This window comes from Neolamprologus brichardi, chromosome 16 (genome assembly GCF_056152115.1).
Source record: "Neolamprologus brichardi isolate AB-2024 chromosome 16, ASM5615211v1, whole genome shotgun sequence".
Lineage (NCBI taxonomy): Eukaryota > Metazoa > Chordata > Actinopteri > Cichliformes > Cichlidae > Neolamprologus > Neolamprologus brichardi.
The window spans coordinates 29245467-29389645 of record NC_142119.1 but is presented as its reverse complement, the minus strand read 5'-3'; the positions used below and the strand labels follow the sequence as shown (position 1 = coordinate 29389645).

Below are 144179 nucleotides of genomic sequence, written 5' to 3'. Positions count from 1 at the left end.
TGTTGTAATTTTTGGGGTAATTAGTTGGCCTGTCAGTTTTATGGCTGTACCTTGCTAGCTCCAAGATTAGGCCTCTGAGACCTCCTGCTCTGCTGCACACACGGCTTTGTACCAGTGTGTGTGTGTGTGTGTGTGTGTGTGTTTCTGAGAAAGCGAGAGAGATGGGTGGCGACAGAAAAGCAGAGAGAATACCACAGAGAAGGAATATAATGCGGCTATTTAATTAGCAAAGCCTCATTCAAGTTCATCTCTTCCATCAGTGATTCTGACTCCTATCACCATTAACAAGATAGAGATTTCTGTTGTATTTTCTAATGTGTCTTTGCACATGCAGCGATTTTAAATTCATAGCTGTCATTTGCATTCAAATACCCTTTGGAATTACTGTAATCATAACTCTACCAAGCAATTATTTCAGGCTGAATGAGAAATGCTCATAATAACTTTGAAATTGTGATAATGGGATCATCCGAAAGATTAAAGAAGAGAAGAATATGGCCGGGCCTGTGGTGACAGCAGACTATATTTACTTTACATAAAACTCCCCTTAGTACTAAGAGTGTTCTGAAGTGAAATATTTAAATAAAGGAAGGAAAAAAAGTAAAGCAGTAAATATGACGTAGATAAATTATGATCATACAGTAAGCAAGTACAATTTTAAGATAATTCATCCTCTTGAAATAGTAAAATATAACATCACAAACACATGTGAAACCATGTTCACAAACTGGATTTGAATTTTGAAATAAATAATAATCAAACAAATAAATGTTTAAGGAAATTAGTAATAAGTAAAAGAGGCAAGCCAAAGCTCAAGAGACAATGTCATCATTTTATTTAGTAGCTTGCAGCTTGTGGACATATTTAACACTGTGTTTACTGGCCGCGCTCCATTAACTCATACATTCTGTTAGTAATTCATGTCCGTAGACATACACAGACAAAGACAGACTCACTTACATGTTCAGTGCAATTACTCAAGACTTGAAAGAGGAGAGGACAAGTAATTGAATTATGTTCCATATAAACAAACTTGGGAGAAAAAAGCCTGCTGCTTCTATACTCCCTGCCTTACACTCACCCTCTTGGCAAGTAGGATAAGTTTGATGAAAATAACCCTACTTGTGCTATACTCTAAATACATGTGTAAACCTTTGTATATGCTGTGTGGCTCTTTTCAAGCCTATATAGAGTTTGGATGATAAGTTACATTATCATCCATCTCCTGAGGAAAGTGCTGACCCTGGATATGGGCGCCTCTCTAAAGGTCCTTTCTTCCTTGTCATAATCAAAGACTTGGTTGGAGAGAGGTTTTGAAAGGAAAGAGCCTATTTCCTCATTTTTTTTACTTAGTGTGAAGGTAGAAACTGTAAAAACATCAGACAGAGCGTGCTAGGGAGAAACACGAGCCACTAACGATGTCTTAGTTAGGTCCATTCATTTTTGGTTTAGTCCAGCTGACAAGAAAACTATTATTAAAAATAGATTTGAAGCAGTCCCGGTCTGTAAAGCACTTAAAGGACAGAAGATAAAAGTATAGAACAGTAAAATAGGCAATGCTTGAATTCATGGTTTATGATTTAAATGCAAAATCTACTTAAAAATGTGGCAATTACAAATCCCTGAATTTATACCTACATTAGAACTACATTAAATGTTTTGCTGTATGACCCGATGACCCCTCCAAAGCACATGGCACCTACCAGAAATAATGCTATACAGTGAGAACTGCCCAAGGTATTACTCAGTTTACTGCTACTACATGTACACACACAGACACACACTCATTTATACACACAATTTCCCCTGGCCCTGTCCCGGGCAGCATATGGCAGACCTTGAAGTTCAAGGACACCAGTGTTTCTCAGATTTAAGAAATCCATCACTGACAAACACATTCATCTCAGCCTCACCCTGTGGAAAACACACACATGCAGCCTTGCATGTTCACAATCATATGGTCACTACACGGCAGAAAGGTCAGACAAAGACAGAGGTAGCGACCAACACTGCACAGATTAGCTCCTATCTGACGACTGGAGGTCCATGATAGGAGTTTAAGGGATGGCTAAACACACACACATGCACATGTAAACACACAACATGTCTTTTGTTGCATATCCACAAAAACATTTCTTTCATGAGGCTATAACCCTCATAACTCTTTAACAGTTTATACATTAAAAGCTGTGTATATCCCCATGCTTACCATTTCCTTCACCAAAGTGAAATCTAGAAATGTGCTTGTTTTGTGCTGTTGATGTGGATGGGATTAAATTTAGGCCAGCCACACAAATGCTGACATATGCGCTGACATACAATCAACAACAAACACACATTGACCAGCTTCTCTTATTTTTCAGCAGCCCAGCCTTGGTGTCTCACCCTGACATGTTTGAATAATTCAGGTTGTGCTTGAATAAGCATAGCGCCTATGAGCCTCCCATATATCCGATGGATCATAGCTGTTGGCCCAAGCATTTGTCACAACAAAAGGAGAGAACAGACACTATGACTACGGTATCTTACATTATGTCTAATGCCTCACCGATCATTGTTATTTATAGCAAATGTATTGTGGTTACACAAATGTGCTGCATGTGTGTGTTTGCACTTTATTGCTATTCTATCTTTATTTTTTCATTTGTTTATAAAGCTATACTGAAATCTCTTCTATTGCTCTAATTATCTAAGATGTTTGTGTTTGTTGTAATTTGATTAACTGGACAGTTTTGTTTTGTTTTAATTACAACCCCAGTCACATTTTTGCAAAAATACATCTAGGGTATGCATAAACAAAAATAATAAACTACCTTTTTGAAATAATAGGTCACATCATTTCTTTAATGCTAAGTGACACTGCTTGCCTTACATTAAAGCTACACTTTTGTAATCTCAAAAGGAATATGTGTGTTGGTTGAAAAAAAAAAAAAGTTCAAACCAAACATCAGAATTGGGAAGAAATGTGATTTGTGGCTGTGAACATGTCATGGTTGTTGGTGCCAGACAGGCTGGTCTGAGTATTTCAGAAACTGCTGATCTACTGGGATTTCCCCACACAGCCATCTCTTGGGCTTAGACAGAATGGTCTGAAGAGGAGAAAGTATTCAGTGAGCAGCAGTTCTCTGGTTGAAAATGCTTTGCTGATGTCAGAGGTCAAAGGAAAATGACAAGACTCCTTTGAGCCGATAGAAAGGCACCAGTAACTCAAATAACCACTCATTACAAACAAGGTTTGTGACTCCTGTCAGCTCAGAAGAGGAAACTGAGGCTTCTGTTCACACAGCCTCACCAAAGTGGACATACTAAGATTGGAAAACTATTGCCTGCTCTGATTTCAGCAGTGAAGTTCTGATTGTAGGGTCAGAATATGGTGTAAACAACATGAAAGACAGTAGAGCCAATAGAGCACTTTTGGGATGTGGTGGAACAGGAGCATTACATCATGGCTGTGCAAAAAGTGCAGCATCTCTGTGATGGTGTCATGTCAATATGGCTTAAAATCTCTTGCTGTATCTAAAACATGAAGACTTCAGCAATTCTGAAGGCAAAATGTGTCCAACTCGGTACTGACAAGGCTTAACTAATGAAATGGTCAGTGAGCGTATATAGCTTTTACATATTATAACCTGTTACAGTAATTACTATGAATGTAGTGCATCAATGAGCATGACTGTTTGTGTGCGTGCGTGTGTGTGCACGTGTGTGTGTGTGTGTGTGTGTGTGTGTGTGTGTGTGCGTGTGTGTGTGTGTGTTTCTGTGTGCGTGTGTAGAGGACTAATGAGCTTGTTTGTTCTACATGCTTTATAGGTCCTGGGGGGATGACAGGAGATGGGCACATACACACCTTGCTCCCCACAGAGGCCATCTGTTGTGCAGACACTCAGAGATACACACATTCATCCACACACTGCCAAGGAAAGCCACTATAAAACTGCTGATGAGGGAACACAGATATTGATGGGATCACTCATTTGAGCTGTCTGTTTGGAGATATTGCTCTACTGACTGTAGAGCTGATACAATGATGAAGAAGAAATGGAACAAAGGCTCAGGACAAAAGGCGTCTCAGAAACATGCTATATTACAGTTTTTTCTGAATGCTTAAACCCTAACTGTGATTCTTATAGCACAATTTCTAAAACTATTAATACTTATAGCAAAACCACTCACTGAGTTTGCAAAACTAAAAGCACAAACACTGCTTTGCACTCAGTTTGCCATTTTGTAACACACACATTGCAAAACTGTAGCTACAATCCACTGCACAGCACTCTTTTTGCGGAACCGTAAACACAACTCACTGCTTTACACTCAATTCCCAAATGATCAACGCACTCCTAGCAAAACTGTACACATTTATGGCCATTATTTACACTATTTTGCCAACTGTCTGGCACACTATCACATGTGAAAACTTTTTTAGATAATTAGTTCACTTTGCAATCAGCCTAACCACTATAATACAGGTAAGCTCTGTGTGTGGAGTACAATGGAGGGAGCAGAAAGAGTGAGAAGTAGAGGAGGCCAAGGAAGAGGACGTGGAGGTGAAGAAGTAGGATGAAGAGGACGACAAGGACAAGGAGGAGCAAGAGGAGGACGAGGAGGAGGGAGAGGAGGACAACGAGGGGGGAGAGGAAGGGTAAGAAGAGTAAGAAATAGAATTGCTGATGACATCAGAGCTACAATAGTGGACCATGTAATCAACCATGGAATGACCCTGAGGGAAGCTGGCCAACGGGTTCAGCCTAACTCAAGCCGCTACACTGTAGCAAGCATCATAAGGGCATTTTGAAATGAGAATCGGTTAGTACAGTCACTTTGCACTAAGATTTGTAGCACTGCCGTATGCCAATGAGAAACACAACAATACCATAGATGTAAAAATACTGAAATTGTTACTTTACAGAATTGCTAGATGACCAGATGCTGGGGGCAGAGGAAGCATGTTCACTGCAGACCAAGAAACCCATATAATAATAATAATAATAATAATAATAATAATAATAATAATAATAATAATAATAATACATTTTATTTGAAAGCGCCTGTCAAAACACTCAAGGTCGCTGTACATAGTAGAAATGTGGACTGAAGCTGACTTTACTCCTACACAGCACCCATGCTATCTTTCATAGATAGAGCGCTTTAGGTTGAAGTTGTAAAATGTTGCTTTTGTTGTTTCTTTCTTTGGCTTTTTTCTGACAAACGCAAATAATCGTCAACATCGCCATGTTGACGATTATTTGCAATCGTCAACATGGCGATTACAAATAATCCTATACTTGGAAATAAACACTTGTGTTTGTTTTGATGTGTGTGAATAAACACCAGTACTTGAAGTTTGGATCCCTCTATGCTTACGGATCTATGACAAAAGTATGAGCTCAAACTGACATAGCCTACCTTGTGCACAGAGAAAGCAAAAGCCAGATGTGTTTTTTATTCATACCATCAGTGTGTAGTTGGTGCATTGAGTGCTTATTAATATGATGGCCTGTGTTAATTGTTGGATACGAAAATACCATTTTTACAAAGGTGTGGAGAGTTAAGCAAGGGTTATTCGCTTTTACAAGAAAACTACAATGTTTTCCTGATTGGGTGAAGAGTTTTCTTATTTGTGTGTAGAGTTTTGCAAAAATAGCCAATAGTTACAAAAAATGTGCTTAAGCCATCAAAAAAAACTGTAAAAGAAATGCTTACTGAAGAATCTAATTTGCTCTACTTCGTTGTGCACTAAAGTTATCTTTTCAGGTATAGTACATTCCACATTGGTCATAGGCCACCAGTTTTCCCAGATTCAAACTAAGAATCTTGTTACTCTTGTTCTTTTGTATCTTTCAGTTAATCATAAGTGGTCATAGTTTGTTCAACTTCTTTTACAACTGATCTGCTCAGTATTTATCGTTTTAAATAGCTTTTGTAGGACAATTAAAATAATACAGCCACATTATTTGTGTGCTATTATTAATTATTAACTACTTCCTTTACTGAAATCTATATTGGATTTAACATTTCTGCTGAACAGTATGAATTTTCAGAATGTATAGTTGTGAAAAAATACAAACAAAGCGATCTACCATTCTCTTTTCAGAAGCTGCCAGCCTCGAGGCAATGTACAACTCTGTGAAATATATTTAATTACCGCACTACACTAACGCTGCTCACACAAGCTGAATAAACAGTAGTTCAAACAACAAGGATCTCCCACTGCACGCCATCAAAAACTCCCCAGTAAAACGAAGAGGTAGAGGAGTCAATATTCAACCTTTCTGAGAGACACATAGCTATGAGACTGAGCTATGATGGAAGCTCTTTCTCACTTGGCTAACCTTCAATGAAGCCTCAGATGAGAAGAAAATACTATTTTCACCTCACTTCTGGGCCAGAAGAGGCTCGCTATGGGCTGTGTGTTGTGTTGTCTTGTGTGTGTGTGTGTGTGCATGTCTTTCCATGTCTCTGTTCTATTTTCAGTCTATTTTCAGTCCAAGATTGCTTTCATACAACCAAGGCTATCTAATTACTAAGTTACTAGTTTATCATCTACACCTGTACCATCAAATTTTTTTTTTAATGTACTGCAGTGCAATCCTTTTTTGCTATTTCTAGTCCTATGATCACAGAAATGTGCATAGATGAATGGAACAGAGCATAAGAACTGACTCTGTATCTGCAATGCAACCCAAAATTTCACAGATTCCCATTGCCATTGCAAAATAGCACAGTTGTAGAGCTACTGGAGTGCTGTAGGTTGTGTAATATTGCATGTATAAGCTGATTAAAATGTTTACTACTACTGAGTAGTAAACCTGAAGCAATACTATTGTCCTTTTTTGTAACAGCAGCTCTGTGAGTCTGTTCCTTGCGTGGTGAGTCTTAATGCAGAAGGTTATGGTAAAAAATGTTAATAGCAAATATTGTAATGATTGATCAGAAACTCTTTATTTATTCATTGATTTGTCATTTTAGGTCACTTGAATGGGAATGCTGATATTGTAAAACTGTGACTATTCAAAAAAGCCAGATTAGGAGCAGATATGTAAATGTTTTGGCAATCCCTGTAAATGTGCTTCTATATGCTTACTAAAAATATCACCCAGAGCTGCACTACTGATATCAGCCTTAAAACAACTCTTCTTTGTATTAAGGGCTGTATTAAAAGTGCCTGAAACCCAGATAAGACTTAAGTTAACTCAAGGCTTATTCCAAATCTCACAGAATGACTGAATAAAGCAGAACTCCTTTACTATCTTTACATTAAAAATATTGGGTGGTTTACTGGGTGGACTTTTTTTCTTTTGCATTAGCATAAATGACTGTGCATGTTAAAGACCCATTTGATTCCTTTCAATGATTCTTGAGCTGTTGGTAAGCTATTCAATCTGTGAGGGCAGTATCTTAGGTCAGTAGGAATTTTCCAATAATAGTCCATTCATGCAAGCCGGGAGATTCGATCACAGGGTATTAAAGTTTTAGTTGAACAGCTCAGCTTGAATAACACCAGGTGTGTGTAAAATTAATAGATCCTGAACAAGTAAAAAAGTTTCCTGTAGTCAGCTTTTTATTAAAGTTTGGATGTCTCCAGATATCTATAATCCACATATGTTAGAGGGATTTGAAATGGACTGGTTTCAGACAAGTTGCAAGTATTTTTTTAAATTATTATCATCATCATTATTATTATTTTCTGAGCACCAAAATGTAAATAAATCATAACAAATATTATGACATTGCTTTTCGGCTTTAAAGTTGGGGTGGAAAAGGTCTTTGAACCTTACTTTTAACCCAGTATATGACCCCGCATCTCCTTTTCATACCAAAAAACAACAATGAGATGAGTGTTGAATAGAAGAATGAACTTGCAAAAACAACATCTCCTGGCTGTACATTTTTTTTCTATTAGACCTCCATCATTCATTTTCCCTGCTGGCTCTTGGTCGCTCTCTCTCAGTGGGATCCAGGTCCCTAAACTAGATTTCCTAAGACCTATGACTCCTCAGGTCACATCCTCCTTGTCCCTGACCTTCAGAGTCAGAGCAGCCTTGGGAAAGCATCAGTAGACTGATTTACCGATACACAGGACGGTGGAGCATTGAAAGGTCAGCAGGGCCACGCATTGCTTCACAATCCCATGAACCAGGCCTGTACCCTAGGTTAATGGTGATTTAGTGAAGGAGTGTTCTGGAGCTGAAGAGTGATGTCAAAGGGCATGTGGGAAACATGTAGAAATCCTAGAAGTGTTTTGCAAGAGAGTTATGTCTATGTTTGCAGCTTTATCATCATAGACATGCAGGGGATGGGAGGAAGGAGGTATTTGGTGCAGTTAGTGAAAACTTTCTGTGCACCAAGAAACCAATTTACAAGCTGAGGGTATTAAAATTTTATGTATATCTCCCTCTCCATCTCATACTGGCATATTTTGGATACTCAGTGTGGTGTTCTGAGAGGGTTTCGTCTTACCTGGCAGATACAAAACAAACACAGCGGCTGTTGATCTTTGGGAATTGTTGCCAACCAGCCATCCATCCATCTTTTTCCACTTGTCCAGTTCAGGTTCATGGTGGGTCAGGAGCCCATCCTAACTATATACAGTCAATATCCATCCATTTATTTTTCTTACAAAATATTATGACATTGTTGAGCCGAATAAAATTGTACGGTTACTCTAAAGTCAGAAATAATGAATGAATGAGTATTGTGTTGGACATACTGTCAAATGACTGGCACCTTCAAAGTATATCAACATAAAATGTATAATTATATTATATGTTTGTTTTTTTTTAATTAAAAAAGGAAAATGCTGAACCTTGCAATTTATTTAAAGGCATCTGGGGTACAGATATTAAAAGCACACACACAAAAATGTCAGAGAAGTATCTCCAACACAGATTTTGTGTTGTAGATACTTTGTGTGCGTGTTTTTGTCAGGCTGAACTTTTACACAGAGAGAACCTGTAGACATTAATACTCCAGAGAACAGATAGGGGAAGTTGTGGATTTAGATAAAAGCCAATCTTCATGGATTAGCTTGACGTCCATTCCTCCTGTACATTATCAGAGTGCAGTTTTAATCTTGTGTGCGTGTTTGTTTATCTGGCAGAGAGGATTAAACACATTGTGTGCTGACAGGACCATGTGTCCTTTCCATCATTTCATTCCTCTTAGATTTTAAGGAGCCAATTAGCTTCATCCATCTGCCATTATATTTTTAGATGCAAAGCCCAGTACCTTATGAACACTCACTCAGTTACTCATTCTCTTTGCCTATCTTTATCTTCCCCATGAGCATGGAAACAGCCAACTTTACATATGGGGGATGTTTAAAATGTTTTCAATATTGATTTTAATAATCATGGGTGAAGGTTTTGGGTGTCTCACCCTCAACTTCATTTCTTATCAATGCTTCATTTCATATTAATACGTCTAAATGGTACTGTTCACCAAGCTAGGGGAAAAACAAAACAAAGACCCACTCATGAAGCTATTCCCAGAGGTGCACTTAAAACAAAGACTGATGGATGCGTTGACTTACCTCCAACTTTGATTCAACCTCTCTGTCATGGTTCTAAAATTATGTTTAGCTCGGTGTTTTATTTGTGCTGTTTGTATTATTTTTTACATCTGGACTTGGTTTTGTGTTCCACCTGTGTCTAATCAACAAATTGTTCACCTGTGTTTCTGCTCCCCTGGTTCATTTTGTTCCCTGCCACAGTGTCTTTGAACTTTCATAAGTCAAACAAGCCAGTTACTTCACTTGAGTTTTTGCCTTGAAAGAACACATACATGTGTGTCTATGTGTGTGTGTGTGTGTGTGTGTGTGTGTGTGTGTGTAAACTTTGGATACATTCAGTATATTTTCATTTGATTCCATATATTCAAGTTCCATTCTATATATTCAGACTTTAATTGTAATACACACACACACACACACACACACACACACACACACACACACACACACACACATATATATATATATATATATATATATATATATATATATATAGATATAGATATAGATAGATATAGATAGATAGATGGAAAGAGAGAGAAAGATTCCTAAACAACATTCCATAATATATGAAGATACTGATTCATGTAAAAATGAATTTGTGTACATCTGGCAACATACAATATATATATATATATATATATATATATATATATATATATATATATCCTCTTTGAAAACCTAAAACTATATAGTATAATAAAATTCACACTAATGAATGTTTATGGTCATGATATATTCAAAAAACGTGGTCAGTTGATAATTTTTGTACGTTAACATACTATACAGCCAGTATAGTTTTCCAAAAAGCCACAGTTTATATTATTTAACAAAAAGGAAAAGTAAAGAAAAGATATGGGTCTTTCTTCTTACTTACTTCTGGTAAAATACAGAACTCCACTGTCATTGTTACTTGTTAACAAAAATAATCCAAAAAATCTGGATAAAACTTTTTAATATAACTTCTATCCAGTTTCAGCCTCTCAGTCATGGTGGTCCATCATTTATTGCCTCTATTAATCATATGGCAGTCATTAATATGGTCAGGGTAAGAATTGGTTGGATTTACTCTATAACAAACAAGAGCCAAGCCTGGCATATTTAGAAACAATGTCAAATCACCTAATGACAGCTCATACTAAACAGGCAGCTGAGTGCATGACATGTTTTCAGTTTTGTTTATGTTTAGAATTTTATTCAAACAAACATCATCAATATTGTTCCACTCAAGCTTTGCTTTTCCATATGAGGGGAATACCTAACACACCACATAATTCTCTACTATGAGGTTTCTTAAAAATTGAATATTCACGAATGTTAACAAATGAAACGAAGCCCAATTTGGGACAAAATTAAAACTAGTTATACACTGCATGCACCGGCATATATGCATGTAGTAAGCCCTTTTACTGTTTTAAAGTACTGTCTTATTTTGTACTAGATAATCTTTGCATTTCAACAAAATCAGGATCAACGGTCACGTTACTTTCCTGGGGACAAATGGTAGCTGACCTTAACGATCTTCTGAATATTTACTATTTACGATGGTGAGGATAATAACGGGTGGAAGCATTTTTAGGACCATTTATTTAGCAGTATTACCAATAAAACTCACAAAACATAAGCTGTATTACTAACAAACTGTGCTCCAAGTATCCAGAGTAAAATTACTCATTCAGCAAAAAGATGTCCCCTGCTTGTCTTTCTGTAAAAGTCTTCAAATGCCTGTATATCACAGTGATAAACATCATATGATGGTAAGTGCAGATGGTAAGAACTGATGATTGATGATGATGTGATTTAGATTTTTTTGATTTTGAAAGATGTAAAAATATGACCGTCTGTCTGCCAGTCAAAGTGTTGGAAGCCTAAAGCAGATGCTAAATGCTGTTTTCACTACACTTTGTTTGCAACAAAGTTGATATTTGTTTCTGTCAAAATCAGTGCTTTAATTACATTTTATATTTATCTTTTCTCCATACAAACCTTTGCTGGATTAATTAATTAACACTGTTTTTATGTTTTAATAATGTCATTTTGTTTGGTGTAATAAATATTTTTAAATATCTCTAATATCTTTTTGTACAACAAGTGTAAATGATTGCAAACTCAGTTCACTGTTCCCTTTCTCAATGACTTCATGAATTTGCCACCAAGTTCTTCATATGCACAACAACTGCAACTTTATATGTGCAACCGGCAGCCTTAAAACATCAATAATGAATCAGAAAATACCCGAAGAAAATCCAGCAAGCCAACTCTTCACACATTAAAGAAGCAGACATCATGCCAGTTGCATCAGCCACAAACGTTCTGTAATGGCTATACAGTTTAGATTTTGCAGTACAGTATAAACAGCTCTATCCACACACCAGTCCTTTTGAAATGCAGCAGTTGCTTTGACCATTCTGTAATAAGCATACTGAGCCCCGAGGCACACATTAAACATTAACACCGGGCCTGTACACTCCTGTAATCCAGCACTATATTCCTTCAGAGAGCCAGTGGGACAATTCATCCTGTCGGAACAGAAAGTTCAGCAACATATGTCTTGCTTTCCTATAGAGCTTCTTGGAAATGTTAACACCAAACAATTTTGTGGAGTGCTTCAGTTACATGGTTACTGACAAATTCCATGTTTTTTTAAAAGTGTATATTACAGGTCATGTGTAATTTTGTGACTATGTCATATCCACATGACAAGAGGCAGGGTGCACCCTGAATAGGCCATCAGTTGATCGCAAGGCTGACACTCCTAAATTCACAAGTGTAGAATCAACAGTTAACCTAACCCACTGTCACGGCCCTGGGTCTGTGACCCAGTGTTTTGTTTCTGTATTACTATTGAACTTTAATTTTGTCATTGTTTGTCTTTTCTAGTCTTTTCGTTTCTGTGTTCCATGGTTGCTGTCTCACCTAGTCAAGTCCGCGTCTGTTATGTTTCCTGTTTTACTTTGAAAGTCTGTGTCCTATGTCAGTGTATTGAGTTTTGCTTCCCCTTGGTCTTGTCATGTCTGATTACTCCCAGCTGTGTTCTCCTTCTGTGTCTCGTTCCCCCATTATCCCTCTGTGTATTTAAACCTTGTGTTTCCCTCTGTTAGTTGCTGGTTCGTCTTTCCCTGTATTTCTGCTGTGTTTTTCTCCGTGTTCCAGGTTCCACGTTGCAGGTTTTTGTTCCTTTCGTTATTATTTTGCAGCTGTTCCCAGTTTAGGTTTTTGTTAGCGTAGTTCCCAGCGATGCTCTGCTTTGGTTTGTATTTTGCTTTTTATTAAAAAACTTTCTCACAGCTACGCTACCATCCGTGCTTGCGTTTGGGTCCAAGTCCTTCTTCTCCTGACGATCTGGCTCCCAGATCGTGACACCCATGCAGGTTTTTAGATTTTGGAAAAAAGCCAGAGTACCTGAAGAGAACCCATACAAACAAGGAGAGAACATGCAGAATGGTCCAAGACTAGATTTGCATCCATCACCATATTTCTGTGACGGAACAATGTTAGCCACTGCACCACAGTGGACCCCAGTGCAAAAACACCTCATACCAACTATCTAGCATAGTTCTGTAGTTTGGTTTGATTTGCAGCCAAAAGGACCAGGGCATCATGCAGTCAACTATGAACTCCTCTGTCCACCTAATATTCTAGAGTCAAATGTAAGGGCCAATAGAGAATAAGCTTAAATTTGGGTGAAACTGGGTAAAGAAGCAGGACAATAATTTCAAAGCACAAGAGCAAATCTATAACAGTACAGCTGAAAAACAAAAGAATCAAGCTGTTGCAATGGCCCTGAAATGCTGAAATACTGTGACAGGTCCTTAAACAAGCTCTGTACAAATGAATGCCCACAAACCTCAATGAACTGAAGCAACATTGTAAATAAGAGTGGGCCAAAAGTGGTCTACAAGCTAGCAAATGATGAAGTATCCTTATTTTTTGAGGTGAGTGCATACAGTCTATGAAAACCTTTAAAAAAAAAAAAAAAATAGTGTCATTTCAGCTACAAATGTAGCAGCAGTATGACTTTTTTTCAGTTTGATGTAGCATCACTAATAGTCTTCATATCATATGCTACATTTTCCCCTAATGGATTTGGGATTGCAGAACTTTTATTATAAATTTTCCAGTCAGTGTTTTGTTAGGATTAGTTAAAGGAACGTTTTGTTGTATGGGAATGCAGTATTTAGAAAACAGAGCTATTCATGCAGCCTCATTTCCAGTCATCTGGTTAGACTTTGTCTGTCAGCGCTGTGTAACGTTTGTGGAAGCTTCCTGGAGCCTCTTGATGACCAGCCTATTATTTAAAAGTATGAGTATGTTTGTGGGTCTTTGTGTATCCTGTTGAGCGTACTAACCTCGGCAGACTAGCTTTAAGATATTATGACTTTCATACAACCCCACCCTGGTGACAGAATCTAAATATGTCAAAAAAAGAGACTTTCAGTGAGCCCTCACCAAAACTTAGATACACACACACACACACACACACACACACACAGACAAGTATATACATCAAGTCCTCATCTTTTTAAAAGTAAAGAATTAGACTGCACTGCTCAATAGTTTGTAGCTTAACTCTGGTATTAATTGAGAGCTGGCTAATTTGAATTATCAGAAGCAGATTGCAAAGTTCATGTGTGTAGATTTTCTTTTATAGGGTTCCAAATTGACCTTTGCATGACAAAGTAAAAAAAGAGGTACCCAACATTGTTTTGATTTTTGTGACTGCCCCTTGTTTTTCAGGGTTTTGTGTGTGTGTGTGTGCGTGTGTGTGTGTATGTGTCCATGCACTGGGGACTTAAATAGAAGTTTAAATTGAAGTTCCTTTGGAGTTCTTTGAGTGACTTACTGCACATTGAAAAGCTTACAGTTGTTTGAGTTTTTAACTGTCAAATAATGTCTCAGGCTGCCTAAATAAATGCATGCAGTGCATCTAATCATAATGGACTCATATAGCAGACATTAACCATATGTAACCAATCTGAAAATATTCATACCATGTATTTTGTTTTGGTTTATTTTCTCTTTCTTGCCCATAAGTTGGGGGGATTTTTGTGCGTGTGTAGGAAGACATAAACTCTAAAGCCTTCTGATTATTAATACTGAGGCATCTATATTGAAATTTAACTTCACCCTATATTATTTTTATGCTTTATTACACCACCCCTCCACTAGGTCAAAGAGGGAACCAACTCAGAAGGGAACAAACCTTATCGGGTGGTTGGCATTTCTTTGGCTTTAAATATAAACACAAATACTTCATTATAAAATTATATATATATATATAATTCCAAGTTCCAGTTTGAGTTTTATTTGACAGTTGGTGTAATTTCATGGGTTAAACCGGTAAAACAGTTTACAATACCATTTTGCTACATATACAGCACAGGGAAGTTTATGCCATTGTTGTAAATCACTTGATTGCTGCATCTGCAACAGTTCACAGAACTGTCACTCATACATGCACATAAACATACACCTAAACAGACACACACACGCGCGCGCACACACACACACACACACACACACACACACAGTTGTATTTTATTCTTGTCTTTTATTTGTGTAAGATATGATATGTAAATAGATGTTAAAATCTTAAAAAATAAACTTAGCACAAAAAGTAACTAAATTAATATTTCGTACATTATTCCTTTGCAGTAACTTCTTGGCAAAAAACATTTGGAAAGCCTGTTTATTTCCTATTTGTGGATTGCACTCATGAAGAACTGGCCAGATCTTCTCAGCCAATGCCAAGTAGCTTATTTTGCTATTGACTCTTGTTTGGTGTTCTTTATTGGATTCGATAATTGAAATCTGAGGAAATAAGACATATTGGTCATTTAAAAATGTATTTATTTAGCAAAAGTAGGTCCCAGCATGTAGAAGAACCACACATAGCTACAAAAGCATAGTGCCACCTCCTCAAGCTGGTCATCAGCTTGGTTACACACTGCTGTGGCATCCCATTCTTCAGCCATTGGGCTTGTGTTGGTCACTTTGGCATAAACAGTTCTGCAGGAACTACAGGTAGGCCATTCCATCCTTTCCACTCCCAAATTCTGGAGGTAGTGTCTGAAAAATCCTGCTTTATGGGAATGAGCATCATCTTTGAGATATTCCGCTGATTCCAAAATCTCTTCTCTGCATTAAGATTGTCTCCAATGCCAAGCCTTGTTTTTCCAGTGAGGGAGATGCCACTCCACACCGTCATACTCCTGCCAAAAGTTGTTACCCTATGGGTGCAGCATTTTCCATGATTTCTCCACAATTTAACCCTATGAACGAAGTACCATAGGCAGAATCAGGACTCATTGTTCAACATAACATTTCTCTACATTCAGTTTTGTTTGCGCTGACACCAGCGCAAACAAAACTGATTGCTAAGGGCAGTCATTTCAGGATTCCTGGCAGCCCCAAGAGACCAGAGATGAACTGCGTACAGTCTCTGCTAGCAGGGTGAAGAAATAGTTTTCTTGTGGTGTCATCTTGTCTTATTGTAGGGTCTTTATCTTACAATATAAAGTGCCTTGAGGCAACTGTTGTTGTGATTTGGTGCTATATAAATAAAATTTAATTTAAGTTGAATCTTCATGGGATCCCCACTTTGTCTCTGACAATGAACTTGGCATTGAATTTGAGCTAGGGCTCACTCCAAATAATGCTGCAGTTTGGTTTTATGGACCACCAGCTCGAAATTCCCTTTATGCACGGCCTCTATCCAGATCAATCAAACGTGGCATGCTTAGAGTAGTGCTGCTAATCAGGCACCTGACTGTCAGCACCAAGAAACTCAAAACATGACTAAAAAGCAGAATGAACTGTTTGGTATTGACAGACAAGATCTGGCAAGTTTTTCTAGGTGCAACCCATATACTCAACTCTGCTGGTCAATCCACAAATGCATTTTTCTACAAACATGGCACCATTTAAGTGGAAATACACAGGGCTTCCAGGAGTAAAAGATTTATTGCCAAGAAGCATAAAAATAATCAACCAAACATAAATTTCCTTACTTTTTGTGCTAAGTTTACTTTATGTTTCAGTCTTGATTAATCGCCCAATTACTACTTGACCATATATGTATGTAGATAATGACTGTGAGCCTGTGTGGAAGGTTAGTCACTAGATACATACATTAAAGCAAACATTTAGAAAGAGTTAGTATACCTATAAATCATTAAACAATATCACCCTCTGTCGCTGTGAATATAGTGCTGACATATATCAATAAATCTCAGAATATCCAATGATTTTTTTCCTCTTAAATGTCTGGTTTAAATATTTTTTCTGGGATCAGCAGAGAAAGTGACAAAGCACAAACCTGCCTCTGATTGTGATTCAAGCCCATATTATGTATGAAAAATTGAGAGACCAAATATGCTTGATGGCATAGTAATTAGGAGCCATATATTTTCCCAAGCTATGCGATGCCAGCATCATTACCGCCTTTCCCTGTGATGAATGTTTCATGAGACTTGGTGGTTATGAATATATTTGTTCACATTTTGTATGTACATATTAAAATTATTGAAAGTTCTACAGGGATTCTTTGTGACCATTTACATTTCAGTTGCTGTCCAGCCAGTGGTAACACCTGTATTCTTATGTTAACCAAAACAAAAAAAAGTAATATAAAACATTTTTTTTTTGTTTTTTTTAACAATGTTTTCATTTACATTCACTTATGTGCATTTTATGATTAATGTTGCTGCTGCTTTTGTAACCCTACCAAAAATGATGTTGAGAACAAAACATTGAGTTCCTGGTTAACATTTAAGTCCAAAGAATATTTGAACAAATGTCAGGAAATGGCATTATCAGTCAAACATTTCATTGTTTGTATGGGCCTTTACTATATCAGCCTATAACGTGATCAGTAAAAGCATTCTGGAAACAGCCAGTTGAGGCTGAGTGAAAGGAAATCTAAAGTATACAATAGTACTCGTGCAACAGATGTAAACTGTGCATGCAGAAATGTAAATACAGATTAGTCAATGTTTCCAAAAATGTAATTTCTCCTACGTACAAATTTGGCTCCACACACTTTAACAGTGACACATGTGCATGAGTACATCTCTCTCACACAGTCAAAGACAAGCATAGCTGCAGGTGCAGCTCTTTTAACTGATGAGCCTGTAAGTGTTTCCAAAGAGTGAGTTGCTCCGAGACAGCTGTCTCCATACACAGCGTTAACTTGAAACTCTCCATCTCGCTCTCCACTCCCTTTGTTCTCTCTCCCTTCATTCTCCTCTTGCTGGCCTTTCTTTCTTTCGTTCTCTTTCCACCGCAGCTGAGACATGATGGAGTCAATCTTTCATCCCAAGGAATGAGGTGCCAACTCTCAAGGTACAGTAACAAGAATAAAACGCCAAATGATCTGAAGAACCTAACTCTACTCCATTGTCTGCTGTAGGGCAGAATGAAAGGCAATCTGTAGTGGTTTAGGGGTTCAGACCAGAAAAGGGAAGCAGCTGCAACTATGCCAGTGCCAGGATTGCATTTCTATCTCCACACATTGACAGAAAGTTCAACAATTACCCCAGAGCCCAGCCTCAAAATATGATTAGCATGGACCCAGATGATAATGGCTTTTACATGCAATTACACCAAAGGGGGATTTACCCAGTATATGGGAATAATGTAGCTAGAGAATGAGACAATAGCTTGCTAATGTCTGTTTTTGTTGGCTGACCCAGTGGAAATTAGTTTATTATAAGGTTTTATATTCAGGCAAGCTATGTCTGCAGTAAGTCATGTGATGATCAATCATGAAATATGTTATTTCCTTTCATTCATTTAAAGACAGATTTTAAGTGTTTTTAGTAGAGACAATGCAGTTGAGAGTTGATACAAACATTTTTCATTGAGCCAACAAACACTCACAGATTCAACCAGTTGTAGGAAGGCATACAGCAGCTATATTAAAATGAATAAATGTGTTGGAAAATTAAGAAATAAATGTAATAAACAAGAAAAATCCCAACTAATGTAAGACTTTTTTTCAAAGTAAAACATTTCCTGGAAATTACCATAAACTGTACATGGACAATGTGCCGGTACAGATTGAAAGCATGCTGTTGATTTGAGCAAGAAAATGAGAACATGACCTCACCATTCGGATAATATGGAGGAGTGTGTCTGGAAGAGAGATGTGCTGGAAAAAAAAGGGGGAAACACACAAACCGCTACAAAAAAACCAAACAAAAACAATAAATCCCTCGCTGTAGTAATATTGTTCTTGGAAAATCCTGTCCAGGAACATACATCTTTGTTGAAAGTGACATTCTCACGACTTAACTTGATTTCCTGGGTTTCCTTAAGCACCATTGGGTGAGACTCTACAATAAAAAGAGCAATGAGTCTTTCTACCAGAGATAAAAGTCTCACTCAGCTGGCCAATATTTCCAGCTGAATGGAACACAGTTAACGACATCATAGTTGTCCTTGTGGGTGTTCTACGCACCCTTTTACAGCAATACCTACAATATAATACAAAACTGGGTACTCCCTGAGCAATATCTCGCAAGCAGATGCTCGCAAGCACAGAGCAGGAATAACTGAGACTGAAAATAAAAATAAACAAAAACAAACAAAAACAAAACTCCCAATACTCTTATAGTCCCAATACTCTTATAGTCACTGTTCCATAGTAAAGGTGGTTAAAAATATTAAGCAGTCTCCAAAAAACAAAACATTCTAGAAAGGAAACAGAACGAACTCACCTATTATAAAGATCCAAAAGAAAATAGAGGCCTCTAACCTATCTCCCTAACCTAAACAACCCCTACAGCTACCAGATCAATCAACAAAGAGACTTTACAACATTTACAATATATACTCAATAAGCTCTTATACTTCATCACACACAGTTCACAACTGAACACACAAGCTGGATGTAGGCGGGGCAAGCCGGTCTTGACGGGTCTCATTTAGTCTTCAACCAATGGTTGGCCTCCACCTGGAACTCACATATACAACATGAATAATGTACGATGCCACCCCCAGGTGTGGAGGAGTGAAAACAACACACAAAATTCTGACCTGTGTTGTAACTAACAACAATAATAATAATAATAATAATAATAATAATGCAAACAAGAAGAGGAACAATCCACTTCATCCATTTTCTGCTGCACATCTGGGTTAGGGGTCTAAGTCAGAGCAGATATGCCCAGACCTCCCTCTCCCCAGCTACCTTCTGTAGCTCATCCACGGTGAAACCGAGGCTCAAGAGATCAAATTTCCCCAGCGTGTCCTGGGTCTGCTCCAGGGCCTTCTCCTGATAGGACATGCTTGAAACCTAGGAGGTCCACAGGCATGCTCCTGGTATCTGATCCACTAAACACCGGACCCCTTTGGCCCCTCCAGACAGTGTATGTATTGCTTTCGGGTTGTGCCCAGCCAGGCTTCATAGGCTTAGGCCCAACCATTCAGGCACCAGGCACTCTCCCACAAACACTTCCCCCCTGGACCTGGCTCTAGGGTGGGGCCCCAGTAACTCTATTCCATACAGGGCAGCTATGTCCCTTGATTTCTTCTTCATCATGGGAGTTTTTTTTTCTGAATGGCTCTTAGTCTGGCCCTTCACAGAGGCACTAAGGACCAATTTGCCTAAAGAGACGCTAACTAGGGGCTAATTGCACCATAGCTCCTGCAGCCATGCAGAAACATATACCTCTCCACCATGATAAGGTGGTGATAATAACAATAATAATAATAATAATAATAATAATAATAATAATAAAACTGTATTACATACTCTTTAAAAAAGGAAAACGCTGTCTCAATAAGGCAACATTGTAACAGCTTATCCATAACTATTCCCTCCACAGCACCCCTCTCCATTTGTATTGTTTAGACTATGTGCAATCAGAATTCTAAAAAGCTGTGGCAGCCACCCCACAATGTCTGCTATTTTCACTGGGACTCAGCCGCATTGTCTGGCGGTGTTAGGTATCCCCGAGTCAGAGCTCTGCGGCTTGTCTTGGTGTAAACAGATGGTCTGGGATGTGATGACTACTTTCTGATCTCACCCAGATAGGGATTGAGGCTGTCAGATGACATTCCCAACTTCTGCAGAGGTGAGATGACTAAAACAGTTTGAAATTGTTGGCGTTAAATAAAAGCCCAGGTCCGATTTCCTGAGAGAAGCTTTATTTAGATAATCACAATTGTACTGTGAAGAGTGACAAGCTGTAATGTAGACTTCATGGGTTTTTACAGCAAATTGTTTTTCCTACAGCAATCCCATGCTGCATGAAACCTAACTTCTTGACTGGTTGAAACATTGTGGGAATCTCCTAAAGCAGAATGTTAAAAATACAAGGAATGTACACTATGAATACATTTTGATACAATTTAATATGTATTTTTTTAGTGTAGAAGAAACCTGTTGAGCACTTTTTTTCTTTCAATACCTTAAAATTAAAATTCAACCCTTCTACAGACAGAGCTTTAAGTCTATAATTGTGTAAAAGTATGACTAGTTTCAAAGATTCCTTCCAAATTTTGTTACTTTAAATAATTAAATCTCATAGGAATAAATTTATCAAATATTTTTTCCTGTTCCATTTAGAGTGTTGGAGCACCTCACATTTACATAGTGACCTATAGCACGGATCTAAGCATCCATCGTACTTACACTATATACTGCATCTTCTCTGCAACAAAAGCTTATTATGTTGTCATGGAGAGCTGGGTGCAGCCTTAATGACAACCAAATGTTGATGACCTTTGCTCATACTGTCCACCTTGATTCACATTCCTCACCACTGACAGTATTCTTCCATCTTATGAGGAAGGAGGAAGGGCTTTCCAGTGGGATGAAGTGATCATCCCTTTAGATATTTTGTTCCTAGAGCTTACAGGCTTGATGAGGACCAGGGTATGTAAATGAATCCTCTTAATACAATGAAAATATTCCTCCTGGTGTTGCCACCTTTCATTTTGGAAAGAAGGCAGAGAGAGACTAGGAGGTAGAGTTTATGCGTGCGTTTGATCAAGCTGGACCTTTTGGAGGATCGCTTCATATTTTCCATCTAAAGTGGCTGGGGTGCTAGCAGACCATCACATCATTACAAGAGCCTTGATAACCATAGCGCTGGTATAGGGGAAAGTAGGCAAAGTGCCCCGAGTGTGTATGCATCTCTGTTTTGTCTGTGACTCATCTGCCAGTTTGGCCCCTTTCAGTATTTAATTTTTACAGTTTTATCTGACATTTGTGCTTCTTAACACTTCTGTTTCACTTTCCAAATGATGGTTTTTCTCCTTATTACTTATTAATACCTTTAAATGAAGCAGAACATGCATTCTATTCCATGCATTCATTTTGTCATTTTGTGCCACTGATGGGAGGACTAGGTCAAAGCAAATTTGTCCAGAACTTCTTCTCCCTAGCCACTGTCTCCAGGTCGTCTGTGGGAACCCCAAGGCAATCCCAAGTCAGCCATCTTTTGGGAATTTGAAATAGAAATCAAAAATAAAATGAGTCAGTGCTATATGACCTATAAACATCTATATGTACACACACACACAGAGAAAGAGAGATAGGGGATCACTAAAGCAAAAAGAGTCTTTCTTTACCCCTAAATGTTAGGTTTGCTCTTCCAGTGGCCTGCAATAATACCATAATAACATTATAATGCCTCCATTAGGAAAAAGTTTCATATTACCAAATCAATACAGACATTTCTGACAGTCCCCAAGAGTCTGTCTGTCTGTCTATCTGTCCTTCAGCTAACTGTTCATGTCATTAGTGGATTATGGCAGCCACTTCCCTGAACTGCACGAATGGCTGTAACTGGAGAGGAAGTCTGAATCAGAGAGCATGACAAGCCAGCTGATACTGCCTAGCTTGTTAATGTCTTTTTCCTTTTATGACAATCATCGGAAGAGGGAAGGTTTTATCATTTCTCATTGAAGCCATGAGAAGCATCCAGTCTCTTGCAGGTCCTCACTGGGACTACAAACATGCAGGTGCATATGTTGACATGACTGACAAAAGGTCCACTGAAAAATGTCCCACTAAACATAAAATGCCTCTGGTTAAAAATGTTTTGCAGCTCTTGTTGTTATAGTATAAAAATGTGCTTTATTACAACATTTGTCCATTTATACTGATAGATCATGGCAGGTAAAATTAACCTCTTTTATTTGGGTTTATCTGTCCATAATAGATCCATCTCGCAAGTTATAGTCGAACTTGATTCTGACCTACAAGAAGAAGGTACATTTAAGCTTTTATTTCTTACCTCAATATTTTTTTTTTTTTATTATATTCCATGTTGTTTTTCTACTTTTCTTTCATTTTTACTTCTTTTAGCATGAAGCACCTTGAAATCTTGGGAACAGTGACTAAATTTTGCCCACTGGTAGATTTAGGTATACAATGACCCCTATAGTTGTACTGACAAGCACATCTAGCTTGGCCAGACTTGCCCCTACACATTCGTTTAGAACTAAAATAGAATAGAATAAAGAGCACACTTAGGAGCAAGGATTTCCGCACACGTACTTCCCTCCTCCGCACACAAAAACAATAAGGTCCCCATGAAAGAAGGGCTGAGATCTAAGGAGATCTAACCAAGTTTGACAGTCAACAGCCCTATTCAAGCAGGCCTGGCTGCAACCAAACACAGTGGTAATTGTAAATGTCAGGCAGAATTAACACAAAAATAAATAGCTTAACCTCCCTTACATGTATATGTGAGCAGGGACAAGGGAAAAACATGATAGCAGAGCCAGAAGACACAGCTTTCTGCAAGTCAGTCATCAGCTAGTTTCATAACATCAAGTCTGTATAATTCAGATTGTAAATGAAATATGATCCATACTCACAAACATTACACATAAATTACTCACAATTACACTTTTTGACTATATAAACAGATTACGCACATGTGAACCGTGTAACATTTATGGCTTTTCAACAAAATACATTCAGCATGCCATTACACTTATATCTAAGTTTCCACAATTTCTTTTTCACTGTGATCACACTGTGAATGATATGGCTGATGTTTAAAGGACTAACTGAGGGTTGACGGATGGAGTGTGTTAAACTGACTTACTTTGAGGAAAGACAGGGGAGAACTTCATATGGTTTTACCAAACATGGAAACATGTTAGAGGAAAAAATGAATGAAGGAAAGAAAGAATAAAAAAGACAATAAATCACAGGGATAGAAAGCTCTTTATGCACTGCTTCTATCATGTGTGCAAGCACAGATCTAATGTTCACTGGTTAGATCGTGATTCAGGGATTAGTCCTTCTAGGGTAGTCATGGTTAGCCTGTAACTGTTTGTGCTTAGGGAATTTTTAAATTTGGGGTCATTATTAACTTTAAAAAAAATAATAATAATAATGATGACAACAAATAATTAATTTAGATGGGAAAACTTCAGTTAGAAATGGCTGTAATAAGTTTTAGCTTGTTACAGCTATCTTTTCCCATAAAGTTTATTATAAATGTCAACACTTTTCTAATTACATTTTACAAAAACCCCCCCACAAAGACCAAAAAAGAAAAAAAGAATAAATAAATATTCAAAAAAGAAAAAAACATAAACGGTGATAATCACATAGTTCCATTGTGCATTTGATTACCACCTGATTTTTAAGCAGCTTTCTAAATGTACATTGTGAGTATTAATTCCCCATCACAGTTACTCTAAGTTTGACCCTTTTACAGATACACATCTTTTTTATATTTTAAATTTCTTATATTTCTTTTGAATGCTTTTTTGAACATGCGTTTTCCTGTGGAAGGTTATGCTCAAACTTTATCGTTCTAATTTCAAAAAAACCTCTCAATACAATTTGGAAGGCAATTATTTTGTGCTTTACATTATTGGTGCAGTAAAATCAAGTAAATCATTACATTTTAAGATCTGTAGTTTAATGACTCATATGTGGATTGGCTTGTTATTAATCTGATCCATATAGAATATGCGTAGCTTTCTTCTGTAGCATATAAACTGGATTACTGCTTACTTTGTATGTTTCCCCATACATATATGGAGCTGTTAGGGAACAATAGAGTATGGATAATATTTTTAGATTCAATATCTTTTCTATGGGCATTTTTGTTTTTACATGGTTTATATGAGCCTTCCAAGATAAGCTCTGGTTAAAAGAAAAACAGTTGGCAGTTGGTGTATGTCAAACACTTTTATTAAAACTTTAATTCAATTTCCACTGCATTCAGAATGTTTTCCAAATTTTTCAGAGAGCTAAAATAAATCAGTGTCATCAACATATAAAGTGTTTTTAAACAAGTTAGAAGACTGAATTGTTATCATCAAGTTCATTATTTATTACTTAACCACGAGTGTGCTATCCCTCTTATACTGCATGTATTATATGTGTACTGTATATTTACTGTGTTTCTCCAGCTTTTTCACAAATCATTTCCAGATTTTGTATATGAATGAAAACACACCCTTTGATCTTTGTGCAGTAGAAAAAGAATAATTAGATAATATAAGAAATGGTGAAACTAAAAATAACATAATATTGCAGAAACAATTTAGTGTAAATTTAGTACTGTAAAAATAAAAATTTGATCGATCTTGAAATTGTCATGATGTTGACCCATACTCTTTGGTACATTACATGTTTTCTCTCAAGTACATTTAGAAATAATGTTGCAACATTATGGCAACCCACTAAAGAATAAATATGGCCATCTCTTTACCACAGTAGCAGCTGGTGATCCTTGGATCCAATATCTTCTGAAACTCAGCTGTTTAAGTCAATAGTAGCATTAACATGTGGCCTTGCAATTCACTGAGGTCAAACAGAGTGAAAAGGCATGAAAAGTGGCGAGAATACCAGTAGTCATAGAGAGACCTTGTCAGAAATGTATCCCTGTGTCCATGGCCCTCGACCCCAGTCATAAAACTAGCAGACACAGAGGAAACCGAGCAGTAAATCAACCCTTTGCTGCCTCTCACACACTGATTTTGATCCTGGTGATATATGCCTTTAATATGTTTATGGAAGCATGAAGAGAATGCAATGAAGAGAATAAAAGTAGACAAGAAGAGAGAGACAGAGGGCACACTGATTGTTTTATTTGTTTTGGGTTTTTTTTTCAAAAGTGCTCGTACATCAGAGGAAATCTTAATAGCATTTAAAAAAATGTGCTCCTCCTTTTTAGTTTGATTATTAAAGAACCAATTTATTAAGCTACTTATAGCAAACACAAGTATAATCATTATAGCCACATTTCAGCCATTATTGACATAACAGATACTTTCATTTTAGTCCAACAAAATGCAAACTACTTACTGTCAAATCAACAAATGTTTTTTTTAATTAGGACAATAAAGGAGAAGGTCGAAGGAGAATATGAACTAGATAAAATCCATGTTGTTCCAAACTGACTACCATACTCAACTGTGTGAAATTAAGCGAATGATGCAAAAATACGACAACAGTGGAAATATGACTCTTTTTTAGGATAATGATCTTGTCATGTAATCACCCTTCCTGTTGCTATAGAAAGAAAAAGAGATGAGGCCAGCATGGTATGATGAAATTGTGTGTTTTTGTCTTTTACTTGCCAGTTTGCACAGTGTAGGGTCAACTAAGGGCAACTCAGACTCGACCCTTAGCCCAGCCTTAAAGATTTGGCGTGCCATTTAACACCACATCATGGCATTCAAAAAACAGCTCTGTAATATCACACAGCAAAGGAAAAGGCATGAAAGGCATTACTTTAGCTGATTCCTTTATAATTAAATTATTACTAATGAGCTGTTCATATATAAATTGACTATGGAACTTACTACGTGATGGGAGAGAAGCAAGAAGCTGAGGAAAGGCAAGAGAGCAGGAAAGAGAAAAGCCGAGGAAAAACATGAGGAAAACTGGCAGGGAGGGGAAGAGTGAGGAAAAGAGAGGGAGGGTAAAAAGATGGGGGAGAAGAAAAACTGAAAGGAGAATGGTGAATGACAAAGAAAATGCAGAGTGAGAGAGAGATGACAGAGTGCTGACATCAGAGGGCCAGCACTCCCTTCACATCATTCAGCATTCATGGAAAATCAATTCTCCCTGGTATGGACAATGGTGTCAGCAGGCGGCAAGACCAGCCACTCTGTGGCCTTCGTTCTGCCATTAACACTTAAAGACAGAGTGGTAATAACACCTTCTCTAGAGGTTAACCCCATACTGATTTGTTAAATATCCCAAATAAGTAATCAAAATTATATAGTGTGATTATTTCATAATAGACTGTGAATATGAATATAAATATGGCAGGGTTCTAGCGACAATTGAGGTCCTGTAAGCAAAAGTGATACAACTGTGTAGTCTAGCATATCCTATTATTTAGCAGGCATGGAACACCTCATTCTAAATAATCTCTATAAGCAACAACCAATGGTACTGCAAAAAAACAAGTTCATCACTCTATACGACAGAGGCTAAGGGTGACAGGCTGGGATAAATAAATTAAACACAAAAATTTGCATAGGCATTAAGTACGCCTTGCTAGTACAGTTCCTTCAGAACTGCATTAATTAACAAGGTGCTGGAAAGAAATGCTGTCCCATACTGACATGATAGCATCACACAGTTGCTGCAGGTTTTTGTTTTTCTTCATGTGCATATCTCCCACTCCATCATATAACAAAGGTGCGCTGTTGGAGATTGGATGACTGTGGTGGCCATTTATGTGCAGTGAACTAATTCTTATGTTCAAATAACCATTTTGAGCATTTTTTTTGTGAGCCTTCCTGCTCTTAGCTGACAAGACTGGCACAAGGCGTGGTCTTCTCTGTAGCTCATCTTCTTCAAGGTTTGACTAGTTGCCAGGTGTTCTGCTGAATACCTTTATTGTAATGAGTCATTTGAGATATTCTTGCCTTCCTAAGTGTTCAAAGCAGGCAGGACATTCTCCTCTACTCACTACAAATGTTGTCTTTCTCAGACTGTTCTCTCTAAACCATAGAGATGGTAGGGTGAGAAAATCCCAGCGGATCAGTAGTTTCTGAAATACCAGCTTGCCCTGCACCAACAACCATGTCCAATTCAAAGTCACTTACTTCCCCATTCTGATGCGTAATATAAACTTCAGGAGGTTGTTTTGAACATTAATTGAGCTGCTGCCATGTGACTGGCTAATCAAATACCTGTGTTAACTGCCACCTGAACAGCCATACCTAACAAAGTAACTGGTAACCGTATTCATGCAGTTATTCACAAAAACACTATTTTAATGTAGTTCTAATGTAGGTATAAATTCAGGTCTATAAAGAACACACTTTTAAATTGGCTTTCACCCGCATACATAATCCTTTTGGAGAACTATTCTTACATTTGAAATCAAAAAATCAAACCATATACAAACACTAAAATGTTAACGTTAATCCAAAAAGAAATCATAAGACAGGGTTTGCGCTGAGAATGCACTCAACCAAACAACACAACAAAAAGTTTTTCGAGGTCATTTCATTTGAGACGACTCAGTGACAGTGATTCCACCTGGGGCCCAAGTTGATCAAAAAGCACACCTACTTGTAGTTTTCACTTGAAAAGACAAATATCCAGTAGTGGTGTAGAGGCTGTGATGATAGCTTCACTTCCCTTTGTGATGGTGCCATTTGTTAAAATGACAGAAGCAGTCTGAGCACTGTAGTCCTGGGACCTGTGTGTTAGTGTGTGCTGTGATGATAGCGCAGAATGTGGTAATAAAATGATTGAAGAGTTAGGATGTGTTTAGGTTCCATAGAGAACACAGACATTACAAAGCCACCAACAAACATCCATCTACAGTATCTTTGAATGTGTGCACCGGTACGTGTGTGACAGCTTAGTGGTCCCTGCAGTGTATATGTTTTCATATAAGATTTCCGTTGTGTCAGCACTGCCCCGCTCTACGCGTGCTCTTGCACATTTTGAAGAACACTGGAGGTACACAGCTTGTATTTATTCATAATATGCTACTGCAGACAGATAAACCTGGTGCGAAACAAAGATAATTAACACATGACACCCTGGTTCCTTTTCAGTGAAGTTTAAATCCGGGAAGTAAAGTTACAAGGATGTCATCCTCACAGCAGAACTGGCTCACCAGAGCAACAGAAGTTTGCAACATGTCGTCAGGCCCTGTAAAGCAGCTGCACACAGCTGGAGACCTGTTTTTACCAAAGACCAAAAGGGAAGATAGGGGAGACAGAGCGATGAGGGTAGGCCATAGAACAGGGTTCAAAGGAAGGAGATATCTCTACATGGGGAGGATAGGACTCTTTCTCCATAAGAATCAGGTTAATTTCCATCAGCTGTATTTATGTGGCTACAAAAGCTCCACAGGATGTGTACACCAACAAGTTTCAAGAATTAACCACAACTTCAGCAGAAAATGTAAACAGAAACTACGGACCCATGAAGATGATGTAAAAATGACTGACACCACATTAAAAACACTGGCCTCAAGTCAACATAAAACTTTTTTTTATTGTTCTTCATTGTCCTGGTGTCTAACACACAGGGTTGGGGAGATGATTTGAAAACCACAGCAATAACAGTTTCATTGACTGTTCTGAAATGTCTGAGGCCAAACGGAAACAGTGGTGTTTGGCAGATCCTAGAAAGAGGACCAGTATGTTACTGCAAAGCTGTATTTTTCACGATTGCATGTTACCCCTGCTCAAAGTGAGAAATTAATTTTACACATCATGACTCTGTTTTCTCATTATCATTACTCTCCAACTGGAACCGTGCTTTCTGTATCTGCCAAGCAGGGTGATGAATACTGTTGGCTAATCTTCTCTTGCATTATTCCGTGATAGTATGCCGTTGTTTGAAAAGTTCTTATCTGCTTAGGCAGAACTCCCACCGGCATCATGTGTTTAGCACACCTGCCTTCTATCCTCTGGTCTGTGGCTTCATAATCTGTTAACATTCACTCTCTGTACCTCCCCCACTTTCATTCTCCCTCTGTTTTTTCTCATCACCCTTGCGATTTCAGTGCCACAACGGTCTTCCAGATAAAAAACAAGAGAAAAATTGGTGGCGTTGTCAAGCATACTGTGTTCATTGTTTGAGGAGGGCAATGTCCTCTTATTTCACTGTGCACATCTGCCTGGGACCATCTGGATAATGTCAGCATTCAACACTGAGCAGAGCAACCATCACTCTTTCCCCTCTCTGACACATCTCATCTCCTCCCAGTGAGGAAAAAAATAGAGAGAAAACACAGATCTTCCGCATTAAAGTCATGAAACAAATCAACTTTAACCATGGATGATCGGAAGCAAAATGCTTTATTAGATGTGGCTGTGGACACAAGGAGGAGAGTGGAAGAGATTAAAAACAGAGGCAGAGGTGGGAAGCTGGTTAACAGATGTGGAGGATGTGGACGAGCTGGGTCCAGCATGGATGAGTAGAGTAATAAGTGGTTTGGAATGTGTCTTGTGACAAACCTATAACAGACAGGATGTTAGTAAAAGACAGATTACTACAAATTAATGACAAAATGTTTCAATGTTAAATGTAAGCTTTTTAAAAGTTGTTTATTTAAAAAGTTGGTGCGCATTGATACAATGGGAAAAAATTGGTTTGGTTTGGGAAATTTTGTTTAATATACACACACGGAATTATTCTTTTATCCTGGTAAGTGTTTATAGGTAGACATCAAAATCAAAGACAGAATATGAATAATTACAAAATTGCTGGCTTGTTTTATCAATCTGAGATTCCTATTTAAGTGGCAGAGACATGTTTGCATATATCTGTGGGTCTTTTTTTTTAAATCAATTGCAATCAATCAATCATAGTTTTGAAACTGATTTCTTCGTTAACCATTCCAATAAAGGTATGATTCATCCTGATACCCCACCTTCTGGTAAAATATGTTCTTATAACATCATGTTGAACTCATTCCAGCAGTTAAAGAAAGATTCTTGAAAATTAATGTGACACACGTGTACTCTCTTTAATTCTGTTTTATTTATGTTGCACCAAATCACAACAATAGTTGTCTCAAGGCGTTTTATGTTGTAAGGTAAAGATCTTACAATAATACAAAGAACAAAGGACAGAAAAAACCCAAACAATCATGACCACCTTTCAGAAAGTGCTTTGACGACAGTGGGAGGGAAAAACTCCCTTTAACAGGAAGAAACCTCCAGCACAACCAGGATCAGGGACAGGCAGCTATGGGCCATGACCAGTTGGGGTGAGGGGAGGTAGATAGGACATCATGGTTATAAGAACTAAATTGAAATGGTTATTTAACTAACAAGCTAAACCAAGTTAAATATAATAACATTAAACTCTAAGATCTAATCATTGCTTTTACTTGGAATTTTGATTCTGTGTATTTTAATTACATTCTAAATTACCTGATTTTTATTTATATTTCACAAACCTACTGAGTTTAAAATGAAGGTTCAGTTATTTTCTTATTGTGAAGTACCCTACATTGTTATTACCAGTTCCATGAGTGCGGTTTTTGATGGTGCCTATCAGTGATCATTTGGACTGTATACTTCAAATGTTAATTTTTGGATTGCTTGAATTCTGATTAAAAAAATTCTTGGGTGTAAAGTTATAAAAAACAAAGACATTTGACATAATGTTTTAGATTAAAAAAAAACAACAACTTCCACTTGTGATCTATTTAACATGTGAATCATGCGCTCGTAATAAAAAATTGTCGGCCTGCATGACTACGACATGATCAAATAAAAAAACACAGGAGCAGGTCTGTCATCATCCGTTTTTTGGAAAATATTTTGAGAATATTTATTATAAAAATATAAATGTTTCCACTACAAATCATTTTACATTAGTAGACAAGGCGATCTACATTTCCACACATAAACTCTCACACAGACACTCGAATCAGACTTGAAACATAAATTTAGGAATCTGGATATAGGGCTCATAACAGTATTGCTCTCTCAGCTGTGTCATTTTTATAAAGTAAGTCTAGAACCAAAACACAGACAGCATTGACACAGTATTTACTCTACGCCCCCCCCACCCTCCCAAAAAATGAACAATGCACTGTATAATGTTAACAAATAAATAACGTAATCATAATTGCCTTTTTATTGTAGAAAAAAAAACAAAGCTGACAAATATAATTCAAAACAAGATAAAATAAAATACAAATGCTTTTTCTCTTTTTTTTAATTAAAAATGTTGCACAATTTTTATTCAGGCTTTTATACATACAAACATTTGTACAAAAAATGGATGGACATGTACATATAGTGGGATCTGTAGTGCTAGTTGCCATAATAACAATGGTTTACATTATGTACATGCTAATTAAAACACATAGCAGCAACAGTAGCATCCACAGGTAGACCAAAGAAAAGAAGACAGGACTGACAGACTGACCAAGGCTGGGTTTCCCAAAAGCACCAAAATCACCCCGTCTGTTAGACAAGTTTAATCTAGCGCCAAGGCAATAACATTTAATTTCAAAGTGCTGCAATACTGCGTACTAAGTGCTTGAAGAAACTTAAATATTGCATCCTTCTTGTTACATATTACCCAACCAAAAGCACAAAGTACCAAAGTGCCAGTTCAAAAAATCTGGGTACATGTTGCACTGAGGGATTGACTGGGTGACATCAAAGCAGGAGACTAGCATCGTAAAGTACTTCACTGTACAAAGGTCTTCTAAGGTGCTTTTAGGAAAGCCCATACTGGAGATATGACACACTTGGATACTATCTCAGAAAGCAATCATCTATTAGATATGCTGCATCTCTTCCAGGGCAAAATCTAGTTAGTTTAGGTAATAACCAACTCTATATCCCAAAGAGAACAGAGAAAGAAGGCCAAGACTTTCTTGACGTCAAACCAAAACCAAGTCCAACTACAGGAGGCACTCAACTTTTTTTTTGCATTAAACACACCAAAAATAATCGGTTAAAGTTAATTTTACAATATAACAAACTATTTTTTACACAAATTTTTCCAATCAAACAAAATGACAACTCCTAAATGGCTTTTATTAATAAATTATGAATTCAAACCTAAGTTACTGGACTATAACCTCAGATAGGCAGTGTTAATCTCAACCTACTAAACTGATCTTACACAGGCAAAAATTACACTCTTTAGAAAGAAAATGAGAGTTGTGAGAGTTTGATGATGCTAACTTGCCTTCCCTAAAGAAGAAACATGAGCTCTGAGTATATTACACTTCTGCAATACATCAACAGCAGAAGCAGAGGGCTGACATTGATTTTACTTGTTGTCTCTCATCATCATCCCTCTGTTTTCCCTTTTCTTGCACATGTTTCTTAACCTGAATTCTCAGTTCTAGTTTGCTCCATTTTCCCCATCAGTTTGTCCTTGCTTGAGAAAACATAAGGAAGTATACATCCTGAGATTTCACACAAAGGGGTTACAGAGAGAACTGCACTAAAACTGTACAATATCTGTTCATAAGCACAAAGAACACAGATGTCACCATAAAGAAAAATCTGTGGGTGAAGTGATTTATGGCCCCTGTTATTTTTAAAGCACAGCATTCAATACATTTTACATGTGATAGACTCATGGCTTCCATACAATGAAATTATTCCACTGATTATATCATTATTGCTTTTAAGTGACATGTCTACTGAATGCAAATGCTATAGATCAGAGCTACGGAGTAAAATGGCTCGGTTAGCATCTCGGTGTGTCCATTCCAGCTGAGATCTCGCATGGATAGAGACGGTAAATGAAGGTAGTTGCAACAAAATCTCACACTTCAGACTTCCTCACTCCAGGAGGGCTCTACAAGTGGGGCAGCTGCTGCTGTCCGCCGTACCCTTCTTTGCAAGGTGTTTCAGTTGTTTCACTGCCTTGGACTACAGGCTGATTCTCGGGCGTGCTGTGGGTAAGCCATAATCATGGAGACGTCCGGCTATATGTTAATGCAGTCCTTGCCCTGCATCCCAGTACAGTTCTCCTTTGTCTTCCTGATCAGGTCTCTCTGACCTTCTTCTCTTTTCTCTGCTCTCTACCCCCCTCTTAGTCTGTAAGGCAACTCAACATGGGCACAGAGGGGCAGAGGGTTGAGTCAGCCAGTTACCTAGCAGGTAGAACTGAACTGAGCTCTTCTCCACTTCTCTGCCAGGACATCTTTCAAATGAAACAATGAAAGACATCATTTGAATCATGCCATATTTTTCCGCCATTTTCAGTCTGAATATGCAGCCACTGTGTTAGAGTGCAATTAGCAAACACAGTCTGTCAACACAGACCAACAGATAGGTCTCTGGTGGTTTTCATTTGTCGGGTCCATTTTTTTAAACGGGTACTGGGCCATTCTTGTTGTGAGAATCTAGGGCTTTCAAGCTGCTCACTATCTTCTTCTGCGGTCCTACAATAGTCACTCCAACCTTTTTTAGATCCCTGGTTTGCAAGAAAAGCGAGAAAGGGGGAGAGAGGGGCAGAGTGAGGTTGAAAAATAAATTGGACAAAATCAGACAGAGAGAAAGATGGGAAGGAAAAAAATGGAAACGTGTGCGTTAGTGATAGTAAATATGACATCCGTGTGACAATAGTGGCATGCTCCCAGTGTTGCTCCCTTCGCTTCCCTGTGCGCCTGTCATTTGCAAAGGACTGCATTTCCCAGAAGGCTTCACTGACAGCTGCCATTATGACCCTGTCAGGGTAGAAAACAATAAAATGCAAGGGCCACAGTGGCAGAACAGAACTACTCTTCTGCATTGCATTAAGCTGGATTTCTTTGACAGGTACACTTAATTTTGTGGAGAGGAGCAGCACAGGGACATGTGTTGAGCACGACACTGGTTCATACACTGCTTCTGTTAAAGCGTTAATACTCTTAAAAGCTCTTAGAAGGTTGGTTACTTGCATTCAAAGAAAAGACCACTTGAGTTAACTAGAATACAGTTGTTAAGAGTGTTATACAGTGTAAACCTGAAATAGACAAAGCAGTTAGTCAGCTTAATTTAAATATTGCACCATTTCTTCAATAATAAACATACACTACCAAAAACTTTAAAATACATACAAAGCAGTACACAGAGTATTGATTTTACAGCACACAGCAATCACAGCACATGTTAGGACTCCTTTCTCCTAAATAGTGTATTGTATTAGTAGAAGCAGTGGGATTATGGCATTACTGCAAGAAACTCTTTCAGCCATTTAGTGCTTTTTAAAAAATCAAAACAATGTTTTTATTTTCCATATGCAAGCAGAAAGTTTAGTTTGAAATAGAGTTAAAAAATATAGATACAATTTGAAAACCCAGAAACTGACAGTGATCCAAATTACAGACTCTGCCTTACTTTGTGTGACGATTTTAAGGGATAGTTGCTTCAGTGTTGATTATACAAATTATTCTGTTGTCAAGTTACTTGGGTTTACAACTATCTACCTTTGCAACAAAAAAGATAAATAATTAATCTGTAATTTATAAGCTTTTCATTTGGTCTGTTTTCTGGTCATTAGCATGCAAAAGAGGCTGAAACCAGCATCTACTGCAGATTATGTGTGCAATACTCATCAACATTTACACTGTATTAGTATTTTGAGCACCAAATCAGTAGCCCTGTTTTAGAACATGTGGCATTTTACTCTTTTTTATGATTACAGCCTAAAATGGGATGAAGTTACCACTCAATAAAAACTAACTATCCCTTCAAAGGTCAGACAAGTGAAAGCCCATCAGTGGTTCTGGAGGTTATTGATCTTAGACCTAGGCCTTGGTCCTCCACCCACCATCCAGAGCTTGAGTAGGGTGGAGAGGAGCTGGGTGTTAGAGAGTGGTGATCCCCATGGATGGCTCCCATTCTGGGCAAGTGGCTTGTGTGACGTGGACCTCCGTCAGAACCACTCTACTGAGAAACAGCCAGGTCCAGCAATGTTAACACATTAAACTAGATATTATTGTTATGGATTGTATTAGCACATTTTGTAAGAATAAACACAAACTGCTTATCTCCCCTCTGTGGCAGACAAGACATCAATGACGACTTATCTGCCACTGCAATGAGAATGTTTTCTTTAACGGGTAATACAAATAAAGTGTATAGATTGTGATTATATTGTATGCTGATTTATTTTTGTGTGTGTCTATCACATTGTAAAAGAAAATCTAAAAATTAAAAAAAAGATCCTAAAATGATTTGAAACCATTTTGACATCGACAGTGTACAGGTGAAAAAAATACTTCAAATGATGCAGTATTTATATGTCAGTCCATCTTCTCTTCTTGAAAAAGGATTAATCAATTACCCCAACAGATGACTCAGCACACTGCGGCCGAGTATGATAACTGTTCCTCTGAGGTCAGAGCATTGCCAGGCCTTGTGCTGAATATCAAGAACTAGATTAAGACTGTACAGATCAATACAGAAATCTATACAGTGCAATTCATAGTCTGAGCCAAGGCTTCTGCCTTGTAGCTGAGCTTAGGTGCCTTAGATGAAGCCTTCAGTGGATTAATACTGCGGTGATCCAATTTAGCATCTAGCCACTGAAAAGGCATTGTAGACCAATATATTATGTTTAATGCACGATTCCTTCAGTGCAATTTGTCTTTGATGTATTTTGTCAATACTGATTGTGGATTTCCACCTAGTCTGTGCACTAAATACAACATTTTAAGATAACCTTTTCATAGATTAAACACATTCATTTATCACATTGGATAGTGACTTATAAGAGAAGAGAAAAAAACATTTTGTGTAGTACTCCTACACAAGAAAAGAACCATAATAAAAATTACAGGAAGCTGAAAGTATACATTTCAGAATTAAGCACTCTGTGTGGAAAATAAACACACTTGAGCTTGTCTTAAGGTAGTACAGAGCATTGCGTATAATATTTCCAGGAAAAACTATTCTGTTCCAGTTACAAGTCAATGAAGTCTACAGTTGGCACTGTGAGGAGGTCTGCTAAACAACAGCTTTTTTAAATATCAGCTCTAACCAATTTAACATAGTTTAAACTCATGCACAACACACAATCCTTCTTTCCAGCATATTAAGCCCAACACAGTTAATGACTCCCTGCTTTGTACAGTTATTGGGTTACAACTGCTTGTAGTACTGACCACCAGTCCCCAACTGCCCCCACAACTGCTATCAACGCAGAGAATGGCTGCTTTGATCACAGTGATTAGAAATGTCCAATTATTTACTCTGTCACATTCCACATCAATTAAACTAGCAGCAGGCCAACAGAGCGAGGAAAAAGGAGGACGGGGAGAGGGAAAGAAAGGGACCGAACAACAATACACACTGTAGGACCTACTTTCTTACCAAGTGAACATACTGTAGGTCCTATATTACGTGCTCGCCAGTTGTGATTTCTCTGGATGTGGCTGCCAAATAATTTTCTAGCAATCTATCCTTGCTCTATTCTTTGCATTTTAATGCTTTACAGCACAGAGAATGCCATGTCTTTGCACACCTACTTGACAGCTATGCCTTCATTTTCTCTTTCAAAGGCCCCTCTCGCTACTCTTTTATCTTGTCAAATCTCCCCTTTCATTCTCTCTCTCAATAGCTTCTCTCTTATTCCCTTTCCCTCATGGAACTCACAACTCTTCTACCCTCTCTTTCTCTTTCTCTTTTTTTTTTGGTTTCTCTTTTTTTTCTCTTTCTTTCAATGCTCTCACCTTCCCCTCTGGTCATACTTGCAGCATTGAAAGCATAGCTAAAGACCTGTCTTTATGAGTTACCATGAGTCTCATCTGGACACCTTTAGTAATGGCTCTATAGCTTTCTTTACTTAGTGAGAACAAGAGAATGTGTGTGCTTGTTCTTCACCAAGAGTCTCTTCAAATTCCTGGGCCTTACCTCTGATACTTGGGCCCTGTAAACACTGCTGACATGAATAGGCAAAGAAGCCTAATGTGTGTGTCTGTGTGTGTTGTTGCCTTACTCTGTGGAGGTTTTGGCCAGTGTGTCACAGGAGCTGTAGCTGACCCCAGAGAAGGCCTCCTTGCAGGGCAAGGTCCTCATTCCATCCATCCAGTCGCCCATCATTCCCACTGAGGGAACCTCTGAACTGCTTCTGTCCAACAACAAGTTGGCTGGCCTGACAGAGAGGAGAAGAATAATCAAGGGAGAAGCAAACATATCAATAAGTGATGATGAACCACTTGTAAGATTTTCATGTTCTAGATGTCATTAGAGTTCACACCATACTGTAGTTTAAGGAAAACAGGAGAATAAATACCACCAGGTATCACAGTTTCTGTTTTATCTACAGCCAGCTGATGTCAGAGTGAACTAGTCCTACAACTATGTATATATAACATATATACATAGCGTATATAAAGTATATTTTTTTGGTGTGTATGCTCTTATATTGTCTTTTCAAGCATACACTATTGCACCATTTACAGAGTCTGAAGCATGTCAGACATGTCAGAGTGTGCGTGCAAAATGGTCTGCATGCTTTACAGTCTCAGAAACAGTTTGGCAACTGCATTTTCACAACAGACATCAGCCTTTGTTCATTGTTCATGCTATCATCAGCAGTCATTGCTTCACTGTCCTTTTTTATTATTTTGAGCTAGCAATGTTTCTGGCAAATTCCATCATTATTTCCTGTAGCAGATGTACCATGCAGCAGAACGTAGCATTAGATTTGATTAGACTTGATGGTTTCAATTGGATCAAATCATATTAAATGCTCTGCGTTGGGCTTTAAAATGCTCAGTCAACAGTAGAAGGTGTAGGGAAAAACTGCAGGCACTGTTGTGACTAGCTCTGATTGATGTTTGCCAAAGGGAGGGGGGGCCGAGGAACAATGACGGGTAAAAAGACTTACAGAGAGTAAAGGTACATTAGAGCTGGAGAGTGCAGAGGGCCCAAGGAAACAATGTGCTTTATTAATGTCGACTTTCAGATACCGCAACTCATGTTTATACAAATGTGATTCCCTCAGCTACTGTGAAACCTGAGCACATTAGTGCAGCGAACGGGAAACAAAGCCAAACCATATCAGGTCAAACTACAGCTCATAACACAATAATCAATCCAGTAGTAGCACACTGTGCGTTTTCATTTTGATTTTCTGAGTATCATCTAGAAACTGGGTTCCAAAAACTAAGGACACACTGCATTTATCACAAAGATCAGATAAATACACCTGTGCCAAGATATGTATGGTGCTCAAGGGAATACAGCAAAGCAGGTCAAAAAAAAAGAACAACAAAAAAACAGATAGCGCTCCCTTGGGGAAAACTATTTATAGCACTGTAAACAAACTCATTAGAATACCAGAAAGTCCACCTCTGCCTAATTGACTTGGAAATTGGCAAGGAAGTTTAAAGCCACTCTAAATGTGCCAGGGTTTGTGTACCTATAGAAAAAAAAGGTATAATTTCATAAGATATGTTATGTGCTTTCTTCACCTGGTCTAATTAAAATGTATTTTATTGATTTAATTTTCTTTAATTAAATCAATATAATATAATTAAACTATAATCAAAATGATGTCAGAACCAAAAATCATATAGCTCCCACTGAGCAATGGTGTCAGAAACAGCACACTAAGCCAACAAAATATTAGGCACATTGAGATTATTGAGATGGTATCCCAAGTGGTGACAGGAGAAAAGAAGAAAAAGAAGGAGAAAAAAAGATGCACTTGAGGTGGTGGAATGGGTGCTGTTACAGTGATTGAGTCTTTTCCTGCCAGATCAGAGGGTTGTCAAAATGCTGAGGGCCCCCAGGACCCCCTGGAAAGATGGTTTGTCTGCAAAGGAGGGAATTGAGGGCTAGATGGAGGGGGTGGTTTGAATGAGCACAAAAAGAAAGTAATATGTGAATCTTCTGACAGTAGAAACCCATTTAAAAAAATATTTTAAATATGTGTTGCTTCTTTTTGAAAAAAGAGGAAGAGGAATCAATAGAGATTTTTGCTGATATTTGCTGGAAAACAAATCAGGAAATATCAATTAAGATATAGAAAAGATTTACTATCTTCCATTTAAAGTTTTGGGCTATAAAAAAAATATCTTTTTTCAGGATTATTGATCTTCTTCCCTCCCCTCCTACACCCCTTTTTTCTTTCTATCTTTGATCCTTTTTCCTCTTTTTGTCTCGTTTTTTCCCTTCTGCTGTCTCCACTGAGAGGTAAACTGCAGATGACCTTGATTCGTCTCCCTTATCATTTTCAATGTTTCCTTTGTTGTTACATTTTCAGGAACATCTTGTTGCAGCTCAAGAGACGCAATGATTGGTGAGGAAACAGAGAGATGTGATGAATTGGAAAATCATAAAAAAAGCATCTGTCTGAGACTTGGGGTTTGGGGCGGGGGGTAATGTCTACTTAATACTATATAGCAAAGCAGAAAACACCCACTTGAAAGTATAGATGAAAATATGACTACATCAGAGAGAAAGGGAGTCGGGTTATATATTCCCTTTTTTCGCTGTCATTAAACTTCACTTTTTGTTCTGTAGTTCTCCTTGTTTCAATCTCCAAATAATCTTCTGATTTTTGAGCTCACAAAAAAGGGAATGAAATTACCTTTCACCGTGACAGCTCCAAGGCAATTCAAGGACAGTTTAGACTGATATTTAGGGGTAATATTAGCCCTTTCAATTGCAGAACCTTTGCTGCCACTGCCAAATTGGATGATATCATGTAGTTTTAACCAGTACTCTGGTGGGCTGAGGAAAGCTAAACTGGCATTTTGATTTGATTTCAGCAACAATACGTGACTGTGCTCCGAATTCTTTGTTCAATTTATTTTCACTGTGGAGTTTTGGTAGTGTCTGACCTAACAGTTTAAGAATTTTTGGTAACTGAATTGAGGTATTGCTCATCATCATCATAATGGCAACTATTCTATTTAATTTCTATACAGTTTTTCATACTTGTGACTTTTTAGATATTCTCATCAACATATACCTGTCTGTGATAAATGCCTGTGTTCTTTTCTACTATCAGGTGGTTTCCATTCACAGTTGAATGTTTGCCCATTTCAATTGCCAAGCATAGTCCAGGCACCAATCCTTGTTGCTTCCCAAGTCCTTTTATCCAACCTATGTTCCTGGCCTCTCTGGATAAAGGTTGATATTTGAGATATTCTCTATATAAATATTTTAGATTTGATAAAACTTTGAGCGATTGTAAGCAGCCATTGGCATGCTTTGTTGTGCAGAAAAAAAACTATCTTTGATTTAGAAAGTGCGATTGCAGCAATCTCGCGTAATTTAGACACCCTGAAAGTTAAGTCAGATACACAATGGCTGCTAACCTCTACTGGACACCAGTTGGCCCATAATTAGCCCCTGACAGTCAACCTTGGCCTTCTGACTCTCTCGTCATCCATATGCAGGAAGAGTAAACTGACCAGGTCCCACCCTCGAAGTTTCCAGATGCTCTACTTGGTTCACAGGCTTTGTTCTGGGCTTTGTGGAGGAGGGGGTATTGCATTAGCAAGCCAGGACAGCCCTGAGACAAACGAGGTGTGTGGAGCTGAGTGCAGCTGCTCCCGCTGTGCAACTGCCGCCGCCACCACACACATACACACATACGCACAGAGAGTTCTCATAAATCAACGCACCAGCCTCTGTCGGCCAGCCTGTGCTCACCCAGTGTTAAAAGCCAATCAGGAAAATTACATGCAAACTCCAAGGGACCTATTTTCACTTTCTTAAGAAATCATTAGTCAATGTTACTAGCTTTGACGTCTACATAATACCATGGCCGTCCGCTGCAGACCCAATGCTTGTATCCCTTCTTGCCCAGGACTGACAAGTGTATGTTGCCCTGCTTACCCACACACCCCTGGGAGAAAATGACTGATTCAATAAAGGCAAGGAACAAAGCATTAACAAGGGCAAAAAAGAAAGTAATGTGAGAAACAAATAAGATAACATTTTTGAAAATATCAGAAAAGAGATCTGATACATTTTCTAGTGGTGCTAATAAAGCAGAAGAAATAGGCGGTGTTTATATTGAGCTCCTTTGTGTACAGGTGGTAAAACGAGTGAAAGAAACTTCCCCATCCCAAATTTTCATGACATTGAAAATGTTAAATTATGTTATTGAGAAGTAGAACTTTCATAAATATGCTGATAATATGTCTAGTGATCACCAGCCAGAACTTTATATGACCTAAAATACAGTACTGGATTGTCTAGTACATGGCAATAAAATTAAAAGAAGAAGAGAAAAAAAGAACAACTTAGAAACCATTCAAGACTAAGAGCCTTGCATGGTTTTGACCACCAGTTCTGGGTTTTTCTTTTCGTATTTTCTTAAGTGTAAAGTTTTATATATGCAAGTGACAAGCACCTAAAAATAATAATGAAAACAAATACACGTAAGATGGCTTTGATACCTGGATGTGGTGTTCGCTGTGATTTTGAGGCTACTGGGGTTGCGGATGAGTTTATCCAGGATGCTAACTATCTGCTCAAACTTGGGCCGATTGTTCCTCTCTTTTTGCCAGCAGTCCAACATGAGCTGGTAGAGGGTGGCAGGGCAGTCCATGGGTGGGGGCAGTCGGTAACCTTCATCTACAGCCTTTATTACCTTTACGAGGAACAACACGGACAGCATTTGAAAAAAGGCAGATAATATTCAGAACAAAATACATTGTAATAGTAAGTGATTTTTTTCTCAGTTTTGTAAAAATACATTTGACAAATTTCTGTATCTCAGATGAGATACAGAAAGACGTACTCTAGTAAAGGTGGTAGCCCTGCAGATGTGGATGTGTACCTATTAAAGGAATGCAACTTTGCAAATAAATAGAACTTACATCCTGATTGGACATCTCCCAGTATGGCCGTTCCCCATATGACATCACCTCCCATAGCACAATGCCATAACTCCAAGCATCACTGGCAGATGTAAACTTCCTGTAGGCGATAGCCTCTGGAGCAGTCCACCGAATAGGGATTTTACCTCCCTGAAATACAGACAATGAGAGGTCATTCATTGAGCTCATTTTGTATTTCAGTCATTCAATCTGTCATTGAAAAACATCAATAATTCTTGAGCATAACTAAATTTCTACCTAAAATTATGTTGTTGTTTTTTTGATAAACCTTTTGATATTACATCTTTAAATCTTTAAAAACTTTTTAAAAATAGAATTTCAAAGTTTAGTACTGCTCATGGATATAAATATTTAAAACTGGATGTATTCTTGAGCAAAACTTCTGAAAACCAGGATTTGGATCTGAGGTGCAGGTTTGTGTCCAATGCAAGAATATTTCTTATGAATATTATTTAGGCTGTTCTGAAACCCCTAAATCCTGGTGGTCTTCGTGGTTTGGATTTAAGCGTGGCGATCACAGCTTCAGATTCAAAACTGTAACAATTGTAAAAATAATATTTTTTATTATTTTTCCAGTCTGGTCTGGAAGAGTCTAAAGTTCATGTTTCATCACAGAAAGGTGAACCACGCATAAGCTTTTTTTTTTTTACCTTTCACTTTCATTTCATTGTCTTTAATTAATTTGTTTTCCCAGACTGTCTAAGACTTCTAAAAAAGACTTTTTTTGACAAAGAAAATTGTCACATAAGGGGACATTGAACTTTATTGTAACAAAACACATTATATTAAGATTTCATCAAAATTATCATCAGTCTTAAAGAAAGTTAAAGCCAGAAAGAACAACCCATTCATCAAATTGTAATCCAAGGTGCCCTGGATAACCCCATACTACAGTGTGTAGCTGTATTTGTCATTTTAGCTAAAAATCAAGACAGATGAACAAAATGGATTATAGGGAGGAGGCTGATGGTAGCCAAAGTTAACAGAAACCTTGGCCCAATCAGTTGGGTTTTGCCTAATGCTGTGCAGTCACATATGCTGCACTCTAAACTTTACATTCTTCTATTACTATTTCCATACTGAAGTTATGGAAATAATGGGGAATGTATGTGAGAATGAAATGCAGACAGCCAACAAATGGCGGCACACATAAAGCAGTTTACAAAGAAACACTTTATAAATACAAACAAGAAAATACACTCTGTTCCTGCACTTATACTATACCCAGCTGCTGCACAAAGATATTAAAGTCTAAAATGTGCAGAAATGCCCTTAAACGTGGGACGCACATGCATGTAAACATGCACATATGACCACAAACTTTTGATTTTTTCCTAAAAAACAATGACTAAAGAAGTGGAGAGAAAAAAATCCACTGAAGCCCACATGTGCTAGCATTGTCAGTTACTTTAATGCGGCAGAGTTTATTATTCTGTCTCATTATTTCAGATTATGAATTTCTGGGAGAAAGGCAAACGACACACTGACTGTTTATTTGACAAGCCATTCTCAGCCAGAAAATTATACTTTGTCTAAAAGGCTGCACGCATGGTTAAGACCACAGATTCCTCAGTTGAGAATGGCCACACACGCACACACTTCCAACGGTTAAGATCAGTGTCTGGATCATAATTTGCCTACTGGGTGTGTTTCAATTTGAGCATCTAATGCTAAGGCAAATAAAAAATGCTTTTACGATATTTTTTGTTTTTTAAATTTAATGGAAATGGTGGAAATAAATCAATAAATCAATAAATGCCATAAAACATCCAGGTTCTGGTACTCAAGGTAGGTTTGAAAAAGCAATCAAAGGCCTTTATTTCACAGGGCTAATGACATTAAAAATACATGAATGCATACCAGGTTATGCTTCTTCAGGATGTAGAGATGCAAAGACACAAACAGAGCAATTAGAGCTTCTCTCACCACAGGTGTGCAAATCTAATTACATGCATACACTTCTTTCTGAAAAATTGAATTGCCCAAACTTACTGGGAGACCATCTGTAGGATTCCATTTTTATGATCTTTCTCATAATACTAATTTTCCATTGCCTATGTGCTATTATTACATTGTTATGGGAAGTATCCTAAGTGGATTTCCAAGGTAAGTTGAAACACAGATTTTCCATCATCGTAAGAAGCACTGTAAATGTCTGAAATTGTCTTCTTGGCACTTACCCTTTTAAATATGGCTCTAAAAGCAAGACATGATACTTTTTGAAAGTATCTGTGCTTTTCCTCCTAAAGGATGAACTTTATCAACTTCTGTGTATCACCAAAAAGCAACCAATTCCGAATTTGTTAGCCTATCAAACGGCTTTTATAAGTTGTAATCAGCCCAATGGATCTGGCCAGTAGATGCCTTCTCTACTAGCTAGCAGCCTCAAGAGGCAGTTCCTGCCATTGTTGTAAACAGGCAACAACAGATTATGCAGGATACCTGAAAGAGTTATCTGAAAAAAGTTCAATCTAAGAAGTAAAAACCTCTGTCATTTACATTATGAAAGCAAATGACAGTGGCAAAGCCCAGCAATATTCTTCTCAATGAGACGCATCGTCTTATGGCACATGGGGCTTTAATGGTCTTCCCTATGACCTTCCAGTTTAGGATATGTGGATTTATGTCTGCCCTTTAACAACTAGTTTTTTATGTGTTGTTCACCCTTGCCGTGATATGTGAGGGGAACAGGTGCACAGCATCTGTGTCTGTGTATGTGTGATGACAAAAACAAAGACAAAGACCGGAAGAGGATGGAGTGTGTTGTTTTTTGGAGCGGGGATTATTTTTGCTGGAGAGGATATATATAGAATTGATATAAAACAGTGTTGTCTTCAAATGTTTTATTTGTATTTGTATTCCAACTCACCCTAGTTGTGTAAGCAGCCTCCGGGTCATCCTCCAGCACCCGGGACAAGCCAAAGTCTGACACTTTACACACCAGATTGCTGTTGACCAAAATGTTTCGAGCGGCCAAGTCTCTATGAACGTAACCCATGTCTGACAGATACTTCATGCCTGAAGCAATACCGCGCAGCATGCCAACCAACTGGATTCCTGTGAACTGGGCATCATGTTTCTAAAAAGGGAGATAAAAGAAATAATTATAGAAAGAAAAAGCGTGCTTTTCCCTTTATGTTACACGTTAACATACATTATACAGTACACAAAGGGAATCTGACCTTTTGGGGTATTTGCATAAAATGAAACTTTTCTGCATTTTCATTTCATTTCATTTTCATTAACCTTTAAAAATCACCTTTGACATTATGTACCTCATCTTTTGTTTCAACTATGAAATCCCAGAGCCAAATACAGAGTAATGTATGGAAATAAGGATTAGACCATAACAATGAATTTCTTTTTTAAATAAATCACTGCTGTTATTGTGGAGCAGTTTTCATATGCTACATATGTGATGACACACATAGACAATATGAACACTGGCATCCACATATATATATTTGAATGCTGTATATTCATCAGAAAATCATATAATGTGGAAAAAAAGGGATATAATGCATTTCCATGGCACATTATCCAATGGATTTTTATAGCCAAATGTTTGCCAGGTGTTGAGTTGCAGCAGTCAAACATATAGTGAGTGAGATGTAAACACAAAGCACATTTTATTGTTTGCATTGGCAAGCAGCGGTGTTTACACTGATTCAAACTGGCAAGAGTTCATAACTAGGCATATATATTCTATGATCTGCTGCTACTATCTGAATATGAGATAAATATAAACTGAGGAAACATGAGGAGAGCCATATGATTTTCTTTTTTTCTTTTAGGGAGATCTCTCCTTTTGTGCTCATTGTCCATACCGCTTTCATTGCTGCCGTCTGTTCTTGCTGCTCTTTGTATCTTCTGTTGCCCTGCATTGTCAAATTCATTCCATTGAGAATTTGAGCATAAATACTCTTATCCTATGGTTTATGTGTCTGTGTTGTCTGTTTAAGGCAATCGTCCATTCTTCTCTATAAATTCAATTTAAATAATCATCTCTTCCAAGTAACTTTTACATTTTTCTTTCAAAACTATCTATCAATAGGCTTTCATTAGGCTCTTTGTAGCTAGTATGGCCTGTCTGTATACATTGATAAAGATTTATTTTCACATGAAATGGCTTATTCTGAGTGTATGATAAGTATGTTTTTCTCTAAGAACCAACCAGACCTTCTACTTCATTTTGAACCATTAGTGGCCAGGACACCTGGTTTAGTCACTTCAAACCTTTGTAGATTCATAACACAGACATAAGCTAAAGTGCAAAGCTATGAATTTCCGTATGCGTGCTTGTGTGTTTATGACACGTTTTCAATGATGAAGTGCAGGCCTCTGTCAAAACGTCGGCAGACAACAGCTACACGTCCTGGATTTGTCTACGTGTGTTGCAGACGCATGTGGAAAAAGACTAAAACAGGCATTAGTACACATGCTTTCATGCCAGTGTTGCGGCTTGGCTGCCGTGCTTTGGCTAATTTCAGTAAGGCAGGTCAATTTCTCTGTAAGAGACAGAGGCATGGCAAGAATCACATTCAGTCCTGGCTGAAAGAGCAGTTCAAAACATTTTGTTCGCTGACAAGGTGTAAGAAGAGTACAGCTGAAAGAAATCTGCTAAAACCAGCATATCTCGGGTACTTTATAGTGTATACAGTGCAATGTGTTATAGTGTAGTGTTAAAACTTACTATATTAGCTGACTGTGCTAATTCGTTTCATATATAAAATATAAATAATACTTACATAAATTATAAAATAGGAACCTATGACAAAGCTGACATTGAATGTTTCTTCATTTTCAGCTAGCCATTAATCGTTCATTGCAAAACTGGTTTGGGTTTGTACCTCTTCAGTGCATTAAAATTCCATAAGTGTGTTATTAATTATTACTCACTCTTAAGAAGCTGTCAAGAGATCCATTTTCCATGTACTCGGTGACGATCATGACAGGTTTACCTACAACAGGAAGATTTCAATAAATCCCCATATCATACCAGCAATAGGACTAAAAAAATTAGTGCAATAACATCCTGAATACTTTAAAAAAAAAACAACAACAACAAAAGAAAACCCTCTTTTGTGCCAGTATTGTATTGATTTTAGATTTATTCTCTGAAACAAGCAAAAATAATAATGAGTGGACATTAAGAGCTGTACCTCGACATTAAACAGACGTACACAGACCCTGAGAGTGACCAGGCTGAACAGTACGTTCAGCTCTTTTCTCTCAGCTACACTCACATGCACGCCTACATACACACACGCCCACACACACCAGAATGAAATGATCCTAGTCATAGTTTTAGGGTCCCAGCAGGTCACCTGTCAGAGTGTGACATCTTTATTTCTGTGGAAGATCTGGCTGTAAATCCATGCTGCCTGCTATCATCTGTACCTGATCAGACTGTGGCCAGCACACAGTTTATTACAGAGGGGGGAAAGGGGGGGAAACTCTTTAAGAAAGCTTTAAATCAGCCATGGTTAAATGAACAGCATCCGTGTCAGGACTTGTTTGTGCCCCAGATGGCTTTGTTCTCTCAGCTTCACTCTTGACTTACCACCAGCCATATTCTTCTTTTCCATTTTTTATTCTGATTAATGTGCCCTGCTCCCTCCTCTTTCATTCCTGACCTACCTTTTCTCTATCATACCTGCCTCTCTTTCCCCATCACCCCATCCCTCCCTCTCATCTCCATCCCTCTTGCATGTATTAATGTGAACCAACCCCACATCTGGAAAGAAAGGGACTTTTTTTTCAGGAATCGCGCAGGCTGAAGGGAGAGGGTGACGGAATTAGTTGTGAAAAGAAGCAAATCTATTAAACTCAATGGAAATTTTAAGAAAAGGGCCTTTTCATGAATCTGCATTGTACTGGTAATTCATTTTCTTTATCAGAGCACATTTAAGCAAAACAGATGTTGTCGATTTCAGCTTGAAATGACTCTGAAAGATTTTGAATCTATTTCAACTGATTCTGTTTATTTACATCTTACCAGAGTAAGCGTAGCTAAAAATGTGAAGTTGACAAAATAAAAATAAACTGACTCCCACTGTGTTATGAGGTATGCACACGATAATTTATGCCAGCAATTGTTTCTTCCAACTTTTTACCTGGTAAAAAAAAAGGAGTTTCTCAGTAAGACATAGCCTTTTTTTTAAAAAGGGAGATTAAACTCACAGAACAGCATGTGTCAGGAAAGTTGCACCAATTTCACTTACAATTAGAGCAAAAATCTCTCATCATTTAAACACCGTCACAGGACCAGTACAACACCCTCCACCCACACCCTGTCCCAAAAAGGCTGTGATGGATTGTTCAGTTTAACAGAGAACTGCTTTTATAGTTGCAGACGGGAATGCACGCACCTGGTCCTCCCTCCTGTCCTCCCTCCTGTCCTCCGCCCCTTCCTTTCCCCTCTTTCTCTCTACTTTCAACATTGGCAACAAAGATAAAGGGCCCCAAGCCCCTTTGTTCTGCGGACCCAAGTGTGAGTGTACTTGTATGTGTGCAAGTGTGGATGTATGAGCTTGAGCAAGAAGTGTGCATGTGTGCGCGTGTGTGTGCGTGTGCTCCTGCAAATATGCAGCCTGTGGATCAGCCAAAAGCAGCAGCAAGGTAAATGGGGTGTGAAAGTCTCAGGATTATTAAGAATTAACAGGAGCAGCTTAATAAATCACCCGACAGCAGCGCGCATTTGTGTGTGTGTTTGTGTGTGTGTAGGTGTGTGTCTGTGTGTGGGAGCATATCAAATGGACCTCCTAAAACTATGCCCTGCACTCATGCTGCTCCTACTTATGCACATGTGCTCAGGGCATCTCTCCAAATGTCATGTGCGAAGTAGTGAATTTGGGGCCTCCCCTATTAGTCTCAAACCAGCAAATGAAACCGCAGTCTTGTGTTATTGCAGCATTTCTCACAGGTCGGACATTAACAGGAAGAGTGGTTTAAGATGTATTAGGCAAACAATGTGTGATGAGGGATCACACACATGCACACACACACACACAGACTTTCACTTTCAGAGTGGACTGATTTCATTCATCAGTACAGTGCAGAACCATGCCGTATGTTCTAACTGAAAAATTATTCTAAAAGAGACCAAACTGGATGAAGGAGTATGATTAGCTTCTGTTGTTCTGGTTACTGTTTTCTATTATTTGACCTTATTTACTGACATTATTTTACAAATACATGCGTATTAGCATGTTTAACAAGTTTCTCCTACAAAAACTGCATAAGTGACAGTTTAGTAACATAATTTGTGCCACTGTTGACTCAAAATGATATGTTATAAGATATTAACTGGTGTTGTTCTGTCTTCCTTCTATTGTTTTGTCCTTCATCCCTCCGTCCTTCCTGCTTCCTTTGTGTTATTTCTTCGTGTTTTTCAATTTTCCATCCTTCCTCCCTTCCTTCCATCCTTTCTATTGTTTGTTTATTTATTTATTTCATTCTACTGTCATTACTTTCTTTCTCCCTTCCTTTGTTCCTTCTCTTGTTCCTTTCTTAACTTCTTTTTTGCTTCTTTCCTTCCCTCCTTCCCTCCTGTTTCCTGCCTTCTATCATTCTTTCCTTGCTTCCTTTGCTTCTTTTGGCATTCCATCCCTCCTTTCTTTTTTCTACTTTCCTTCCATCCTTCATCCCTTCTCTCCCTCCTTTCCTTCCCTCCTTTCTTTTTTCTTTTTTTCCTTCTTTCTTTGTAGAGATGAAGCATAATCAGAACAATATGGTTTACATGCCCAGTTCATTGCTGTTTGGAAATTACATTACATTGTAAGACTGGGCTGTTTTTGATTAAAAGTCACGGCAGTTGCTAAGAAGATAAGTTAGGGAAGCAGGTAAAACAAGTTGATGTAAGACAAGGTGGAGACGAGGAAGCAAAGAACAAATGAGACGGAACAGAAGAACCTAAAATCCAGAATAATAAAGAGAAGGCAAGTTCACTTGGTATTTTATTCTGCTCTTTAGAATAACAATACTGGCAGAACTACTTAACAAGCCAAGTGCCGCAGGGAAATATAGAGGCCAGGACTGTTTCTTTGCGACAAAGTTCAGACTCATTATTTCCCTTTTCTGCAGTCATTCCATTTTAAAGAGGCCTTCTGTGTGCTAATGATAGTCTTATAAAGAGGCCCAGAGGGAAGCAAGTCAGAGATATGGATTTATGGATTTATGCCTGCTTTGGACACAGGCTTTGATCAGAGCACATTGATCTGCAGAGATTTACACCACGGCAACTCAATAAAACTCCTTTGCTCTTTCACAGAAGTGTCGGCCACTTTAGAGCCATTTGTCAAAGACAACTGCAAATCCTGCAAAGTGCTTCATAGATTAATATTCTCCAAGAACCAGGGTAACATATAATTATCAAAATAGCACCTGGTAATTCAATTCTCTTCAGTTTGTCGTGGAACTTACTGCGTGTCACCACCCCCTCCAGCCTGATGATGTTAGGGTGGTCAAACTGTCCCATGATTGATGCCTCAGAAAGGAAGTCCCGCCTCTGTTTGTCTGTATATCCACCTTTGAGAGTTTTGATGGCCACGCAGATCTCCTTTTTGCTGGGCAACTTCAAGCGACCACTGCAGACTTCTCCAAATTCACCTAAAGATAAAATAAAGGCAAGTTTTATGCATGACATCTATGACATTGCCGTGAAAAGCATTTTGGAGTGAATATGGCTAACTTAACTAGCTCTCTTGTACCAGAGTACATGATCAGCAGTAAAACCACAAAGACAGGTTGCATGCTGATACTCTTTAAACCTACGGCTAGGTCAGCTTCACCACTGAGAGCCCAGCATCTAGCATAGCATGAGTCAGAACATTCTGACTGCTCTGATGTACAACAGGGGTTCAGATGCTGTTTAAGGTGTTACAACATATGATTTTTGCAGCTGCCTGTCAGTGATTCATTCAGACAAAGCTGCAGATCATGAAAGATCTTAAAATTTCCATCTGTAATAACTTAACTCCAATTAGTCAGGAAATGCTTTGGTTGATGTTGGACAAAAACCAGCATTTCCTGATTAATGCATAGCGTGTACCCATAGCCAAAATAACAAAGTGAATAGACAGCAATAAAACGTCTCAGCTTCATTTATATGTCGAATTAAAACACAAAATTACTTAACATCCACTCGGGGAGAGCTCAATTAGCATTCTTCGCTGGTGAGGGGATGCATGAATTTCAGTTACTACTTGTAAGTATGTGCATGCAATGGGGAGCTATGCAGAAGGTACTGTAAGTTCTGATACTGTAAGGTATGCTGGCCACTTCAAAGGCAGTCCTGGAGACAGAGTTTTGGCTGGACTGCAGAAGATGAGGGGTGTGTGTATATGTGTGTATGTATATATGTGTGTGTGTGTACTGAATGTAAGTGGGTGTTTGAACATAACGTACATGCATGCTGAGTGTGCTCAAGAATGGTGATGTCAGAACTAAGATATGCAGATCTCACTCTTCATCCAGTACAATCATGCCCCATAGCTGCTCTGGATCAGAGAGCATGGGTCAAATCCTGGACTTGAAGCAATGGCATCTGGAAGGACTTAAGCCTGAATAATTATAACCTTTCTAAATACCCAGACCATCCCTGTTCTTTCCTTCTCTGCTTTGCACCTCTTGTCCTGAGCAGTGGACAGGCAAGTCAAGCCAAGGCACCTTTTTATGTGGTCACTCAGAGAAAGAAGATCTTCGTCTAATAAGGCTTGATTAGGGACACTCGTTCCTTTCCTGTTATGAGTAGAGCTAGGTATCTCACTTTGATGTTAAAGTCTAACCCATGTAAGCAGAGTGGAGCATGTGTTTCATGTCTTTTAACACATAATCACTGATTGGCAAGAGGATCAAAGTCCCTTTAACGTGTTTAATGAAGACAGATGGAGTTGAGGCAGGAATGGAGAAAGAGAAGGTATGTTGTATATTGTTCAGAGTGCTTATGTGGCTTTATAAAAATCACACAGATGGGTGGCAGGGTGCATTGAAGCTGATGGACAAAAATGTTTACATCATGGCTGGAGCTTTAATGTTCACCTCTGGTGTTCGGTTCACATTTTATGAAGTTAAAATAGATTAGCAAGAGCAGGCCAAAGTCCCCTTTCTTCTCCTCTCATCTCACATTTGGATCTGCAAATTTATGGTTTTCTCATATAAGGTTTCTGGCTTTTATCTGAAAATCTTTTTGGGATTTTCTGTCCATCTTTCTAAAATTAAACTGCTCTGAACTACTAAGTTGCTTTTCAAAAGTAATCAACCTGTCAACTTGTCATTTTATTTATATTGTCCAGAACATGTTCGCAAAGTTGCACTCTCCCTTCTTTGTGTTACTATGGAAGAACACTAAAATAAATACACTTTGAATCAGCTATGCACTGTACACATTAAAAATGTATAGTACAGTATAGACTTTTCTGCTGTAAATTGACTATGGGTTAAGGTATTACTCAGCTAATACTGGTTTAGAATGATGATAAATTGGAGCTACTCTTCATCTATTTGCATCATGTTTCACTGCTGTTTCACTTTTCATGCCTCAAACATCAAATTGCATGTATTTAATAATATTAAATGAAGTACGGACATTAGTTTGTGTGCATTTCTTGCAAATGGTCATGCAGATTTGAAGAAGTTAATGCTTGTGTAAAATCAAAATGACAGCCACAATGAACTGTGCACAAACATGTACCACATGTTTTATTATATTAAAAGAGAACAGCTGATTTTGTTTATATGTGGTTTTAATATATAAACAGTTATCTCCTATGTACCATTGCAGCCCTGTGAAAATCATTGTGCTTTGTGTCTGCTATGTATGAAAAATGTATTGTGGTTAGCACTGCAGAGTGTGAGTCCAGTGTATACTCAGGTAATAGACTCTCAGGCTGTCCTGACAGTTTTACAGTGTGAAGGGCTGGTGGGACTCTGGAGACCAGTCTGCTGTTATGTGCTGTGTGCTTTAGTCTCCATCTATTCTGACTGCACTCGACATGAATCATAATGCATTACCCTCCCGTCTGCACTCCTGCTCAAGTTATCAGGGAGTACATGAGTGGAGAGGAAAAGAGGAGACAAGGCTTCAATTACTATTGCAATTACTGTACATCGGGAGTTACGGACTGGAGCATAATCTACGGAAAATGGAAAGAAAAAATAAAGGAAGGAAAGAAAGGGTTAAAGGAGACATGAACCAACTGAAGGTTTTCTCATTTCACCACCTTTCCCTCCATCCTAGGTGAGGGCTGGAAAGAAGAGACATCAAGCTGGGGCATAGAATGCTTTTTCATTCCTCGCTGTGCAGCATGACGCATAGATAACTAGCTCACTGCTATGAAAATATAGATGTATAGGAGCTCTGTATATACTCCATTTTCCTTAAAGTGGTTGTGCACTTGGTTTGTCTTTGCCATTTAAATAGAGCATGAAAGAGTGCCAAAGTAAAAGGAAGTAACTGATACGAAAGTGGGAAAAGTCTTTTTGATTTCCCTTCTTTTATGTATCCCACCAAGCTCATTTTGATTATTGTTTTGAAAATATTAGAAATGACATGAATTTTTTGCAAAGTTGCAAAACCTATATTTAATCTATATAAGCAGCAGCATCTGGCCATACTTTTTCCTTTGCCTATTCTCACCTGCTCCCACCACTTTATCTATGGCAATGCAGGAGGCATCCAGTTCCTTGGCAAATTCGTGCACAGCCTGGCTCGGGTCCTCATATGTGTGGGGGTCCACATAGGTTCTGATCCCTGGCAGACGCACTGCAGCAGCACAGGAAAGTTGCATTGGTTACCAACTAGTTAAAAACTCCAAAATAGCACAGCTTACAGTAAAATTGCACTTTCAGAGGAGTCTAGGAAACACACAGGGTGGCAAAAAGATCCAACTAACCCTGCACAATGAAACCAAAACCATGAAGACGATATAGTCCTGAGTATTTCAATGATTGAATTTTAGGGAAGAATTTCCCTCAAGGAGCAGGCAGGGCTGAGATTTTCTCACTTAATATATTATGCATTAAAGCAACAGTCACTTATCAAATGGATATGAAGACACTTTTAGCTGTTTTAATGGAAAGAGGTTTTTTTTTTTTAAATTCCCTCTTTTCTCTTTCCCCGGAGAGTCTCCCTTATTGAGATTTGATGGAGGAACAATAACACCAAGAGGAATTATACCCTTCATAACACATCAAGTTTAAGAAACACTATGTTTCAGAGATATGTTTTATTTTATGATAAACTTGAAAACGAAGGGAAGATATGTAACACAGCTGTATTTTAGTAGTCCCTGTGTGTTAAAATTTATGCTCTGGGTTTGACTCATCCAAACTACTCATGAAGCAATGGGCAGATGCTCTTCAGTACCTGAGGAATTCTAGAGGCCTAGGTCAAATTTAAAGGTAGGACTATTTCAAATAAATAACATCTCGTAAAAACAGAAAGAGAGAAGAAACAAGGAATAAAGGGATGAGGAAGTAACATGAAAAGAAAATTAAATTACTATTTATTTAGTACAGACTCTAATAGTAGAAGTAATATCAAGAAACTTTTTTATTTGAAAAGTAGAAACTAAAGCGCAGATTTAGCCACTTCATTTGGCTGGTTTGGAAAACAGTGTTATTTTGTTCTCCTTTTAAATGAAGCCTCAAGTACTCGTTTCTAAATGGGCCAAAAAACATGGTCATAACATGGTATTGTTTGATTATTGTCTTCTCGTATGAAAAAACAAAGATATATCTAAACTTAAAGGGGAAATCCACTTCAAGCTTTGACATATCTACTCTAAAACAACCGTTATTGGTCAAAAGGTTCTCAGAAGGGCATGCAAATTCAAATAACATCCCTCAAATTATCTTTTATGTAACTAGCTAGTTCTATCTGTATTCAGTGACTAGTAAAGTACGGCAAGGAGAGACAGAGCCAATTCTAAGATAAACAAAGTCCAGTACTTACAGTGTCCATTGCCAAAATGCAGTCTTTTTTCATCAGGATGTTTGGATTTGCTCCGGCAACAAAACCTGCCAATGCAAACAGAGAAAGACCAGAAGTAGTGCCACATCTCCAATAAAAATTTGCCCACAAGCCCAGCCCAAACGCTACCAAGATCCATGTGTGCATACTTATGTCTGTGTGTATATACTTCTGGCTCTTATAACCCAAAAGAGTATCAGTAAGTCTTATAATGTGATGTGGATTTATACTCTTTCCGAAACCTGCTGACCACCAACTTCAGCCGCGCTCACATTGGCATTCAAACACCCGTGTTGTGCATGAACGCACTGAAAAGATTCCATTTATTGAAGATGCTCATGTTTTTTGATTGAGTGGCAACTAAGCCAAGAGCAACCTCAGCTGAAGTGTGTATAGATCTGGACTTTAAAGGACCATACAGGCTATCAGAATGTGTACTTCTTGACAAAGCTGACGAAGCTGTTCTAAAATGAACTTCTTTGAACAAATTTAGAACACGTTCTCAAATATTTAATGAATAATGATAGCACAACAATTACAAGGAATCATCAACAAGGTTAAAACACCTTGTAAACCACAGAGGTAAAAGTTCCTTTGGTTATTAACTGGTGTTTTTTCATTTGCCCTCTTTTATGGCACATCATTTAACTTGTTTCTTCTAAGTTTTTGAAAGTACATTTTTGAAAAGTTCACACAGAATCAACTGAAAGGAGAGAGTACAGATGGTGTGACTAAAGGAGACAATGCTCAAGGCAAGAATCCAGGCAAGTGATTGGTGGACAGACCTGCTAATCAAGACGTAGAGAAGCACAGTGAGCAGGATGATGGCTACGGCAGAAGAAATGGCAATCAAAACAACCTGGCTGCTTTCACTTGAGATAGAGAAGGCTGCTGAAAGACAGAAAGAAACAACTAATAAGCAGTGCTAACTTTGTTTTGTTAACATTACAGCACATCACAATACAAACTTCAATTACCTGCTAGTCCTATTCCAACGTACTGCATGCACATCAAGAATAAATATACCTTTGATTCAATAAGATATTCTATTTAGATGGTAAATGGCCTGCATTTGTATAGCACTTTACTCAGTCCCTAAGGACCCCAAAGCGCTTCACACTACATTCAGTCATCCACCCATTCACACACACATTCACACACTGGCAACGGCAAGCTACATTGTAGCCACAGCTAAATATTCTATTTAGTTCCCACAAGAGCAGGTAAAGGTGATTCAGCTCATTCTAGAGACACTGACACATATTTGGCAGCAAAATTGATATAAACAATAATGTGCTTTCACAGCTTTTATCCCATGGAACAGTAACAGCTAAATGAAACAACTTAGGCGTGTAACAGAGACAAAGTAAGGCAAAAATCTTGGGCAGTATTTTCACATTTTCTCCAAAGCACTTGCATGTTTGCTGCAATAAAAAAATGTGATGGTTGAATTCACTTCTGAAATTCTGCCAAAGTTACTGCATGAATATCTAAATTTCACCAACAGCAAGAAAGGAAAGAAAATTGTTCTTGTCAGCGAACATGTTTGAAACAGCTGCTACACAACTGGACATAAGGTCTTCTAACAAAAAAAATTAACATGCACACATCCTGCCAGAGAGGTTTCATAACCCCACAATTCAAAATAAAAAAAAAGTGTATGCAAAAGGCTAATGGACTATCATATAATTTCATTTCATTATCTCTAGTGCGCTTACAGTCAGGGCTGGTCTCGAACTGGAAAGTGGGGCTGCTGGCTCCATATCCTGCTGCGGTACGGGCTCTGATTTGAAGCAAGTAGGCAGTGTTGGGCTTCAAACCATTCAGGGTCACATTACAACCTCGAGCACGGAGGATTGTGTAGCTGGTCTCCTGCTCCTCCTGTAGAAAAAAGAACAAAGAAGCAGGATGACAGATGAGAAATCAAATCGTTTTGAGGAATTAAATATTTATTTAACATACTGATTTAGTACTATGTAATTTATAGACGCAGTAGTGTAAACTAATAATAAAAACAATGTGTGTGTATATATATATATATATATATATATATATATATATATATATATATATAAAGTTGCAATAAAGATGCAAATGCGTAAACATCCCAGACAGTTTGATAGCATTCTTGCAAATCTGATAAATTATGCCCTTTATGTTTTATGACTTCTCTCCTACTGATCTCCACTGATAAAAAAACAAGAGGATTTACACACCAGGTCTGTATTCAACACATTGTTTCCAGATGTGGAAGGAAAAGAAAAAAGAGAGAGAGAAAAAAAAAACAAACTGAAAGAAAAGAGAGGGCAGAGAAAAAATGGGAAGGTGGAAAGTAGCACTCTATGAAATTAATTAACACTGAGTACATCTTACAGAGGTACAAAACAAGATCTCATTGTATAACAGAATACACACGCACACGGTTCTGTATTTTATAGCCTTCAACTGTCCTGAGTAAAATTTTCTAGATTTGTCCATGCCCACAGAGGACTGCAGGCACATTATTGCTGACCCAGTTCTGGTATAAAACAAACTTTGGATTAAGAGGAAAACCGCGCAAGGCCACTTGTTAATATTAATGACAACCTATTAGGGATGACTTCAGCAATCCTAAAAATGAGCTACATATTTTGCGATGTACCCAATGTTATAAAATTCCTGACACTGTCATATTCTCTTTTTTCAAAGACCCTGGCATGTAAAAATTCAGTCCCCCGAAGAAACTTAATGCTTATTAATGGACTAGATCAGAGTTTTATGGTGCACAAAGCTTTTTAAAACGGGCATGTGTGTGAGGCAGTAACTGATACACCAGACCTGCACTGGAACAACCCTTCATCACAGCTATAAATCTCTTACAGCTTGTCATTGCTCAGGACAGCATGTCATCCCCTGAAAATCATACACAGGTGTGGCACAAGTATCTTTGTGTGTGTGCGTGTGTGACTATATATATATATATATATATATATATATATGTGTGTGTGTGTGTGTGTGAGTGTGCATGTGTGTGACTGTGGACCTTCTATTCTGTGCATGAGCCTCCATCTACTTTTTTGTGTGTTGAACACCAGAACGCTGTAAGGATTTAATATGGTCTCAATGCTGAATTGTGCTTTGATAACATAAACAAAGCTGCAGTAAATTATAGCTTAAAACACACACAAGACACAGAGGCAAAAACATACAGATGCTAAGATGGGTGATGTACGGCAGAAGTCTTTCGAATTGTTTTAGTAAAAATCCCTTTTGTCTAAGACTAAATAAACAGCCTAAATTAATTTGATCTGGAGTTCTCTCTCGGCTCTCGGCTCTTTAGATTATAGTGATAAAACACGCAAAAATAATTAGCAAAGTGTATTCGCACAAATTCGATTTCCACAAAGTGCACTAGGAACTGTCTTATCGGTCTGCCCTTTAGCTTGTTTAACGGACACGGAGAGCATGGAGCTACCATGGGATTTCCAAAAGATGAAACACCTCTCTTCTTCTGGGAAGCCTTCTAGTTGGGAATTCCCAAGATTATTACGAAACCTCCCCATCCCCAAATATGGGACATAAAATGTGCAGCCCTTCCGATTCAGACATTCTGACCCATCAGTTTTACAAGTGTGCTAGCAAGAGCAAAGGGAGTAAAGCCAGAGGTAGAAAACTGGTTAGCTGTGGTTCATTTAATTATAATGAGCTGGCTTGTTTGTCTGGTATAACCCTTCCCATGTATAGTGATCTATTGAGGCCTCTCTTTAATGTTTTTTTTTTTTTTTTTTTTTTTACTTTTCAGAACAGTTCTATGTTGACACAATATTTGCGATATTTTTTACAGCTCTGGGTTTTATTTTGTTTGTTTTTGTTAGGTTTTGGCTGCTGTAGCACAGTAATCTCAACTTTTGGGATTAAAAAAAAAGTATCGCTCTTTTTATTATTATTTTGCCATTGCCATTCTGCAATAAAACACTTTTTTTTGTATCCAGTGCTTTTTTTCACTTATGTTATATAAAATTTCACATCTGTTGAATACTGGATATGAAAGGAATATGATTATTTTTAATCAAGCCGCTAACACTATACTTAGTGCCTTAGCTGCACGTGGTTTCATCTTGAAGTAACGTGGTCTATTAAGTTTACACAGATGTCTGGAAAATACAGATTTTTATCAGTTAGCAGAAAATACGTTGCAATTTGGTGCATTAGGAAGGCCAATAATCACAGGATTTAGAGCGGTAGCCCACAATATGAGATGAAATGACTTGTGACAAATAACATTTTTGTTTTGCCTCACATTAACATCCCAGTAGAGAATTCCTGTTTATCCAGATTTTACTAGTGAAATATGGTATGGTCCAAAACTAAACTATGAAGTGTTTATATAAAACAGTATTTGATTTTATCACCCAACAAAAACAACAAGGCTGTAATTTTATAACTTTCCTTTTTGGTTTCAGGAAATATGTTGGTCCACTGAGGATCGATTACTCTATGCACTATATGCTCTGCATTTTTTGATAATGACTGCAGTTTCTACAGTGACAGATGCTGGGCTGGAGTCGCTGGTAAATTTCTACTGGATTACTGAATTCTTCTCACTGCAAATGTCTGTTTTAAACTTGTTTAAATCCAGACAGGAAACCACAGCAAAAAAAAAAAAAGTCTGGCTGTTGATGTAAACCTGAACATCACTTTCTTGGTAAAAGCTCTCTCTTTTAATCTCTTTAATCTTAGTTTGTTTTTGTGTTCTGTTTCACCATCCTGTTTATGTCTATGTGCAATTATATCTGTGTGTCTGTGCATGTGTCTCTAAAAGCCTCTTTCTGTCTCATAAGTGAGTCACGGTGTGGTCTTGGTGTGGGGAATTCGTGTTCCAGTGTTTCTCCTTCTGTGGCCTTTATCCTTGGCATGCTAGTTGCCCTCAGTGTCCCTGTGCCTACAACAAGAAGAGGCCTCTGTCTGGCATTCGTCTTGGGATCTACCATGGTTCTCCAAGTTCGCTCTTCTGCGTGGAAGAGCCTTTTGTCAGGGGTTTAAAATCCCTGGGTATGTATGTCTAGTGAGGAGAATCCTATGGGAACTTGCTTTGTGGGTATGCGTGTTTGTGTCTCCAGCACATCCTGAAAGATAATGCGGTTACCAAGCAAAATACCCAGAAGGCTTTATTACAAAATGCTTTACTTTAGCTCCACCCTCATATTTTTCCTTTCCTTTTTGAACGACCCTGCATTGGTGATAAGTGAGCATGTGTGTGCAATTGGAAAACCACAGCTGAGAATAAGACCTGCAGTGAGCTCTGACCCAGCATCACTCATTAACTTTTCCTCTCACTGTTTTCCGGCCTTGTTTTAACATCTTAGGTAGGGATGGCTGAGCAGAGACCAGAATTTAGAGAGGAAACAGCTTCTGTCAGCCTACTAATCAAGAGATTAGGGGCCACTGTTGGCATTCAAGCAAACTGATCTGGGGCACACACGCACACATATACACACACAAACACACAGACACACACACTGAATCTGCCAGAGTGATTAAACTTGCATCCACGGCTAATTTCACCATCAAATGTCAGCCATAGCCCAGCATTGGTGCTGAAAGCCAGTGTAATTCGTTCTGCACTAATTTCCCTCACAGAAGAATGAGGGACCCCACAGATGCATTTACTATCTGCCATAAAACTTGTCTCCATTAAGGAGTGGACTAGAGAGGAGGACAGCATGAGAGATGGAAGGATAGATAGAAAGAGAAGAGAAGCAAAAAGAAAGGAAGAATGTAAAAATTGTCACATGAAAAAGAAAACATGGTGGAAAGGGAGGTCTTCTGATGAAGAGATTTCTTTTATTGTAAAAATAAAACATTATGCACAACATAACGACAACTACATTTTCATTTCATTTCAATTTACATTAACTTAAATTGTACCTGAAAACCCAAAACTACAACTTGCATTAGTTCGAATAACATTTACAAAGACTATAAGGGTTAGAGTTGAGTTAAATTTTATTATTTTCACAAAAATTCAGTCTACTAGGCCAGAGAATAAGTCCAGGATGTGCTTCCAAATGTTAGAGAAAGACTGATGGATATGCTACATGGGCCTAAAAAGGTGGAAATGTAAGTAAACCTTTTCAGCCTATACCCCCGGTGAGAAATATTTTCAGGAAATTCAAGTGACCAGTTTTCAGGGTATTTATTTCTCTTTGATGCCTAAATTGGAGACACAGCTGGATTGAAATAATAAAATACTAGAATCTATTCACAAGCAGCTCACGAATTACTATGCCATATGCTTTTATCTTCTGAATTTAGCATCATTCTTACCAGACGTTTAGAGAATGCTTACAATCTTCCCATCTTAGGTGTACTTCCCCAAATGAGTTAGGGTTAGATATTTTTCTCTTAGAGAGGCACATTTTATGATGCAAATGCACACAAGGAAAACTTTAACAGTGATATATGCTGTACCAACCTTTTCGTAGTATTTGATCTCATAGTCAAGGATGATACCGTTGGGTCGTTCTGGCTCCTGCCAGGACAGGGAGACACTGCTTCGAGTTGTCTTCTCCTTTTTGATCACTGCTACTGGAGAGGGAGCTGGGCAGGAGACATAGACAGTCAGAGAGTGAGTTCCGTTAGTGTAAGGTTCAGTGGAAGTTCAGTCCACAGTGTTGAATCCTGGCAATTGTCTATAGTTCCTGTTAGCCTAATTCAGTTTGCTGCTTGGTGGGGTGGCATTCTAAGGCAAAGGCCCAGGTTTGTGAGTGGAACAAGACCGTGTGAAGTAATGTACAAGAAACTGCACTGGATCAACATATCGGAATTTTCTACTGGTTTTAAATGTATATCATCGATATTTGTAATTTTAAGTAAAGATTAGGACCAGTAAGATTTACATGTTTACCAAAAACAAGCAAAAGCACGACAATTTCTGCTATTTCTGATCAAAGTGTAGTAGTTTGTCCTTTGTTTGTCCTCACTTATATTTAAAACACTATAAACAATTTCCTCTCTGCTGTCCTCATCCATTTTGGTTAGTCGCTTTCTCTCTCGCCAATCTTCCTCGCCAATCCTTCGCCCATGCACCGCTTTGCCTCAGGGAGTTCACATGGTCCCAATCTAGTAATTCAGCACATCTCTCCTTCTATCAAGACTCGCACCCCTCTCCCGTTCTGTGTCTCTCTCCTCACTCCCTTTCTCATTTCCCTTTTTTACTGCTCTCTAATTGCCAGGCAGCTCCAGGGCCAGCTCGGCATCTGAGGCATCGACTTTTAATTTTATTAGACCACAGGAAAAAACATGTTTGTCTTTGAAATGTTCAAGCCTTTCTTGATTGTGATTATATGGCTGCAGAATGCGTCTGAGTGTGTGTGTACATTTACGCGTGTGTATTTCCGCGGGAATTTATTTTTTCTCCTGTAATGAATCCAGATGGGGAGAATCTGTTTCTATACCCCCTGCTCCTCCTCTTCTCCTCTCCCTCTGGTTCTGATAGTGGGGTGAGGCTGTGCTTTTTATTGGCTCTGTGGTTTATGGTGGTAATGATTTACTGTGTCTGGGTCGCTTAGAGGCAGCTTCAAGTTCCTCTACTCCTCTGTTTCCTTTGCCTTGCTTCCCTTTCTATCTTCCTCGGCATGTCTACTGCTAAGCACTTAATTTGCTGTCACTCTGTTTTTTGTCTGAGGCATAACTGATACAGTATACCAGGCCTGTACTGGTGTTAAAAACTGTCCTTCTTTGTCATTCACTCGTAATTTGAGGGCCATGCTGCAGATGTTGAAACAGTGACCTCTACAACACTGGCACACAGTTAGAAGTAATTATTATTGGAAATTAAATTAAACAAGATGCTATTCAATGGCAAAAATCATTGCCCAAATGAGAGAAAATATACAACTTTGCCTTTACTTTCTCATTGTTTAACGGCTATCATCACCAACCATATTATCATATCACTAGAGATATGCAACTAGATATTACTCTGCATCTGAATCACAGTTACTCTGTACTTAGCATAGTTATGAAATAAGTGGAGGGCAAAGGAGGCGAGAGGAGGAGAACTGTCTGACAGCACCTTGACAGCACAACCAGGACACACTGCTCCTTCCAGGGAAACACTTAATCCAGCTTTTAACAGCTTTGGCATCTATACGTGTGTGCTGGTGTGTAAGTATGTGTGTTTATTCGAGGGAAAGCATATAGACGGGTGGGGCAAGTGCACTGACATACTTAATCCTTGTAAACTCTGAGGGCTGATGGAGAGTGTGCAGCTGCAGGCTGAGATATTTGTTAAAGAGAGAGGGGATTGTAAGTGTGTATAGCTGGGACAGAGGGTATAGTACTGAGGTGTGTATGTTGTCCTTCTCGGTGTGTAAATCTGCTTGCATCTATGTAAATGGTAAGTAAAGATGAGTTTCATTTCATCTGATTATCACTTAGGCACTAAGATGGCTTTTGATATTCTGTGCACACACAGACCTCTTAGTGTTGATAAGTCCTCTTCAAATCTAATATATATTCAAATTGCAGAGATAATCCTACTAACTAACCACACACTTACAATATAATGCTTACTAAAAATGTGCTTATTTTTATTTATTTATTTTTTTGTCCAAATTTGTATCTTTTTAATTTTGCTTTAATCTGAACTTTTGATGCATGTGCACTTAATCATACGAGCACCCAGAAATACACTTAAAATCTACATTTAACGCTTATCCCTATTTTGTCACTTAAAAGGCACACACACACAGCAGACTCTTTATATGGTATGTGATTTATATATATCAAAAGCTCCTGCATTTGTATTTGTGTGTCTAGTTTAAAAGTTTCCATAAGTACACTGTTTACTCTATGCAGTGCCTCTTTTGAGTCTCCCTCCTGGAACTCTCTGAAGCTTAAAGTACATGCTGTAGTACATGCATGTTTTCTCTCACAAGAAAATCAGCCTGTCACCAAGTCAGCCCAACACGACATTTCACAAAGACTGCTGCAAGTAGCAACATCTGAATCAGTTATCCAATACAATCCAACCCTCATGGTATTTCCCGTTGAGCGTACCCACAGGTGTGAGGCTGTTTTTACAATTTTGGATCTGTTGTTATAATATTTAATATTTTACATTACTTGATTTTCATTTTTCTCCACACAGCTTTCCTGATTTACAGGCATGTGAATTCCAAGGGGACTACATTACTGATACTGATACTAAGAATAATCAGTACACCCTGTAACCTATGAGAGAAAGCGTCTCTTTCATTCATAAAGCAGAGGCACCGAGACTCGATATTTGCATGTAACTTTTGAAACAAGCAAAAGACTTGAAGTACTAAAGGTTTCATTGCATTTTGCTTGAAGGCATCTCTACTCTGACTCTGTTTAAATTCATTGCTCTTGCCATCTGCCTATCATCATCGATGTGATGGAGTCTGACCTTGCTGTATGACAGCTTATGAGAGAAATTCGCATCTGTCTGGTCTGTAAAAAAAACAAAACAAAACACCCTTCCAGGTGCTAAATCAACCTTCAAGGTTTAGACGAAGAGCCATACACAAAAATAGAGGAACACATTAGAAAAACTGGGTGTGGGGTTGGTTTGGGACATGACAGGTAGAAGTAAAGGAGGTCGGTAGGGCGGTGGGGGGGATGTAGGGAACCACACTGCTTGAGAAAAAAAATGCTGAGCTTCCAAACACAAAGGCAAAATGTGTAGGGGAACACTGAAGGAATGGCAAAAAGAAGAAAATAAGCTGATGAACTAGACTGGGACCTTTGCGCATTCCTTGCTAGAGTCATGGATTTCTGAGGTTTGGCACTTTCTGCTGCAGCTAGATTTATTTTACCCTTGGAATTTCACGGCATTGCTGTCTTTTTCTTGTAAGAACTGGATGTGTGGAGAGATATTTGTATAAAAAGATTGATGGGAGTTTTAGGAGCCCATCCTTACGTTAAGAGAGTATGTTAAAAGGAGGAGTTATATTTTGGAAAAGGAGGAGGACATTCGATCCTGGTCGTTAAACAAGAGAATAGCGGCCTGGGATCGCCTTGTAAATGTCCAGGGTTGATGGTTGTAGTACATATGTTTGAGGTATATAAACCATAGGCTAGGGTATTATTTTATGAGAACATTCAGAAGCACAGGGGGAAAGGGGGTCGAAGCTCGTGTATGTTATCAACATGGCAGCTATTTTTTTTATTTACACACAGTACTTATTATTACATATATAATACACTTGTATTGAATGCACTTTTCTTCATGCATGAATTAGCCACTCCATAGTTCCCAGTCCTCAGACCAGCTAAAAATAGAGATAAGCAAAATCTTGCAACCTGCAGGAGATGACCAACCTCCTTAACCTAAGATCTGCCAGAGGCTATTTTTTCTTTGTCGTTGGAGAATGGGTCTATGTTTTTACATCAGTGATCTATCTTTTTTATTGATTATACGCAGACAACTCTCAATCAATATCCAAAATGGTTCAAAATTATTGCTGTTATTGTGTATAGTCAATCGTCTCAGCTCATATCTTTAGCTAGCCACCCATACATCATGACATCTCACCCGCTTGGTTGGTGGTGATGGTGACGGCAGCGTACTGTCTCATCTTTGGTGCCAGCGATGACACACCGTTCTGTGCTTCAATCTCAAATGTGTAGTTAGTGTGGGCTAACAAGTCGCCAACAGTCACTGTGGTGTTGTGCAGTCCCATGGCTCTTGGCAGAAAGCGAACATTGCTCCGGCAAGGTTCACAGCGCTGGGTCCCACTGCTGCTGCCATTAGCAGCAACAGCACGGCAACGTTTGCAAAGGACAGTGAAGGTAATATCCCTGCGCCCTCCGGTGTCCTCAGGCCAGCTCCATTCCAGGATAACAGAAGTCTCATTGATGGAAGAGATTACGTTCCGGGGAGCTGAAGGAGGTCCTGGTAGACAGAAGGAGATGAGGTGAGATTGAGAGGCAGGTCAATGGATTTACAGAAGGAGAGAACGCTTAGTAGTATAAAAAAACACACAAAAAACTGATTAGTATAGCATAAAAAGGCAGATTGAAAGGAAAGAACACAAAGAAAGGAAAAGTGCAGCAGCATAACAGACGGAAAGCAATATTAACATCAGTCAGTAGACTGGCATTAAACTGAATTACATTTAACAGCAAAGTCATATACTAAGTGTAGTACACAGAACATGTAACATGAACTTTAAATCTAACTATATGGTCATTTTACTTCTTTGCTGTTATGTCTTTCTCTTTGAGAATTGGAGCAGGGTTGTGAAAAATCACCCATTTATAGCTGGATTTGGTGTTTATTCTTCCTTAAACTTCCCAAAGTTTTTCCTTTTTCTTTCATAAGGAAGACAATTCACAAAAAGGCAAATATATATATATATATATATATTTCACAATGCATTATTTGCCTACTTGGACATCTTCAAGGAAGAAAATTCTTACTATGAGTGCTATACAGTGAATGAGTTGTCGTAATACTAGGGTTATGTTAATGTAAATCAGTGAATCTACTACAGTATGTATGTGTTTACATCTCACTTTCAAATTCCGTAAGAAATAAGAGGAGCATGGTACAGTCGGAGCAAGTGAGCCTGACTCACTCAGACTAACATAAAATCTGTCTTATTACAAACAGATTTCCAGATACTCATATGAAAAACTATGACTAATTACATGGGGGACATAGCAAAACTGCCAAATAGCTCAGTGGGGGAAACTGAGAAGGCAGAGGAAGGAAAAAAAAAGATTCAAATGGGCTTACTGGATTGTGTCTTGAGATAAAACACTTTGTTTAGTTTGTTTTGCTGAATTTACTTCACTCCCAAACTATGCGCACTGGCTGTCTCAGTTATCTGCATCGCAGATATTTATGTGCTTGAGCCAGAGAAATCAAAAGAAAAATACAGACACGATTTGACTGCAAAGAAGTTCTGATAACTTGGATATCTGCAAGTCTCATGAATCTAACTTTGAAAGACATGTCAAATTACATGTCAAGTTACATGATTCAAACTTTTTAACTCTAAATACAGTTACACACAAGAAGTTTCTAAAAGTCAGCCATTTAAATATCTAAATGGTAAAAACAGATCTGAAACATCAGTAAAAAAATGTACAACTGTTATAACATCCACTGACCACATCAGAGTTTTGAGTCTGCATTTCAGCTTAGCTTTTACCCATATGTGCATACATGTATATGCACTGCACTGCTTGTATGCACATGCATACAGGGAAGCTAAAGTAAAAGTCAAAATGATTGAACAAATCTTGACTGGCACGTGAAATCAAACACAATGTGTTAAAGCTAAAGGTGTAAAACTACCGTGGAAGAAGTTTCAGTCACTTATATTTTCTTTAACTTTAACAGTTTGGATTTGTCATTGAAAATTTAATTCCTCCAAGACGTCGGTTAACTCATTTTACTTTCAGCCATTTACATTTTTGCTGTGTACTGCATCTACTGCAACTTAGAACTTCAAACTCAGAATTAACACCCATGAAAATACTCAATACTCAAATACTCAGATCAATACTCAGAGTTATGCACAAATACAGTAACAGTGGTGCCTCTGCTTTTGAACACAAATTATTTTGTTATCCTACTAAACTAATGTTTATTAATGTTACAGATGTGCTGGGCTGCGCCATTAACATTATTGTTTTATTATATATATAGCAGCTAGCCAGTAAACGCCTTAGTTAAATGACAAATGTTATCATGTGCTATTTAATGCTTCCGTGATACGGGAGCATCAGTGACCTCTCCAAATCCCTCAAAGTGTTGTTCATCGTTCTGAAGGTCAGCTACCTTACCTGCTAGCAAAGCGAGGGGCTGCGTACCTGCCTGTCTGCAACTGTGCTGTGTGATAGGGTTGTGCCGATGAGCGACGATGTCGTGGATCAACAATGATCGAAGTAAGCGCAATAGCTCATAACTCAAGGTAAATGCATGAAATCAATATCATTATTATAAGGTTCATAATAAACTTCAAATAGCACCTTCACTGGTGCTATTTGAAGACTGAAGGGAAGACAGACGAAATATTTAACACCTAAACAAACAAACAAAAAAACAGAACTGTAGTACAGCTATACTATAGGTCTAATTTATAAAAGTAATAAGCCAGAAAATGTGATGAATTTAGGGCTGTTCATATAACGATATATATCGGATGACAAAACGTCTATCGTTGCATTTTACGCTATCGTTTGTTTCGTGGTGTCGCAAAATAAACTGTTTACGGCGATATTTTTTCATTATTTTGATGGTCACTGTAGTGGCTATATTAATTTCTTAAATTCCTCTCTTTCTCTTATATTTAATATAACCACACTACAGACAAACAAGCGCTTGTTTTTATGTGTTGTCGTTATTTCCACATAAACCTTTCACAATAAAGCTCAAGATCCTGTTGAGACTTTTCAAAATAAACTAAATCACGTGAAAGATCTAGAGTATTTACGGATGAGAAGCAAAAAAAGAGCCGTCAGGTGCTAAAAAATAAACCTTAGACTCAAACAGAACAGGCTTTTCCCCGCACCACGCTGTGTAATAAATACTCACTAAATACTACCCTGCAGCAATGCTATCGGCCATCGACAATGGCAGGGATCATGTGCAAAGCGCCTAACCCTAATGTGTGAAGTGGTCAGCTAAAGCAGGAAAAAGTGGCCCTAATCTCTAATTATTAGTCGGTCAACATTACAATACGGTTGTGGAAAAGTCAAGTCAAGATAAACAGCAACATACTGTAATTTTTTAATGTCATATGTAAGTGGTACTGTGCGACATGGAGGGACTGCATTGTTACATTTTAATAATAGCAATAATGCAATGTTTCATACTGAATGAAGAACAAAATAGAAACATTTTCTCCTTTTCTTCAACCTTCCCTCTGACCTTTGAAATTTTCTTGCCAACAAATTTCCAAAGTCAGCTTGAAACAACCTTTATCACACCGCTAACAGTAAAAGACCTCTCCTGAGATAATCACGATCATTATCTCCTAACAACTTATCTATTCATTTTCAGCTCTAGCGTTGCTCAGTTTGTCCCAATGAGATGAAATTTGCGTAGTTGACAAGATGATGTTGAGATAATCACAACAGGGACCTGCTGTGATTGTCGTTCTAATTAGCATTCTGTCTGCGGCTGCGGGCGTTGATTTATATTTTCCACCATTCCCCACACAGTTTTTTTTTTCTTCCTAGCCCCGTTAGTAACGGATGTATCAATAATCTGACATCAGGGAATGCAGTGATTTATTGGTTTAGAGAGAATGCATTTTTGAATACTTGCAGGAGTCGTCTCCATCTGCAATCCATTTGCATGAGATCGAGACAAAGAGATTCACACAGGAAGTGCAAAAGGTGGTAGAAAATGTGACCTTTTAAAAAAATGAGGGATTTTTATCTTCCCGTGTCCACTTATTCACTGTTTTCCCAGTGTGTTATCTCTGGAATTCCAATGTTGTGCTGAAAGTGTTTATTTTCATGGGCAAACATAGACGACTGCAAAACAATAAGTTGTTTAAAATGTCTGGAAACCTTTATATTAGTGACACAAAACACAAACTGCAACATATGAGACTCACTGACTCACTATGTGATAGGTCACCAGGAAGTGTAAGTGCTATTTACACTGGAGGAAAATGCACACTTACGAGTACAGGCCATAGAAGCAGGGTCTCCCTCAGCACGGAAGTAGTTTTTCTCACAGCCACAGTGAAGAGACCCCTCATGGTGAGAGAAACTATGAGGTGGACACTTTGAGCACTCCATATTCCCGAGAGTAGATTTGTAGAAGCCTGCCCTGCACACTGAAAACAAAAACAACACACACAGATACATGAGCATCGTGCTGAACCAGCACATCGGCAGCTGTGTAATAGCTGCATTCTTCTTCAGAGCACCTTCAACAATTGCAAGTCAAAAAATGAAAGATTGGACATGTTTAATGCACTCTCTTTCTCTCTCTCTCACACACACACACAAACACACAGACACAGACACACTGACACCAACAAAGTGCTGGAAGGAGACAGAATGTATATCTCCTGTTAATGTAACAGGAATCCATTGGCTGCTAGTAAAAACAATAATTCTCTGAAATGTCTTTGCATCTATTTCCTCCTCCCTTCAACTCTCAGAGGGCACAGCATGAATAATGCAGATTGTCCCCTCAGATAAAAGGGATGTTCTCTTTAAATATCTGTGGTATTAAATGTGCACTCAGCAGCTCTTTTAACTCCTACTCACCACTAATCTGTTGCAATCTGTGCAAGTAGGGTGACACTCTACCTGTGTAAAGTATATTGCATGTGAAAGAAGACTGTATGTGTGTCTGTTTTTCTGTGTAGGATGAAAGATCAAGGGGGGAAGATTAAAAAAAAAGACTTCCCCTTGTGTTTTTCTGTTCTTCTTCCTTTCTCAACATATTTAGTTCCACTCTACTTTATTCAGTGCTCCCTTTTTCTCCTACCACCAAAGGTTGAAACCTCTGTCAACTTATCCAGAGTTATAGTGAGATAAAAAGCATTTAGGCATACAAACGGTCTCTTTCCATGATGGTCAACTGCATTTAGAGTTCACCATCAACAGTACTGTATTTCCAAGCATGAGCAGTATCGCCACTGCCGAACCACAGTAACTGAAAATTCAAGCTCCTATAACCATTCCTCCAGTTCCTGCCACAAAAATGGCAGAAATTTTATATCTTAGAATTGGAATACTGTATGAATGTTCTATCCATCTATCCATTTTCTTAAACATATCCAAGTCAAAGTCAAAGTGATTATAAAATCAGTTCAGCTAAGTGTGCATAAGCTGTCTAGATGGGATGTGCTAATATGATGTTAATATAGTACGATTTTTACTTATGGCAGCTCATAGGTGTGTCTTTATGGCATGCTTTTATGGATGGATCTCTTAGGCATGTGTTTCACCAGCTCTTTGAAGACAGATATTCATCGTCTGTTTAGCGTATTACTGCTTTTAATTCTTCATCTCTTACAGCTTATAAATTAAAAATAAAAAAAAAACAAGGTCTCAGAGGACAATTTCAGTTTGCAAGTCTTTGTTTAGAAGGAAAAAAAGAGCATTATGTATTCCAAGACTGAGTCCATGTGCAGAAAGACCGAGGCAAGGAAGTAATCAGGTTTAAATGTTTATTTTGTGTATTTTTCAATTTTTATGAAAAAGTTTAAACCAACAGCTACTGTGTTTGTCTTTTTATGGCCATTAAGGTGTACTTGATGACCTTTTTTCATTTTCTGCTGGATTTATAAACAATTGCAGTTGTAATATATGCTCCTTGTAAACCCAGTGTTGTGCACATACTCAGACAAGCTTGCGCTCTGTCTCTGTCTCTTTCACTCTCTCTCTCTCTCTCTCTCTCTCTCTCTCTCTCTCACACACACACACACACACACACACACACACACACACACACACGAGCGATTAAAGAAATAGCTAGCAGCAATAGCAGCCAGCCAGCAGAATGTGTGGGCTCAGCAGAACAGATCTGACAGATCCCAGTGGTGGACAACACACTTCTGCAAAAGCCAACACTGCTGATCCTACTGCCATATCCATCACTGACACTGCCACACCAAGGTCCCTGTGCTGCACTAAATACTACCTCTCCTCCACAATGTGGTAGTTTGTAAGAGAGGGTACATGCATGCTTGTGTGAGAGAGTAATATAATGTGAAGCTGATTCAAACACCCCAGTATGATCCTACTGATGTAAGAGCAACCCCAACACTTGCTGACACACAGAAAACAGACCACCCTGATTGGAGGACACGCCAGGAAATTACACCTGACAGCCAATCGTATAACAGAAGCAGAGGAAATTGCTGGGTTAACAGAATTGTGGAATATAAAAGAGAATTATAGATAATAGGCAAGAGTTAAAATGCATTAGTCTCATACTAGCGGGAGAGACTGATTAGTCTAGCCATGAGCAGACTTTGATAGAGTATGTATGCCACTAACAATTCACCACTGGATAACACCAAACAAAGATGCATTTACCATATATACTGGCCAGCTAAGTCACTGGGCTCAAGTCCAAGTAGATCTGTTTTCTTTTAGGCACTGTATTATACCAACTTCACTCAAGGGTAGAAACAAATCACTTATGCAGACACATGCATATTCATAGGAGAAGTTATTTTTCACATGTGGCAGATTTTTTTTCCAAGTCATCTATATCATAGCTTAGAGTTTTGCATGGATATTGCCAGAGAATGTAAATAAAGTTGTTTTTTCCCCTGCATACATGTTAGAAATAGACAAAAAAAAAAAAAAGGCATGTATATATATATATATATATACATGTTTTTGTGGGGGGTTTTTTTAGCAAAGCTTGCTCGCACAATAAGACATTGCAAATTAGCTTGGACTATTTCCAGCTACAGATTAATACACATCTTAAGTACTTGAGCTCATTTATAAATTTCATAAATTTGTGGAACTAAAATTAAATTACTGAGTAGCTTTATTAACCTCTGCACCTACTAAATGAACTTCACATCTTCCATCCATTTATCCATTTTCTTAACTGCTACAGTGTCAGTTATGCTATGCCCCCAGAGGCGGGGCATAGCGTGTAAAGGTGGCCAGTCCATTGCAGGGCATACTAAATGACTCTGGCGAGTCAACACTGAAGACTTTTCAACACATCTATGAAACTTATTGGATAACGAGAGAATCTTAGAGAACAAAATCTCTACTTACAGTATGAGATTTTTCATGTGTCAGTGTACAGATTTTTTCATGACCACAACCATATTTTTACAACTGCTGGAAACGGATAATATAGGTCTGCCAGAATAAAAAGCCGCTCTAAAAGAGACTGATGGTAAAATCATATTTGTACCCAGGGGATTAACTCCTCATCCAATCAGGAAGTGTTACACTGACATTCAGAGAAAAATATGAAGGTTTTCCACCATTAATTATCTTTTATTTTCGCAGTCAATAGCGTGCAAAGGCTCTGTCACTCTTCCTACAAGTACTCGTTTCTTTAACCATATAAACAGCCATTCAACTGATGGTCTTAAATACTCACACACACATAAAGGTATAACATGATGTCTTTTTACTTTCTACATATCAGCAGATGGAACAATCCTTTTACACACTTTGAAAGAGCAGTTATACACGCACAGAAGTACACACATGTACACATACACAGCTGCAAAAGCCACATGACACAGTGGTTGAAAAATAACTGGGAATGCATTCTGCTCAATCAATACTCCTCTTCTTGTTTCAGCTGGTCCCTTTAGGGGTTGCCACAGCGGATCATCTGCCTCCATCTCACCCTATCCCTAGCATCCTCCTGTGTAATACAAACCCTCTGCATGTCCTGCTTCACTAAATCCATGAATCTTCTCTGTGGTCTTTTTCTCCTGCCTACATCTTCAGCATCCTTTGTCGAATATATCATCTCAGCCTTTCCTGTCTAACTCTGTCTCAAAATGCTTAACCTGAGCTGTGCCTCTGACATGTTCATTTCTAATTTTTTCCATCCCAGTCTCTTCCAATGAAAACCGTAAGATCTTTAACTCAGGTACCCTACAATTCAGCCTCCTGTCTTTTTGTTAAAGCCATCGTTTCCAAACCATACATCACAGCAGGTCTAACTATTATCTTGTAAACCTTCCCTTTCACTCTTGCAGCTGTTCTTCTGACACAAACTTCCTCTGACACTCACCTCCAGCCATTCCACTCTCTTCTTCACCTTTCTTGTGCATTGTCCATTGCTTTAAATTTGGTTGACATTGGGTATCTATTCTCATCTTCTGTACATTTAATACCTCTACTTCTTGGATCTTCACTGTTACACCACTCTTCATCTCATTCAAACACATGATTTCTGCATTACTTCTACTGACTTTCATTCCAGAGCATACCTCCACCTGTTCAGGCTCTCTTTCACCTGCGCTTCACACTCACTACAGGTCATAGTGCTGTCTGCGAACATCACAGTCCATGGAGTCTCCTGCCTGACCTCATTTATCAACATATCCATGACCACTGAAAACAAGAAGGGGATTCCTTTCCAATAATTAGCATAAGTGCTAGATCAGCTCCCCAACCCCTGGGGTGAAGCTCAGGTGTGAAATTTATGGTTTTCAGGGTTTTTATCGGTTTTTAGAGTTATTTATTTTAATCGTTTGTTTTATTTTGTTGAATTTATCCGCAAGGCCGGTCCGTGAAAATATTGCCGGACATAAACTGGTCCGTGAAAAAAGGTGGGGACTGCTGTACTAGATGGTCTAGCCATTATCCATCCATCCATCCATCCACTTCCGCTACACCCCGGACAAGTCGCCAGTCTGTCACAGGGCTAACACATAGACACAGACAACCATTCGCACTCACATTCACTCCCACAGTCACACCTATGGGCAATTAAGAATTTCCATTTAACCTATTCCCACTAACTACATGTCTTTGGATTGTGGATCTAGTTCCTTGTTTTTTTTTACTAGTAGTGACCATTACCAGTAGTGATCGTTATTACAATTTGGTGTCCAGTCCAGTACTTCAATAATTCTACATGCTTTGACTGCTGTTTAGGATGGAAGGTCTCATTTTGTACAAGACTTCCGTTCAATGTCTTTATCATCTACCATTAAAGGCACTCAAGGGGAAGAAAAATCCTGTTACGCTGATGCCGTTTCACTTTTTTTAAGTAGAAAATCTGTGATTTACAGCTTTCAAGTGGAACCTGCAGTCTGTTTGTGAAAGGTCGCCAAAACTCAGCAACAAGGTAAAGAACTGGGAAAATCCAAATCACTACACTATTAAAAGATATTAAGCTCATTTTATTAAACTACCTTGTGATAATTTTATCAAAATGTGATGACATTCAGAATGTTACTTGTCACGTGATCAGTGGATTAACCCCTGAACATAACTTGCAAATTGATTCGTGTTACACCAATCAATTTACAGTGGGAAAGTGCTCTGCCCTTGACTCCCTATCATTTCATCAGGCTTCAGTCTTGATCCCAGCCTAGTGCTTTCTCCCATTCACACACTTCAAGGTTAAGTCTAGCTGCAAACAGAGCCAAACCAAAATGCAGGCCCAACAATTGATTTCCTGTTTCCAAACCACCTCTCTTTTTCACTCCAATAAGATTGCAATGACTTTCACTCTTTCTCTCCTCCTCTTCCATTTCCCTCCATGTCTGCCTCCCTTCATCTTGCACTCCCTCCTTGAGTTCTTTTCTGCGGCTTTTCCCTCCCGTTCTTTTGCTCCAACTTTCTTTCCTTAATTGGAATAGCTCTCTTTGAAATGGAAAAGTTATTTACTTTGACAGCTTAGGCATTTGGCTGGCGGTCTTATCCGGAGCCACTTGTAATGTTACTGGAGACATGGCAACAGTAAACATCTTGCCCCCTGCCATGAAATCCTGCTTCAGGCAGAACCAGTAACAAGTTACAGAAATCTCAGAAAGGTCAAAGTCTTTTATGAAAGCGTGGCATATTTTGGTAGGATTTTTTTGTCTTCCTAATAATGGTGTTGATGTTGAAACATGTTAAGCAAACTGTTGACTAACGCATAAAAATACACATGCTTGTTTTAATATTCAAAGTGCAGTTTTGCAGTTATTTTATGATCTCCCATCTTAAGTTTTTTCAATGCACTTCAGTTTGGCACGAAATGTTAGATATAAGCGGCTATAATACACTAATATTGCCATTTTTATTACCTTAAAAAAAACCTGCAAAATATACCCTAGAAAGTCTTATTGAGGTAAGAAAAACTAATTTATGAATATATAACTCAGTATTCTGATATACAGAGTAACATGGATATCCAGTACGCTGAATTGCAAACAATTTGCTGAAGTTAATATGTCTGTAACCCAATAAACCAAATAAATTTTGTCAGAAATATAAATGAAAACAATCATCAAAATTGATAGGCTGTGTCTCAAGGCAAATTACTACACATTTTTATCTCTTTTTGTTCAATTATCTTGTCATTTACCCTGCTAATCACTACAGGGACATGTGAGAATATATTCAGATGTCAGTAGTCAGTATTGTCGACCAATGCAGAAGTTATTCTCTACATTTTCAAGCCTCCAGAAGGTCAGGAGCAAGAATTCATTTTAACAGTGCCTCCAATTCAGTTATTTATTTTTTTTTTTTTGTAAATGGGATGAAAGCTACTGAAGCCAATTAAATAACAAGAAGGGTTTTATTAGACTAAACATTCAGGGTCATATTTTTTGATCATTTTACTGTTTTTGTTTGGGTCACTTGTTTGCACAGAATAGCTTGCAAGAAGAAGAGGGGATGTAGAAGTGACAACAAGTTTATTACAGTTTCTTATTTTTTTTGCTAGTTTGTAGATTTAAACTATAAATATTCTGTTTTTGTTTGCTACTTTTTAATACCAGTAAAATAACCAATCTGTATCTAAAAACTTTGGTATTGCTGTATTTAATTAAGACTAAGTTCAAATTCCTCACTAAAATTAATTAATGAGCTAGCTCTGTCAAGAGCACCTATACATGGTACATACGTTTCAGACCATGCTATTTAGTTTTACCACCACAATCTCAAGTAGCACTTTTAGGAGCAATAGGAATGAAGCAGTTGGCATTGCAAGGTGAGCAGCGGAGGGCCAGATTGGAGTATAGATACTAACTGCAGGCTAATGACTTGGGAAAACCCTGCTATTCAAGTCTTTTTATCTGCGCTCACTCAAAGAGGTGATTCTGCTGCACAGAGGGACCGCTTGTGTGTTTGTGAGCATGATTTCAGACTCCGAATACCAATCATTAAACCTCCCAGTTCCTTTAATGTTTGTTTAAAAGTTAGGATGAGTATGTGTCATTGTGCCTGAGAGTGTGCTTTGTACATGTGTGTTAGATTTCACACGCAAACTGGCATAGTAAAGCTTAATTAAGTGATGCAGTCCAACACTGATTTGCATAATAAAGCAGCCTGATGAGATGGTAAGTGGAGGACAAAAGGAAATAGAGGAGGATGAAAGGAGGAAGAGGAGGAGGAGGATAGAATGAGTTGAAGAAAGGATGAAGAGGAGGAGGACAGTTTATACTACTGATACTTTGACACACAAGCAAAAAAAGCATATATTTTTGAAGTTAGATACTCAAAGGCACATTATCATAGTAACAAACCAAATACTATGTGTGTTTGTTTTAAATATATATGAAAGCGAATTATATGATACAGGGTTTATGTGAAGTAACGGATCATTCTTTGTGTTTTCTAAAAGCAGATTCACCAGATGTAGCCTTTGAAATTAAACTTCATTAATTCCAGCAAATTAAAATCATGTTAATTAGTGTAATGTAATCATAAAACAAGCAGTGTGCTAACTGCGCTATATTAGATTTTAATTGGAGCAAGTTTTGGCCTTCATATATCAGTCTAATCTTCTTGATTTAATAAAAAGAGGAAACTCAAGCCTCCCCCCCCATCTCCCTTTCATATTCACAAAAGCTTCAGTTTGAGAGAAAATGATCAAAATCAACAGAACAGATGCCAATTAGAATATATTGTTTACTGAGATGCTACACGGTGAAATCAGCGTAGCATTTTTAAATCAGAAAAGCACTGAGATGAAAACATGAGATGTTTTGAATCTCATATTTATAGTAAATTTCTTTTCATACATTTGCACTGTATATTTAATTTATCCAGTTTTATCAAACAATCATAACACAGTTTATATCTGCGCAAATTACATAGGTCAAAAAAAATCTCCCCATCATCAGGAATTTAAAATGTCTTGCTAATTTATTTTTTCCATTTTATTATTAGAAAATACAATGAAAGCTACTCTAAGTCACATTACTTCACATTGCATTTGATTTGACAAGGGCACTTTTATTAAAATAGCACGTGTGCGTATGTATGTGTGCAAAGCTGCTGTGAAGGACAATAAACTGGGACAAAACAGGGCAAGGACTCTACTAACCCCACACATGCAGAGGCATGGATCAACTCCCTGCTGTATCCATCAAGGATGCAGTAACTGTTTCCTACACACTCCACACTCCAGAGATTAGCCAGGTCAGTAAGAAAATCCAGGGCAACTGGCACACCAGCCTGAACAAACTTCAGAAACATACACACACGTACCCTCACACACCCACACCCCTACACACCCACCCACCCACCCACACAGTGAGGTTATGTTAATTTCAATAATAAAGGGGTGATGTGACTGTAAGGAGGCAGAAGTTTAACCTTGCACTTGATGGAGTGATAGTGGAGAAAGTATATAGCAACTTTTTTTCCGTTGCTATATACTTCGGTTTTTCTGCCAAGAAAAAAATTTGTGATGTCTCTATTCTGCAACTGGTTCAGGATTTTAAATTGTACCTGCCACACATACTACGAGGCATAAAAGTGTGAGAGACATAGACCCTGGGGACTAAATTTTCCATCTCTAGCATTAAAGGAAGGAAATGCTTGTTATATATCAATAAACAATGAATTATGGTTAACCTCATTCCAAAGACACGAATGATTTCACCTTCCCTAATTATTGAAAATGAGTGGACAGTGTAGCTCCCGTCAGCCACCACGCGGACAAGTTCTTGTTTACAGATGATTTATTCAATGTTCGGCGACAAGATCACTCAGCGTCGTCATCATCATCATCGTGAGAACTACCCAAACAAAACAATTACAATAAGCAACATGTTTACAATAACTCTTGTCACAGTAAATCCAAACAACAAAGGTATAGACATATAAATGCCTTTTTATGGCACTTTCATTGAAGCTCAAATTAACAGAGGCACCCTGAACACACCTCATTGCCTGCTGTAGCCAAACGGGAGAAAGTCCGTTCTTCGCGCGAGCCGCTACTCCTCTCAATGGTAAGTCCACAATTGGGTTTAATTAAACTTAACTTATGTGTTCTTTAAAAACTTAAGTCCAGTTTAAGGCAGTAGGACGATGTAGCAGATCTCACAGAGCGCCATGCTTCTCTGCTCTTGTGTCACCAAAAACTCAGTCCGTGCTGCACGTTACTTCCGCTACCACCAATTACAAAACAAAGTTCCACAATTAAAGGAAACTTACAAATATAAACACAAGAAAACATTGGAACACTTCACTGTTAGTTACACTCCCACCAAATCACCTGTGATTTTCCCATAAAACTTAACATGTATGGATATAACAAGAAATCACATTTAACACTAATTGAACTGGTGGATTGGCAAAGTGACTCTTCAGTTAGCCTCCAGTAGAGTTACAGTCTTTTGAATAGGTCTCTCCAGATAGGTTGGTTTTGTGGTGCGCCTTCCTCTAGCATCTAGAGTTGAGTCACTGATCAACAACCTCACACTTCTCACCTTTCCATCCTGTCCCAGATAGACATCTATGATCCTTCCCATCTTCCATTGACTACGTGGAGCAGAATCATCCTTGAGAAGCACAATATCATTGACTTTCGCATTTCGTCTTGCTGTGTTCCATTTTTGTCTGCTCTGAAGATTCAACAGATATTCCTTTTTCCACCGTTCCCAGAAGCTATTGGCTAAGAACTGTACTCTGCGCCATCGTTTTTGCAGGTACACATCTTCCTTGATAAACTTTCCAGGAGGTGGGGGAATAATGCTTGACTTCATTGTCAGAATGTGGTTAGGTGTCAAGGGTTCTGGACCAGATGGATTGTGCAAATGCTCTGTTGTTAATGGCCTGCTATTCACAATTGCCATAACTTCGTAGAGGAAGGTTCTTAACGAACTGCTGTCGAGCCTTTTAACTGCTTGGTCGAGAACGGATGCCAGAACATTACGCACGGTGCGTATTTGGCGTTCCCAAACCCCACCTTTATGACTTGCAGATGGTGTGTTCATAACAAACTCACATCCAATTTTCTTGAGGTTCTCTCCATCCATCTCTTTCATGGCTTCAGCGAACTCGTGCCTTGCACCAATGAAGTTGCTGCCTTGATCACATCGAATTTGCCTGACACTTCCACGCAATGCAATAAACGAACGCAAGGCATTGATGAATGCATCAGTTGTTAAGTCCTCAAGCATCTCAATATGTATGGCTCTTGAGCACATGCATGTGAGTAAAAGCCCATAACGCTTAAGCTCCTTTCTCCCATCCTTGACATAGATAGGCCCAAAGCAGTCCATCCCACAATATGTGAAGGGTGGAGTCAACTCTGTGCGTTCTTGTGGGAGGTCCGCCATCCTTTGTCCTTCAGTGTTACGTCTAAACTTCCTGCATTTTGTGCAGTTGTAAATATGAGAGGAGACTGCCTTACTGCATCCAAGAATCCAAACACCATTGGCTCGCAGCTCGTTAACAGTCATACCTCGACCTTGGTGCTGCACCTTTTCATGATGATGCTTGATGAGCAGTGCTGACAAATGGCTTCCCTTAGGAAGGATAGCTGGGTGTTTCACATGGGGGTGAAGACTGGACATTGTTAAGCGCCCTCCAACCCTGAGTACACCCTGCTCATCAAGGAATGGGTTTAATTTGTGCAATTTATTTGCCTTGTCAATTGCCTTGATTTGCCCATTAAGCTTGAGACTCTTCATGGTTTCGGCAAGGTGTGTTGCTTGAACCAGTTTGATGAGAAAAACCTCTGCCTCCTTACGCTCCTCCAAGGTGGTGGGTTCACTAAACCTTGGTTTGTGGCCTTTAGCTGCCCTTGCTCTGCGTTTCAGTATGGCTACAGCTTGTACTGCTCTCGCCCAATCTGAAAACCTTTCAAGACGATCTAGCAGTGACCTCTCTTCCCTTGAGTGAATTTTGTGGACATGAGTCTTTCGTAACTCTGGGTCATCTTCTGATATTTCTCCCACTGTGAACACACTGCTTGGGAGGTTTAGCTGCCACAGAAAATTTGGACCTCTAAACCAGTTAGATGCCTTGAGCTGTTCTGCTGTCTGTCCCCTAGAAGAGTGGTCAGCGGGGTTGTCTTCTGAAGCAACGTAGTTCCATTGGTCAGGATGTGTGCTCTGCTTGATACGTTGGACACGGTTTGCTACAAACACATGAAATCTCCTTGCGTCATTGTTAATGTAGCCGAGGACAACCCTTGAATCAGTCCAAAAGTATTCCTGCAGGCCTTCCATTTCAAGCTCTCTCTGGAGCATGTCACTTGTGCGCACTGCCACCACTGCTGCAGAGAGCTCAAGTCTTGGTATAGTTGTTACCTTTGAAGGAGCTACCCTTGCTTTCCCCATCACAAGGGAACAATGCACTTCTCCTGATGCGCTTATTACTCTCAGGTATGAGCACTCTCCATAACCTGAGGCACTAGCATCCGAAAAATGATGCAGCTCGTATTTCACAACTTTGCCAAAGCTTCCTGGTAGGTAGCATCGTTGTACCTTTATGGTTGCTAGATCTTGCAGTCCTCTCAACCAGGATTCCCACTGGGGCAGCAGATGGTCTGGAAGAGGATCATCCCAACTAACTCTCTCATGACACATTTGCTGGAGGATTTTCTTTCCTAAAAGGATGAAAGGTGCGACAAAGCCAAGCGGATCAAACACGGAGGCCACGGTGGACAATACCCCTCTTCTGCTCATGGGTTTTTCTTTCACCACCACTCTAAACTGGAAATCATCTGATGTGACACACCATTGCACACCAAGGGCTCTCTCCATGTGTGGTTCATGAAGAGCCATGTCCAAGTTGTTGGCTCCTCCAGCACACTCTTCCTTTGGGATTGATGACAACACGTGCTTACTGTTGGAAATGAACTTATGCAACCTTAAGTTGCCAGTGTTGCAAAGCTCCCTTGCTTCATTCACTAGCTGGATTCCCTTTGCTTCGGTGGATACACTAGTCAAACCGTCATCAACATAAAAGTTTCTTTCTATGAAGCGGACGGATGCTTCGCTGAAATTCCCCCTTGCCATTGCAGCAAGATGTTTGAGGCCATAATTAGCACAGCCTGGAGACGAAGCAGCTCCAAACAAATGGACTCTCATGCGATAGACTGCTGGCTGTGCTTCTAAATCTCCATTCTCCCACCAGAGAAAGCGGAGGTAATCTTGGTCTTCTGCCCTCACGTGAAATTGGTGGAACATACGTTCTATGTCACACATGATTGCAACCCCTTCCTTGCGAAACCGACACAAGACACCAACAAGGGAATTTGTCAGCTCTGGACCAGTCAATAGATGATCATTTAAAGATGTCCCCTGAAACCGGGCTGAACAGTCAAAAACAATGCGGATTTTCCCAGGCTTTTGCGGGTGATAAACACCATGGTGTGGGATGTACCACACTGGATGATTGTGGAGATCAGCCTTGGGGATCTTCTCAGCATCTCCACGCGCTATGGTCTCTTCCATGAAGGTTTTGTAGTCATGGTAATATCTGCTGTTTCTCCTTAATTTCCTTTCTAGGTGCTTAAGGCGATGGATAGCACACACCATATTGTCTGGCATGCTCGGCCTTTCTCGTTTAAATGGAAGAGGCATCTCAATATGACCATCTACTTTGTGTTTGATTCCTTGTTTCAATTTCGACAAAAACTGGAGGTCATCTTGAGAGAAGTGATTGTCCTCAGCAACTCTCTCATTAAAGTCACATTCAAGCGCTTTAATTATGTCAGATGAGATGACTTCCTTGATCTGTGTTCTGCATACATAGTGAACTTCCTGTTTGGGACTTGATGGAAGCTGAAGTTCTGGTGTCACTTGCCTTGTGATGACTTGATGACTCACTCCAATAGTGTCTCCACAGTCTATGTATGGGCTGCCATGTCCAATAATGCTCCATCCCAAGTCTGTTCTCTGTGCAAATGGTTGATTTTCTTCACCGCACACCACCTCTCTAGGAAGAAGTGCCTGAGAACAGTTGTAGCCAATTAGTAGACCAACATCACACCCTTGACGAGGAGCAATCTTATCTGCAATCTGCTCAAGATGGGGCCATGCCATTGCTGTCTCTGGTGTAGGTATGTGGTCTCTGTTCGCCGGAATGAACTTTCTTGTGTAGGTTGTAGGAAGAGTTATTTTCTTCTCTGAGTTGTATCCTCTAACTTGCAACCCAGAGATCCTTTGGCAAGCTACAACTTTGTTTGTAGAGGCCATAGTAGATAACCTTAGCTTGACTTGTTCCCCCTTTGCATTTAGAGAATCTGCTGCCTCCTCAAGAATGAAGGTTGTGTCACTTTGCGTATCAAGGAGAGCATACACAAGTGTTTCTCTGTCAGGCTCTTTCATCATTGAAACCCACACAGGAATGATTGTAGATGTCTGAATGTTGGTGTTGTCATGCTGAACTCTGTTGGATGTTGCTTCACTTATTACTATAGCTTCCCTTTCTTCTAGATGTTCATTGCTTTGTTCTCTGTGTCTAGCTTCCTGCCTTATTCCTTCAGTCTTTCGTGTCTTCTGTTCTTCTCTTCGATCATCGTGTAAGCAAGTTGGATGCCTTTTCTGGCATGTACTGCAAGTGCTTCTGTACTTACAGTCTCTCGAGTGATGTCCAGGCTTTAAGCAACCAAAGCATAGCTTATTATCTTGAACAAACCTGTGTCGTTCCAATATTGGTCGTTCCAGAAATTTTCTACATTTGTACAGACTGTGGCCTGGTCTTTCACAAAACAGACAACTGCTGGCAGCAATCTTCTCATCAGTGTTTGTTGTTAGAACCTTAGCTGCAGGAGTCTGGTTTCGTTGTGGCTTGGCCTTTTCTCCATCGCACTGTTTCAAGGCATGGAGTGAAGTCACAGGATTGCATGCGATCCTGGCTTCCCTTATGAGAAACTGCACAAACTGGCTAAAGCTTGGAAATCTGCCAGTCTCCTCCTCTATCGTCAACACTTTCCTATTCCACCTTGATGTCAACCAATCGGGGAGCTTGGAGAGGATTTTTTGATTCTCATTGCAATCATTAAGAACCTCTAGACCTTTAATCTGGCTTTCCGCAGCTTCACAGCTCCGTAGAAAGTCCACAAATTCCTGAAGTTCCAGACTGTCCTTGGAGCCAATTCTGGGCCATGCACTGAGTTTGTCTCTGAAGGCTTTGGCAATAAGGAAGGAGTTTCCAAATCTCTCGTCTAATACTTCCCATGCTGCCTTATAAGCAGCCTCAGTGCCTAACAGGAAATAGTTTTCAACAGCCTTCTTAGCTGGTCCACTAACGTACTTGCACAAATAGTAGATTTTCTCAGAGGCTGGTATGTTTTTTCTTTCGATTAAAGTTTGAAAGGCAGCCTTCCAGTTCTTATATTTTAGCGGGTCACCACTGAATGTTGTCGGCTCTGGCATAGGAAGACGACTGGCACTAATAGAATCTGCTAATACCATGGCAAGTGCTGCAATGCCACCATCATGCTGTGGATGTATAACAGCTTGTTGTGGTAAGTGTAACTCTGGTGAGTTACGTATGTGACTTGTGTGCTGAAATCGGTCCCCTTCCCTTTGGCTTTCAGTTTTACATTCATGCAGTAACTGCTTAATTTCTTCTTCTGAATCTTCATCTTGCTCTTGCTCATACACTTGCATGGTTGCCTTAGCCACCCTTAACTGTTTGAGTGCTTCCAATCGTTCCAGTTCCTTGCGTTTGTCTTCCAAAACCTTTCGCCTGGCAGTATTTTCAACCTCAAGTTTTGCTTGTAACTGTGCTTCTTCTTCCTCCATTCTTAAACGTCGTCTGCAGGCTTCAGCTGTTTGTTCTGCAATCTGTCTTTTATCTTCAGCCTCCAGTTGCAGAAGCTCTGCTTGCTGACACTGTTGTTCATGTAGGATTTCCAGTGTTGCTTGGGCTGCAGCCATTTTAGCAGCAGCTTCTTGTCTGCTCATGGATGACGCACTGGAGGACTTAGAAGCAACTCTTGATGCAACGTGTGACTGTTTGTATTGACTGGAAACCTGTGAGTGCTTACTGACGCCATATGATTTCTCAGACATTAAAAGAGATTCATCTACATTAAACTGTGGTTTGACTGGTGCCTTTCCTCTCAAACGTCTTTGTGCAGTCTTAATAACAGTTCTTGTTACCTCCTCGCAAGTATCAATTCTGCGGCGTGCATTGTTATCAGGAATGTCCACCTGACGCCAGTTTTCATACGCTGCGTTTAGTTCGCTGGAAGCAGTGTTAATGTTGTTTATTATTGCTTGCAGCTCTTCATCTGAACAATTGTCAGAAATTGAATGGTTAGCATCCTTTGCTAGAACCTTCCACTTTTCATACTTGATCTTAAAACTTTGCTCCAACTCCTTAATCCTTTGGTTTAACATTCCTCTTCCCTTTTCAGTTAAGGTTCTTGACCTCTGGCTTTTACGAGGTGGGTTTTGAATTTTTTGTTGTGGACACTTACTTGTTGATGGATGAACATCTGATGTTACTCGAACTTCTTGTGGACCATCTGTATTTTGCAGAGGAGAACTGCACAGTGGAGGGTTTTGCTGAGGCCTGGTGACAGTCTCTGCCTCAGGATTGTCACTCAGTTTAGAGAGATTTGTGACTGACATGTTAGGCTAAGTAAAGGAATCTTATAACATAAAATAACACTGCTTTATAGCTTGTAACAAACTTTGTTACTTCCTTTAAATAAAACCTTGCATAAAATCCAGGACTGCTTTAGTAGCTTATTCTTATAACACTTAAACACATGTCTGAAATCACTAACAACCCTTAAAGACACTAATTTTCAAACTCATGATCAATAGTAAACTTGAACCTTCTTGCTTGCAGCTACAATGAAGCCACTTCAGGACACCCTTATTAACACTTTAAAGCATCCAAACTTGCAAATGGTCTTCAGGTTAATTTTTGCAGCATTCCTGAGAAAATCAATATGTCCTTTCTTTGAATTGTTAGGATGAGCAAACCCGTTCTTGGCTTCTGGCAGGAGCTTGGGGACCCTTGTAGACACGCTAGAGATGACTTCTGTTCCTTTCTTTCTCGCCCACTCACAAGGAGCAGATGAGTTCTCACTGTAGCTCCCGTCAGCCACCACGCGGACAAGTTCTTGTTTACAGATGATTTATTCAATGTTCGGCGACAAGATCACTCAGCGTCGTCATCATCATCATCGTGAGAACTACCCAAACAAAACAATTACAATAAGCAACATGTTTACAATAACTCTTGTCACAGTAAATCCAAACAACAAAGGTATAGACATATAAATGCCTTTTTATGGCACTTTCATTGAAGCTCAAATTAACAGAGGCACCCTGAACACACCTCATTGCCTGCTGTAGCCAAACGGGAGAAAGTCCGTTCTTCGCGCGAGCCGCTACTCCTCTCAATGGTAAGTCCACAATTGGGTTTAATTAAACTTAACTTATGTGTTCTTTAAAAACTTAAGTCCAGTTTAAGGCAGTAGGACGATGTAGCAGATCTCACAGAGCGCCATGCTTCTCTGCTCTTGTGTCACCAAAAACTCAGTCCGTGCTGCACGTTACTTCCGCTACCACCAATTACAAAACAAAGTTCCACAATTAAAGGAAACTTACAAATATAAACACAAGAAAACATTGGAACACTTCACTGTTAGTTACAGACAGATATCAGCTGAACAACTTAGGGTAACAATGTTATTAGCAAATTACTCCCCCCTTTTCTTTTTCTTTTTTTATCTCCTTGAGCTCATTTTATGAGCATTTACCAGACAATATAGGCATTGTACTTTATAGTTAATGCTTGTTTCTAGAAAACCTTTTCAAAATATTTCTGAGGGGTTGACTTTTGCTAAAGTGCTGAGCGTCCCCCCAAAACCTGGATTCAATTCTTGTTTACACGTTTATGATACAGGTTATAGTCAGTGCACCATTTATTTAACTACATGCTACATCACTGAGTTTGCTCGCTGCAAATAATAAAAAGTGTGTACTTACTAAGTGTGTACATTTAACAGATGGATTTTAGGTCTTATATTTGTAATGATCCCATAAAGAAATTTCTACACTTTACATAAGCCCTTTTTTCATTGTCCTGATGTCTGCAGAAATGTTGCTTGTCAATAAAAAGTGAGTAACTCATTTCTAGATATCATACTCTTTATCATCATATTAACTTTTCTGCCTTTATCCACTACACAAGACAAAAAAAGCAGTCCTTGTTTTTAAATTCAACACATGTGGGGTGTTTATCTGTTTGTATGCAGTCACTGTGTTTGAAGAAGACATTGGCCTCTTATTGCCCTCGCACTTGCCCAAATGCAAGTGCACACACATACATAGACATTCCACTTTTACAGTCCCTGGCAACACAGCAGTCAACCCAATCAGCATTTAAACCCATTTGCCTCCCCTCATGCTTTACAGGGCTATTGTGCTTCTGTTAACACTAGCGATAACCAGTCATGTACACATGTCGTCATCTTGTTGATTTAGCTGGCCAGGCTATAGTACCCTAAACCCATTTATGGCAGTAGTAACAAATGGCAACTGCATTACTATTTGCAAGCTTGTTTATGAGAAACTGATCTGTAGTTGACAGATTCCCATCTCTTGCTTTATTTTCTAGTTTATTTTTCCAGAAAGTTTTTTTTTTTATTATCACTATTGAAAAAAACTTCATAATAACAGTACTGAGCATAAGCAATCCATTATTCGCGATGATGAAACTCACAACATCCTCTCTTTAAGTGCATGTCAAGCATTCTGTGTCGCTGTTATTCTCTGAAGAAATACTTCAAAGCCAAACAGATTTATCATTTGAAATCGTTTACTGTAAGAGCGAATACGAGAAATGGAAACTGTTTTTAATGAGCGATATTTTTTTTGTATGTTTTATGCGTATTGGGGGTTCTTAACAGGGAAAAAAATATTTTTTAAGATGCAGACAGATAACGACTATAACAAAGAATGGATAATGGGAAAACTGAAAAACATACTCAAGTTGTAGTGCAGTTTTCAATAAAATGAGGAAATGTGCTCATATTTGCATGTCTGCTTTGGTGTGTGTGTGTGTGTGTGTGTATGTGTGTGTGTGTGTGTGTGTGTGTGTGTGTGTGTATAGGGGAAAAGATCCTTGCTTGTCCCCCCCTGTTTTTACAGTTAAGCTCCAGCAGGGCGGTTTTATTGACCAGTGCTGGAGAGGACATGCTCTCTTCTTTAAAAGAAAATAGGTCAGCTGCACTGCTGCTGGACACACACACACACACACACACACACACAATGAAAGTGCAATGACAGTGACCCACTTCACTGAATGAACTCAGTCGGCAATACTTTAACAACTAGTAGTAATTGATGTGATGATTGCCTGCCCACAAGACTACAATATTGAAATACTACAATAATTATGCATATTACACTATTACACTGTGTACTGGAAGTGATTACAAAGAGGCATTCTGTTTAAATGTAATTCAAATATTTTCTCCTTGTTTAAAATGAATGATGATACAAATTCTATTTTAAAGGCTTCCCCAACATTACATCTATATCTATATTTATTTGATGTCTTATAAATATGGCTCATGCGTTCTCACTCCAGTTTAAAGTCCCCTCAGTACTGTAATTCAGATTAATAGGCATCCATGTGATTGCTGACACTGAGCCTCAGTCGGGGACATGTTACTCTGCCTGCTGAGGTGCGTGTGTGGGGAATTAGAGTAAAGACCACTTTATTGCTAGAACACCTGAGAACAGCTGAAGGAAACATGCAGACAGATGCATACTAATACACGCACATAAACACACATTGCATATGACTATGCTGACAGGCACCTCAGGCACAAGCCTCAGAATGTAGCTGCTGCCATATGCTAAAGAGCCCCCGGGCTCCTTTCACTTCAGACAATATGACACTCTGGTTTTCATATAGCCCACAGTGTTACTCTCAATGGGATCTATGTAACCAGTACTGATGAGGGGTTGTTGAGAAACGATTTAAATAGAAGAGAGAAATATTTGTTGGAAACTGGTCAATCCTGGGTGTTGCTTTCTCAGTTTTGATATGCTTTATTACCAAGTTAACACATATAAGTTTAAAAACTGATCAGCACTTAGTGTCGATTCACTCTTTCTTGTTTTAATAATGTGTCAATTATGCAGTCTTTCATTCTGAAAACAAATAGCGACAACACTGGCGTTATGCAATCTGACACCCCAACATCTGGTTTTCATTTGTTACTAAGGGAAACAACATAAACTACTGTAAAAACAGGGATATAATTCAAGCAATTTTATCCACTTTTAATTTCCACTGTGTAAAGCTAAAAATGTTTTTCACTTGGGCTTCAGTGAGAGCCTTCTTAGATCATGCTTCCTAAGAGTGTGTTTTGCCATGTCTTGGACTTTGGAAGGAAAATGAACATCCACGTGTGTTGAAATTTAAATTCAGTAGAAAACTGTTGTTTTCAAGTGTTTAGAGGTGGTAAAAAAAAAAGGTTCTTCATCTAAAGCTAGGATGCACCTGATTTTAAAGACTTAATTACCCTAGTGCATTGCAATGTTATCTCACAAAATCACATTAAATCAGATATGTTGCACGTACCTCATTAGTTCTCACCTTGAAAGTGAACAACACAACATAAATCTCTGACAGAGACAGGAAGGTCAGAATGTATTTGTACAGTGCAGGCGTGAGGGGGCCAATAAGATTCCCCCATATGTAGCAGGGCAATTTAATCAAGGTTTCATATAAACATAATAATAATGAAATTCTCAGCTTTATACCAATGTTAAAGCCCATTCTACTTACAGTGTTGACCATTCAGATTAGTGTTGTTTTATGCTTTACTCCATTATATACCGTAACTAAACAGAAACACATCTGCTGTCCTACAATGTGCAAAATCAAGCTTTTTTAATGCTATCCATTACAGCCAGTAACTGTATTATACTGCTGTAATGGGAAAACACATCTCCTCAAGGAAATAATGTCAAATACAAATGCTGTTACATATTTTGGATTACTTTTAGAGGAGCTTGAATAAATTGTTGCCATATAATTAGTGAACAGCATTTCAACATCTTTGAAACTGGACAGTGGCCACTTACAGGTCCCCTTGTTAAAGATTAATTAGCTAGTGAAAAATGGGGAATACACAGAAGAATGCCTCAGTTCATGATCCACTCAGAGCTGGTATGTAAGAATTTGTGAAAATAGCACAATGGGGTCTAATCAGGCTGTAGACACCAGAGCATTTAGAGGTTTTGGTAGTGCTTAACCACTTTGTCAGTATGTGTCCATCATATGCTTGCATCTGTGTGTAAATGTGTGTCTCTGTGTGTGTATAGAGCAGGATTCCTGGGGCAGGTGGCTCAGCAGTGGTTGGGGTAGAACAGCACTAAATCACTCCTCAAATGACACACCTCACCACGGGTGTCCCACCATGTGTTGCTGCTAGGAAAGAGGAGAGAGAGAGAGAGACGGCAGGAGGGAGGCAGAAAGAAAAACTCATGCGCAATGGTTACTGGGTCACACAGAGAGAAAGACAGAGAGACAGAATGAGGAGAAACCTCTCTAAAACCTTCCTATGAAACAGAAACTTTTGATTGAGATGTGTGTATGTTATGCTTTGCCTATTCCTATCAGTGTTATGAGGTTACGCGTGCGTGTGTGGGCTTGTGTGAGTGACAGACCAGCGCAGGTGAACCACAGACAGGGCCAGACATCCTGGCACGATCAAAATACACATCAGGACTCTCGTCTTACCCTCTTCTTCCCAGCTCTTCTCTCTGCCCCTACTCTCAGTCTCCCATCACCCTCGGCTGGCGCAGCGTACACACATGTAAGGTGAGTTAATGTCGGCGAGTAATGCTTATTTTTATACATTTGTAATTATTTTCAGGCGTGATTACACGACATCCTATGTGTTACTGTGTGTGACATTTAATACCTATGAGCGCATGTGTATTCAGATGAGCGCACACCCGCTTTAATCAAATTAAAAGCACATGTCCAAACAGACAAAGACAGACACAAAATCCTGCTGAGTGTGTAAACAAGATGTTGTGTGCAAAGTGGGTTTGGGATAATGAGTCAGCACTGACTCATAGATAGAATTCACATGAGTCCATTTAAAACAAACTCCTTGAACACGCACACAGATAAACCGCACACCACCACAGTTGCTGTGGGAATGAATAAAAGCCCCGTGAAACAATGCACTGGAAACAAATTAAGATAAATTGAAATAATGGCAAAACCTTAATTATTAAATATGGAAAGACTGTTTAGGATGAGGAACAATATATGCAGTTTATAAATATGAAAGAAGAGCTACACTAGCATATTTTAACTATGACATCATTGTCATAAAGCCGCAATACCTGGTAGGTTCATGGGGAATGTGGACTTAATTACCAAGGCGGAGCCATAGATTACTGAAGATAAAGCAGAATGAAAAACACTGTAAACTGTATCATAGAGCATTATTATATTAAATGTAATTAATGTGTGCTTTATATGGGTATAAAAGTATCCAAGACTAAAGAGTTATCCTAAACAATGCTAATAAATCAAAAATCTGAACTGACACAATCATGCCTTCCTAAACTTTTGTTTCTGTGACTTTCTGTGCCCTTGGGATGCAGAGAAGATGATGCTTGGTGATAGTGAGGCTGAGATACTTGGAGAAGTGCAGGTTCAGCAAAAGTGTATTTCTAGTGTGGCGCCCTGCAGAGCTAATGTTAGTGGGAGGTTGTGAAGCTCCAGCACATTGCAGTGGGACACAAATGTTAAATGACAATTACAAAATATGCTCTGCTCTGGGTCCTACATTCTTACAGGCACTCATACAAACCTTGCACACTAACTGATAAACTCAATCATGTATATCGTGTCGCCAGTTAGTCACGCTGATGGAACTGAGACAAGAAATACAATATTTCCAGACACCACTTGCATGCATATACACAATCAACAATGAACTTCACACTGTGTAAAACTTCCCTCACTCTATCTCACAAAGCTTGAGACTTATAGTACGTCATGATAGTCTAAAAACTGTTTCAGAAGCTTTACCTGCCATGGGAACAGTTACATGTTGCAGACACAAAGAAATCAAGTTTTAAGGTCTTATCCTGAGTGCCTTATGTGAAATTAATGAATTACATTGACAATCTGCCAAGGACAGCATCAACTTAGTTAAGCTCCTCTTTTCCCACAGTCTATACTGTTTGTGGAACATTTAATTGACGGCATTACTAATTCTCTTGTATTTTCCATAGGAACCAGAAACCACAACAGTAAATCAATTAATTAATCCTTCCTTCTGAAAATTTCCCTTCTTAAAGATATTAGTTAGCATTACTTAAAGTTGTTATTATGAGGAATGGCAGGAGCCAGAAAGGTTCTCACTGGCATCATTCATCAAGGGAGAAAGAGGACATTCATCATAGGGTTGCTAAAGAGTCTTGTAAAGAATGTGCTTCCATGGGCCATTTAAGCTGAAACCACAATTTGAATCCTTTTGTGTATTATTTTAGCATTAAGCAACATTATTAAGGACCCATGTATATTGTTTCTTTCTACTTGAGAAATGGCCTGCAATTAGGGTAATGGCGGATATTTAGGAAAACACATAGCTGGATGGACATTGTCTGTTTCCCCCGTTTCACACACACAGAGAGAATCACGCATACATACGCTGGTGTCCCCCCTTAATACTGGGGCTAGTGACAGGCTGAAAGGCGAGAGTGATGGATGGGAAGGGCTTAATCACCTTTAATCAGCTCTGTCCTTGAATAATGATGAACAGCCATCTTTGCACACACACAATGCCGGAAAAAAGGAGAATCTTTGAGAAAAGATGTGTGACGGCATACTCGTTGAATTTATAAGTAGTGGCAGATGTTGTTCTTCTTGCTCTGCTTTCACTCCACACATCCACTTTGTCAATGCAGCAGATGCTGTGAATTCTTCTGCTTTGCTCAGGCAACGTCATGAAATTATCTTTTGTATGTAAAGAGATCAAATAGCATTTAACTCAGAAAATATCAGGCGGTTTGGATTCCCTTTATTATGTGCCTGCCACTTTAATACATATATTTCATGTTAAGCTGAGACAGAGATGAAATCAAGAGACAAATCGAGAGCGAAGTGTAGTTTAAGGCAATTGATTTTCTTCTTTGCCACTAACTTTTCCCCTCACTTTTTAGTTTATGAAATATACTTCACGCCTCATATGAGGAAATCTAAAATATGCACTTGTGATAAGCAATTCAAATTTTGCCAGAAACTTATGAAAGAAATACTTGTGGTGAAAAAAAAATGAATAAAAAATAATTCAAGCTAACTAAAAGCTATATTAACCCCATCCTTGACCCCATTCTCCCAATGAGCTCCCATCAACCACCGTGGACTTGGTGTGGTTGACAGGCAGCTGAAGGGCAGTGCTGTCAGGGAGGCCAAAGAGGGAAGCGTGGGGGGCCTAGTGGGGCAGCTGAGCCCCAGTACAATGCCATTACAGTGGGGATGAGAACTGCATGAATGACCTGAGGAAATCATGGGGCCAGCAGGAATGTTATCCTGCTGGGCGAGCACATGGTATTTCACTCTACAGCAGGGTGATAACCCCACTCTTCCCAATAACAGCTACTCAGGGTAGTCCATCATTAAAAAGAAACTTGGTGAACGATTGTCATCTCAGGCAGATGCAGAATGCATAGAAACGTGAAAACAACTGCAGGATCTTTACACGTTATCTACTGAACTCATCACACTCTTTATTTCTTTTTAGATAACTGATTAGTTGCACCGACGAGAGATTTTCTGAGTTGTGATGATATTCTCAGATCTTCTTTCAAACCTTCAGAGTACTCTACTGCTTAAGCAAACATAAAATCATCCTTCCAGTGTATCTGACAACAGTACTTGTAAGCGGCCTCCCATTAGGGTTACCTTGAGTTCTATGTATTCTCATGTAAGCCCATTTTTTTAAGCTTTAAGAGACCCAGCAAGCATGTTACAACCCCTCACAGACTAATCTTTAGTGCATTTTACACTTCATTGTTAGTCACTACAGGTTACTCAGGTTCACTGGCTGACAGAAAGTCTTGCAGTTTAAAGTCACTGGACCTCAAATGGTAGGGAGAACATTCCCAGGACTACAGGGTATGGGTAAGGAATAACTGCACAGTTGTCAGCCAGGCTAACTATGACCTTATTTTTGTCCCCACAAATCTAATTCTGATCATACTGTGTTTTTAACAGTGAGTTATAATACAAATCTAATTCAGCTGTCAATCAGCTTTCCACTGACAGATTACAAATAAAAAAAAGCAACAGTCATGTTCATGTAATTAAAAACCAAGATGTATTTTAAACACTGTCTTATGTCTTTTATTTTGATCACATAATTCCAGATTGGCATCATCAAGAAGCACAGTACCAGACTTTTGTCTATCTGTTGTTGTTGACAGTTCTCTTGGAACAATCCTTTATTTTTTCAGCTGGATAACAGAGATAAGGCTGCTGTGGATGCTCTACATCTCACTGCTGAAGTTTATTCAACTTGAGACATGAAGAAACAATAGCGGCCTACTGGGTAGATATGGTTATGGGTGCATCAAATATACAAAGTGAGGCATCAGCTTCTAAAGACAAATTATAGCATGTTAAACTTACATCATACTTGTGACAGAGGTGAAGTAAGTGCACCCAGTGCAAACAAAGGGTAAACATACACAAATGACCACAATAACACAATTTAAATATGTGCTTTTTACAAACAGTAAAAAATAGCTTCTCGCTGAAGATGATTGAGCTTTCCTGCCATCATGAGCTATTTGCGGTAGAGGGTTTTGACCAAAGACATTTGAGTGGAGTGTCATGGATCAAACCACTAATGTCAGGAAAGCCTGCTCTACCACCTGAGGCATGGCTGCTCATATTAAAAATTAATATGAAGTTTACAGCTCAACAGTTTGTGAAAGTTTAAGAATGTGCTCTAATTGTCCTACAATGCTACCTTCAATATTAATGAATTCTAACCTCAAATTATAGCATTGTAGCCTGTGTTTGGTTTTCTAAAAATCTGTCTGCATAGCAAGAGTAAATTCCCATTTATTTATTTTAGTTTTTGTATGAAATATTGACTAAAGTACTTTTAATTTTTCAAATGAATACTGGGTATTTGTAACCATTGTCCAATGTTAACCAGATGTTAAGGGTCAAGTGCAATTAACTGAAAATTATGTGGTATGCTCCATCTAATTTGACAGGCTTCCTCATCTTTCCCATGCTTTGAAAGTATCTTTTTTGCCAGTAAAACCCTTACTCTCTTTCCTTATTGTTTTTATAGGACCATAAATAGTCCGGGCTAAATTAATGAGGCCACAGAGACAGTGATGGAGGAGTGAGGGGATAAAGGAATGGAGAGATGAAAGGAATGATAGATGGCATCATTATAACACAGCACATCTCACTTAACAGAACTGTTGGCTTTGGAAGTTTCGTGTTTTAGCATGTGCCAATTGTAGTCTCACCATGCTTGAATGTACAAACACACCCACCCACCCACACACACACACACACACACACACACACACACACACAGAAAGACAAAGTGCTTCAAAGCATCATATCCACTCGCACACACAACTCCAAACAGATATACATAAACATATACACAGATATACACACACACAGTGCACACCAAATCATACACATACAAATGCACGTAGAAGCTACCACTCTCAAGTGGCCCTAAACATACACAGATGACAGAAAAGGCTTTGCCAGCACAACCCGCTTGCACACACTCACCATCATAATTAGCTCAACTGCAGTTATGAGAAATGACGATAGAGCCTATTCTTTCCCCACCTGGGGACAATTTACTGAGTATCTCAGTTAAGCTGAGCACATTCGTAATTAACACTGAACCTCAGCCAGTATGCTAGCTGATAGCAAGAGTCGGGAAGAGCACAGCTAGGACGAGCTATTCTTCACGCTTAAAGGAAACTTAAAAATGATACTTGAAATATCAATTACTATAAAACTAGAATAGGTTTGCAAGAGAGGAATGCAGAATAATTGTTTATCATGTCGCACCCAAATGACACTTTCATGATTACAGATATTACAGAGTACAGAAAGGTAAGATTATTTCTTATCATTATAAATTTTATGACTATTTCTAGCTTTTGAGACTGTAATGAAACACAAAAGCACAAATAACTACCATTTCCCTTATAAATATATCAATCTCAAGAGGAAAATAGTTTTAATTTGTTTTCTTTTTTGAATTACATTGCTCAAACTCAAATTATGAATATCAATGAAGTAAAAAAAAAAAATTGAACCTACATAAAAAAAACTCCTACAGACTCATGTGCAGGGGTCTAGTGGGAGATTGACAGATCAAAGATGTTTATTTCTTAATTAAAAGGTGTGTGCACCCACAGTTGATGTATGGCATTGCAATTAACACCCTATTTTGCAGATAATGGGATGTGGCGCAATCTATCAAAGATCAAGCAGTCATGTCTCTCTCTCTCCCTGAGACACTTTTAGTCTCTCAGCTCCTAAATTTCTGCATTCGTGTTGAGTGTCACTCAGCACAACATTAGCATGGTAAGTACATGCAGATGGCAGCCACAGCCAGTAACCTTTCAGGAGCCATTTACATGTAAATCGATGGATTAATTGGCTAAAGCTCATTAGATTTGAGGTCTCATCAATACAATACACCTAAATTACCTCTGGCACTGAGCTGTCATCCTCAGCCTACCCCCACTGACACACACACATGCATAGCAACGAGTGTGTCTCTTTGACCAGGGAATTGCAATTCACCAAGAATGAAAATAAATAGTCTGAAAAGTGGAAATTTCTTTAATATCTTCTTCTTATTATTATAATTATTGTTCTATCATTGTCCATTATCTGAATGCTGCTATTATTCTACTAATTCATATTTGTCACATGCTCACTGGAGAGCTTTTCTGTCATATTATATTGACATCTGATAGTACTAAATGCACACACACACATACACAAGAAAAATATTGCAGTGTCACACTGCAATATTAATTTCTAACTCAATTTAGGGAATCAGCTTCCCTGTTTACGTGTTTCTGAAATTAATGTATCAGATGGACAGGACAAAACAAAACAGATTTTTGTGCAACACAAGTATCAGCACAGTGCACATCACTGTAGGCATTTGCATCAACAGCAGTACAAAGCCACTAGAAACAGGCAGGAGTGAGTGCAGGGGTGTTGCATCAATCAGTGAGATTTCTCTAACATTCCTGGAGGCTTTGCTCTTTGGCATCACCTCCAGGTGCTGAAATTGAACACTTAATAGCAAAAGACTAGCAGAGCGGAAGAATGGAAAAATTGGTTGGTTGTATTGCGAGGCATGGGGCGCTCTACCTTCACCTTGACAAATGTCTGGTGCCATCCATTTGAACAGACAGAGGCGGAAGGAAATGAATTGGTGGAGGTTGGAAATCTGTGGATGATGAGTACAGTAATCTTGTTGGACATTGCTGTCTGCCATTTTACTAAACTCATCTTCACACTGCCCCCCCAACCTTCCATGCATATTTGTGCGCGCGCGTGTGTGTGTAGTGAGTGTGTGTAATTGTAAGAAAGGTCATCTCTGCAATATCCCTCAACCTTTAAAGGTTGGATTCTTTGTCCTGGTATAAGTGGCACTTCACTCAAGCCTCTAGAAGAGGAGAGGCTGAGAGAAAGGCACACAGAGACACCTCTGTTTTGAGGGAAGTGGCGTTTAACATTTTTGGCAGTGCAAACACTTCCTGGCACACAAATCTGGGATTAATAAAAGACAGCATTATGGGGCTATGCTGAAAAAAAGAAAGGGCTGCACGAAGGATTTTGAAATATGTGTTGCATCATGCATCTTATCATGATATTATTGTGATGGCTCAATAAGTCTGCAAGAACTTGCAACACAAAAACATTAATATTGACCAAGTTCTTGGAACAGACGTTTCCTTTAAATGTCAGGGTGATGAATTGTGGCGTCGGAACTCCCGTAGTCTAACTTTTGCTCGTACAGCATGAATGGCTTAAAAGTTTGCTTGACAAATCAGAGTTAAAGCTTAGGAAGGAATACATAAAGACTAAGACTCGCACACTCAGTAGTGCTTTGTTTAGATGCCGAAAATTGGAAGATGGAGAAAAAGTGGCTTTATAGCTTTATGTTGTCTGTGAAGAGCATAAAGGAGAATAAAAAGATGAAAAACATGCACACAGCTGCAGTCCTTTAAGGTTGTCCAGTGTGGTCTAGCATTGCAGACTCTATGCTTGGCTGCACTGGGAATCCTCGGTTGTGTTTGGCATTCGAAGTGCAAGCAGAAGGCCCGATCACTGAGGCCTGACTGCCTTTAATCAGCACCAAAAACTGTACATGCGCTCACATGCATACACAGCAGCAGCATTTTTCTCACACACAAATGATCCATTCCTCTCTCACAGATGAACACTTTCCCACACACACACATGCACATTTACACCGCGGGGCATGTCGTTCCATTTGACACCATTCTTAAGTTAACCGCCACTGATGAAGGTAAAATGTCACCACTCTTCTTCGTGCGCAAGGATGGGGATGGCTAGAGTATGCATTAAATGAGTGCAGAGACCTTTTACTTTATCTCTATCAACTGTTGGAGGTGGAAGAATCAAGGATGCGTGGCGTCTGAGTCTATGGATCATTTCAGGAAGACAGCACTGTCTGGGACATCAGAAACTTCTGCAGGGGCACCAAAACAGATATATATTATCCTCTGCTTACTTTATTTTGTGTTTCTTCACATAAAGAAGAAGGAAATGCAAGGAGGAATGAGTAAGTAGAGTACACTTATTTGTCTGTGCCATTCGCTGATTTTTCACTTTTTTCAGCAAAATGGCCTGTCGAAAAAACTAAATAAAAACCAAAAATAAAGAGATAAAATAAACCTTTTCAGGTAAATTTCAGATCTACCTTGAAGTACCACTCATTTCGGCCTAGTTTGTCATGGTCCGGGTGAGTGCGGGATTTTCCAGCATGCCAGTGAATCCATCACTGGGCAGGGGTCGCCACACCTCCTCGTTTGTTGCGCCTGTGTGTGATCAGCTGGCAGGCTCTTAAGACCAGCATTCTCAAACTTTCGTTGCCGGAAAGTCAGCTAACCATCGTCACTGAAAGTCACAGTCATGTAAATCCTGTTTTAGTGTGTCTTCTGGAGCTAAACTTGTCTTCTCGCCCTCTTCAGCTTCAGGGAAATTTGGATCTTGCCGTCATAAACCTGCTCAACTCTCAGTCGCTTGTTTGTTTTCTGTTCTCGGCGTACTCTGCCTGCCTCCCTGCCCAGGACCTCATCGTGAGTGACGTGAACTTTTTTAGCCTCACCTGGACCTTTCTTCCCCCCAAGCCTCACCTCCACCTAGAAAATTAAGACTAATGCATTTTAGCCCTCACTCCCCAGACTGCTGCTTGGGCTCGCTCTGACTTCGCTGCTGCCTGCTCCGGAAAATACCCAGTATCGAGCCCAGGTTGTTTTTCCCCAGTTCATTAAGAGCGACCTTTTCTTTTGGACTCTGCTGCTGTACTCGCGGTATGATTCTTGTTTACATGTTTGATTATCCTTGAGATTGCTCTAGCCAAGAATAGTGCTTCATAGTTTTGCTTGCGTCACAGCATCTCATGGAGTACTTTTGTGTAGTATTCAGTGATTTTGAAGTTCTTGCCAGTCACAGTGTCTGTTACAGGTTCTTAGTCCCCTGGTGTGAAGCTTTACGTTAGTATTGTAATTGAGCAAACTCAGAGGTTTAGCGCTTTCCCTCTCGCCCTTAGTTCATGTTTAGTACTTCTGTTTGCGTGTGCCATTTTCATGTGCCAAAATAAATCTTAACAAATCTTTTTTTTTTTCTCCACTATACCTCCGAGTCTCCATATGCTATCTGCATTTGAGTCCACTTTCCAGCGTTCGACCTCCCGGCTGTGACATATCTGACATTATTACCAGGTTTGCCACCTTCATTGAGCTCTTGCACCAACTAAAGGAGCCTAAAGTTCAACTTCAGCTGCTGTCTCCACAGTGCTTGTCGTCATAATTCTATAATTTTCCAGGAGCAAACTTAAGTTTGTGGGTCTAAACAAAAACACATGTAAGTCATTTTTTCTCTTAACCACAGAGGCACAATATATATATATACATATAAAACCACAGACATATTCCCAACATGTTTTTCATGCACACTTGTAAACAAAATCAAAGTACACCTAAATTCAGGGCAGCAGGCACTGGTTCAGTCCATTTCCTGTACAGCCTCAAAATGGAAACCGATCCAATCATGGCCTCTTTAAATAAAAGCACAGCTCAATATACAGAAAAGTAAGGCACTTCTTTATCAAAGCCTTAATCCTACTCTCAAAGGCAACATATTCTGTTATTACATACAACTAACTGCCCCTTAGGCATAGAAATATAGAAAATAGATCTGGAAACTCAAAAAATATATATTTTTAAAGGGTAGAAGTGCTGTATTAAAACAAACAACTTCTGCTGGGGTTTATTTAAAACATAAAGCGGACAGTCATTTATGGCATCTATTTAAAAAAAAAGATGTAATAAAAGAATGAATAGACACAAAAAATAAATAATACTCTACCAGTAAAAACAGATTCAGATTTGGTGTGTGAGTGTGTGTGTGTGTATCGACGTGTGTCAGTGGTTGCTGTCATAGTAAGCACCTTCTCTCTAATGATCGCTGTAATATTAATAGGCTTACTGTACGTCACGTACTAATTCTCACTCTTATACACATAAGCACATATAGATCCCAGAGGAAATGTGAAGCCCCACATCTTTCAGAAGTGATTAAGATGGAAGTCGCAAACAATATTAGCACCAAGGTCACGGTAGTAAGGTCAATGACTCACAAGCAAACACACGTAGAAGGAAATAAGCACATTCAAATATACAAAAGTGGGAATAAAAGCCGAACACTTAGATATACAGGGACCAGAGACCATAGACATTCGAGGACTAAATGTGAAAAAAAATATATATATATATATATATATCCTTTAAAAAAACTGTGAGCACGTCCCACTAAACTTTTCTCAACTTCGAGGTGAATGATTTAAGTATCCAGCACAGCTATTGGTGACTGACTAATGGCAGAGTAGTAAATAAATTAGAGGGTTACCTAAGCAACTGGACCCTGGGATGAATAGTCCCTGCTCACTCTGTCATCTTCTCCTCCTTCCTCTATGTAGGCACTCTCCTCCCTCATCTCAATCTCATTCCATCCTCCTTACTTAAAACCTCATGTCCTGAACTACAATCAATACTTTAGCATACAAAAAACCCATACATAAACAGCATTGTTGCATTTAGCTAAGTTATTGTTAGCAGATGAGATGTGAAACTCTCCTGCAGAGGAAAGTAAATCGTCTCCGGACAGCTGACCATTAGCAACTATAGCAACAACAACAACACCAGTTTATAAGCTAAAATTATACCAGGACCATAATTTGGACTCAAGTATCCTAAAAAAATAGCATACTTTCCCTGCACTGAACAGTTTAATTTTATAGAAACCAGCTGCTGAGAGGATTAGCTTTACTTCAAATAACACTTCAGTAACACCACCTAACAGAGGCTAACAATTCCTAACACCACTGGCAGTCATTAGCTAACACTAACAAAAAGAAGCACCTAAGGCAGTAAAGTATCACCTCAGTATCACTGTCACTGAACAGAATTGATGCTCCATTGACTCATTGCCTTTCCTTGGACTCCTTTCACAAAGATTTTCAGCTTCCTGAAGAGTAAATAGACATGCCACACTGACAGGCTATTCTTACTACAGACGAATGCCATCAAGGCATTTGAGTTAACTCAGGAGGAAAAACTGAAAAATACTGCCAAAATATGTAATTGACATACGAGAATTGATATTATTCACATAGAATAAAAAAACAGTCTGTATAACAATGTTTTCATACATAGACAATCATAGAAACTACGCAACAGAAAAACAATGAATTGTATGAATTTAGAAGATGCCTTCAGGTGCTATGGGATACACAAGGTTAAATCAAAACAGGGCTAAATAAAACTATTAAACTTAAATTGACTTTGTGTAACAAGGAATTGGGTTAGGTGGACATTGTGCCGTCCTTGTTGCCCTTGCAGATAATTGGTGGTTGCTTTTGCAGACTGTAGGCTGCTGTGTCAAATTAGCCGTCAATTGCATTATAGTATGCTAATTAAGTCTTACCTCTGATGTTTACCTGCTTTACCATATATAGCATTTAGAGTTTCCCTGTTTGTATATTGCACAGTACAAATAATTGACTTAAACTGGCTATAGCCAAGTCTAAAATACTGTTATCTTACACAACAACCTTCCACAACAAAGTCAGTCTGACAAGGTTTTAGATAATACTGATTATGATGTATTGATATGTGTCATATAACTTAGCATTAGAGCAGCATATAAATGCAGAAAAGAAAAAAAATATCAGATATCATAAAACATCTGAATGTCTAGGAGGCTTCTGTAGCAACAGAGGTATCTGACAAATAAGTACATCAGTTCTAATGTGCCACCACATCAACGGTAACTGTCTCTACATTAACTGACTCAGGCCTCACTGCAGAATTACCACCAGACTTCCATGCTGTGCCCTAACCCTCAAAGGTTTTAAAACAGACACTGCCTTTTGTTTTCATTTTTCCTTTTTTTCCTTTTGCTTGGCTGACATTAAAGAATGTAGCGTTTGTTAAAACGGAAAGGTTGTTATGCTGACATCTGTGATGCAGCAGCACAGCAAAATCAGACAGCTGCTCGAAGACAGACATTTATGTGGTGACGCTGGGGTTTTTCAACTGAAATGACACTGAGAGGCCTCTCTGAACGCATCTCATCTATACAATAAGATGATGCTTCTGACAACTACTCAGTGTCACTATACATGCCTGCAGTGTGGGCTTAGATAAGTGAGACACTTGACAGTCGCAGCCTCTAGAAGTGTCTGAGGTTGCAGCTTCAGCACCAAGGACAGCAGAGATCACACAAAATAGATTTACATTATTAGGCCTCATTTATTCATTACTTTAATTAAGAATGTGATATAAGCGTAAGCTGAATATCAATTTCTAGTATAAGTAGCCATATTATTGGTAGTAGTAGCATTCTACTGAATGCTTCATTACAGTATTTTCTGACATTATATGGTCCTCTAATATGTCTTTTGTGCAGTCAGTCAGCTCCATTACCAACTGAAAGTGGTAGTGGAGCTTGGTTATGGTTGCACAGATATACAAAAAAAAGTCATTGCAGAAAGTGGAGAAATAATTTGAAATACAAATGAGCTTCTGATTATGCTGCATCCAGAAAGAATTACACACACACACACACACACACACACACACACACACACACACATATATATATATATATATATATATATATATATATATATATATATATATATATATATATATATATATAAGGCTTGCTTACTAATGGTGTTTCTAGAATTCCTTATCAAGAAAGATTTTGTAATAATATTGTGTTTTCCTTTTATTCGTCTTTTTTAAATAAAAAGTGAACATACAACTGAGTAGAATATGTTAAGGTGATAGGTCAAATTACAATAAGTTAAGCAGTTCCAAAGAAAAACTAAATATGCACTGACCTTTGTAAATGTCACACATAGTCATTTCATCTTGTGACACACCTGCCTGTTTTAAACTATCGTGGATAATCACTGCATGGGCTAACATGCAGAAATAGTTCAAAATAGCACAAGTGGAAAACAATTTGAGGAGCAAAGCAGAAAGAATGACGCAGATGTCAAATTAATGCCGGTGACATCACAAATCATAAAACCGACATTCAGCACCAGTGACAGCTGCTTTTTTTCTTCCTTGCCTTCACCTCCCCATCTCCTCCTCCAGCTCTTTCCAACTACTTGCTTCTCATCTATCAGAAATGATGGAGTGACTGCCGTGTTGTACTGCACCGTTTCCCTCCTTTGTTACATTACATGTATACTAAACATTTACTTCATCACACAGGATGTTTCCTCTGGTGTCCATTCTTCAGTCCTTGACTTTCCACTGAAACAATGAGACATACGCTCACATGCATTCTTGGAGTGGTCAAATACTGATGCCAAACCTGTTGCAGTTGCAGATGTGGTGACAATATTATGATGGGTTTTTTTTTTTGGTAATGGTAAGGAAGGTCCTAATTATGAATCAACATATAACTGTTGTTTAGGCCCCCTCGGCTTCATATTTAAATGTTTTGTCTATGCTTAAGTAGCCTAAAACTTTTTTTTTCACCAAAGCTTATTTTTCTAAACTTAACCACATACTTGTACAAGCACTAAAAGCAAATGAAGATGAAATTTATTGTCAGGTTAAAGCCAAACAAAGCAAAGTACAAAACACAAAACTTCCAAACTTTCTGAAAGTGATAAACTTTAGCTGATGTATCACGGCACTGAAGCCAAACAGATACTTTGCGCATATGTCTGTGATAGAGCTGCTTTTGGCAAAATGGGAGTACTAGATGCCCTGAGATTAAAATGTATTGCTAAATCCACAGTTATCATCCATCAGTATTAAGCTACGCCCATGGGCTGCATCTGTGGATATGGCCGTAACACCAAAATCACAGCGATGCATGTCCATCTATACATTGCTGTTCTTTTCTTTTGTGTATTTGTTTTCTGTCTGGACACACATACTGCCTGTACACTCTATCTCTGTGAACAGATCAGGCACAAACACCCACATGCATCACACACATACACAAAGACTGGTCGCTGTGAAGAGGTTCGGTCAACTGGCAGGGGCCTCTCCAACAAATAAACACCCCATCTATCTATCCCTCTTGTTTCTGCTACAGGCACGGTTTTGTGTGTGCATTTGTGTATATTTGTCTGTGACTGTGTGTTAACTTGAATTCCTGAGCCTGTGGTTACCAAAAGCTTTGAAGTCCCAACAGCACCAGTGCTCTGGGTTGACAGGCTTACCCGCTACCCCCAGCCTGCACTGGAAGGCTCATAAAGAGAAAAGTAAACAGGCAATAATACCAAGAATGAGCAAACCTTTCCTGCTTCCTTGGCTACCGCTTCCTGAATGCCAGCCACATATGCACACACACGCACACACACCTACACACACAAACGATGCATCAATATACTAGAAGACTACACAAAGAGATAAGGAAGTACACAGTGATTTAAAGATGAACTGAGACTTTGATGCTATATTTCAGGCTGCACATGGATCAGCGGATGAATGTGGTCTCTCTCTCTCTTTGTCTCATATACACCGTATACACCCTACAGTAAATAAGCATATTCAAGATCATTGCTGAGGTTTTTCATCCACTTGTACTACAGCTCAATAAAATCTGTAATTATATCTGTTTTTGTGACACTTCTTGTCCTTTTTACTTGCTTGAACACACAAACACACACATAATTCACACATACAGTATAGTCTCCTAGCTGCTGTGAAATGAGAGTTAGTATAAGGGTGGCAGGGCGGTTGATATGAATCCCCCCTGATATTTTTTTTAACCTATTTTTAACAAAGACTGTGTAAAATTAATTTTGATCTACATCAGGGTGGGGTGTAAATTTTGTGTAACTACATATAATGTAGAGTTAGCATAATGATCTTGAACCTTTCTCTCCGAGGCACTCAATCCACCCCTTTTCTTTCTTCTCTAGCCTCTTTTCTTCTTTTCAGCTCCAAAGCGGCTACACGCCAGGCAGCACACAGCCAAAACACTGCAGCAGAAAAAGCATCCCCACTAAGCTAAACTGACAAGAGATGAGGAGACCGATGCAATGGAACACCAGTGTTAGAACAGAGCCGTGTACTGTATAATGCTCAATTCACCCATCCAAACACACACACGCAAACACACACAGTGACACATGGGACAGATTTAACTGATGTGATTGCCTGGATTAGATTTTTAAATGTGTGTGTGGCAATAGTCTAAAAAAGACCTCCATTCTCAACCACAAAGAGCAAAGGTGCCCTTCATCAAAGAACCGAATGCCGAATAGTACAGGCTATTGCTATACTGAGCTAGGCTGCTTTCTTCATTATGAATGTGGAAGGACGGTATATGAAGTGCAGGAGGATTCTGCTGGAAAACTGAATAATGTCCCGCCACACCACTCAGTGAACTGTTCACATAAGTGCTACAACAGACAGATGTGTAAAAATGTACCTGAATACAGAAAAGAAGGCATGATAAATTTTAGTTTTGTCGTGGATTAGAAATAGAGTTTAGAATGCAGTGCTACATATATGTGCATTTCAATTGGTTTGTGGGTTTGTGTAAATTTGCGGGTACAAGTGACATGTTTTGTGAGAGCTGGGCAGTTATATAATGGCCAACACAAACAAACAGAGTCCTTCCAAAGCACCAGAAGAGAGCCAGCAGCTCCATGAATTCACAGCACTCAACTTCAACAGTCTGACAGAAAAGTATACAACAAAGAGACTACAGCAACAGCATGGAAAAAACACACACACACGAAAAATATTAAGCATAACTGTAGGAGCTCTGCAGTGATATTAAGAGTATTTTTCTTACGTGTGTGTGCATAAAATACATGGGCCATTGACAATGTAATATTTTTTTTATAAATCCAGGGTTTTTATATGAAACATGTAGTTGCATTAAATGATTTCTGATCACTAGGGGGCAGGGAGACTCCAAAACAAAAATAGATGCACATTTGTCACAAAAAGAACAACAGTGAATCCATGCTGGCATTTAGCTCTTACAACCAGCTTCATGCAAATTGGATTGGCCATATATTTTCCTGTTATGGTGATAATATGTGGGCCATCCAAATTGCATGATAGCGAGTCAGTAGATTGGGAATAAACAACAAATGAGTGTTTCAGGGAAGAAGTTAATTTCTTGTCTTTCTATACATAATCATCTTATAAGAGGCTAAAGTTGGTGTTGAATATCTTCAGGCTAAGCTTGAGTATTTCTTTGACCAAGCTGTTGCTGGTTTGCGTGACAGTGTCAGTGAAAGATGTATAATGTGAGTCCAGAATGTCTGCTTGAAAGCCATGCAGTTCAGTGCACGAGGGCAGCAGCTAAATCACTTAAGTGAAAGAGTGGAGAGTGAAATAAAACATTTGACATGAGATGAACGACGGGCTTTGATCCGGCAGCCAAGTCGATCGGGTGCTGGGGTGAATGGAGAGGAAGGAAACAGAAAGGGAAAATGAACTTTTATTTGGTGTTGGTCCAGTCGCCAGTGGCAAATGATTTTAAAAAGAGAAGTTAAAACCACTTTTAAAACAGCTCGCCTTCCTCCTCTTTTCGTGAAAGCATACGGTAAGCAATGCGGGCGAGTAACAACTGAGGCTTATGCGTGACACTTTGTCTGTGTAATTGTAATAAGCTTTACGTTGCTGGAAGGTTTCAGGATTGTGTGTCTTGATAAATCCAGCAAGAATGTAAACTTAGGTCTCTCGTCAACGTATGGGCGAACAGCTGCTTGCATTTGCAACGTGCATGCGCAAACACACAGTCACACACGCGTACACAAACTGGCATGCGTTTGCTGTTTTAGGATCAAATTAGGGTTGCAGGAATTTCACACTGATGGTAGATAGGAGTTGGTTCACCTGCTCCAGTCTGTTCTAATGACAGATGAAAGACTGACTTAGCGAGATTAAATCTGGCCTCACATTCTCTGTGTGGAAAGGCTGAAGGCTGCTCACAAAACATACAGACATACAGTAATCCGGGAGATCACGTCCATTCGCATTGTACTGTATTATAATATTCATCTTATCTTTTCACAGAGTTTCATCGTAACAAAAATTGGATAAAAGTCGCAGCTCTGACATGGATTCAAACCACAGACACACACACACACACACACATATATATATATATATATATATATATATATATATATATAGCGGAATATTGTAAAGTTTATATTGACACACAGTCTGACTCAGATGCACAAAAGAGCATGCACATGCTCGTATAACTGCCATACCCCTTTGCCTAAGCCAGACAGAATTCACATGCTCCTTTGAAGGCGCCACTGAAACAACATCCTTGCTTTGACAAACATTGCTGACTATGGACACAAACACGCACATACACACATACACAGAAAGATAATGATGGTTTAATGCTAGAGTCTACTTTATTAAAACCCTTAAACACACTTTGGAGTCTGTGTAAACAAAAGCAACTGCTTGCGAACTCTTTCTCTTCCCCCTTCACTCGATCAAAAACAGACAGACAGACTCACAAAGTAGAGAAGGAGGAGAGGAGGTGCTGCAACAAGGCATCTTATCAAAGAAAACAAAGCATAAAGTATTCAGTAAAGGTGCTTAATCTTCACTGTCAACAATACTTAGTCCAAGCATTTTTGTCTTTAAATCCACCTTATTATTCCTGCCAGAAAAAATAAACGTTTCATCAGTTCAATGTTTGTCTGTGTTTTTAAGCATCTTAATAACATATTTGTTTATTTTTGTCAAATAGCAACAGAAATTTCTCAAGACACTGGGGTGCCTCTGAAGAGTTTACCAACAGAAGAGTTTTCTTTGTCTATAATTAATATCACTGAAGTATCGACAATATGCTGTTTGCTATTTATTCTCCACTTCTCCATTTTCTTTTTCCCAGAAAATGTTGTGGCTTGTTGTTCGTAGCACTGTAAATATGTCTTTTTTTCTTTTTCCTATCAGTTTGGGATGACCTAACCCCATTCAGCCATCTATCTGTTAACACAGAAGGCCTGGAGAGCAAGCTGCATGATGGGGCCCCCAACGGCTGCATGCAGGGATTGTGGGGGCCTGTTGGTGCAGCTGTCCCACTCCATGGTAACATAAGACCTTATTAGAGTCCATTAGACCACTCTGAAACTAATAAGAGATTGTCAAATACATCTAAACATTCACACAATTCACAGAGGCAGGAAGTGAGAGGAGGGGGGAGCGGGGGGGGGGGGGGGAACGACAGGGGTGAGCCATTTGTCTGTACAATGTCCCATTCTTGAAATGACATGTCGTACTCTTTCAAATATAGGGACAAAAAGTAGAAAAATAAGAAAGATATGAATGAAAAATTACACTTTTTCCGTGTAATTTAAAAATGACAGTTGGAAAAACAAAACCAAAATAAATGCCAAAGGGGTTCAGCAGTAGATACCATTGGCTTTTAATGAGTAAATTCAGAAAAATATACTGACAAGTGTGAAAAAAGTTTTCCCTCCTATCTGTACAGTTAGACAGGTTGGCCTGGAGTTCACAGCAACAGAAAAAAAAGCACTTCCCCCTGGCCCTGACAGCAGGGGCTTGACCTGGGAGACCATCTTTGATCTTTAATTAACACTGGGCATGGCTCTGGAAAAGAGAGAACTGATGAACAAGGGACCATTTGGGACCCACTATAATAACCTAGAATGCTAAAGACGGATTTCCTTTTCAGAAACTTCAACACCGTTTTAACTTTAAAGTCATTCTGGGACAGCCGCAGTGCAGGGGTGGCTGCTTTCAGATGGATGCTGTGTCTGGCTTCTTAAGCAGAGAAGATCTCACAGAAAATAAGTAAAGAGGAGCAGATATAGAGCATCATGGAAACCTTCAGCTAACTTTGGTCTTGTTTGCCACTATTTTATATTTTGTATAATCAAACAAAAATGTATAAATGTAATATAATGTAATCATATCCATAGTGGCATTTACATTTATATGAACTGAACACATCTGCATTGTATTGTTCACACCAGGGACCACTTTCTACTTCTTCTTTTTCTTATGCATGGAAACACCGATGAAGTACTGTAACTGTAATTGATGAAAGCTGTTATAGCAGCCACAGAAGCAAAACAGAGGAAATTTAATTTTGTGTAAAGTGGTGTAATGATGTCCTATCTGTGTACATGTCTACAAGATTTAAAACCCAGACGTTTATGATGCATTACACCATGGATATTGAAGACTGCTAATCCCTTTTTATCCCAAAATGGATAACTTTACTTCTTTGGACAAAGTTGTTTAGGCAAAATAATGTGAGGAGGAACAACAACAATCAGAGGCATTTTACATGTTGTCTACTATACTTTAAACTCTCATGTAGAGAGGTGTTGCAGAGGAAGGTGTCACCCCACTGGCCAAGCACAGCTCTTTAACTCTAGCAGCCAAAGTATCACTGCAATCATTCTGACAAGCTCACTTTAAAAACCATTCAGCAGCAACAAAAAATAGTCCCCTGCAAAACATGTGTGACGATAGTACGGAAGACCAGTCCTGTTGGTCAGGACATGAAAGACAATTTTAGGCATGCAGATTTGCATACTTTTGAAACCACATCAAATGAATACTCATTGCTACCTTCACCAACACCCACAACCATCACCGCAGCTATCCCATCATTCACCATCCACTCCAGCCCACTCCTTTCTTCTGTGTTATCAGTCCCATCTTTCTGCTCTGCTTAAAATCTTCCCATAGCTAATGATGTGTCACAGAGAAAATTGCTATTGAACCTCTATATGCTGCACAATGTATGGGAATATGCACGTATAACTACCGACCAATCACCCAGCACCCTGGGAATTTGGGGTTAGTTTGAAGAGCTCACATAAACAATGCATACACACACAAACATATACACACATGCACACAGAGAGTGTATTTGACATTAAACCTTCTGGACTGACAGATATGAAGCGTGAGAGTCCTGATATCACACTGTTTACTTTTACAGCTTTAAAAAAAATCTGCTTGTTTAGGCCAAAGGTTCAAATAAGGGATATGTGTAGAAGAGAAGTGACACGTGCATTTATACATGCAGAATCAATGCATGGCAAGGCATGTGTGAGAGTACTGTTGAGAAAGAGTTGCAAAAAATATATGTTTCTTACTTTGGCAGGTGCTGCTTCTCTCCTCATATCCTGGGTTACACAGACACTTCCCAATAGGCACAAGCCACTCCCCTTCTGTGCTACAGTACATTCGAGGAGGCTCTTCCTCTTTGGAGTGATTGACGCATGAGCCTTTGACTTCCACCAGTGACTGGGAGTCCATGGGCACAGTATCAGGGAAAGAGGCAAGATTCCTCACAGTGTGTGGGCACTTCTTGAAGTAAACCCTTACTGACACTAAAGCTACACAGGCGCCCACGTCCTGGAATGCGAGGTAGAAACCCTTCTTGGTCATGGGACCCACCTCACGTACCTCAGTATTGAGCTTGAGAATGCGATCTCCAAGGTCAGTTTGAGTAAAACTCTCATCAGCAGCAATGGTATCAATCTTGGAGAACTGATGCTCTTGGAAGTGGCTGCCCTGGTCATCATCTGCCTCTAGGTAGAGGAGGTTGAATGTCTCCTTGCAGGTGCCCAGTACCAACGGGATTGAGTTGCAGTCCCTCAAAGTGAACTTCAGCTCCACATAGATCTTCTGAGCAGATTGGCGAGGGATCCAGTTGGTCCGAAGCCAGTTGTTCTGGCTGTAGTCCATCACATTGCAGACCTGAAAGGTCCTGATGGGAGTGTAGTGCTCATCCACCCCACTGATCTCCTCCCACTGGAAAAAATAGAGACAAGGAAAGGTCGAAGGGAGAAACAGAGGAAGACAAGGAAGAGTAATAGACAAGAGAGACCAAATACAGAAAAAAGGGGAGAAGGTAGATTTAAAGATTGAGAGCGATAGATAACAAGGAATGGATGCAACAGAAGGAAAAGTAGAAGAAGCATAGATACAGGGAAGACAGATTTTTTTTTATGAGTAATGAAAAGGATCAAGTGAAAATATATTAGATTTAAAAAAGGAAAGCAAGGGGATTGGGAAGTTTGGGGTCAAAAGAGAAGCAAAGGGAGTACAGGGAATGGGGTGAGTTAAAGACAGAACAAATGAGGAAAGTGAGAATTTGCAGTCAAAGAAGGAGGAATAGGAGGAAAGGAGGGGAAGATAGCAGAGAAAAAATAAAGTTATCTCCACCCTGTAAGCATTTAGGGATGAATTATTTAGATCCAGAAACATTCTTGCTGAATACTAAGCATCTAATAAACACTTAAGGGTGAAAAATCACACTACCAGATCTCTTGTAAATTGTTGAAATTAATTAAAAGCAAACTTGCTGGCTTAGCCAAATTTTTTACATTAGAAGGCTCCGAAAATATCGTCAAGAAAAAAAAGCTAGAAAACGTGATCTTCAATCTTTTTTAAATTTGTGTGAGGCAGCTTAATTAATGTTAAATATTAACAAAATCTCGTAGTGTTTCTTTTTTCCACCCTTATACTAAAATGTTTTTCTCTAAAAGTGAGGACTTTCAAGCTGCAGTCTTGGTTATTTGCATCACAGTACTACTTCTACTAAAGGAAACGTGCTGAATCCACTATGAAACAAAAGGAGCTACGACGTATAGACAGATGAGAGTGTATACCAGGAACGTTTGTGTCTATCTTACATTTTCCCTCCACTGGGAGAAAGCAAAGAGAGAGGAGAGGAGAAAAAGAAAGTGGGGTCATTCCTTTTGAATTCAACACAGCGGGTAGACTCATTGATCATGCGCTTTGGCTTTGCTGTCCCGGCAAATCAACGCTGAATCGGAGTGATGATGAATGGACAAACACCTGAAATAGCGGGCTCATAGCGGCTGAAATGGCAGTCATTAGAACAAATGGGCGTAAATGCCTAAATGGATGCTTTTGTGTATATATTCTCATGGTGAAATCCAGAATGCATGTGTGTCTAAATGAGCAGCACTTTCTTCAGAGACGGAGAGATATACAGAGAAAGAATTTCGTGGTAACTGGAACCTAAATTATTGCTCCTTTCACCCACAAGCATTAATGGTAACATAAACCCACACACGCACTCACATAAAGCTCATGTGAAGTGTTTAAAGTCTCATAGCAGGCAAACACAGCAGGTGCCTTCAGCTGAACTCAGAAATTAATGACGAGCTAAGAAGGAGTTGGTTCTCTGTTACATGTTTTTGTCTGCCTGTGTGTGGGGGTGTGCGGGTGTAAAGCATATGTATGAATGTCTGATGTTCAAGAGGCTCTCAGGCTGAGGGATAGCCACTCACTTTTCATCTCACGGCAAAGTTAATGAAACACCCCTGAGAGAGCGAGAGAATGAGGAGGACAGGGGAGAGAAAACAAGAGGAAATAAAGGAAAGCGCTAAAAAAAAAGGAAAAAGAAGAAAGCAGGAGATAAAGTGAAATGAAAACTGAGGGCCGATACTTCTTTGGTGTTTAGTCTCCCCCATCACCCTCTTTGGTATCACGTCATTCATCAGCCAGTAGTCCTAGCTCTTTGGAGGTCTAACAATAACAGGGAAATGTCTGCAGGAGTGAGTGGGACTAAATATAGAGAGGTAAAGCTAAACTTAACATTTCACCTTGCTTTACTCAAAGGTGTAAGAGCACGACTTTAAACAGAAGCATAAAAATGATGTGATGACATGCAAAAAGCTATGTTGAAAGACTTTGACATAACAAAAAGTAAAGTGAAGGCAAGGACTGCCACTTTGATTAATGATTTTGCTGATATTAAATTTTACAAGATAATAGACTTCCGTGAACATGAGAATAATAATATATCCTATTATGCTTGTCCTTTATATAGATGTGTGCTTTTTGTCATGGTTAAAGCAATGTGTTTCTGCCAGGAGAGTTCAACCAGTAATTTAACTTTTTTTTGTGGTGACCCGCTTTAAAGAGACGTGACAGATGTTTGCGTTCTGTCTAAAAATACATGAAATTGGGTGACTTGTGCCAGTGAAGGTGCTAAGAACGGCAACAAAAAAGATTAAAGCTGAGGATAGAACCATACTGCATAGTAAATTGTAGCATATCAATCCCATAATACAGCATATATCATTCAATATCAAAAATTTCACTCACTATGTTTTTGTCACCACTTAATATACCAGATTGGTTACTATTAATCTCTGGATTTCTTTCTCCCTCCCATTGCCCCTAACAGGTCGCAGTAGATGGCAGTGCCTCCCTGAGTCTGGTTCTGCCAGAGGTTTCTGTTAAAGGGGAGTTTTGCCTTCCCATTGTCGTCAACTTCTTGCTCATAGGGGGTCGTCTAATTGTTGGGGTTTTCTTTCTATTAATGGAGGGTCTTTACCCTACAATATAAAGTCCCTTGGGCTGACTGTTGTTGTGGTTTGGCATTAATATAAATAAAATTGAACTTAACAGGAATTAAATATAGCAGTTTATGAACTTCTACCATTCTGAAAACAGCCTTCTCCTCCATTTTCCTTTTTTTTTTTTTTTTTTTTTTTTAACAGGTGACAAGTCCAGTGAGACATTGTCATTCTTCTTCAAGTTAGGCTCATAGAGTACCCCTTCAGGTAGGGGTACTACCTACTGTACTTTACAATGAGGTAACAGACTGCCCTGTTCAACCATCAGTTCTTTGTGTAACGAGTTTGGAGTGAGACAGCCTTTGTGTGAATCCTGTTTATTCTCAATAGTGCAGATCTCAGTGTGAGCTACTAGCTTTGTATCATTCCTTTTTATACTCGTCCAGTATGCGCCAAACTGGGCTTAATCTAAAGCAACTATGACTGATGGCAGTCTGTAAGCTGTCTTATGGAGAAGCTTGCCAAACACAAACACAGAAAGGTTTTCAAATCAAATCCAGTATATGTCTGTATGTGCCTGCGCATGTGTGCATTAAGTACGCTATATGAGAATATGACTCAGCTTCAGCAACTTTCTGCCAAAGTAAATGAGAGGGATAAAAATGTCTCCCCATCATTGTCCCTAATCATTACATCATAGGAGTTAACTTGTCTAACCTTGAATCACTTCACTTTTTCTCTAAGTTACAACTGCCTGTCCTTTAGACCAGAAGTAAAAAAGAAATAAGAAGAAATTGAGAATATGTTAACATCATTATCCGTATTTAGTTGATTGTTACATTATGTGTGGTTCAGTGGAGGTGTACCACAGTACCCATGAGTTTCTAGACCCAACATTTCCACTAATATTGCTATTACTCACTCATTGCAATACATGAAAGCTCTTCCACCTACGCAAGAAACGCTGAATGTCAGTCAGGATAAAAAAAGATCTAGTCAGCAGCTATTCCCTTGTTTCTCTTCAAGGGGTTGAGGGTGTAACTCCCATCCCCCTGCCCTCTAATTGATATATAACAACACTCGGACCCTACAGCAGTCCACGTGACCTTTGACCCTGACCCCTGATGGTCACAGCTGGGACAAAGTTCAGTGTAATCTTGCCCCTGGTTTCTCTGATCTGTGCTGTAGGTGAAGTAGCTAAAGGGACAGTAAAATGAAGTGTGGTAACTTGATCTGCTCTGGACATACCTAGAGCAACAGGCACATCTCTGAGTCACAGAGTCAGCACACCAGTTTATCCACTTCAAAGACACTCAGGTCAATGGTAGTTAATGGGCCAGTATATGGACTTGTAAAGGGCAGCAATACATTAAAAGCAAGTCTTGTTAAGTATAAGAAAACAAGCTCAATCATGCTTTTATCACAAGTCTAACTTGCTCAACAAGAGCTTAACATAACAAATGTTTCATTATGTTATAGTTTAGATAATTTAGAACATAGTGCAGAATTCAGTTTAATCAAGTTATGTAAAATATTTTTTTTTTATTTAAAGATTTTGATAATTATTTCAACTTTATATGGGAGAGAAAAACAATTACTCGCTATTAAAATCGAAACCAGAATGGTTCCCATTTTGGTTTTTACTTTTAAAATAAGCTCTTTATTTACTCATCTGCAAAAATTGGCTATTTGTGATTTTGGGATATCAGATTACTGAGCGGAAAAAGAAAACAATTATAATTACAACGTTCTGTTAAATCTCTACAGCTGGAGAGGGCGATCCTAAAAGCCGGAGTGTCTGCAACAAATGCTGGATGAGAAGCTTAGAGCACAGAGGTCTTTGGGGTTACAGGCTCAACAACTGCAACATATCAAATAGAGGATATTTCATCACTCTGTCCGGCCAATGTATTCATCCTATCTCTTGTTTATGTGCAACCCTGAGCTTTGCCTGACTAATCATTGTTTGTGTTTTGTTCAAGGACAGACTAGCTGATGGCAATTGTTCGGGGATGCTGGAATCACAAATGCTGTTCATTTATATTTAAACAGTACTCAAGAAAGAAAAATGTGAGTACTGTAATTCTCAAAGTTCTTAATGTTATTTTTCTTTACCTTTTTTCATTTTTTAAGACACGCTTGTCTCAAAAATGTCGTGATCTTCACTGCACTGGTAAAACATATGTTTACTTGTTACTAATAAAACAACTTTTAATAGGATGTAATAACATAAACTTCTCAGGATTTGTGCCAACTTATCTCAGGAACACGAAAGTAACAATAACTCATTTTACCCTCCCCCTTCCTCCTTACCTCTGGTCTCTTGCATTACCAACCTAATCCTTGTTTAAGGATAGGTTCGCTCTCTTTCTCTCTTTAAAGCAGTTTATCTGGTCAGGCTGATTTTGCACATGAAGTAGACGCAGTTCGCGGGGGCTTTTAAGCACTTGGATGATTAAAGAAGCTGAAACAGCAGTTGTCAAAACGTAAGAAGACAGATAGAGAGAAAGAAAGAGTAGGCTGACTGGTGGGCCTGATCCCAAAGCATAATCAGCCCTGCTATTATTTGCCTGTCACCTCACCCTCTCATTCCAGACCTGAGAATTGGAATGTGAGGTGTGAATGTGTTTTGGTTGTTTTCCAGACACTATAAGCAAAGTTCACATACTGTGAGCACTGGCTTTTTATTCTACAGATGTCAAGCTTCTTTATCATCAACAATACAAATGTTACTGCGCTTTTACTAAAGTCTGACACAGTAATGTAGACTGTTGAACCCATGTAAAAACAATTACAAGGCAATGTTTTTACTGTATAAATAGTTTTAAACTTTTTTTTATTTTTGCTGATTAGTTTCATATCACAATGATAATAAAAAATGTAGCATGTGGCAAATAACTGACATAAACTTGGTATTTAATCAGAAAATTATTTGGAAAACAATGAATCTAAGTTTCAAGTACAACCAGAAAGGACATTGTATTCTCCCTTCTTATGAAGAATGGACTTTAGTTTGTAATTATCCATTAATTCTATTTTGTATGCACAGCCAGTGTCTAGGGTGTTGGTTTGTTGCTGAAGAATGCTTTCAAAGCATGCAAGAATGTAATCTTTAACACACTTTAGTGATGGGCTAAGCCCCCTGGACACTGCTAAGCAATCAGCCAGCTTCCAAGACAGATAACTGTATATCTGGATCACACGCACACAGACACACACGCACACACACTCATGCACTCATCAGTCCAGTCGGTGGCTCTGGAGTGAACATCCTGGGGAGGCTAAGCTCTTAATTTGTTCTGACCGGAGCACGTTGTGTCTCGGTAGGCCAATAGCCACGGCCTCTCCATCAATGTGAATGAGTGTTTGTCTGTGTATGTGTGTGTGCGTGAGAAAGGGAGGGAGTGAGGGCTCAGTGCCACTGCCACATTATGAGAAATCATTTGTGAGCAGGAGTCTCTCAGGGCACTCTGCTTATCGGAGCGCAGTCAGTGGATGACGTGAGTAATTACAGATGATTCACCTTGAGGACTTGATCATCAGCAATATCTCTGTGTGTGACTCTCTCTCCCTCATTCCTTCCTGTCCTTTCCTCTCCCTGCTTCCGTCTCCCTCTCCCCACCCCTCTCTCTTCATCCCTTTTTCCTCTATCAGTCTCCTTCTTTTTGATCCTCCCCCCATTCCCTTCTCTATCTCTCTGGCGTTATTCTCATTTAACAATGACATTGACTCACATTCCTGCAGCGTTTTTATGAATTATGTAACCACACGCTCTTCATCTGAACTTGGTCAAAGCAAAAAACTTGAAGTAAAACAGACATGGTTGCACAAATTGCCTAACCTCTGTCAAAAAAGTCTGGTGTCCAGCGCTGGATCAAATAGCCGTATCAATGAGTATTTCCCTAGCTGCTCACATGTGAAGAATGTCTATCAACACAACATCAATCTGGCCTGTCAGCTGGTCATGCAGTTGTTGTGTAGGTTGCAATTGTCTTTTGACTAAATACATTTTAAGGACCTGAAGTTTTTCCTTTGGGTAATTTTTTCATTGTGGTTGAACCTCATGAAAAAACCGAGTGCTCTGTTGGTGCCAGCTCTGTATATGGCCGAGAGAAACAAGGTTTGGCAGCTCAATGGAACAAATGACTGGATTACCTTAAGCCACTGCCAAGGAGTAATTCTAACACTTAATAAAGGAGAAAGAAGGAAGTGTGTGTGTGCGTGTGTGAACGAGTGTGTGTGTGAGAGAGAGAGAGACAGTGGGCTTGCTCAGAGGCACAATTCTCCAACAAGTCTAACTAGTTGGAGAAATAAACACTGAACGAGAGCCCATTGGAGGATTTTAGAAGCAGAGACTGATATATGAGCTTTTTTTTTTTTTTTTTTTTACATCCAATGAAATAATACTAATACTAAAAACAATATTAATGTGATTCCTCCTTGTGCTTCTGTTAATTTCAATTGCATTAATGGATAAAACAAACTTGGAAAAATGCTTGATAAAAGGTTACAGTAGTTTCTGTAATATAATGAAAGACAGACAAAATAAAGTGTTGCATATTATGGATTAGCAAATCAAAGGTTTACTTGATATTGCCATGTGGGTGGGTGTTGTTTATACGACTATAAATTAATGTTGGTCCATGGTGACTGATTGAACTGACCTATCAGATTGCTGTGATGTCCTAGCTGTGCTACTCTGAGAATAAGGCCATAAAACACTAGCACCATTAGCCCTGTGGGGCAGAAGTATTATCAATAGAAGAAAATACATAGAGTTGACATTGTGGTAAATGAATAGATTAAAACACATGTGTTTATGAAAGTCAAAGTTGAGTTAATATTTTTAGATGAAGTTAATTTTTTTGCTTGTTTTCAGTCACATTCTGTTAATTTTACGCAATACTTGTGTAGGCTTCAGCAACACAGGCCTAGAGGTTGATACATGACCCCTTTGTCAACCTGCAGGTCACTAGGGATAAATATATATTCCCCGACCGGATGGCAAGCGGTTGCTGATTGATTGAAATCGGTTGCAAAAAGGGTGCTCTAAAAACTTCCTTGCGATTGCTTTAGCGAGTAGCAGTATGACACAACTGCCCGTCGTTTGCAATGAAACTTGAAACTTGTCCGCAAACACTCACTAAGTAACCACAGAGTGATAGTGAGACATAAAAAAGTGCAACACAAACTGGAAACAGAAAACACCATCTCCATTTCCGATTAGGTTGCACTGTTCACAATTCCAAAACCTCTCAGTAAGCAATTGTTGCATTTTTTATTATGCATTTATTGTGGTAGCGATCAAAGCAATCACAAGAACCTTTTCAGTGCATCACTGTTCATGACCAATTTCACAAAACAACACAAAGCTACATCTCACAACCATTCGCCAGTCAGTCAGGGAATGAACGTTTTTTCCAAGTGACCGCTAGTTATCATGGGGTCATTAACTAGTGTTTAGGCCTGCATAACTGAGATGTAATTTGTTTGGTTTAATCACCAAAACTACTTGAGGTTAAGGAAACAAAAACCACGATTTGGGTTAATATAAACCCCTTTGCAAGGTTAACCAATGTTATAAATGATTTCTGGAACAAAGGTAGCAAAGGTATGACATGAGAACAGTGTGTCTAGTCAGTGATGGCCATTTAACACCATTATTTAAGATACTGTAGGAACAATACTAACATGGCAATATCACATTGTGCAACAAGTCAGCTTTTGATGGAATTTCCTGTTAAACGCTATCTGAGTTGTTAATGGGAGGCTGGAAGTAAATCTGGAATTTTTTTTGCAGATGTTTTTGGACCAAAAGTCCAAAATGTATGCTTTTTCATGTTTAATCTTTATTTATACATACATGTATTCAAAAACACAAACACATATACAGGCAGTATGATTGTATGGTAAGCTCTGAATACTTTAACCTGCTAGATAAAAAAAAAAAAACATTAAGAAAATGCCTAAAAAAGTGGGTTAATCTTCATTGGATGATTGTTTCAACATGGCATAGTGAGAACCACAAAAATCTGAAAAAGCTGATTTCACGGTTGAAGCTGACATTCAATTCATGATATTGGATCTGTCTCCTAAATGCAAACATATTCAGGCATGATGTGGGTAAATATAGAGATGGAAGATACTCACCCCATGTGATGGGTAGGAAATCCATCCTAACTCCCCTTGGCTTGCTTTTGAGTCTAACAGGTTGACTGTGGTGAGGAAGAGAGAGAGGAAAAACAAAGAAAACATATGAGTGTCTAGCCCTTGTTAGCCCCAATTAGCCTTTATCTAATCCCACAGGAGGATTCACCAACCTCAAGCACTGATCATGACTCTATTTACTCAGCTGCCCCCCACGCACACACAGACATATGCACATACACACAACCACAAGCACTTGTACTGATGTCTTTGTGAGGACATTCATTGATATAACCCATTCCCTAGACCCTTAGCCTACCCGTCCCTAAACCGATTTAACTCTAAAACTAAGTGTTAACACTTAAGGGGCTCTTAGAAGAGAGGAGAAAGTTAAGACTGGCCAAATTGTCCTCACTTTTCCAACACATCCGTGTTCTGAAGATAAGTGAATAAAGTAGGCTTTGTATCCTTGCTTTGTAAGTCATCAAAGCAAAACTTCACTGGGCAAACAATGAAAATATCATGAAAAGGTACTGAACTAAAGTACAGTCAGTTTTTCAAAAACCACCAGATGTCTTTTTTCCTTTTTTTTCTTTCTTTTTTAAAGACTTTTCTTTTCACCCATCTGACCCCCATTCTACCGACCCACACACATATCCATGGAAAATAGAGTGTAACCAGGTGAAGCAAAACTCTATTGGATCTAAATTCAAATGCAATCACCGGTTTCAGAGGTGGTCCGAAATTCAATTGGCCACACTGAAATCAAAATATAAATCCAATCCAGAATGAATGGAAAAAACAGTTTTAACTGTGTCTCCTGCCAGAAATTCGTTCTTTTCAAACAGACATCAAGCAGCAGAAGGGGATCCATGTCTAATAGAGGAAATATGACTGAGGACAAATAAGACAAGGAGCTTCAGCGGTTTAATCATGCAAGTGCAGGCTCTGGCTTAGCAAAACAGGATTCAAATTATGGAATTTAAGGGACCGAACGAATAACTATGTCAGTTGTGCAGCAGTTTTGAAGTCACAAATTACTTGTGAAAGCGCTTTCATTGCCTACCTCCACAGAACATAATTAAAAGTACACTTGCGAATAGTAGATGTGATGGCCAAATTGACTCAGACACAGAGTATCTTAAAAGGAGCTGAAGCATTTTCTATTCTTAGTGTATACACTTGGCTGTGGAGTGAATAATTGTCATTGAATACAACTGTCAGCATGGGTCATGACACATGGAGTGAGGAATGTGAAGGCAGCTTTATGCTCAAAGGATGCCCCACTTCAGCAACCAAACTGTCACGAGCAATTTGGCAATAGATTCTGTCTAGCGACACAAAGCTCAGACAATAGCTAATAAAGCTTTTGAGTGCTCTCACCTCAAACAACAATTTATGTAGTTAGAATAAAATACACAAAAAGATTTTGGTGGTGTTCATGACGTAAATTATTTACAGTTAATCCCTTTTAGTCCTGTTTTTCAAACATTACTGAGGAGAAATAGGATGCTTAAATATAATGTTTCTGACAAGCAATGGTGTGGTGGAGAAAAAAAGCACATAAACCTACAGTGGGCCAAATTGGAGACATATTATACTTTTAATATGTTACTGTGCAATAGAAAATGTAGCTTAGGATTATGTGAATTGAGTAAAAAAGTAAAGGACAGACAACCATTTATTATAAAGAAAAAAAGAGCAATACACTTCATCAGTTCCAGCAACACTGACTCAGCCTCTTTTTACTTATCCCGTTGAGAGCAAAGCAGTCGACAGCTCTGAACACTCAAACAAGTAGCAAACACTTAGCAACGCAAGTGGACACATACAGCAAAGTGAAGCAGCAGTGCAGTAGAGGCCCTGCAGCTGTAACTCTATTCACTGTGAGAATATGAAGAATGCATTCTTCCTTCATTCTCCTGTGCAAGGCTTCAGTAAGCAAGAATGTCCACATATCAAGTATGTATCAAGTCATGATGGACCGCTGGCTCACAGGGAAGCCTTTTAAGTCAAACACAATCTACCCCTGTCAAGCACCGGGATCTTAATTTGCAAGAAGAAGCGATCTCACTTCTCTGTGAATGGGTTGTTGTTTTGTACTACAGAAAAAGTTGGAGAAGGAAGTGATTCTTTGTTTCAGACTTATCAGGTAAACATCAGCCAATGTGGCATAAACGGACCTTAAAAATGAAGCATAGAAAGGCAGACACAAACACCTAGATTTATTATTCTGGACTCAAAACACAATAGATGTTCACCTGAGCTGCAGTCATGCTAAACCGCTGAGCCAGTTGAGTGGCAGTGGACACATTCATATTAGAGTCTAATGAAGCTATCTGTTCATGTCAGATAATAGCAGCTCAGCATCCAGGGCCATTGCTTCCAATTTACATTTCTCAACGAGCCGAGCCCAACACTCAAATTGAGCCGAGTGAGGGAATTTGAGAGCAGAAAATTAGACAGCTCTCATATCGCAGGAGTAAAAAGCCCCCTCCAGCTGCACTTGGCTGAAGAAATCAGCACCCACACATGCGCACAAATGCATGTACACTCACAAATACATGCAAAGCACAACAAACACAAAGGACGCATCCTCAACTAAGAAGCAAGAAGAACTGAGATACTCTGAAACACAAAAAACGCTATATACTGAGAGGTAGTCAAATGATGCCAACACATGAAATCCTCCAAAGGAAAGCGTTTGCAAGCACATGATGTAGTTGGACATGGACACGCACATCTACTGTATGCATTCATTTTTTGTAGAACCTGACCAAAACGTGCAGTTTTGCTCACACATGCGCCTTCAAGCAAACACAAGTGCACACATCAACATTTGCTGACAGTCTTTTTACTCTCTCGCTCAATCTCTCTCTCTCTCTCTCTCTCACACACACACACACACACACAGTCAGTTAGCAAGCTAGCGTCAGCCAAGCATATAGCCCCTGCCCCAACAGGGAGTGCCTCTAAACGGGAACTACGAGTATTAATAGCAAACTCAGCCAGCCTGTCTGGGAGGGAGCAAAACATCACAGAGGTAGAAACAGGTGAATCAATATATAAAGCAAACTAAGGTCACCATCAAACGCCCCCACTCCTAACCCTAGCCCCGAGGAATGGAAGACATCCTTTTTTTCACTTGCTGGTGACCTATATCGCTTGGCATATTATGTGTTGAACACTGTAGCAAACAAAGCAAGAAAGGGTACTTTTTCTGATGCCAGTGTTACCATGAGTAACGGCTCAGACGAAAATAATAACTGTACAATACAAAATCTCGTGAAATAGTTCTCCACTGCAGCCACATATTTCACAGCTGATGTTAGAGGGGAGAAAGAAGAGTCAGTCAGAGACTAAAGAGAGGGGCATGACCAAAGAATCAGCTTCCTCCATAATAGAATAGCATAGAACACATGTCCTTATCTATCAATATCTGCTATTTGACAGAGTGGATGATGCTTTGCAGCCTGGTTCCATGCATCTGAAGGTTGGCAGGCCGCAGTGCAGGCAAAGCAAGCGACTTGTGTCTGTGTTAAAGGGTGAAGTGTTCACCTCCCATTATGAATTATTCAAGAGCAGAGTCGCTCTGTCTGATGTTGCTGCTGCTTGCCCAGCCCCTCTGCTCCCATTTCTCTCTTTCTTTCTTTCGTTTCTTTCTGTCTTTCTTTCTCATATAATTTACACAGACATAAAGGCATAGAGCACTCCTGCACACCATGACCACGTACTGTATATCTACACATGTAGCCTCCCTAAATACGGATTTTTTTCGCCTAACTCTGAAGATGAAACGTTAAAATGAGGATGACACCCTTCGGTCAGCATACACATATAAATATAGGCATTTAGAATACATGGGGACGGGAGTGAGGGGTATTTTGCGTCCACATTTCCATCCCCTCTGAAAAGTACCATCGCTCTGAGACGCACATCAGCCCCAGTGGGACTGCTGAGCCGGGCTCTCCGGGCCAAGCCTCCCTAACGCCGACTAAAAATACCAGAGGCCTCCGGACGTCCCGCAGCGAGCCAGCATTACACCACCTAGAAGGACATGCTGCACCACATCATAGAAACTAATGGCTTTCGAAACTTTAGATATTTTTTTCTTCTAATTATGGGGAATTTAAACGATATCGGATAGCTAATGTCAGCACAAAGTCTCCTCAAAGGCTTCTCAAAGTGAAAATGGATCCTCTCCGCTGAAATCTATTACTGAGGCGTTTCTCTGTATTTCCTTAAACTTTTCCTAAAGTTTTACGGGATCATTAAGACCTAATGAAAACCACACAGTAAAATTAAATAAAAATGCTTGCTGAGGTGCGGTGCGGAGACGGAAAATTCAACGAAGTACAGACGCGAGGAAAACATCACAAGTTTGTCGTCATCCTTTTAAACTTGAGGTTTCTTTTCTACTGATGCTTTTTTTTTTCTTTACTTGTTATAACGCACTTGATTCATTTCCTAATTTACTGATAGCTTATATAAACTACAGTAAGACGTCAACGAAGTTACAGAAGATGTTTTTATGGCCATCGAGTTTTACAAACAGCCCCCCACGGTCAAGTGGACTGTTTTATAATCTCTGCGCCAGGGTAGATTTTATCACCTTCAACTTATTGGCGTGAAATAAAAAATAAAGCCAGTAAAAGTGACGTTATGTTTCGATCGTGTAAACAGTGACCTACAGTTCAACGTAAAAGATCATGAAAAAATAGTGTCTTCGAATTCGCCACATTATGTTTATGAAAATCAGTATTTTCAAAATTGGTACAGCTTTCCAGCGTGTTTATTGTCTGCTTTACTTTTAAAGCAAAAGTTTATGATCTAAATAAAGATTAAGAAAGATCCAAGAAAGCCCTTTAAGTGCATATATACTCTGTGATGATACCTCTGATTTTCTTTTGTGTCACGGCAAAAAAAAAAATGTGTGTGCACCTCATTCTAAGGTTTGTAGTAAATTACTAGGTTTTTTTCTACTTTGTTACTTGTAGAAATTAATGCCGGTGAAGGATCGATATGAGTTCTCGTTCATCGTGAGGACTGTCAAAGTCGACCAAAACAGACGTGTGTTTCCATCTGTTTAACTTTTAACCCGAACCGGAGAAACAGCGCTTAAGTGATTCAAAACGTCTTTGTCGTCTTCATATCTGTGGTGTACAAGTCTATATGAATTTCTATACAATGTGCTGTATAGACGAGGCAGCTCGATACTGACACTCTCTGGCTGATTTATGACTCTGGAGGGCGAATGTAATTGCCTGATTTCTTCATTGTATTGACACTTTCCCTGTTCCAGCTAACATGCAAACTGTTTAGTTAGTTTATCTGTTTGTGTATGTGTGTGTGTGTGTGTGTGTGTGTGTGTCTTCTCATCGTTTCTTTTCTCTCTGATATTCACTCGTATAAATTACACGTTTATCCTAAACTCTTAAATGATCCCCCGCCCCACTCACTCCGCGTTCTGTATCGTCTCACTTTCTCCCTTTCCTCCAAACGCAAAATAAAATACTAACACACTCCTACCAGTGGAATTGTGTGTATTTTTTTAGGGTCAGTGTGTATTTGCTTATTTTTTACCATCGTAAGCCAAACTAAAACTTAACCAGTCTTATTTTTCAATCAAATGCTTATATGTGGATTTGCATTAGGCCTGGGTGGCTTTGACTCTTTTCTATTTTTTTTTTTTTTTGCTTCACCACAGAACTGCACATTTTCCCGACCCGTGCCTTCGTGTCAAACACCATAAATTAAATCGTATGCTCTCTTGCATTGCGCTAACAACTAAGGAGATATATTTCCCAGACACCAAATGCTGTGCGTAAAAAATGGGGACAGTCTTTTTTTTAGCATTAAATGAATGGTTTACATTCCACAAACATTTTTCGTTAAGAAAACATTGATTTTAGGCTTGATGGCTTAAAAGAAATCACAAAACTTATAGGGTCAGAAGAAAATCCACTGAAATGTGACTGGCCTGATTAATTAATTCATTTATTAAGTGCGCGACAAGTGAAACTTTTAGTTTAATAATTGTTGGATTATAAAACAGATCCTTTGGCGTGACCTACAAACTAACGTCCAAAACTTTCCAAACTTCTCCAACAACATCAGCCTTAATCTGGAAGTTTACACGGGGTGGGTTTGTCTCTGAACATTCAATCACTGCGGTGTAAACTGCAACATCTACAGTATACGGACGGATCCCATTACTTTCTCGCCATTAAGGTTTAAACTGTTGGGTATCCTAAACTGAGACCTTTGAGCCGGCGTGTGCTGATAATTCACATAAAGCACCATTTAGATGGCTATCGTGTTAATAGGTTCTATTCACATTTACAGACTCATTTTTCATTTTTTACTTTTACTTTCATTTTTTACTTAATGTGACATAAACCACAGAGAACTGGACATTAAAAATAAACTCAATTACATTTTTTCTGTCTCTTGTGGAGTGCTAAGGGTTGGAGCTCATCCTCAGAGTGCATTTGCATTTACTGCCCCTGCTTAACACACACACATACACACACTTTGACCCGAACATGTTAAAGTTTTAAAGATGTCAGGATGTAAACCAATAATTTACAAAGTTCAAACCAAACCTCCCTCTGTTGTGTAAAGTTTTTTTTCCCTTTCTTTATTGTTTGTAGTTTAGTTTCATATGTTTGAATAAATGACTGTGCTGAGAGTGGACGTGCCTACCGTAGCCTGTTTCTGCCCCTGCCACAAGCTTATACTCACCTAGAAAGCGACCAAGACCTAAAGAGAGATAAAGTGCAACGTCTTTGTCGCTCATTTATCATGAAATCGGCTTTAAATGCAACTTTTAAAAAAGTCATGAAACTGCAAATTTACATGATCACAACGGTAGACTTTAATCTTTATTCGAGTCGAACCCATTAAAAAAGCAGCCACGTTTTTACGCACTATGCGAATATTCTCATATTCTATTTATTGCCTTAAAACTGAGTTAAGCTCACAGTTACCCAGTAACTGGGGCGTCTACCCCAAACGGATTCTTGGGTAAAACAGACAGACACGCACATCTCATATAAACACAAATATCGGAGTTTCTTCACGTCCATTCGTCCCATAATCACACTTCTTTTGGAGCTGTCTCGACATCACTTAGTTTATTCATCTCTATTTGAAAACGATTAAGTCCTCTTAGCCAAATTATCGGAAATCGCGCTACCTTGTCTGGCTTGTTTGGATTTGGATTCAAGTTTACTCTCTGATTATTACTATCTGCTGGCGATCTGATCCAGTTTGTCGGTGATGTCCGGTGCCACCGTGATTCGCTTTGGATAGTCCTTTGATTTTTGAGACCATAATTTAGACAGTAAGCCCTCGATGAGCGCACAGCTCTGATCGCGATACGTGCCGTAGCGCACCATTCATACATAAACACAAGTGCGCACATACACACAAACACACATGTCGCAGCCTGAGTTCCCTTACCTTCATTGGGGGGATAGAAGACGGGAAACGCGGGGATAACGCAGGACAACAAAAGAAGTAAAACAAAAAGGAGTGATCGCGGATTGCAATCCATGGCGGCGGATCAGAGACACATAACTCCATGAAGCCACTGACTAATCTGGGAACGTCTTCTCCCCACTCAGCTTTCTCACTCTCTCTTGCTCCGTCTCCCTCCGGTTGGAGGAGTTTTCCGCTGGGTCCTACAGAGTCTTAACATACATCAAAACAGCATTCAAGTTCATCACAGGTCATTTTAAATTTTCTACCACAGGCGTCTTTAAAAAAGAAAAAAAAGGGGGAAAAAAAGAATGACGAATTCAGCAGTTTAGCGTATTTTATCGTCTATTTCACCAAATCTGTAACATGAATCACTTCAAATGGAGAGCAGGGGCTGAGATAAACGTAATGGGTTTATCTAGAAACAACAGTCTGCACTATGTTTTCTTTTACCAAATCTTTCCTTACACTTAAAGAGTGTTTATTCTCTCCCAAAATATCTGATCATAATGGATTACATTTGGCTCAGTTACTATTATGAATGAAAATGCAGTGTGAGCCCGTGTTTAAACAAAGCCACATAAGCACCATGCGAAACTTTATTTATTTATTAAATATATAAATAACATAAAGTCTGTGGTTAAAGGCCATACTTTAATTTATTTGTTCGTTTTGGTTTAAGCCTTGACTTTTAGTGACCTCTTGTTTTTAAACTGGAAACTGGGGCAGACAACAGTATGCTGTTATGGTGTCAAACTGTAAAGCACTGCAAAAGTGCAAAAGAACAGTGAGTCACACAGGATTATTAAATAAGGGTACAAAACAATTGTTTTGTCCTATTATGTGGCTGTTTTGTAATATAACATTGACAAATTTATATTATATTTAAGCTTATAGCTATGTTTAACCTATAATTCATACTATATAAACATATAATTCTCAAATACCTATTTGTTTATACTGTTTTCCATGTTGTAATACTCAGCCACAGTAGGGTAAAGTTTTATTTATCTTTGTGCTGAAGGACATATGTTGTATGTGTATTTCATTCTACTGTCTGCATTTTACTTTGAAGGCCATTAGGGGCCCCTGACACCACAATACTTGATGTATACTGAAAGGCTGGGGTGGCAGTGTAACGTCATGGCACTTGCTGAGACGCCAGCTGTTGTGGTGGGGGGTTGAAGGCTTGTGATGTATGGGAAAAGTTAAAGGACATAGCACACACAGAGAAACAATGCCGCTTCACTTGGATTTGAAATATCTGCTCCTGAATATAAATCATTTTATCAGTTTACTGATGAAATATCTTTTCTCCTGTCATACATCCATCTTAAATCAAATAAAAATAAATATTGTTTTAGCCTCCATTGAAGGTTTAATTTACAAATAAGGCTGCTAAGGAATATAGTACCCAGTTGAAGTAATGATAATAATATGGAGTCACTGAATTAAACTAAGCTTTAAAACAAACCACTGAACACACAGCTAAATGTGATTTGAACAAACCTATAGATTTAGAATAACATTTGCTCCATTAAATTATTGCATATATAACACAATCCTGCAAATCTAGGACAGCAGTTTTAATTTCGCCATCTGTCGAGCTCAGTGAGTTATGTAGCTTGTAGGATGTTAAACCATCCTTCAGTAAATCAGTTGTTAGTTTGCAGTATATTTAACCTAAATATTAGAAACAATAATAACTTCGCAGTCAGCTTAAAAAACCACCAGAGAAATTTATGAGCTTCAGGTTGTCAATGGATACAGTGAAGAATGATGCCAGGAGGTCTCTGACTGCATTATTAAGTGACTGTGGCATGTGGATTTACAGCAGGTTTTAGACATGCCAGCCTTTGTCATACATCATCTTCTACAGCCCACTAATTCACTTATTACACACTGAAAGAGATTAATACAAGAGGCCCCACAGCTAGCAATCAATTCAAAGGATGGTCATTCTGGGCTCACAGTTTACAGGCTTTAGCTTCACGGCAGAATCTCCTTTTATTTTTTTTCATTCTGCATGTTTATAGAATATTAGAAGAATTATACTCAAATCTGGAAAGGATTTTATTTCTTTTAGACACCAAAGTCACTGCTGCCACAAAAGAGCACAATTAAAAATGGCAAACTCCCATTAGAATGAAAAGAAAGTGAACAAATTCAAGTTCTCAATATAAGTGACTAAGATTATAACTTGGCATTTAAAGGATCTTCATTCTGACAGTCAAACATAATTAGTAGTTACCGTTTTCATTTGGTCGTCTGAGAGGCACTGTCACTATGTTTTTAGTCAATAAACCTGCAAGTTAGTTCAGACTAATTGCTGGAAATCTGTTTCTGATTGTGGTGAATTGAAAGAATGCAATGGGTGCCTCCCATCTATCCACTCCAGCATTCCCCCCCCCCCCCCCCCCCCCCTCCTCCTCTTCTCAATGAGAGCTTGTCCATCTTGAACTCTTGCCAGTGGAACAATCCAGTATGAGATGGAGGAAAATATTGATTTAAAGTCGCAATTGTAAGTCATCATGTGCTCTGACAAGGCTGTTATAGCGTTCCAAACTCATAGAACAGATGTTTTTTAGAAGCAGCTTTGAAGCCTCCAAGACTTGGCCTTCTTATGCAGTAACATACATGCAAACAAACAAACAAACAGAAAAGCTGACTGTGATTATTGCTTGCTGTCAGTACTCTCTTCCTCCCTGTGGTTCTCAGACGGCACATTCCTCCATACGCACAGCGTACAGCAGGAGGAGAAGCCAGCAGGCTGCTGGCATGTAACACTATCCCCCCCACACCAAACATCATACCACGGAGGCTTTCTTACCATTGCCAGCACCACAACTTTTCACCGCCATCCTTTTATTTTCTTAGAAGGATTATTTACAATATTATATTCATGTGGACTAGAAGAACGCAACTAACATTTTTTTATGTATCCATTAAAGAGAAATACTAATATTTGTTTTAAAGTAACATTTGTTCGACAGTACCATGTGTCAGCTTGCTACCAGAAATTGAATGGAGGTGCAATATTTCTTTGAATGTACTGAAAACAACGTGGTATAGACAGGATTATATATTCCCCGTCTTGAATTTGCTGATGGTGTCAAATTGATTAAAAGTTGATTAAAGGGAGTCGAAGCATCTGATTACAAAAACCTTTGTGTTTTTCACAGATGCAACCAATTCCCCGTGAACGTCTGTGATCTAAGATCAAGGAAAGGAAATCTTTATGCTGGGAAAAGACGTTAATTACAGCATCACACATGGAGCATTCACTCTAATCGTATGAAAAATGTGTTCAGTTGAGTGTGTCTAACTACACAACTAAACAAAAACCCAACTGCCCCTCCATTTCCTGGATTTGCACCAATGAATAATTGGGTTATGGTTCATGTGGTAAATCCCCCCACTCTTACCCTTAGAGAGAGATGGCTCTGATAAGTCTGAATGACCAGCCATGACAGAGTGAAGCAGAGCAAGCCGTCTTTCCACATCCACTCATGATTATGTCCTCTCATACTGTCACACTTTAGTGGGTGGGGGTGACAAGGCCAAATTTATAAATCATGTTGGGGCCGATTTTTCAGTTGTTTTGTGAGTTTGTTTTGATATAAATAGGAAAAAGACTGGCTGTTAAATGTGACTATTGTTCTCTGTTAACACTGTCAATAAACAGTTCCCATCAACAAAACCTCAAACTATATGGAGCTGCTGCAGAAATCGGCATGCTCTTCAGTTTATCATTAATTTCCTATGTTTTCCACTATGACTCTTGACTGGCTGGTTTCTGCTTTGGCACAGGTATCGGTTAAATCTGTGTCCACTCATGTAGCACAAAACCAGTGTTAGACAAAAAGTCTTTAACTAAAATCAAAGGACCAATACTGCAGTGCAACGCTATGTTGCTCTATTCAAAGTATTGCTTAAGACATATAAACAATTTCCAGCCCAATCTTGTAAAATTGCTGCAAGCGAATGCTTTGGACTGTCCAGGGGATGTTCCTGGTTTGAGATCAGTTACAGAATGATGCCAAAAAAAAAACAACCAAAAAACAGAAAGAAGACAGAAAGAACTGGTGTGTTTAACCCTCTGAAGCACTTATGCATTTTTTTAATCCCATATAAGGTAAACATGTGCAAAAGTTTCCTTCCTTTCTGTCTTTTCTTCTTTATTCTGAGACATGACATTTCAATTACCTTTTATTGAGACAAGGAATTTCTGCTAGTTTTTAACTTTTTAATTTAAAAAAAAAACAGTTACTTGTAAATGAAACCGTGTGGAAATGATTTATTTTTATTTCCCGCCTCTCTCTGTCTTTCCTCTTCTTTCTCACCTCTTTTCTCTGACTACTTAGCCAAAGTGGGTATTGTTGGTCAAACCTGTTCCCTACTTTGTGTTTTCTTTTTTTTTCACTTATGATTACATTTGGTTGCAACATAATTGCTGGCTGGTTAACCTTGTTATGTGAATGAATGAATTGGCATGGTTTATGTTGTCAGCAGGGGGTGATAAGGAGTGGATGTCAGGTGTGCACAAGTTGCACAACTCTCACCAAACAAGGAAACCTGGGAGTTCCCTCAGTGGTTAGATTTGCGAGACAAAAACACTTCATGTTTAAGAAAATAAATGTAATCTTAAATATCAAATAAATAAGACATGCCTTGGGCCAATATAAACATCTTTCTCACAGCTTAACCAAGCCGAAAGATGACAAAAGATTTCAAATATATTCAGTTTTTCTTAAGTTGCTACAAATGTAAAAAGAGATATTGTCAATGAATATATTACTGATGCATATGTGTGGCTTCATGAAAATGTTAGTTAAAAGCATTTTGTTATTAGATTCATTAAAAAAGTAATTGGTTTTCCTCAAAATAATTTGCTGATGCAATTAAGTTTTATGCAGACGTAAACTGTCAGAGAGCGGCTTGTGTTGCTGTTGTGTACAGACCATTTCAAACTAATTAACTAGCAAAATGACAAACACATAACTTCCCACATGCCTGAGGATTCTCCCTTGGGAAAGCAAATCCGTCATGAATTTGCTACAGCTAACAGCCTTACTCATGTATGTCTACCGTATACGTTAGCAACAAGGATATACATGTGGATACTTTTTTCCTCCAAAAGAATGTACACAAAAACTCAGTCCCACCTGGCAGCATATTTAGCTAAAGAATTGCTCGAAACTAAACAGTCTGACATAAGGGTTTATTTACTGTAGGACAACTAAACAAGGCTAGACCATAAGAGCCGGTAATTAGAGAGCGAGGAAACAACATGGTCTCCTTGATGGCATTGAGGTTTTGTCACGAGGAGACACAAAAATCCAAACATGCTGACAGAAACTTTCTTTCTGAAACTCAGAAAGAAAGTTTCCTCTCTCTCCTTTTACTTTTTTCTTTCTGCTCCCTCTCTCACACACACATGCATATCCTCACACACACACACGGCCTCGACTGTGTTTTGGAGACATTCAAGGAGTTGGCTGTAAATGTTTAAAACTGCCCCGATGATTCATGTACTTGAAATTAAATGAATATGAATCCATAACTAATCTAATTATATTTACTTCTGCACTCCTTTAAGATTTTATAATACGCTAAATAAATAAATATGTAAAATAATGATCATATGGATGTTATCTCCAACTCAACTCAAACTGAAAAGTTGTTTTGGCTTCATATGTGAAAAATCTATTGTTTCCACAGGCGAAAAAAAAGAAAAGAAAAACCTCCTGTGAGGCACTTGATCACTAATTTTACTGTAATAATAAACTAATTTCATGGTGTTGCAACATAAGAGTCCAGGCCAAATACTGCTTGAGATAATTAGCTCAAGTGAATGAAAGGGTTGTGTTTTGTGGGCTACGCGGAGACGGCTCTGTCCTGATACAACAATGTGTTCATATTAGAATCAGTTTTATTCAACCTTTGAATGACAGCGTCCTTACTCCCATCTCACTCCCTATAGCGTTCCTTCTGCCAGTATTGTCTTGGATACCAATCCTCCTCCATCTGCTAGGATTAAACTTCTGCACACCCCAACACACATGCCTCCCACCCCCCCAAGACAGGTTTTATAACTATGCCAAATGAGACCTGGACAGCAGTGCACTCCACTTCCTAAACAAATCCACTCTTTTTAAAATTCTTTACTTGAAAAGTTTAGCATTTTGCATCTCTGTTATTTCGTTTTAATAACGATAACTATTTAGAAGGTATCAGTAATAAAACTCTGTATTTCCACTGATTATTCTTTCAGAGTGTAGTTAGATTGCATTTTAAATCTCAGTGTAAAAATGTTCAATGTGAAGGTCTAACCAACATAATGTTATCGAATGAATAATTGTAATCACGCCTGTGTACTCTGTGTGATTTCTAATGGTTTCACTCTGAGAGCAGCATACTTCAGTGAGAAGACAGCTCAAAGAAGTCTTGTTGCTGCACTGTTGCAGAGACACTTAACTAAAATATTCAGGAGAAAAGCACCTTAATTATACAGATGATAGAGTACAGGCCCTGAAGTTGTGTGCGTGAGTGTGTATCAGCTGCTAATTGGCTAATGGCTGTACAGACTTGTCACTTTCATTGGTGCATCTTTGTTGCTGTTGTTGTCTAGACCAGTGGTTCCCAAACTTTTATTTGCTAAGCCCCCTTTGTTTTACAAGAAAGATGTTGCCCCCCCCCCAGCACGCACACACACACACACACACATACAAACACATCCTCCAACCACATACACCCATATTTTGCTCCATTGCGGTTTTTTTCACACCTCAAACAGTAAACGATTAAGCAAATACAAGTAATCTGCGGGGGGTGGGCCCCACACTTTGGGAAGGTCTGGTCTAGACTGTTGCTGCGCTTTTTATTTTTGATACTCAAACATGCGTGTATGTATATATAATGTATGTATATATAAATGCAAAGGCACAAAGTGTCTCTGAATATTTGCACACACCATAAACATGTAAAAGACACAGTGATCCACAGTTAAAGTAAACATTTCACATCAGTAAAAACAAAGATGGGTGAATCGTGCAAGTCTATTGGGTTTAAGTCTTGTGAAGATACACACATGCACACACACACACACACACATGTTGCTTGAATCCTGCCAAAGCTACAAAATGAGGTGTTCCTTTCTAATTAATCATGGCTGCTTATAAGGTTACCTGAACAACAGTTCAAGCTGTTGAGCTAAAAAGCAAGACAGCTGGAGCACTGAGTGACACTGAACAGTGTCACGTGAGTCCTAATTACATCACATTAATATGATTATTTCAGCACTTATTCATCAAATTACACTCTTGCAGACTGAACATTTACTCTGAAGGTTGATTTAGGCGTGTAAAGAAAATGAACAGGGATCTGACACAGAAGAAAGTGCTGCAGATACAGAATGGCATCAAAATTAATGTGCCCTTTGACAGATGATGCAAAACAAGTCCAAGCCAAAGCTAAAACAGAACAGAATGTAAAGTGAAAATCCTAATAATAACACCTTTTTCCAAGGCCGTAGACCTAAACTAGCCTCGTTTCTGTCATCTGCTTCTAGTCTTGCCTGTGGAGCTGTAACAATTTGGCACGCCTGGTGAAAACCAAGCCTATGGGTGTGGTGCACAGCTACAAATTTAATCCCAACTGCGTTACTAAGACCCTGTGTTGAAACATTATGAATGTCCGGGCTAAGTTCTTACTCGAGGTCTCACGGGAATGTTGTTTTGTTTGTGGCAACACTCTTGAGTGTGCTACTATGCATAAAATGCAAATTACAAGCCCACTGGAAACCCAGCTAGACAGTTCGTACAATATAGTTATTCATTAGTCAAACTTCTCAACCACAATATATTTCAACTACTTTAACAGTGAATCAGTATGTATGGTATTTCACAGAAGCAAAGATAAACCTTTCTTATCATCTAACAACTTTAACAAGCTATGAGATTTAATACTGCCTTTGGCTACGCTGTTGACCGAAAAAGTGCAAAACCTCCACCTTTTACATACTGGATGGGGCTTTGAATGCAGCTATAAACACACATTTACAGGGCAGTTATGGATCATTAAAAGCTTTATAGAAACTGCAGTTGTTCATGCGTAAGCAAGCAAAACTCTGCCACAGAACTCAAAAGTAAAACGTTTGAGGGAAAGTGATGCTGAGCTGCTGATGTGAGCAAGTGAATAATTGGTGTGCTTCTCGGACTGGGGGTGATTGTGTTTGTTCGGTTGAAAATAATCACCTCAACTCATAATAAGGGGTTGTCACATCCATGATTACACATTGCTGATGACGCTCAAACTGCTTACTCATCAAATTAGTTGCACACTCAGATAAAAACAGCCATGTATGACTATTAACACATCATATCACTTTCCCACAGCAAGTGAGTTGAATGTTTTCATGCTTTTCTAGCTATACAAATGAATACAACAACACTTCTAAGATATTAAGTACAACCAGTTCAATGAGCCTGCACTAAGAATTTCTAAGCTTAAGCTCTTGAAAACAAAGCCCAATCATTGTATTTTCTTTTCTCGAAATTTGAACCAATTTGTTTGCCAGATTTGTGTTTTGAAGAAATAAATGATCTGCCAAAGGTTCTGACACATGAAAGCATTTAGGAATTATTGAAAGCTACAGTAAAGTATAGGCAAAGGCTCTTAGCTTTGCTGATCATAACCGAGCCTGTTCCCGTAAAACCCACATGGCACTTCATCATGGAACAGGTATGCTGGCAAGCATTAGTGTATTATTTGTCAGCACAGTCAAAGTATGTATGTCCTCTGGAAACACATGGTTACCATCAGCACAACTCAAACCACAAAACCACAGTGTTAGTCTAATCTCTAAATACCGTGTGTAATGGACTCTGTGTCATTATGCTCCTTTGCTTTATGACACACACGAAACAGCGCAATGTATTTGTAGCACATTTAACCAGAGCACTGAGTGGGGAAACCTTCATCGGTCATCAGTCGTGACTCTTTCATGTACAATGTGTCTGATGCTCTTCCTGTCTTGTTTAAGTCGTTTTGAAATGATTCTGGGGAAGGATTCGCAAGCTTTTGCTAACAAGCACGCTCAGTTTGAGCAAGTCTTTGTGATTTAGTGTCTGGTTTCTGGCCTGGCTTGAGGTGTGGCCTGACTGTCTGACTGCCTACACCGCTTCTCTGACTAAGTGTCTCCGGCTCATCTTTTCCTCTACAAAGAAAAAACTGAGATTACATCAATTTGCCTGGATTTGAGTATTTTGCAGGACATTGCTTCAAGATAGCTTCAAGCTAAACCACTGAAGGAATCCATGTATGGACTTTGGGGAACTTCAACTTGCCTCTCTTGTCTTGTTTCGCCTCTCTTCTGCATCATAGCTATGTGTGTGTGTTAGAGTGAGGGTGTGTGTGTTCACCTCATGTGAGAGAGTGCGGGAAGTATTGAGAAGACAACAAACCAGAAAATTACCCTGAGCAGCCAGCTGTTTCTGAATCTCATCATAGGAATTTATCAACACGCATATTTCTGGCTCCAACCTCCTACGGTGCTACAAATATTTCTGTGAAAAGAATAATCATACAACTTTCTCTCTCTTTCTTGAGAGCTAGCTGCTTATCATGGGTATTTTGAGTTTTTCATTTCATTCGGATGAATGCATAAATGAATTATTCTTGCATGTCTGAAATTCTAGGGAGGAGAGGGTGTTTGATCCATTCTAATATATGGATGATTGCAATACACTGTGATTCAAATTATGAAGCATGCACTCATCCTCAAAAACACAGTATACAGTCCAACTTGCAGCTGAAATGCTCCTAATTGCAAAGCACAAACAAACATGAAAAATGAAGCAACTGTGCCCAATTAGGAGATATTTTTTTGCTTTGCATTCTATGGTTCTATGGATGATTAGATGCCTGTATAGGTAAGCAGTTAGAAAAGAGTGCTTCTGAAATGCGAATAGTCAAGTCAGAAGTGAGGATCCAAAATTTGCTATGAATTTTTGAAGTTGTGCTATACCATGATGTATTCTTGGCATGTTAATTATACTCAATTGTTAATTGAAATGTGAGGAGTTAATTGTGTTGTAACATACTTGTTTTCTCTTGTCCAAATGTCTTACTGAACATGCACAGGGATAGGAAACCGACAATGACTAAAGGTGGTTTCCGTTGGAAGACAGCTTTCCACTCCTCTTCTTCTTTGAAAAAAACATCACAAGTGATTTGTTTCGTGACTTAAAATTTTAGAATTTGATCCCTTTTTGTGATGGTCAAAACCAAGCACTACTGGTGTCCACAGTAAATTAAATTACATTAAATTAAGAACAACTTCAGTGTAAAAGGTATTTGGATCTTTGCTGCATAGCGCTTTAAGAAGTCTAAGCACTTTTTTAGCACAAGCCTCATTTACACACACATTCATACACCCACCTTACTATTCCCAAGCCATTTTTTAACTCAGCACTCACACATTCAAACTCCGAGCCCAGTATTTGCCAAGTAAAAAATAATCAATTATGAATATATAAAAAACACTGACAGCTTTCCACAGATTTCAATATGGTGACTGAAATCTTGATTTTTTTTTATGCAACACAAAAATAATATAAACAACTATTTGTGTCATTAAAACGTGACAACACTGACCATTTGTGTGTGGTTGCTGGAGGTTGCTGTCACCTTATAAAGAATGGTGGAATCAGTTGCAAAGAGGCGCTACATCAAAAACCTTCTCATGATTGCTTTATTTGTGACCAAATGCATCTCTTTGCAACTAGTTTCATGCTAATGACTCCTAGCACTCACCAACTTTTCACAGGCTAGACGCTTTTCCCTAGGTACTAATGATTACCATGGGTCACTATGCCTGTGTGAATGGGGCTTTAGCAGTTGATTTCATAGTGACTGCCAGCAACCTCTCAAAAGTGCACAGACATTCCTGGTTGTCAGCTGGTTGCAGATAGGTCACTAGGCCTGTGTGACTGAGGCCACATTCAGAACTAGTGAGGTAATGTTTGTTAGGCTTGTTGTAGGCTTGAAATTCAGTGGCTACAGTTAATTAGCTTACCTCCAAATCAGTGCACAGGTTAGATGCTTAGATTTGGTAAGAGGTTATATAAACATTAGTGGGTAAATAAACTTTACTTAAATATGGATAAAAACTCAGCCTCAGCATTAAATGATTCAAATTCAGATTTAATTAAGGCCTGTGTTTAAGTCTTATGTGCTCAGTACACACACATAAATCTACTTTGTCAAAGTAATTTAAGTAATTGTACTTCCAACTTTTGCTTCCAATTTTGCTTGACAAGCAGCAAGTCTTTATGGACTTGGCCCAATAATCATAGCACTATTCCCATCACACAAATTATTTGCACAGTTTTCCCATGTGAAAATTGTGCAAGTACCTTCCTTGTGTATAGCATACCTAGTCTTCTTAAGTGAACATACTGTAAAAATCCTGTTATAATCCCAAAGTGCAACATTGCATCACTGTTGGTTCAGAGGGTAACAACAGAGAAGGGCAAGCACTAAAACAAAAACATGCAGCATGCTGAATGTATCTCGTGTCAGTGTCAGGACACAGTGCACTGAATTTGCATGATGTCTCTGGCTTGCGTGTATACACAAGCTAATATGCACACACATGCATGTTAGACAGACTTAAGCGTTGTGACACAGGCCCAGTGGCACAATTTCTCTGACACACAAGCTCAGCATCATGGCATCCATTACTTTACTTCCAAATGACTATTTTCTTGTAACTTCTCAGCAGACCTGCTGTCATTAATTGGGGCTGGCCTTAAGCCAAATGTGCTCTTTTCTTTCGCAATCTGTGCAACACTGCACATGACTATTGGTGCCTTTCTTTAGTCATTATCTCAGGTCAGTGGAGTGTCTAACAAGGGATGGCATTAACACATAAAACATTGTTTCGTTAATTTCAAATGAGTTGACATGCCAACAAAGATGTTGTTTTACAAAGTTACAACTACTCTGACAAGATTTTTTTTTAAACTTAAGATAGTCCTCTGATTGCTATCAGCTGGACTAATAGACTAATAGTGTATGAGATACATTCTTACAGGGAGATGTCATTTGTGAGACGCACTTACCAGGGTTTGTTTATAACTGAAAGGTTTACAATCCAAACACCTTGATTTTTGGCAAAAAGAAATAGGATTCACATAATAAAAGGAAACCATAAAAGTAGGTCTGCTATTCAAAAATGTGTTACTTACCATATAAATAAATATAATATAAAATCCATTATAAAATGTGAACGCTACAACAACTGAAAACATTGTTGTACATGGAACACAGTGTGCTTAATCTAACAAAGTCAAAAGATTTGAATACCATTACAGCATAATCAAAACATTAGTAACCAGTTTTGAGCTTTGGAGGCTGTGATGATCACAACTTAAGATGGGCCTGGAGTAAGAGAAGAGAGAAAAGAAGGACATAAAGAGACAAAGACTAGATGCACACTATGGGAGAGAGAAAAAAAATGCAGTAATGGCATGCAATAGTGGCATATAAATGCATGGAGAGTGAAAAATGGGGAGGCCCTTACTGTATCATGGGAAGTCCCACAGCAGCCTGAAGCTATAGCAACAGAACCCAAGGATGATTCAAGGTCAACTGATTGAGTCCTAGCGCTGTTATAAACCTAATCTTAAAAGTCGAGAGGATGTCTGTCCAAACTGGGAGCAGCACTTTTAATGTTAGAAGAAGAATTTACATTTAAATTCTAGAATTAATAAGGAGTGATTGAAGAATACCCAGTATGGGAGAAATATAATTTCTCCTTCCAGTTCCCTCTACTACTTTCACCATGTCTTTTCAGGAAGATTTTAGAATTGCGTGTTAATAGAGAATTACAATTGTCTAGCCTAAAAGTAACAAATGTTTGAGCTAGGTTTTCAGCATCACTCTGAGTCAAGATGTTTCTGCTAAATAGTCTTGGGTCAGAGCACAGCTATCTTCAAATTTAGCTTCAACTAGCCCTCTCATGCACAACACTGGTGAGAGACTGGTGGAGTTTGGTAGTGATGTTGGCTTGGGCTTTCTACAGAGGATTGATTCAATGTGATTAGAGGTGCCATGCTGTCTGCCAGAGTACTCAGGCACCACTTAGATTCTGCTCAATTTGCCAAGCCGGTGTTACACTTCCACTGTCCTCCCATCCTTTATTTCCTCCCATCCATTGGAGAGTTTGCCAGGGCCAGAACCACATGGGCAGTTTGACAGAGAACAGCATTGTAATTGCACTGAGCGAAAAAAAAAAAAAAGTCCTCAGTTGACCTGTGTGGTTAAACAAAGAAGGGTAATACCATTCCCTTTTCCACACATGGTTGGTCCTGTCTTTCTTTACTTCCTTCCCTCACTGCCTCCTATCCTTCAAAGTCAAGGCCATTCCAAGCCTTGCCAGGTTGAAGAATTCAGCTGCACGTCAGAGATCTCACTTTAATACACTACTGCTCCGTTTTATTTTATTTTTCTGCCAGCCTCCCACCTCACCATTCCTCAGGCTTTCATGGAAAATGACGCCCTTTGTTTTGCCAAAAGTTGCATTCTAACTCCTCCTTCTTTCAAGGTATTGAGTGGGAGCCGAGAACTTCAAGAAGGATTATTTTGCTTCTTAACAAAGTAATAAATCATACTGTGGGCCATCCAAGGAAGGGCATTGCCATTTTTACCCATTCCAAAATAACAGCAATCAGGGCAGCCAGAGTGTTAGGATGCCTGTTCAAGGATAAACAGCCACAGAGTTACTCTAATATCTTCTTCGGGTTTCATACAAATATTGGATCAATCCAAGTAAACTTGAAATTCTGCTAAAAATATGCTTGAATATGTTAGTTAGATTTTTTAGTTTCAGCAGGAGTAATTTTCAGTGCTTATATTGATGTTAGAGTAGAAATCTGACACTCAATTTACAACTCCACATCACCACTATAGTAACAATTATATTAGTAAATGTCTAACAAGTTTATAGACACATTTTTTAATCAATTCCTGTTTAGCTCATCAGATGACAGTCACTGTAATACCAATCAATGACAGCCTCTTAGATATAGCTGGCTGGTATTTAGTTTAACATATGGAAAAACTGACATGCTGGCTGAAATCTTGTAGGCTCAAACATATGCAGGCATACTGCCAGAACAGTGGGCCAAAATTTAGACATCTTTCCACTAGGAACACACAGACTCCCACCTTCACCCCTCATAGCCATTTATGTTCTGTTTGTTTCTCTCTGATCACCTATAGATTTACACCAGACCACCAGCGCGGTTACAAACCAAGCATATACACAGACATGCACAGACAGATTCACACACGAAATATAACCAGAATCTCTGCTGCTGGGAGGCAGCCGAGATTACTGAATCTCAGGAAAGGAAGTGCTGTGATTGATGTCTAAACACCGAGGAACAAATGAAACCAATCAGAACTAATCAGGACTGGCAGCTCTATACAGCGGAAGCTGAGCAAACATAAGGAATATGTCCGCAGGTTGACAAGGATGCAGCTACATCCTCTGATTACAATACCAGCGTGCCGTACTTTGTACAGTTTGCTTCAGCGTGAGTCTCACTTCAGTGTACAAATGTTTACTTTGAGCAGCGGATGATGAACAATGACTTTCGTGGGAAATGCTGCAAATAAACATTGTTTTACTGACAGTTACTTGCAGCATTCAAGAGGTGTTTTGGCCAGAGACGGTGCAGAAGTAAACAGACCGATCCACATTCGTCCTCACATTGCAAAGCTATAGGGAGGCAGATTAAAACTGTAGAATGTGAACTGCCATTTGATGCTTTTAACCCCAAACTGTTAAATTATAAATGTGAACGATGGTCTGTACATCATATTGTTTATTATGATAAGACTTTGGGATAAGCAATTAAAAAGGAAATAGTATGATAATGGTTGCCGTACAGCACTGTCAATGTAGGTTAATATCCTTGAAAGTCTTACAGTTATGAGCATTGTTTTTACAATATATTTAGGATTGTTACTTGAATCTTGTAGAGGCCTCCTCTAACTCAGTGTTATGCTGTCCTGCACAACTTCACCGTTTTGGTTTTTCACTTCTTTTAGAGTGTCCTTTATAGATAAAACAAGCACCTGTTGAAAAATAAAATAAACCCATACACCATAGCATATGCTAACATAAATGCTAACATTATTCCACAGGTGCTTTGTAAGCAGATGTTAAATCAATTTCACAACTATCCCTAAACTGGCTTACCATTTTTTTTTTTGGAATAACAAAAAAACAACTATTTAGTTTTATAACTCGTGCATTCACTGATGCTGTTGGGATATAGGGATTCATGAAATTCATTTCAAAAACATAAAAGGTATTAAAAGATACCTGATTTTTTTTTTCACTGTACGCAACATGAAATAACACACGGAAAGCATTCATACATCGGAAAATCACTTTGCATGTTATCACATTGCATTACATATTTTGTGTGAAGTTACACCAATATGTAAAGTGACACAAGGCCTGACCCTTACTTTATCTGTAACCTGCTTACATTTAATTCAACATAATAAAATAATAGGCAGATGGTTAAAGGTGTATGTATGACTCCATCACTAAAAAAGAAAGAATTCCCTACTTTTTGGTCAGGAAGGGGTTTTAGCCACTTTATTGGTGCACAAAAAGGAACATCTGGGGGACTGTATATTGGCTTCAAAGCTCAGAAATGTATGAAATCAACAAATAATGGATAAACGACGAGAAAGAAATTTTCAATAAAACAGGGTGAGTATCTTTTAATGGTTTCAAAGAAATGAACAGAATACAGTAATTGAGTGTTGCCAGAATTACAGTCACAAAACTGCAGAAATGATTTTAATTAGAAACAGGGGATTGGAGCCATATTAATGACTTTGACTTTGAATGACTTTCTCCAGTCTGAAGGTTATTCATGAATCCTTCATTGTTATTATTGTTCTGCATGTTGATGACAGATGTCTCTCGTGTCAGCCAGTTACTGGCATTGCAAACTGCCTGTTATAAAATGTAGTAACAGTAACTGTACCACTTATCACGTGTCTGTGGTGAACTTACTCACCCCTCACAGCAAACACACATATATAAACACATTAGCACATAACGGTGGTGCAGTTATTCATTCTTAATAAAAAGAACCTTGTTTACTTAAGCAACCGCTACAAGTAATAAAGTTAAACTCTACATACTAGGCATACAGTGCACGAAAAAGCACAATCACTTCAAGGGAGACACAAACATGACTTGTACTACGAGATGCTATTTTTGGGGAG

The 144179-nt window shown here is 38.8% G+C and overlaps 1 protein-coding gene across 3 annotated transcripts; it reads right to left on the bottom strand.

Annotated features, from left to right (window-relative positions):
* Positions 1-31642: 31642 nt before the first annotated feature.
* Positions 31643-128004, bottom strand: epha3 (eph receptor A3). Of its 3 annotated transcripts, XM_087829929.1 has the most exons (18): positions 127842-128004; positions 120381-120445; positions 111048-111708; positions 69880-70035; positions 65769-66128; positions 61680-61804; positions 56944-57106; positions 56011-56116; positions 55208-55272; positions 53891-54016; positions 50677-50862; positions 47152-47213; positions 45122-45331; positions 42232-42381; positions 41809-42002; positions 37386-37541; positions 35217-35335; positions 31643-33878 (listed from the first exon to the last, which is right to left on the bottom strand). In XM_087829929.1, the coding sequence occupies exons 1-17, from the start codon at positions 127933-127935 to the stop codon at positions 35254-35256; spliced, it is 2961 nt and encodes a 986-aa protein (XP_087686055.1). In that variant the 5' UTR covers positions 127936-128004; the 3' UTR covers positions 31643-33878; positions 35217-35253. The 3 variants fall into 3 exon arrangements, with proteins under 3 accessions (XP_087686055.1, XP_006802443.1, XP_035768664.1); XM_006802380.3 differs by lacking the exon at positions 35217-35335; XM_035912771.2 differs by lacking the exon at positions 35217-35335 and having other exon boundaries at positions 56011-56113.
* Between the last annotated feature and the right edge of the window lie 16175 nt (positions 128005-144179).

Excerpts from the sequence above, each read along its gene's own strand:
- epha3 (XM_006802380.3), bottom strand. The coding sequence starts at position 127,935 with ATGGATTGCAATCCGCGATCACTCCTTTTTGTTTTACTTCTTTTGTTG. Across the intron at positions 70,036-111,047 it reads GAGAAGCAGCACCTGCCAAA|TGTGCAGGGCAGGCTTCTAC; the intron begins GTAAGAAACATA and ends TTTTGTTTTCAG. Across the intron at positions 57,107-61,679 it reads AGATCAAATACTACGAAAAG|GAGGAGCAGGAGACCAGCTA; the intron begins GTTGGTACAGCA and ends TTTTTTCTACAG.